The sequence below is a fragment of the Thermobia domestica genome, chromosome 9 (genome assembly GCF_964235325.1).
Source record: "Thermobia domestica chromosome 9, izTheDome1.hap1.1, whole genome shotgun sequence".
Taxonomy (NCBI): domain Eukaryota; kingdom Metazoa; phylum Arthropoda; class Insecta; order Zygentoma; family Lepismatidae; genus Thermobia; species Thermobia domestica.
This window is the reverse complement of record NC_137462.1, coordinates 172719387-172863565: the sequence shown is the minus strand read 5'-3', so window position 1 is coordinate 172863565 and position 144179 is coordinate 172719387. Positions and strand designations below refer to the sequence as shown.

Here is a 144179-nt window from a genome sequence, read left to right as displayed (position 1 = left end):
AGTATAATAAATAACTTTTTCCATGCTTTATTTGCTTCTATTGAACACATCACTGAGTGGCCTTGAAATAGATAAAGTGACTTTAAAAGACAGCTCGTCTGCAGAATAATTACTTGCTGAAGTTTGTAGAGAACGTTGCTAGGTTAAGTTTTAGTTTAAAGACCGAGTGATTGCTAGCACTTTGCACTCAATTCCGTACGTGGAATTAATTTGCGTTGACAAGAATATTCCATAAAAGCCATTGCCCTTCCTATTTCATATCTATAATAGTTCTTTTTTAATTTTTACTGTTTATTATTTGTTTTTATGTTATATGGATTTTGTACTGATGGTTCAGACCAACATTTAATTTTTGCACTTCGTTCGTAGATAAGATTGTAAAACATCTGGATGGATGACTAAATAAATTATAGCAATTTGTAATTATAGTTTTTATGTTAGTAAAGAGATAAGTTATGAATTGAAATTGCTGACAAGAGAAATGGCATCATATAGGCTGATATTAGTTAATGTTCTACCCTATTTTAGTACTCAAATGGCGATTTTCCCAGACTTTTCTGATTGATGTGTATTACGATGTAAAATTATGGTTTTGTTATAATAAAGTCTCGTCACAGGAAATAACTTCCCTAATTATTAAAAAGAAACATCCAGCCTCTATGTCACGCTATCCTGGAATGTTATACCTTGTTTAAGGGAATTGTAATGTTGGTTGTAGAAAGACAAGGGGCACAAAGTGAATTCTTTAAAATAAACGAAAATGTCTCAGTGGAACAAGCCCTCCCCGCTGGTCTAGTTGCTTGCGCACGTGCAAGTGGTCTCGGGTTCCAATTCCGCCCGGTAGGGGGTCACAAAAATATAATTTCGTAATTATTTACTTTAATTAATCATCCATATCCTTGAGCCTAATGGTCATACCTAGGATGTTAAACTAAAAACTTTAATTTCATGTTCCTTATATACGTAGTAAACAGTCATGCTGATAAATGCCACCACGGTCACTATACTTGCTTCCAGGGGCGCACCCACGGGAAGTCCACCGGGTCCGAACTCCCTCCAACATTTAATAACGCAACATATATTTGTAAACTTTCTCAATAAAACTATACTTGTTTAGTAGGGAAATGATTGATGTAGCATGAAAATTTGATCTTACACTTCGTCTGTACTCTCTTATTAAAAAAAAAAAAAAAAAAAAAAAAAACAATCTAATTCTAATTTTCTTTTCTGGAAGTATTTTACAATTGCTTATCGTCTTTTCGGGTGAAGAATAATATCTGTTCAGCACAACATAAACGTAGTGACTTGAAGTAATGGACCTACTTCTACTAAGCATGGATCCTCCCAACAAGAATTTATGAGTGCGCGACTGCTTACTTGTACAATCCGCGGCAAAAAACCTGCAACATGAGCATATAAATTTATTGTGAAATTGCGAAGTCTTTTGCTCCAAAATAAGTGTGCACGGGAGGAGGCCGAGGTTTATCCTGGCGTGATTCGTTCCACTTAGACATTATGTTCATTCCCTGTGCTGTTAGGCGTAGTTTCAAAATAAACTTACATCCTCATGTTGCAGGTTTTTTGCCGCGGATTGTACCAACACAAAAAATTTCGCCACCTGCGGAGGATTGTTGTATACAGTGGAATCCTCGTTAAACTGCTTAAAATATATTGCATAAATTTGGGAGGTGGTTGATGGAATTTAGTTTTCTAGAGGTGTTACGGGATATAAGGAAAGTCTTACAAAAGGCATATGCATCGAGGATTTCTTTAAACTTTTTTTTTTAACAAGGTGATTAACAGTGGTTGGTATGTTAAAAAGCAATATACTTTATGAAAATGGAATCTTTCAGTTTACGTTCCACGATTATGTCTTGTACCATAAAGGAGAAGATAATTACTGAAAGTAATGATTATGAAATAAATTGATCAGATGATAATGTTAGGAGGTAAGAAAAGAATCCCGACAGAACCTATATGCACGATGTTGTCCACAGCAATAGCTTGGGATCGAACCAAGGAACCCTCGCACAGATTTGAGCGCTTTACCTCTGAGCCACTGTACCTGTAACGCACTTCCTGAATTCTTACCGAGTTATAATTTGGAAACGATTGGTTGTACTAATGCTAATGACGGATATACTACAAGAAAATTAATCCTCTTTATTGTCTTCGTTTCCACAGAATAATAGTGCTAAACTCTGTACAAGCGATTCTTACTAAATTTCGCAAGTGTGATAATAATGATGAAGGCACCAGTGTCCCAAGTGCGAACATGTTCCTAGAACTGATCAAGGAAAAAATATTTTTAAAAGACCTTTCTATATTTTGAGTTAGACAATCTTTCAAAGAAGTTTAATCATATTTGTATTACAATTGAGACATGTGGCTATAAATCACATATAAGCATTTAAATGTCCAAAATTGAAACTTGTGTCTAAACTTAAATTAAACGATTGGATTTTTGCATTTAATGAGCTACTAAGCACGCACATTAAGAATTCGTTAATATGGAAGTTTGGTGATAGAAACTACTTAACAACTTTGCCAAATCTTCTTTGCAATAAAACAAAACTTTTTTTTCTTTCTTTTTATCGAGATCGGTCAGGTGGTTAAAGAGTTATTAAGTCACAAAGACAGTCATTTTCATTTTTTATATATATCTCCTCCTCCTCTCCCTCCCTTACGTTGCACTGTCAAAGTGAAATGATGATAACCATTCCGCGTTCGAACCTCATCAACGTTGAAAGTTTGATAGAGATCGGTTAGGTGGTTCAAGAGTTATTAAGTTCTTTTTAAAATATTTCTCACCCTTCCCCTCCCCGCTCTACCGTCAAAGTGAAATGATATAATACTTCCCCGGTCTGAACCTCATCTATGTTGAAAATTTGATTTAGATCGGTTGGGTGGTTCAAGAGTTATCATGTCACAAACGTCTCCCTCTCCCCCAAGTTCTACCATCAAAATGAACAGATATAAGCGTGCCAGGCTCGTGCCTCATCTACATTGAAAATATGATCATTTGGGTGGTTAAGAGTTATGAAGTTTTAATTTATATATATATATATATATATATATATATATATATATTAGGGTGGCAACGAAAATTCACTTTTGCATTTTTAATGGTCTCAAGGTCAAATTTTATTTCTTTTTATCTCAAATGTTTACTGCAAAAATTTTGAAACAATTAAACAATATTTAGTGGTCGCTCAATGCATCCATAAATTCACTTACTACCACTAAAATGTGAAAATTCATATATAAATAATATGAAATTCAAAAATAAGTTTGGAAACATCCTTCAGTAATATTTATGTTGTACGAATGTATATTTTCAGCATTTAAGTTTGCGAAAATATATTCAACACAACAACCAAACAATGTTTTGTCTAGAATGAATTCACTTGGATTGAGGAAATTTCTTTGTGTGCTGCTCTACAACTTGGAGAAGAAATTGGGTCAGATTTTCCTGATTGGTCAGTTTTCCATTGAAGCTTGAATCAACGCAATTGCTCGTTCTGCCAGATCATTTACAACATTCAGAGCTTTTAAACGCTCTTGTGACTGAAGGAAAGTATCGTTCGTTTCCCATGTTTCAGTGTTTTTTAATAAAAATCCATGGATATATCCAGTGCTTCAAACAGTCCGGTGTTCCTGGAAACGAAGTCGCTAAGAACTTTATCCTTCGTGGTCCCCTCGTATCTTAAGCTCACGAGTTCTTCTCTTTCACTTCCATCACTAAATAACGCCTCAACCATGTCTTTCTTCACTGCTGCGGAGACTTCAGGATGAAAGAAACTGAGATCAATAAGTGGTTCGCTCAAATACCACAGATGTCGTGAGAAACTGTGCATTGCTGCTTCTGCAATTTTTGCATTAACATTCTTGTAAGAACGAATGCGTCTTAAGAGATTCAGGTCATTTCTTGGTGCTGATACGTCAAGAGAGGAATACCATGCCTTCAAATACATTGCGACGACAAATTCGTTGAAGTCGCGAAGCTCGTTCAGATCACGAGATGTAAGGTGAAACTGTGACCGGAAAAGATATACATTCAGGTAATAAATCAATTTCGCATCATGATAGGCTCCATGAACGTAGAATGTGATACGTTCTGGAAGACTTTCGCCAAGAAATTTGAGAACAAGTTGTAAAAGTTCTATGTAATCATCCCTGGGTTGATAGTGCGTCAGTTGCTGCTTGAAGAAAGATACCAGTTCATACTTTACTGAGATCAAAATCTCTGCGACAACTTGGTCCTGAGTTCTGGTGTCAAATTTCAGCTTGCCCATTGAGTTCCGTGTCTCAGACAAACATTGAAAGAGTTTTATGTGTGGACCCATTGAATCACCGAAAGCCATGTCCAACACTCTCGCCGAAATTAGTTCTATTATGTGATACCTGAATGGACTCCGATCAGATCCTTCTGTATTTTCTGTTCCAGCTGAGTACATCCTCCATTTTGTGACCCCATGTTATATGCTGTTGTACACACGTGTGTTTAAGTTAGAAGCCTTCAGCAATTTCAAAACAGCTTCCGACTGGGAGACAACACTTCGATTTGGAATAGCAGGCACTCCTAATGGTTTCGTGCAACCTTTATCAGAAATGAGAACCACTATGCGATTAATTGATTCCTTAGAAGTGAGAGCAGGTAACAATTATTCCCAATACACTGCAAGTGGAGGACCAGATGGAAAAGACAAACAAATTTCACTAGCGATTTCCTTGCGGTTCCCTCTGCGTGCGCTTCTAATAGATCCCTTATTACACTGATTTCTTGTGAGCTGTGTCCCAAAGCTTTCGCTGTAGCAGTTAGAACATAAATGGCACTTCTGTCGCTAATTTTTTGTATGATCCAGTGCTGAAGACAGCTCTGGTGTAATGATGTTGGTTGGTCGACACAACCTTCGCTTCTTTGTATCGGACAGCCTTCGGGAAGTAGGATTTGCATAATCTGAGTCGTCGCGATTTCCGGCAGCCTAGTATAAATTGTCACTATTTTCATCATCATTGTTGATTGAGGCATTTGCTGAAAGCCTATCCATTTCCTTTCTTTCCTGGTTTCTTTCTTATCTCTTTTTTTTTCTTTCTTCTCACCTTGTCAATTTAATATACACTCCAGCAGTCAAATAACGTCACAAGTGCCCAATGTAATATACACATATCCTATATATGAGATCTCTAAACATATCATCACCAAACTTTACAATACATCGTGAATACATCCGGAGGTCATATACTGTAAGTGTGAAAACGGTACATCAAAGAGAAAAGGTTGAGCTGATACAGGTTAAGACCGCTGAGTTTCGCATGTAATGCTAAAGTAACGTAAAAGTCGCTATAAGTTTGAGTGCGTTGAGCGACTTTTAAATATGAAATTACTTTCATGAAATTTGGACGCATGCTTAAGTTACCTAAAGGAATAAATTTAGGGGGTGAGACTCTATTAAAATAAATTCGAAATTTCCCCATATAACTGGTCCCCACCCTAATATACATATCCTCCTACGAATCCCCTAAGTTCTATAGTCAAAGCAAATAGATAAAAATACTCCCAGGCCAAAACGCCATCTGTGTTAAGAAGTTGATCGAGATCGGTCGGGTGGTTCAAGAGATTGAGAGTCACTAACATAGTCACTTTCAATTTTATAATACAGATAAAAGACAAATTCTGACCAAAGCATATACATACTATCTAATAAATAATAACGTTACAGTTTACGATTTCTAAGACTACAGCTTACATATCTGAGATAACTATAACAATTGAACGGTCACATCTAGGAATCATTTCTTTTTTCTTAACGTAGTCACACCGATTATCTTATACACTCCTCCATCACATTTAACCAAATACTTAACACTATGGTCGCTGTCCTCCCATGTCGCCTAACGATTTATCAGCCACTGATGTCTCCAAGAAAGAATGTCCGCCATTTTAGGCGGGATGGGAATTCCCATCTTGTCTGATCCTATCTCGCCTAAAATTGCGGTAAGATGCAAGGAGGGAAATCTGCACTAAAGAGGGAATGCCTGTACTAGCATTTTAACCACTAATACCAACAAATTGTGAAATCATACACACATTTCAGAAAAGAAATACTCCATGTATTAATCTTTCGTACATAAAGAAATCAATAACTTAGTTTCAGTATATCTCAATCAAACCTGTTTTCTATTCTGTTAACTTGCCACTGCGAATACTCTACAAGCAAGACATAGCCATGTTTAGAACAATCTCATAAAGAGTATTTACTACTTTCACACATCAGCAGCACAATTCATTAAAAGCATACGGGGTGTTTCAAAACAACACTGATAATATTTGGGAGCTGATTTCTGACACTAAGGTAAGACAAAAAGTATAGACCAACCTGGGCGCACAAATGCTTCGTTTTGGCGCTATGACCAGCCGAAAATATGTCGGAAAAATGCAAAAATAGCCATAACTCGAGAACAAAATGTAGGATCGAAGTGCAGTAAAAGGAAAAGTTCATTTTTTTAAGTCGCAGATTCCATTAATACACAATTCGATGTGGTGCAGGGGCGGCCCAAGGGTGATCCCCAAAGAAACTGAAGGATTCCTTTGATATTTTATCAAAAGTTAATTTAGGAAAATTGGCTAAAATCAAGTACGTTGCGTCAACGAACAAAAGTCATGCTACATTATCCAAGTTACGAGTAGAAGAACGCTAAGAAGAGATACACATATTTGATTGATCTAGTTTGTCTCAGAGCAGAATAAATTTTCCGAAGGGGAACTGCCCTTCAGATAGAATATTCTCTGAGTTCATGACATTGTTTTTGGGAAATACTTAAATATGTAGTTGCATGGGAGAGTACAGCTTTTGTAAGTGTAATTACTAAGAATGAGTTGTATTTTGTAACTAACCCATTACTTATTTAATCTCTCTCTTATCTTTCTTTCTTTTTCTTTTTATTTCATTTTTTTTTTTTTAAATTTTAGAATATATCTTTAGTGTGTTTAGATTCCTGGACTAATTCACTATTGAACTTACTATCATAAGAACTTTTAACTTTATTATATATGTTACCTGACTGTATTTTTCTTCTTACTCTTATAACTTCTCCCAGTAGAAGTTTTGTTCGCGGTGCCCTTACACTTTTCATGCCTAAATGCGTTTGCGAAATCCTAAATTATGTAAAAGTTAAGAGTTGGGTTGATTGAGTTGATTTTGAGTTAAGAATCAGTGACAAACTATCTTAATGGTGACCCATCGACAAACTATAAGAAACCCCCTGAAAAATGAAATGACATATTTTAGTTTAACGATGTACAATTATGCTCTTTAGGCTAAGGGAGACAATTATTAGGGCAAGTGAATGATGATGAAAGATATGGTGGAATGAGAATGTGGAAAGAAATTGGAGTATCCCGAGAAAACTCACAGACACGATACGATGGTGTCCACCACAAAGTTACTTGGCTGAGAATCGAGCCAGTGACCCTACGTGCCAGAGGCAACCTGTTTACCACTGAGTCACCGTGTCCCCAATCCCTGAGAGACACGGGCACCAGTGAAGAATAACTGACTTAGAAAAACACACTTACCGTTTCCGAATAAAGGAAACTCTACGAATTCCACATTCTGACCATTTGTGCTTCTTGTAAATTGGTTTATCACACACAATATTTACTAGGCCGATACATCTGTCAGAATCGTAGTACTTCCTCCGAAGTAGAGGTATGGTGGCTTAGTGATAGAGCGCTTATTCTGGTGTGGGATGGACCTCGTTCGATCCCAGACTATAAAAGTTAGTGGTGGTACTATCGCACCTGTGAGTTTTCTCAGGATTAGCCTGTTTTCACCAACATTCTCATTTCACGAATTATTTCCCAATAATTAGCTTCCATCTTTTATCTCTCTTTATTATTGGATCAGATTTAAGTTTAGCGTCTCTTCGGTAGCATCTCTTCGATTCGGAAGTTATATGAGAAATGGAGCTACGGATTAACGTGAAATCCGAACCGCTTGCGCTCCTGTCAAGAATCGGAGCCGGGTCTTCTTTGCCAAAGTCACGTACGCTACCCACATAACCATGAGTGATTTCTCTGTCTTCATTAGCCTGGTGAGCATAACATTTAAACGTTACGGACTTAATATAATTTCAGTTCTTCCTCAATACCCAACCCTGTAGTGAAACAAAGTAGATAAATCAAATATGTTGATCTTTCCTGTTTCGAATTCTAACAATGTTCTTGTAACTTGGACCACGTTCTAACTTTTGTTAGTTGAAATACCGTATTTAATTGTAGTTAATTTGTCACAGTCAATGTTTGGTAAAATATCCCAGCAATTCTTCAATTTCTTTGGGGTGACTCTTGCACCGCCTCTGGTCCACATCGATTTGTGCATTAATGGAAGCTACGGCTAAAAATACATTCTCTTTGCTCTCTAGTTATTTTTATTATTTATTATTTATTATTATTATTATTATTATTATTATTATTATTATTATTATTATTATTATTATTATTATTATTATTATTTTGCATTTTCCGACAGATTTTCGGCTGGTCATAGCACCGAAAGGAAACATTTATGCACCCAGGTTAGTATATACTTTTTGTCTTATCTTTGTGTCATAAATCAGCATTCAAAAGTTGTCGATGTTGTTTTGAAACACCCTGTATATTTCTATCCTGTTTCTGATTAACTCCTATCGGCCAATCACTTTCCAGTATTACCAAAACAAAACACATTTGAACTAAATTCACTAAATCTTCTTTCCCCTTGCTTTCTTGTTGTATAGTACTTATTATATATTTATATTGTAGTTGACAGAGATTGCCAATAATGATTGACTATCTGGTTAAAATGCAAGTATAGGAATTCCCTCTTTAGTGCAGAAATTCCCTCCTTGCATCTTACCGCCATTTTAGGCGAAATGGGATTAGGCAAGATGGAAATTCGCATCTCGCCTAAAATGACTGACATTCTTATCTTAGGGACATCGGTGGCTGATAAATCCTTAGGTGAGGTGGTATTAGGCGAGATGGAATGGAATCTTATGGTTAGCAAATTTCTGGGATGTAATCGGTCAACACAACTTGTTACCTAAACCAAACTAAAATTATACAATGACGTACTTAGAGGGTAACGTTTCATACATCTTGCAACTCAATGATAAAATAACTAGTGAATTTGTACTTGAAAGAATAAGGAAACATGCATTTTTTTTTTTTTAAGAATACCCACTTGTCCATGCCCATTCCAAAGCACATGCATGCCCAGAATCGAAGGTACAGTTCTGTGAGTACTTTTTTCTTTTGCTACTGATCGATCTTCACCCCTCCTTGAGAGAAAAAAATATAAGCAAAAGTCATTAAATGTTTCGAAAATTTATGAGAGAATAAAGAATAAGACCGTATTTGAATAAAATTTCGGGACACTTCATACTAACTGGCCAGCCAGTGTGATTGTTTATCAGATTCTGTAGTAAAACATTTTGTTCTAAAAGCCTAGATATATTCAAATGCTATGATCATACACACAAATTGAAAATTGGCTCATCGTTTTAATTGATCCAGTGAAGCATGTCATATTGTAAAATCTAGTAATCTGAACTCTAGTAAGAAACTGAGTGAATAGTGCATTACATACAGGACAAATATAGCCTATCTTTTACACGAATGAATGAATTTGAAAATCAATTAACAAATAAAAATAGATACAACCATGTACGCATTACTTTCAATCAACCTTCATAAAAGTAAATCGACACATGTTCAAGCGCACTTGTTGACACATTTCGAAAATTACTGTACGTATCTATATAATTTTAATATATCATTTTGTATTCATGAAAATGCAAAAAAATAAAAAAATAAAAACTTTGAATCATTTAAGATCTATTTTTTGAAAATAGTTAACATTTAGGTTAACCTAGGCTTTCAAAGTTTGAATGGTATCAACATTTTTCACAAAGAATAACAGATGCAGCGTTCGAAATGAATTTTTAACAGAGCACTTGGGTTGAGCTGAGTTTTCTTTTATAATTTTGTTTCAATTCAAATACGTATTCCACTGAGGAAAGCAAGAGTTCATTCAAACATTTTCTATAAACCTATTGTTCCCGTGAGAAGAACGGGAATTTCAATTGCTAGTAGTGTATAAATGTAAAAATGAACAACTAATTGACCTAATTTTGGAACAGTCTCCCGCAGTTTCGTAGTTTCTATTTCTTTTTTAATTGGAGATACCACCGGTGGCAAAGCAACGAAAGACATTCACAAAATTAAAACTAGACCAAACAGGAATTCAAATCCCTGGTTAGATGAGATCAATACTTTCGCATTTACTAGGATAACCAGACGTACTGACTTTCGCAGTACAGTACTGTTTTTCCAAGAGCTCTCCTACGTGTTGCGAGAAAAGTAAGAAAAATAAATTAATTAACCAGTATTTTGTCCCACTCAAAGCAGTAGGGGTTTTACCAACTGTAACAATGACTCTATAAATAAAGTTGTAGGTCATGGTCGGATGAAAATAATCTTTCAGTAGGAGTTGAATTAATTATTCTCACTCAAGCCACCCAAAGGCTATGGGCAGTAGACAAAATTATTTAAAGCTTTGTTGGCTGTTAGTGTTGTTCATTTAAACATATTTAAATAACTAAAGATTTATTTTCATTTTGTCCTCCATACTCATTCGCTATTGTAGTCACACCCACAACTTGCAAACAAATCATCGACGTCTTGATTATGTATGAGGTATCAACGTCCTGCCAATCAGTAAAGGTTTAATGTTTGAAGAAATGATAAATGGACAGATTCAATGTTGGATTCGAGTGTCCAACTAATGAGAAAGAGAGCTAACTTTCGCGAACATTATCTCTCTATGTAAAATAAACTCTGCCATAAATAGTAGAAAAAATATAACGCTTTGGAGCTTCAATTTCATCCGGTAGATGCCAACTCCTGGAGGATGTTTCTGTCATCTAACGGCGTGATGTGTAACTTTTCTAGCATTCTACAATAACAATATAAAAGGGAATATGCAAAGCCACTGTTAAAAGTGATCGTTACCCGTAAAGATTTAAACTGATTGGCTTTATGAATGAGCTCGGGTGAGATAATCGCTCTGGCTGTCTATTGCAAACGACAGAATTAAAAAGTTTGCATTCGTTCAATAATTATCGTGCGGAGTAACGGACGGACGGGTGCACAAACAATAGCGTCATTTGAGATTTGCCAGAGAGGTAAAATGCTCTAGTGACTAAGAATTTCACTTTTTTAATACTATATTAGTATACAATCGATTAAAAAGTATGGACATCTCAAGCTCAGCCGGAAATTGTTTCCTGCACTCCTCAAAAATGACGACCCTGTGCACAAATAATACAATCTTATAACGCCTACTAGCATGATCCTAATAGAAGTCATGGCTGACTGACTGAGCAATGCCTAGGACAAATTGCTTAACCACGAGACATGAAATTTGGATAGTATAAAGGATTTGAGACGAAATATATTAATAAGGAAGGATTTTTTGAAATTCTATGTACAAGGAAGTACATGGAGGGAGGGGGAGGGGTGAGTTGCAAGCATTGTAATAAGATGTCGAAATCTTGGAATTCCTTAAGATTAGAGACATGAAATTCGGTACTTGAGCTTTTCATTCAGAAATACGAGCTGTTCGAATTTCCTGCGAGACTTTGTGCTTAGAGCAATTTTATATTAAAGGTGCTGGAGAAATATTGTCTGTAGTAACAAACGGAGACATTTACTAGTCTAATATATACCGTATCTAGAAGATATAGTGAAGAAAGGCCAGTATTTTGATTTTGTTTGCATACGGTTTTTAAACGATATGGCGCTTGTTGTAGAATATAACAAGAATTTTAGGAATGATCCAAAAAATGGATCAAAAGATTGCGATCTTGGTCAAGAATTTTAGGAATGTTCCAAAAAAAACTGCATTAAAAGATTGCGATCTCGCCCAATAATTAATTTTTGGACCAGGGGCCACAAAATTTTTGAACGACTCCTAAATCGAATTTTCGTATTTTGTGTGGAATAAGCACATCATACTGAGTTAAGTGATAGTTTGGGTTTGGTTACACTGTATGTAGTTCTCCAGATATAAGGCGTACAAGAACATTTTTGATTGAAATATATTGGATCTTTTGATTAAAAAGGAAATTAATAAGTTGTTTTAAAAAAAAAACGTGAGCTAAAACCGGAGAATATGAGATAAAAATAAACGTTAGAAAACTAAAGTCAAAAGCCGTGGTGCTTGGGATGAAGTAGTCTGTAGTATGAAATATAAAAGTAGGAGCGGAAAATGTAGAACAGGCGATTAATTTTCAATTTCTGGGTATTATTCTTAGTGATGACGTGAAGTACAAATGGGAAACAAAAACAAGGGTGGGAGTGACGAAAAAAAGTTTAGGAAGCAGAAAAGTTTATTTTGTAGGTCCTTGAATAAATAGTTACTAAAATTACTCACAAAATGTTAATGTGAAGTATTGTAAAAATGAAATGAAATTTAAAAGTTTTACGTCCCACAATATGCCGGTTAGGCTAAGGAGACGGTGATGATGAGAAAAAAGTGAAATGAAGAAAGTGGGAGGAAACGGGAGAACCCCTAGAAAACCCACGAGCACGGTGTTTGTCCACCACAAAGTCCACACGGCGCGAGCTGGGATCGAACCAGGGACCCCAAGCACCGGAGGTGAACGCTCTATCACTGAGCCTCCGCACCCCCTACTGTGGAGTATTGTGTTCCATGGGGTAGAAACATGGGCATCACGCAAACCCGATATAAAAAGGACTGGAGAACTTTTATACACAAAAGATGAAGGAAAGACGCAAAATACTGATCACTTGTGGTCATTTGCTGGTCTAACATATACGTCTAGAAGAGAAGTGAAGAAAGTTTGAATATTTGGTAGGAGGTAGAAGGTTTGTAGGTAATATGACGTGTGATGAATAGAACTTTCAAAATGTAGGTATGAAGAAGAATAAAGAGAATTAGCTGGTCTAACAAGAAACGAATGAGAGAGTGTTAGAGAAAGTAGAGGAGAAAATAACTATTTTTAGATATAATTAAAAAGAGTAAGAGAAACTAGTCGAAGCATTGTCTGAGAAATAACTTTTGTCATGATGGACGCGCTAGGACTAAAATCTTTCTCGAAGATGAAGTCTTTCAGTTTAACTCCCACGATTATGCCTTTTAGGCTAAGGGAGACCATGACTAGAGCAAGTGAATGATGATGGCAGAATTGAAATTACGTGCTAGTACTGTGGTAGGAAAAAGAGGGAGCGGTGAAAGAGTCTGTAATTGAAGAATGGTATTAACATGAAGAAATTATTCCATGAAGACGAAAATATTGGCTTTAATATTGTGGTACATGGAAACTTCTTAGTTTGCAGAAAGTGACTTGCCAATAATGACAGAATATCTATATTGATAAGGATAGATGTCAGGCAAAAGTAAGAACAGTAATAGATCACGATCACGATTGCCGTTTCTGCAAGAGCAACGGATCACAAGAATGAATTGGCGATAGAATATCATACGCGAATTCATCCATGATTCGAAGTCTTTTCTTTTTCAGTGAAAAACATGTAGAGTATATGGACATACATTTTCGTTAATGATTATTTAATAAAGAACTGAAAATCTAACTTTAATCAGCGCCTACCCTGTAATCCTCAGTAATTTAAACTAAACAGCACCGACCCACACACAGTCCAGTTGTATTAAGAATGAAATAAAAAAACATTTGGCTAAATTCCTAAATGAGTTTGAAGATACATAATCTGCAAATGTGTGCAGCAAGCTTGCCTCGCCTTGATACGCTATTAGAGACATCGAACTGTTTCCCTGTGAAGAAATCCAATCTGTTTACAATATCCTTTTCTTGTCTTCCGAAAGAAACCTTAATGTTCCGCCAGCATTCCATACTCACACAGTTTGCTGATTTTTAAAATAACCTGAGAAGCAATAACTGATATTTTAATATGTCTTTGATGATGTTGCAATCTGCTCATAGAAATAAAAGAAAAAATCTAAATGTTTACATAACCCCTGATTACCTCAGTTCTTCGGCACATTGTCCTACATGTCTTTTGCTGTGTGCATAACTTCTATATGTAGAATTGATAGTTTTCACTCCCACGAGATTTATTTTCTGCTTGCTAAGCAAGGACTCAGTTTCCCGACTCTAGGTGTGAAACAGGAATTGTCTGAGATCCCCTCGAAAGACTCCCAAGTTTGCAATTAGTTTGCATTTAAATTATCATTCAAGATACGATGACTGCTACGTGGTTGCAATAATTGTTCAATTATTCTACTTAGCACTTTTTGTAGAACTCAGTTTTCAAATTGCGTGAGAGGCCATCCTTATTGTTTTTTTCTTCAAAATTTCTTTATTAATAATAAAATAAACAGATATTGATCTTAGGCTACATTCGGCATAGTACTAACTCAATGTCCAGATATAAAGGTTCCGCGGTGACTCAGTGGTAGTGTTTACCTCTGATGCATAGGGTCCTTAGTTTAATCGCAGCTCGCGCCAAGTGAGCGTTGTGGTGGACAAACATCATGTGCGTGGGTTTTCTCGGTTTTCTACCGTTTCCTCCCACTTTTTCCATTCCACCATTTTCGTTCATTTCTCACCATCATCACCGTCTCCTTTAGCCTAGCCGGCATAACCGTGGGACGTAAAACTAAAAGATTTAATTTCATTTCATTTACACTTAATTTCGTCAAATAGGAACCACATGACTCAGAGATTCTGGTGTGGTTTTGTCTAGCTATCTGTGAACTCCCTCGTGACTATATGGTTATGGACATCCAGGTTCAATTTCCGGCAGGAGCTCATGTTAAGCTGTAGGTCCAGATCTCATGTAGTCTCGCTGCTGAAAGGGACGCGAAACTCAAATCTTAATCGAGTCATCTGAGGCGTTAGGTTGACGATCGTGCAGCGAAACCCATGGGGCTCGACTCCCTCTGAAGGGTATGGACGCTTTCAACTGACCTCACTGTTTCCTTTTTCATGTCTTTGACGAGTCTACCGAAAGTGTTAAAAAGGAAAATAAGAGTAAAAGAGGGTTAAAAAAATGATTGAGCGCTCAACTATTGTACGAGAGGCTCCTAACTCAATCCCGTCATGTGATTTTGTCGTGGATAACATCGTGTCCATCTGCTAGTAAACGAAAGTGTCAAATAAGAAAAAATATAATAAAAAAAGATTTAGAAAAGTGGTTGATCAATCACCTTTTGTACGAGAGGTACCTGGTTCGATCCCATCTCGTAATTTGTGGTGGACAATGCGTGTATGGGGTTTTCTTGGGGTTCTTTAATTTCCTCCAACATGCTCATTTCACCAATTGCTTCGTAATCATTCACTTTCATTAGTCATCCATTTCCTTTAGTCCTCAGGGCATAACCATGAAAAGCTAAATTTGAGATTTTATTTTCAATTTTCAGTTATCAAATACCGATAGAATTACTATTATTATTATTATTATTATTATTATTATTATTATTATTATTATTATTATTATTATTATTATTATTATTATTAATAATAATAATAATAATAATAATAATAATAATAATAATAATAATGTCACGGTGGCTCAATGGTAGAGCGCTCACCTCTGGTACTAGGAGTCCATGGTTCGATTCTAGGCCAGGTGAGTTTGTAGTGTTTCTTGGAGTTCTTCCATTTCCTTCCACATTCTCATTCCATGAATTATTCCATCATTATTCGTCTTCTTCAGCTCAAAGGGCGTAATTATGGAACATAAAACTAGAAAATTCATTTAATTTCAAAATAATAATTATATTTCTTAGAGAATGAGGAGGCTCGGAGATCACCGCTGTTTTACAACGTTACATTCCTCCACTTGTTTCGAGAGTCTTTTTTAAAATAATTGTGTGTGTGTGGCCGCTCCAATAGAAGTTTGCAACAAAGAGGAACAACGAGCAGTGATCGGTTTTTGTGCTCGGAAATGTAGCAGGGGCCGCAATCTATCAAAGACTTTCGGTACAATACGGGAACAGTATCTTGCCGCAACAGAATGTCTATCCCTTTCGGCATCCGGGGTTTTTGGGGTATTTTTTAGGCTTTCAGTCAAGCAGCTACTGCATCGTCACTATTTATCGTAGGATCATGGTTCATACCTCATTCTCTTCAGAATGGAGCTGGCTTTCAAATAGTACCACTTGCATGCTTATACCATATACCAGGAGAGGGAAAAGTGATGTCAAAGGGAAAATTTCGGGGGGGAAATTTTTTTCACACTTTGGGCCCCTCTGGAACGGCCCTGTGTGAACGTAGAGATCTCAAAAAAATCTGATAAATAGTACTTGGTAGACTGAATGTGTGTGCCAAATTTCAAGTTTCTATCTTGAATACTAAGAGCGGGAGAAATTTCATCAAGAATCCCCACAATGCCCCAAATTACCGCAAAACACCATGATCTCAGGTAAAAAAAAAAAAAAAAATCCTGAGACATCTCTATTTACCCTAGGACTATAATCCGCCAATAATTCTCTTCAGAATAGAACTGCCTTTCAGGCGGTACCATCCACATGTCTCCATCATGTATCTAAGGCGGGAAAATCCTGAAAAAAGGGATTTTTTTGGTCTAAATATCCCTTTTTTCAACTTTTAGCCCCTCTGGACCCCCCTTATTTAACGCAGAAATCTGAAAAAAATCTGTTGTATACTACTCGGTGGACTGAATGTTTGTGCAAAATTTCAATCTTTTACGTGCAAAAATAAGCCCGTCAAAAAATAATGAACATAGGCTTAATAAAAGAAAATATATATTATATATATTTTAGAATTATGACGTCATCACCTCCTATGTCTCGACGCAGGAAGATGTGAAAACATACGTAAGGTGTTCTACAATGCCTCTGACTTGAAAAAAAAAACGGATGAAAAAGCTCAAATAGGACAGTTATAACGCCATGTACCATGAAACACCCGTATGGTACAAATTGTACCATCGGATCCCCAAAGGGCTATGAGTGGATTGAAAAATTCAAACATGGTTGCACAAATGTTATGCACGAGGAAGGAGCCGGACGAGTGACTATGAAACCTAAGTCTGTTGTGGATGATTTCGTATGCAGAACCAGGTCCGAAACCAGCCACAGATGTTTGGGGAGCATGCATGAATATGTTAGTGGGACCAACTCATTAAAAATTCTCTTACAAATATCTAAATTGTGTTTTTTGTATTGAGGTCTGGAAGGGGGCCACGAAAAGTTTAGGGGCGCAGACAGCTTTAGCCTCCCTCTGGTTGCGGGCCTGCGCGGAACCATGACTAATTTCCAGACAAATGCCACTTCATGAATAGTGACTCGTCTGTCTAACAGAACCAAATCCTCATTGTTCCTCTTTGGTGCAAACTTCTAATGGAGCGGCCGTGATCTATCTGCAACAAAAGGGAGATAAATGGAGGATTGAGATCAAACTTTCATAGCAAGGCCACAATATCATAACAATATAATAAACTAGGACAGAGAACAGAATGGACAATGTAAGAAAAGTTATAGCTACATTGCGGTTAATTTTTGATTTACCGTCGTATAAATGTACGTATATAAAAATGAAGACTATCTCTCTAAAGCTGTAATTTCAACTGGCCGATATGTGAATCAGGAGAGCAGAGAGAAACACTAGAGCAAAGTAGTAAGGGGAAGAGGTAAGAGAAAGGAATAAGCAAAATTTTGCCGTGTATGCGTAGACCAGTGTTGGTCAAATTTCAATTGAATTAACAACTAACAATTAATCTGTAAATTCAATTGTTGCCAGCTTGTGCTTGTTGTAATTGTTGTAATTACAATCAGACGTGTCTTCGTGTTCTGCGCATTTCTCTTCAATTAGTGTTGGTGAAATGAAGTTGTGTGCTCTTTGGTCCGAGGTGAAGTTTGGTTAAAGTTTTGATTGGACTTTTGGTGAAATCCGTTTTCGAATCGCTTCAGTAGTTCAGATGATTGACTGAAAATTCGCTATTTTTAATTGATGGTCGTTAATTTTCAAACAATATTACATTTCCAACAATGTAGTTGGGTGTAATTTAAATTTAAATTTAAAATTAATTTAAAATTTTATAATAACTATGAAAGATTATCATGATTCTTCTAACAATATCAGTAATACTTTACCTGTTATTAGTGATGCCATCAATAAAGACTGCAGGTTCATAAACGTTGATATCTCCCATGTAAGTAACGCATCAGGATCAAAATTCAGCCAAAAGAATCGAACCCAAAATGACACCGCTTTAAACAAGAGTACTGAATTTTCAAACAGGCCTAACGAGACAACCTGTAAGCTTTGTAACAAGTTGTGTGTTAGTTTAAAAGACCTAGCAATTCACAATAGCAGATGCCATTATGAAATCAATAAAACCAAACCATGCTCGTTTTCACGAAGTCACAATCATCCATTGATAATGTCGATTACCCAAGAAAGATGATCTCCAAATGCAATAAGCTCCTAGCAAGATTAAAGTCAGGGTTGCCACACTCGAGACTCGCGATTATGCCAAACACGGGCCTGAATTATGCTAGATTTTTGCAAATTATGCCAGATTTTCAAATTATCTTTCCGTACTAATTTTAAAGACCTGCCCCTGTTATATATACATACATACATATACCTTCCCTAAGTACCCCCGAAATAAAGTTCCTAGAGGATCCGTTTCTCAAAAAAAAAAAAAAAAAAAACTTGCCTTGTTAACAGCCTGGCAGCCTGGGGAAACATTTCTGGAAACTTCAGACAACAAGGACTTTGCGGAAACAACAACAACAACAAATCCCTTTAGTGATCGAATTAAAAGAATGTTATCCTCAGGTTAGTATTCACAGAAAATATTTTTACAAAATTTAAGTTTCATGGGTAAATCAGTAGACTTTAAATTAGAGATGCAAGCGCTCGGAAAAAAACCGGCTTTTTTGGAAAAAAAAAACTCGGTTTTTTCTGCTTTGCTTTTTTGCCTCGGAAATTTTGGGCTTTTTTCAAAATACTGCTTTAAATTGATAAAACAGACTTTGTATCGCTTCTCTATAACACAAAAAATCATTTAATTAGTGGTTGATGCTGATAATAATATAAAACATCGAAAATAAACTATGAATTTCGAAAAAGTATTTCAAACAATTTTTCTTCAACATATTTACATTATGAATTCCACAGGATTAACCAATGTATATAATAAGAATTTTTTAACCTCCTATATACAAAAGCAAGCAGAGTTGGCAAGAACCGTGGTTGTTTTTGAATATGCCAAAAACCCGTTTTTTGGGGGATGTTTAAACCAGGCTTTTTTGGTTTAAACCAGGCTTTTTTTGACTTAGATTTTTTGCTTTATGTATTTATATTACATATTCACAGAAATAGCCTAAGTTTGTTTCGCCTTGATGTTATTATGCGACAGCGGGGTTATGCCGGAAGAACTCCCATAAGCTTAAAGAAGTGCGGTCAGTAAATTTTTTAAGTTGAGAATCTCCCGCCCTAGCCATTGGGAAAATCCCGTCATTACTTGAAATGTAAGACAATAACGGGAAAATCCTGTTATTGCTTTGCATGTAAAATTTAAAGGTCAACGTACCATAATCAGTACGCTAAAACTGAGGTATTAAATTACAAATTTAGTACCGGTACGTAGATATCATTGAAAGTCCAATCCAAGCTAATCTTGGAAGCTATGTAGGCAATCGATAAATTTTGCCAATTTCAATCAATATATTTAAGCAATATTGGTTTCTTTATAAAACAACACGCATTTAGGCATGTAGAAATATACAATTTGGTTTGTTTCGTATATTTAGGCTTAACATCCTTACGAAATACCGAGGTTATCAAGGAGAAGACTTTCGCTTAAACTGACATCCGAACCGCTACTTGGGTTACGCATGAAAGAAGGATTGTGGTTCGACCGAGAATTGAACATGGGACACCTTGATTAAAAGGTGAAAGGGAAATAAAACTATTGCAGGTGGTTTGATATCTGGAAACGTTACCATGAAGTTCACACGATTCGCATTTTTCATTCTTTTTATTTTTGTGGTTTAAACCAGTTATTAAAAAAAAAGTTGGTGTAAATCAGCCAACCCTAAAAGTAAACACTTCTTTTTAAAGAATACACAAATAACTAGCAAAATAGTATGTAGTATTTTTACTTCAAAATATTCCATACCCTCTTTTTGAAACAAAATAAAATTAAAATAAAACATAAGAGAAATACTTAGATTTATATGATACACTTAAAGGCTGCACATCTAGAGTTTTTGGTTCTGTATATTCTTGAAATTCTACAGTTAAGTTTTATAGAACCACCATCACAGTTTACCCAATCCTCAAGTTTTCTGAATTTTTAACAAGAGGGATTCAACATATCATTACGGAACTCCCCCTCCCCCCCCCCAAAAAAAAAAAGACTACGGAATATATTTAAGTTAAACTAAATACAACTGCACAACAAACATGACTGAGTGATTAGCTTTTGCGCTTCTATCGGGAAGTCCGGGATTCAACCAGCATTCGACCATTCTGACAAAGCTTTTCTTCATTCCATCTGTGAATGTAGAAATAGTGCGTGTACTGTGAGTTGGGCGACTTCCTTTTTTATTGTTTTTAAATCGTTATTATTACTAATTACCAGCAGTGACGGTTTTGCGAAGGTTAGGGGGGCGGTCTTTCGGACTGAAGCCCGTTCCCCAAAGTTACGGAATGTCTGCAACAAACGAAATATCTATTATTTATGCCTTTACTCATAAACTTTAAGCTCCCGTCAAATAAAAATTACGAATGTTTAAAAAAACTAAACATTAGTAAGAAACCCTTCCCAAAATACTTTTCTAAATCCGCCACTGATTCTCAGTATGAAATGATTTTTAAAGTTGTATCCGGAAGATTATTGCTAAACATATAAACGAAACGAAATATTAGTTATGCCTGTACTCATAAACTTCAAGCACTTCCCAAATAAAATTAGGACTTTTTAGGAAACGAAACAATCAGAAAAAACCCTCCTAAAGTACTTTTATAAATCCGCTACTGATTATTTGTATAAATTGGTATTCAAGGTTGTGTCCGGAAAATTATTGCTAAATCACTTCACAGCTACAGTATGACAGAAATGTGGAAGTACGGTTTGACGGATATATTGAAAAACGTACGCTTTGACGGATAAATAGAATAACGGGCAAGTTTAACTTTTGCGCTAGAAGCTAGAGTACTAAAAGCTCTTAGAAATGAAACACGGATGACAAACTAGAGAAGAAAAAAGATGTCGATAACTCAAAAGTTAAAATAAAGTTAAATAGCCTCTAAAATTACCCTCAAATACTACATTCTTCATGTTAGCTTTAATTCGTAAAACATGTGCTCCATCCATCTTGATGGTGAATTTCAGAGTGAAATATCACATTCAGGTCATGGAATTTTTATCTAACTATAGAATATACTATAAGAAAGCTATTTAGATAGAAAAATCATGAAGTTGAAAAAAGCCAAAATTTCCAAAATTCTCGTTTTTTTTCCAAAAAAGCCGGCTTTTTATGTGAAAAAAACCATCGATTCAAAAAAGCCGGCTTTTTTGCATCTCTACTTTAAATACATTCACATCGTATCCACTGAGTTGCGAAATAGTGTACCTCCAGACATGGGCGCCCGAAGAAAATTTTCTAGGGGAGCATCTCCATGGTTGCTATATTATGTCTGGTGGTTTGCTATATTACGTATACATTTTCGTGAGCCAGGGGGCATTCTTATTAGACACGGAGATTACTGAACAAAATAAAATAAAAACATCTAATTCGAATTTCTATTATCCCTCAGTCCAACCCGATACTAAAACATAAGAGATGGGCTTTGTTTTTAAACAACGTAACGTGCCTTGCGAAGGCTTCACATTGTGAAGATTATATTAGTGAAAGTTATACAAATGCAATTTTACAACTTAATATACATATTACTAAATGTTGAGCTCCCTGTTGCTATGTGGTTAGAGTATGCGTCTTTTGTGAACGGAGTGTGATTCCCGGTAGGAGCTCATGTGTTTCAAATCCGACGTTAAGCTGTAAGTTTGCGTCTTGTAGAGCTTTGCTCCTGAAAGCGACGCTACACTATAATCTAATTTAATATCGCTAAATATTTAAATAATAATGACTTACCGAGATGACGGGAAATGACAGCCATCAAATCTATTTTATATTTTCACTTAATCTAGTGGATATTAATATAACAAGGCATACGTATAAATACTCAGAAACAAGCACATACACACGTACACGTACACAAATATGAACCCCTCAAATCTGTTTACATCTGGTGGACTTTCTCTGCATCAAACACTGTTATCCTCAAACAAACTTCCTCATCATCTTCCCATGTATCTGCATTATTTGATTCATCTACAGATTTTTCATGTGCACGCATCATTGCTTTTAGCATTTTCGGGGAGGGTTCAGGGTTCTTTTTTCATTTAAAGAATCGGTTCTCTGTATTGGAAAGAGAATCAGCGGAGGAAGAGAGAATTTATATTTTATGAATGGATAACATTTTAAGAAATATATACAAAACATGCCGCTTCCGACACAGCACTGAAGCATTTCTTTTAGCGGTTTATTACAAGTGGTCCCCTGACGCTCATACCCTCTTCCCTCTATTTCTGTTCTCTAGAGGGAAGAATGAAATTATGCTAGATTTGGCCAAGATGCTAAAGTCAAGATGCTAGATGCTAAATGCGTATGAATTATGCTAGATCTAGCACCAAGATGCTAGATATAGCTTCACTGATTAAAGTCTTCTACCCCAATGTTACGCAGGGTACCTCGAGGGGCTAGAACTACAGTGGCAGACTCTCTGTGCGAGGTATTGCAACAGATAGTACATAAAACGACTCAGAAGCTTGGATGGATCTCTTCTTTTTTCCTTACGTAACACTGTGCGTTCCATCAAAAGCTGACAAAGTGAATAATTTAACATCATGGGTTAAACAAAGAGTGCAATGTTGGTCTGATTCTCGCTGCGAAGCCCTTCCTAACCACAGTAAAAAATCCTTCAAAGCTCGACGACCAGCAAATTCAACTTTTAACAAGAGTGTCGAAAACAAATTAGTAGACGGTGATGTCCGCAGCTCAGTACGGCTTCTCATCTCAAAAAATAATATAGCTTCTCCGAATGGAACTGTATTAGAAGCATTAAAAGAGAAACATCCGGCTCACAGGCGCCCTTTTGAACCTCCCGATCTCATTGAGCCCAGTACTGTAGCTCCTAGAGTATCAGCTGACGAGTTTACGAAGGCACTTAAATCCTTTCCCTCCGGATCATCAGGAGGTATGGATAGTCTCCGTCCTTCAATATTAAAGGACCTCCTACTATCCCAAGACTGCAAAGCTAAAGACCACCTGACTAACGTCATCTGTGATTTTCTGCACCTGATTATTTCGGGTGATGTGCCCACGGAAATTAGACCTATTTTCTTTGGAGCATCACTAATAGCTTTGAGGAAGAAAAGTGGCGGCATTCGTCCTATCGCAGTAGGCAGTGTCTGGAGGAGATTGTCAGCCAAAATCATTTGCCATAGAATTAGAGAACCTCTAACACACTTTCTATCCCCACACCAACTTGGAGTTTGCGTCCCACATGGAGCAGAAGCAGCAGTATGTACTACTCTTTTCCACACCACCAGGAGAAAGTGTTTCTGAAGATAGACTTTAGAAACGCATTTAACGAGTTGAATCGATAGACTTTAGAAACGCATTTAACGAGTTGAATCGTGATTCTATGCTCATACAGGTAAAAAACAGTTTTCCGTCAATTTATCGATACGTCCATCAGTGTTACTCACAACCGAGCAACTTATACTTAGGAGACGAAATAATCCTCTCTTAGCGTGGCGTACAACAAGGCGACCCTCTTGGCCCTGGTTTGTTCGCACTAACTTTACACTCCATCGTTAACAGTATCAATACAGAACTGAACATATGGTATTTGGATGACAGGTATGTAGCTGGAGGCAAGGATACAGTATTAGAGACATTAGAAATGATACGTAGACAGGCTAAGGAGATCGGATTGCAAATGAATTTCTCCAAATGTGAGGACAGCTTTCTCGGAGTCTCCAATGAGCAGGCTAATAACCTCTTCAAGCTGTTTGACGAAGCCGCGCCTGGGATTCAAAGAATTTCGACAGATAACGCCAGCTTACTAGGAGCAGCATTATCTAATGAGGCAAGACGAACAATATTAAAAGACAACATTTCTAAATTAGAATTCTTCTTTACACGTCTTTCCTTGATTTCAGCACACTCTGCCTTTTACCTACTACGCGCCTCATTGTCCATGCCAAGGCTGCTATTCTTTCTTCGCTGTGCTCCATCTTGGCGGGATGCTGGTCGTCTGGAATGCTATGACAACACCTTAAAAACCGGTCTAGAACCTATCCTGAATTGCTCACTGAACAATAACTCTTGGTTGCAGACGTCCCTCCCTGTTAACTACGGAGGTCTCGGCATTTGCCGCGCCATGGGCCTGGCTATCTCATCCTTTCTGTCTTCATTCTATGGCGCTAAGCCATTGATCGAGATCATTCTCCAACAAGATCTTAGCCTTGTAACGAATTCAGATGTCAACGGCAGCATTTCTAAGTTGTCATTTATCGTGGGATCAGATCCCTCTGATCTTGATAAGAGAGGATTACAATCTTCTTGGGACGAGCCCATTATAAATCATCACTTTTCTCTACTTCAGTCATCCGATAACCCAGAAATCAACACCAGACTCCTAGCTACATCATCTCCTGAAGCAGGCGCTTGGCTCCATGCTATCCCATCACCTTCTTCCCAATGACAGTTTTCGAATTGCCAGTGCACTGCGTTTGGGAGCAGATGTTTGCGAGCAACACAGAAGCCCTGCCTGTAGAAGTGCTGTAAACAAGAAGGGCCTTCACGGACTCTCCTGTACCAATACTGCGGGCAGACGTTCACGCCACTCCAGTGTGAACGGCATTATCATGAGGGCACTAATTTCAGCAGGCGTTCCTTCTATACGCGAACCGTTGGGATGCAGTCGTGCAGACGGTAAGAGGCCAAATGGTATGACCCTAATAACGTGGAAGAAAGGAAAAGCACTTCTATGGGATTTTACTTGTTCCGATACCTTCGCCCCATCAAAATCTACATTCTTCTTCAGCACAAGCTGGCAACGTGGCCGTGAAACAGAAAAACGCAAAAAGTACAGCAATTTACTTGACAAGTATCATTTTGTCACTATAGCTATCGAATCAGGTGGTTCCTGGGGTCCTGAAGGTCTTAACTTTGTAAAAGAAGTCAGACACCGCATAATCTTTATTTGTTTAATATTCTTTGCTGTATTTGGTAACAAAGTAGCCCTATAGAAATAAAAATCTGTAAATTTAATTGTTAATTGCAATTAATAATTGAAGTAAGTAATGGTTAATTGTTAATTGCAGTTGGTCATTAATAATGGAGAATCAATTGCAATTAATCAATCGATTGAAAGTAATTGCAGTGGAAAGTAATTGCAATTGAATTCAGTCATTCAATTGCAATTGAAATTAATTGGCAATTAATTCAATTGCAATTGATTTCCACAGCTATAACTTTCAATTCATTAAACAATTGCAATTGATTTTCACTGATTAATTTTCAACACTGTAGTTCAGAGAGGACATGGGGCAACGAAAACTTTAGCCACGACCAATTGACTCACCACCCATCGTGACCCACGACTCACCGTGACCCACTCTGACCCACCACCCACCATGAACCACTCTCACCCACTGTGACCCACAGACCCACCAAAACCCATTGTAATCATTCTGACCCATGATTCACTCTCTCTTCTCTACTGACTAAAGAGTTTCAACTGGTAATAAAACAAGCCTATGAAATTATCACTCATTGGAGTTTGAATTTCTACGATCAATCGCTCAAGCACCGCTCTATTACAATAACGGTGGATCTGATCTTTCTAATATATACATAAAATAAAGAGTTTGTTTGTGTTTTTCTGTCTATCTTTGTCCGGCCTGGGGACCAGACGAGTGGACCGAAAGTTGTCAAAACTTGGTCACGGGTAGCTTGGTCTAGGCCCCAGATCAAGACGAAGAGTTTTTTTTTTTTTTTTTTTAATTTCGAACTAGGGGGATCTCAGGGGAACGTTTACCGGGACTGGTCTGGGGACCAGACAAGTTGACCGAGAGTTACCAAATTTTGGTCACGGATACCTTCGTCTAGATCCTACACCAAGGCGAAGCGTTTTTGACAAAATTCGAACCAGGGGGTCTCAGGGGGGCGTTTACCGGGACATGTAAAAGTAGTAGAAAATGACCGATATTAGTGTCGATTTTATAGTTTTCGCGGTCGCTGAGGTCAATGGTGAAACTCCGATCGCATTAACTTCCAAATTCACCCTATTCGGCTGCGGGCCGGGGGTCAACAGGGGGAGGAGGAATACCGAAACGTTAAAGTAATCCAAAATGACCGATATTAGTGTCAAATATATAGTTTTCGCTGTCGCTGAGATCAATGGTGACACTACCATTAGCGATGACTTTCAAATTCATCCGCCGTTGTATGCGGGCCCTGGGTCACCAGAGGGAAAGGGGGTGGAATTCCGAGAAAAGTAAAAATAATCGAAAATGACCGATATTAATGTCAAATCCATAGTTTTCGAGGTCACTGAGCTCAATGGTGAAACCCAAGACCGCGTTTACTTTCACATTTAGCTCCCATCAGCTAAGGAACGGGGGCAATTTAAAGGGGATCACGAGCCATGTAAAAATAATCCACAATGACCGATATTAGTGTCAAATCCGTAGTTTTCCCGGTCGTTGAGGTTAATGGTGATACTTTCATTAGCGATGATTTTCAAATTTAGCCACCATAGTATACGGGCCGGAAGTTACCGGGGTTAGAGAATTGCGAGACATGTAACAATAATGGAAAATAACCGATATTAGTGTCAAATCATAGTTTTCGCTGTCGCTGTGATGAATGGTGATACTTCCACAGGCGTTGACTTCCAAATCCAGCCCCCATCGGCTGCGGGCCATAGGCGTTTTTTTTTTTCAAAATTGGAACCAGAGGAAAATAGGGGCTTTTACCGACATATGTAAAAAGTAGTAGAAAAATGGCAGATGTTAGTGTCGCATTCATAGTTTTCGCGGTATCGGCTGGGGGCCAGAAGAGATTTTTTTTCACAATTCGAACCAAGGGGCTCTCAGGGGGCGTTTACCGGGACATGTAAAAGAAGTAGAAACTCAAGTAGCATTTTGGGTTGTCAAATGGTTGGGCCAACCGACCATAGTTGGTTGGCCAACAGTGATTTTGGCGGTACTGTACATCGTTATGCCAACAATTATTTGCAACGTTGGGCCAACAGAAGATTGTGTACAATTGGCCAATCAACCAATGGACGACAGTGTGCCAACCATGGAGGAGTTGGACCAACGAATTTCCAACAAAATGCCAACGAGAAAATCACAGTTGGACAACGATCGTTATCGTACAATCTACCAACTATGGTGTGGTTGGGCCAGTGGAATGCCAACAAAACACCAATGTGAAAAAAACAGTTGACCAACGATCGTTATCCTACGGAACGTCAACATTGTGACAACAAAATAGAACATCGTCTTTCGATGCGTTGCCGAAACAACGATGCACCTACGTTGAACCACTGTTTTGTTTTCGCTTGTTGGCATCGATGGTTGATGGATTGTCGAATTTGCCGTCGGAATTTTGATAGTGGCTTTGCCAATGATGCCTACAAATAGACAACGTTGGCACACTGTTTGACAACGAAAATGTTACTTGGGAAATGACCAATATTTGTGTCGAATCCATATTTATCGGGGTTGCTCAGATATGTAGTGACACTCCCGAGGCAGCGTCAAATGCCGTGAGCACCGGCGTCATTAACTTGTTCCGCCACCAACGAATTTCGAGATGATTCCTTTTGCATCGTTTTGTGCTATTTTGTACGCCTACTTCCACGTTTTGTACGTCATGGGAAGTGGGTTAAAATGGGTCTCCAAGGTGGGACAAAAAAGACCCATTGTTCCGCCACCAACGAATTTTGAGGTCGCTTTTTTCGCATCGTTTAGTGCTAGTTTCTAGCCGTTTTGAGTGCGTATTTTCATGTTTTATGCGTCACTGGAAGTGGGTCAAATAGAGCCTCGAAGGTGGGACGAAAATGACCCACTGTTCCGCCACTATCGAATTTCGAGGTCGTTCCTTTCGCATCGACTAGTGCCTGTTTTGTGCCGTTTCGTGCCCCTATTTCCATGTTTTGTGCGTTGCCGTAAGTGTGTCAAAATGGACCTCCAAAGTGTGACGAAAATGACCCACTGTTTCGCCACTATCGAATTTCTAGGTTGTCTCTTTCACATCGTTTAGTGCCTTTTTAAAAAAAAAAAAAAAGTTTTCTGCGCCTATTTCCTCGTCTTGTGCGTCACCGAACGTGAGTTAACCGGGCTATCAAAGAGGGAGTTAAATGACTCACTGTTCCGCCACTATCGAATTTCGAGGTCGTTTCTTTTGCATCGTTTAGTGCCTCTTTTGTACGTTTTGTGCGTCACCAGCAGTGGGTCAAAATTGGCCTACGAATGTAACGAAACAAGTTAATGCTGTTCCGCCACCAACGAATTTCGACGTCGTTTCCTTCAAATCGCCTAGTGCCTGTTTTGTGCGGTTTTGTACGCTTTTTTCCACGTTTTCTGCGTCACCGGAAGTGGGTCAAAATGGGCCTTCAAGGTGGAACGAAAATGACCCACTGTTGCGCCACTATCGAATTTCGAGGTCGTTTCTTTCGCAACGTTTAGTGCCATTTTTGTGTCGTTTCATGCGCCTATTTCCACGTTTTGTACGTCACCGGAAATGGGTCAATGTTATCCTCCAAATATGGCAGAACAAGTTAATGCCGTTCCGTCAGGAACGATTTCGAGGTCGTTTCCTTCACATCGTCTTGTACGTGTTTTCTACCGTTTTGTAAGCCTATTTCCACGTTTTGTGAATCACTGGTAGTGGGTCAAAATGGGCATTCAATGTGAGAAGGAAAATGACCCACTGTCCCACCAGTATCGAATTTGGAGGTCGCTTCTTTCGCATTGTTTAGTGCATGTTTTGTACAGTTTCTGCACATATTTTCACGTTTTGTGCGCCATCGAAAGTGGGTCAAAGAGGACCGAAAAGACATATTCATCCCACTTTCAAGGCCCAATTTGACCCACTTCCACTGATACACAAAGCGACACAAATCACGCACAAAATATGTGAAGGAAACGACCTCGACATTCGATGGTGACGGACAGTGAGCCATTTAACTCCCACTTTAAAGGGCCGTTTAACTCACCTCGGCTGATGCACAAGACGAGAAATATGTGCAGAAAAAAAAGGCAATAAACGACGAAAGAAACGACCTAGAAATTCGATAGTGTCGGAACAGTGGGTCATTTTCGTCACACCTTAGAGGTCCATCTTGAAACACTTCTGGTGAAGCACAAAACTTGGAAATAGGGGCACGAAACGGCACAAAACAGGCACTAGTCAATGCGAAAGGAAGGATCTCGAAATTCGGTAGTGGCGGACAGTGAGCCATTTAACTCCCACTTTGAAGGCCCGGTTAACTCACTTCCGGTGACGCACAAGACGAGGAAGTAGGCGCAGAAAACTTTTAAAAATAGACACTAAATGATGCGAAAGAAACGACCTAGAAATTCGATAGTGGCGGAAGTGGGTCATTTTCGCCACACTTTAGAGACCCATTTTGACACACTTCTGGTGACGCACAAAACGTCGAAATAGGCTTAAAAAAGGGTACGCGATGTGAAATTAACGACCTCGAAATTCGATAGTGGCGGAACTCGTGGTCATTTTCGTCTCATCTTGGAAGCCCATTTTGACACACTTCCGGTGACGCACAAAACGTGAAAATACGCACTCAAAACGACAAGAAACTGACACTAAAAGATGCTAAAGAAACGACCTCGAAATTTGTTGGTGGCGGAACAGTGGGTCATTTTTGTCCCACCTTCGGGACTCATTTTAACCCTCTTCCCATGACGCACAAAACGGCACAAGACGATGTGAAGGAAACGACCTTGAAATTCATTGATGGCGGAACAGCAATAACTTGCTCCGCCATATTTGTAGGCCCATTTTGACCCACTTCCGGTGACGCACAAAATGTGGGAATAGGCGCACAAAGCGACACAAAACACGCACAAAAGATGCAAAATAAAGTACCTCGAAATTCGTTTGTGGCAGAACAAGTTAATGATGCCGTGAGCACCAATATAAGTATATACTGTAGTTCTTACCATCAAGGCTGAGAACTGCACGGTTCAATTTTTTAGCCAAAGTAGAAGCCCAACCAGGATAGTAATGTCAACCTGCTCGGCTCGGTTCAACTGAGCGAACAGCTTGAGCTGGCTTGGTTGAGATGACCTATCGACTGGGCTCAATTAAGCCGATGGCTCGATTGGAGCCAATGGCTCGAACCAGCTCCGTTGAAACGAGTCCATAGGCTGGGTTCGAGTCAGCTCAACTAAGCCGATAGCTCGAACCTTCTCGGTTGGGGTAAGCAATCAGCTCGGTTCGGTTCGGCTCATGTGAGCCATCGGCTCGAACTGGCTCGGTTGGGTTAGCTGTTGGCTCGGCTCACTTTTCGGTTCGGCTCGATAAGTGAATGAGCTGTGAGCGAGCCGCTTGAGTCGTTGACAACCCTAAACCCGGGTAAAGCAGTTTCGAACATGTTTGGCTGGAGCCCGAATACTTGCTCCTCCTGAACTCAAACCTAGAACCTCATGACCGATGTCCTTGCCTTCTGAAGATTTCTTGACGACCGAGATCGACAGTCAACTAATTTTTAGTATTCAGATACAAACCGCCTATATTCCATGTTTATACACGGTGTTATAATAATAATTATAGTAGTTGTAGTAGTATCATTGATAATTATATTGTCTATGTAGGATACTTGAAGAAAGTAGTACTTGGAACTACACAAAGGATTTAGCTCGAATTGGCTTGTTTTGGCTGGAATCGACTCGAAACTCAATCCGAATTCGAGTCGAGTTGGGGTAAATTTTTCGATCCGAGTTCTCGAGTCGAGCTCAAAGATGTGTGCTTCGAGTCGAGTCGAGTTTTAGAGAAAACTCGCTCGTGCTCATCCCTATTGTATGCATGACAGGCATATAGAGTTCTTTCGAGGGGGATAGAACCATAAACATAATATATTTAAAAAATACTTAGTTTCATGGCTTTCTTCCCAGGAGGGAAGTACCTTATTTGAAATATGTAAAACAGTAACAAGTGAACAATACAATATACACACATCTTCTTATCTTCAGTTTTAATTGCTGATTTCAATTGCAATTAACAATTACAATTAACAATTATAAGTTTCAATTGTCAATTGCAATTAACAATTAAATGTTTCAATTGCACCCTTTGCGATTGACAATTAACAATTAAATGTTTCAATTGCCTGGTGACCAATTAACAATTGACAATTAATGAAAATTTAATTGCAAATTTTATTTCAATTGCAATTGAAATTAATTGTCAATTACAAATTGAAATCAATTGCAATTAATTTTCAGAGCAATTACTTTCAATTGATTTCAATTGATTTTGCCCAACACTGGCGTAGACCACGAGAAATATGCCTGCAAAACCGTTTGCCTATGTTCTTATTTGCTTGTCAGCAGCGCTACTTCCCCAAACCAGGTTCCCTACCAACTTTCTCCGCTAAGCATGATTTACTGAGAAAGGGATTAGCAAACTGTGACATCATAGAGCATTCAGTCTGAAATGACTACGCTAAACAAACTGGAACACCTTGGAAGGGATGAAGGTGTTGTTTTTCGTGAGTGGAATGGGGAAAGTTCGTTTGTCATATAAACCGTGTTAGATGTATTCGTATTCAATTTTAATTTGTGTAATACAATGTGAGCTTTGCAGCTTTACAGACCACCAGTATAAAATTCGTTTAGTAAACAAACCATACTGCTTTGTCAGTTGTAGTAGTTTCTAAAGGAAGGCTTCAATTAACTACAGTAAGCTCTTATCAATAACAAGTTATTTGATTTTAAGGTAGAAGCTCTTGAGAGCCCAAAAATATTAAACAATTTGCAAGAAAGACAATTTTCACATTTTTTAAATATATGTAAAAATGTTCTGTCGTTAGAGTTCACACAGTTTTTGACTAGTCAGTGGTCCATTGACGGAGTACACAGTTGGAACCAGAAGGTTTCCACAGCAGTAGTGCCCCCGCAACGAATCAGACAATGTCTGGACCATAAAGATCGTTCGGGGCGTTATAACCATCGCCAGTACAACCTGAGCCTCTATACCCGCACACCAACCACAATAGAGCATGAATACTAAACTTTCGATTGTTGAAAGTATGCTCACGCGTTCCTTTCGCATAATTAAGACTGACCAATTTTTGAGAATTTCTTCTGTGGTGTTTAGAGAGACTGCATTGACTAGGGTAATGGAGGGGAGGTGCAGTTGTAAGATTCATTTCTATCTCACACACGGTAATGGTCATGTGTAGTGTACATATGTTAGATGTGAAGGTGAGCGGAGAAATTCAGCATGTGTTCGGACACGCCATACAGAATACAAATATGCCATTCTGGCATAGGAAGCAATAAGTGTATTACGCTTGACTCTGGCTTTCATTTGAGGAAGGGATAGTGTATGTGTCACTAATGTATCATACGTTCGTGATGTGCCAATCCTGTCTCCTGTCTGGACACATTGCGGCACCCTATCCTCTAGCAGGATAACACATATCCTCATAAAGGCAGAGCAACCCAGCTGCTCTATTTGGTATACATTTTGTACTGTATTCTGCTAGGTCTCTTGACATAAGCCCTACGTGCATATTTTTAATATGCTGGGATGGCTTTCGATTGTCAGCCAGGCTTCAGCAACTACCATTGCTCAGTTGCGTCAAGATCTAGAACGAATGTGGAAATGATACTACATATGCACATTCAGCATCTGCACTGTCTACTACCTCCCCGACAGCTGATTATGTTCAATCAGCTGTCTATGAGTTTTATATATTTTAGAACACCCTTAATAACATTTTCTGAATGTTCTACAAGCGCTATGTTCAGATTAATATTAGCTACCATCACATTTCTCTTTTGTATCAACTTTGGACCAGGTCAGTGCATTCAGAGACATATACGATATATACATTCATATATTATAAGTTACTATAGGCCTTACGCAGAAACATTCTGACGCGTGACTAGTACCATACTAAAGAGTTCGACTAAAATATGTTTCCTGCAGTAGTCAGGCCTTTAGTACGACGCTAATCATACGTCAAAACGGATGTGCATAAGGCTCTATATCTTTATTTCACAATCGAAATATCTGAAAATTGTATTATTTTGTTAATGTTTTCTTATAAACTATCGAAAGAAATGTCACAATTAGGGAAAAAATGAACACAAAGCCTGCCAATGAAACTGCACTTAAGTGTCCCCTTCCCTGTTTAAATAATCTTGGATCTGTTACTTTCAACTACAGGGTGAGCACAGAAACAGTTCCAGGTTTCAAATTAGTGTAAATTTCATATGCGAAGGAATATTTTGCTGAAATTTTGAATAGTGATACATAAACTCAAAAAGTTTTTGTAGCAATAATTGAAATCACAAACACTCGATGTGCGCGCCACCTGTAACGCGGGAAATATCGAGGCGGTAATCTAGCTCCAACCATACGTTGTGAAGCATATCCGGTGTGATGGAGTTGACAGCATCATCACTGATGCGTTCTTGGAGATCGTTCAGAGTTGCTGGTAGTGGAGGTGCATACACTTTGTCCTTCACAAATCCCCACAGAAAGAAGTCACAAACAGTGAGGCCAGGTTATCTTGGAGGCCACTTGCAAAGAACTTGATCATTGACTTCAGAGCGCCCTATCCATCGGTTTTGGAGGTTCTCGTTTAGAAACCTGCGTACAGCACGATGCCAGTGTGGCGGCGCTCCATCTTGTTGTAGAACGAAGTCGTTTATCTCTGCATTACTAAGTTGCGGAATCAATCAGTTACGTAGCAATGCTAAGTAACTTTCACCTGTAATTATTTGTTCCTGAAAGAAGAACGGACCGTGCACCCGACGCTCTGATACTGCACAAAAAACATTGATTTTCGGTGAGTCACGTTCCACATTTACAATTGCATGAGGATTCTGGGTTCCCCATATCCTTACATTGTGTCTATTCACCTTTCCACTTAAGTGAAATGTCGCCTCATCGCTGAAACATCTTCGTCAGAAAGTTTTCTTCGTCTTCCATGAAATTTTGCATAGTCTCACAGAACTCACGGCGCTTTACCTTGTCTTGTGGGTATAACTTCTGAACCAACTGCAGTCGGTACGGGTAACAAGGCAAACGCTTGCGTAAGATCTTACTTACTGTTGTTTGTGGCATCTGCAACTCTCTGCTAGCTTTACGTGTAAACTTCTGTGGGATGATTACGAAGGCTGCTCTTACGCGCTGCACAGTTTCCTCGGAAACTGGACGTCGCCTTGAATGTCCTTTTCTTTGATCACAAATGCACCAGGTCTCAATAAACGTTCTATGCCACTTCACAATGGATTTGTGTGTGGGTGGATCAGCATTAAATTGTCGTTTGAAATCACGCTGCACTCTCACAAAACTGCTTGTTTTTGCAAATTGTAAAACGCGCCAGCTTCGTTGCTGTGGGGTGAACGCCATTTTTGATGTTACTGCCCTGGTCAGAACTAGGATTCTGAAAAGATAGATGGGAAAATATTTTGGGTTTACTGAGCTCTGTACAAAATTTCATGTAAATATTCAATTAAATGTTAATTAGATATATGGCACTTTAAAACCAGGTACTGTTTCTGTGCTCACCCTCTATATTAAAACATAATATTACAAGCAATAAAGTGATATGCACCACCAGTAGGGATGTACTCAGGGGATGGGTCCTGGGGGTCCAGCACTCCGAAATTCCCACTTCTCCCATCGTGTTTAACATGGATAACCAATATTTTCGCAGTACACCTTTTTACCCTCATGTATTGAAATTCCTCCGGGGGAAATCTTACGGAATCATCACTGTGCGTCACTGTTAGGAGTACGTGTGTGACTGTCACTGGCGTAAATCCCGGGGGGATGAGGGGGACATGTCCCCTCCAATCCTGGAACTGGGGGGACTGTCCTCCCATTAATCCGATTTGAAATGTGTTTTTCTGTGGAGAATATGATGATTTGTGTCCGATTGCCACAAAGGAAAGTGAGATAAAATTCATGTCTCCCCAGAATAAGCCTCAAATCTGCCCGTCTTCCAGTATTGAAGACAACTCTGCTCCCTGATCCTCCATACACAGGATTGTTTTTCAACTTCACAAATATTTCGAGCATCGCTTATATATATATATCTGGGGACGGTCTTACCCGTCTTAAGAATTAAAACTGTCAACTGCATCGGCTTGGTAAACTTAATTTTAAATGACACAAAAGTTCATTTTTCTCAATGTTGCCGAAATCTACGCATGAGAGTTTATCTTCAAGCATACGTTCAGCTTGATGTGACCTATCGTTTGATACTTGTCTTATCTTTAAACAACATTATAGTTAAACAAAAATAACAGCCTAATAGTTAGTCATAACTTTGTGTTATATCTCATAAATCACTTTGTATACAATCATTTTGCTAGTGCCAGAATAGAAGACTTGATTAAAAAAAATGAAATCTTTTAGTTTTACGTTCCACGATTATACCAGCTAGGCTAAAGGAGACGGTGATGATGAAATAATGAATGAATTGGTGGAATGAAGAAAGTGGGAGGAAACGGGAGAACCTCGAGAAAACCCACGTATACGGTGTTTGTTCACCACAAAGTTCACTTGGCGCAAGCTTGTAGGCTTGATAGAGAGTATACATAGGTATCAGTTATATCTTAATAACCATTGGCGCAAATCCCGGGAGGATGAGGGGGACATGCCCCCTCCAATCTTTGAACTGGGGGGATTGTCCCCCTCCAATGATCCGATTTGAAATTTGTTTTTTTGGGGGAAAAATGTGATGATTTGTGTCCAATTGTCACAAAGGAAAGTGAGATGAAATTGATGTCCCCCCAGAATAAGCCTCAAATCTGCCCGCCTCCCAGAATTCAAGACAACTCTGTTCCCTGATCCTCCATACCCAGAATTGTTTTTCAACTTCACAAATATTTCGAGCATCGCTTAACAAAAAAAAAATAAATAAATAAAAAATAAATAAATAAATAAATAAATAAAATAAAAAAAGTAAAATAAAATAAAATAAATCTTACTTGTCCCACCCAATGTTGACGACAGATTTTCGCCGCTGTTAATAACAGGTGGCGTGATTACCGTACAGCACTAATTTTTAGATTTGGTAAGATAAAATGGCGTTTCTTGAAATTTTCAAAGGTGTAGCGTTATTTGCGCCCACGAACAAAATTCCTGTTCAAGTGGGACAGTTCCAACCATTGATTGTTATCTGCAAAAATACCTAAGACGGATGCGTCATTTGAAACCATATGAAATTGTTAAGTTCAACACGATTGCATTCGATTTATTACGAATCCATTTCATTTGGATGCAGTTTCTTCTGCGGCGATAATAATTAAAATGTAACTTTATAAAAAGTCATATATTTTGAATTTGGAGATATGCTTTTTTCTCGACTCACCATAATATACAATGCCCAGTGGTTTACAGCTCAAGCATGAGCTATCATTATAATATAAAATTTCCAGTAAAAACTATTCTATTGTGCACTACCTAGTATGCTTTGAGTGTAAGAACAAAAATTCGGATTTTGTCTTTTAAATGGTAGTGTATACGTGTTAATGTCAACATCGGCGCAAATTTGTCTTCAACATTGGGAAGAACGGGTAAAACCGTTCCCATAATATATATATATTTGGTCTAGGAATTAATTCGTGCGGTTTTTAATAAAAATTGAAGCTTTATTTCAAAAACAAAGTAAATGAATACGTTAACAAAAATATTGTCCATCGCTAGCCACTATTTTCTCCCATCTTTCAGGCAATTTACGGATTCCGTGTCGAAAGAATTCCTCATCTTTTGACGCAATCTAATCAAAGATCCATTTTTCGATATTTTCTGAAGAAGTGAACCGCTGTCCAATCAAATCGTTATTCATGCAATCGATCAAGTAGTAGTCAGACGGAGCAGTGTCTGGTGAATATCGCGGGTGGAGTAACACTTTCCATCCGACATTTTCCAAATAGGTTTTGACCGGTTTTGCGACATGTGGTCGAGCGTTATCATCTTGATAAATAAGTTTATTATGCCTGTTATTCCATTCTGGTCGTTTTCAGGCCAGAGCTTGCTTCAAACGCATTAATTGTTGTCGAAAGCGGTGTCCATTAATAGTTTCACCAAGTTTCAGAAGTTCATAGTACACCACACGTTTCAAATCCCACCATATATACAGCATAACCTTTGCACAATGCATATCTCGTTTCGGTTGTGAAGGACCTGGTTCACGTTGCTTCACCCAGGCCTTTTTTCGTTTAGGATTCTCGTAATGAATCCACTTCTCATCACCAGTTACAATTCGATGCAAAAATCCCTTCCTTTTCTGTCTTTGAAGCAGCAATTCGCAAACGGTTTTTCTTCTTTCAACGTCTTTCTTTTCCCCGGAAACTGTTGTTTGCTCAACTCCGAATGCTTCTGCAAGTTCGTCCTGCGTTTGACACGAATCCTGATCAAGCAATGCTCTCAATTTTTCATCTTCAAATTCTTTTGGCTGTCCAAATTGCTTTTGGTCTTCCAAGCTGAAATCACCACCTTTAAACCGTGCAAACCACTTCTGACACGTTCGCTCAGCTAGAGCATGGTCACCAAACACTTCCACTAACATATGATGACTTGCGGTAGCACTTTTCTTCATGTTAAAGCAATGAAGAATAACTCCCCGTAAAAACACTTTATCAGGCACAAAATGCGCCATTTTCAGTTGAAGAAAAAATGTTGTTGTTTCCGCTTCAAGCAACTGACATATACTAAACAAGATGCTCAATGACAGTAGTTTTCAACGCATGTTTGGATCAATGAAACTATGGGACAATAAGCTAGTTACGCCATCTTTTGTAAAACCGCACGAATTAATTCCTAGACCAAATATATATATATATATATATATATATATATATATATATATATATATATATATATATATATATATATATATATATATCAGTGGCGGCTCGTGCTTTGAATTTTAGGTGGTGCACAATACAGGGTGGCCCAAAAGTAGGTATATACCCCTGCATTGATCAAGTATAATATTCTAGTTTATGGGTTTATTTGCTCCGGCTCTTCTGAGCTTAAGATATAAGTAAAATACATTAAGAATAAATAATAAAGAAACTAAGTCTATCTGATGGATAACAATAAGAAATGATATTAAATGCAATGAGCTGATCAGTACGGTACTGTATACCTACTTTTGGACCACTCATGACCTCGTATTTTTCATTATTATTAATATTATTATAAATAATAGTAATAGAGCACAGGCTATAGGTTAGTGGCGATTCATGACCCAAAGATTTAGTAATGAGAAAAGTACTAAGTATTTCTCAATTAATAAATAGAAAATTTAGTGTAAAGAAAATAAAAATATTTACCCTACTTGTAGAGAAAATCCATTCTTCTTTCTTTGCTTCTGGCAAACTTTTCAATAACTTTGTTATTAAAGTCCTTGATTCCCATAATAGTCTCTTTCAATTGATAGCATTGCAAGAGCAGATAACCGTTCCTGAGACATCGAATTTCTCAGAAATGTTTTCACACGTTTCAATGTGCTAAAGCAACGTTCTGCTTCTGATGTTGTCATTGGAATTGTAACGATAATTTTTAGAAGTTTTTCACATTCACTAAACGTTGATGACAAATTATTTTCGCAAATGAAATCTAATAAACAGAGAGCACCAGACATTGCTCTGAACTCTTTCATACCGTAAATTACACCAAGTTCCGTTCGAAGTTTTTTTCAGATCTAAGCAAGGATACGCGTCACATGTCGCTTGCAACTGTTCGTCAGGGAAATGTGTGTTGTACTTCAAAAAGTTGTTGGGGGTAACCAGAGAGGCTGCAGTAAGGTGTCCACTGAAGCTAAATCTGTTTTTGGCCTGGCAAACAATAACATCACACACCTCTTTCGCTTCTCTTTTCCACGCGGAAATGTATTTTCTCCTTTTCTCAGGTGGTTCACATTCAACGTCACCAATATTCTCTCGGACTTCCAATATCTTTCGCTCAAAAGACTGGAGAATCTCCCTGACGTAAACAGCATCAATGTCTCGTTTCTGCAATTGATTGTATAAGATGTCGACGTGAGGCATTATAGAATGAAAAAATGACAGCCAAAAGTTGAAACTTTCCCTTTGTAAAGTTTCAATATGACGGGATGCTTGGTCGATGGTACTATTATTCAAGTCTGTATTTTGGATTGTTTCGAAGCACCTAATCAGCTCTTCTCTATATTCATAAACAGTGTTCACACTCCGCAAATTAAAATTCCATCTCGTTGGAACAGATCGTGGCAACCGCTTTCTTACTATGTCGTCCAATATAGATGTCCGCTGTGGAGAATTTGAAAAGAAAGTACAAATACCCTGTAGATTTGCAAAGAAAATCTTGACGTTTCTATTAGTCGACGCTGCATTTAACATAACCAAATTGAGTTGATGAGCATGACAGTGAACGTAAGCAGCACTTGGATAATCTTTTTTCACAATAGCCTGTACACCACCAGAAGAACCACTCATTACTGCAGCACCGTCGTATGTTCGTGATATCAACTTCTCTTTATTATTTACCACGTGGAGACCAACTTCTTCAATAATACAAGAAGCCAAGGTTCGAGCGTCGTGTTTAGAGGGAGTGACGAAGTTCCAAAATCGTTCCACTGGTTTGTCATTGACAATGTACCTGTAGACAATCACCATTTGAAATACGTTAGCTACGTCACTTGGGGTTTCATCTGCTATGACAGATAAAAATTCCGCCTCTCTTATTTCCTGAGCGATTTCTTCATGGCATACTTCAAGCATGCAGTGGAGAAGCTCATTTTGTATAATTTTTGAGGCACCCTTAAAAACTGTTGCGCTTTCTAAATGACTTTTGAGAGCGCTGTCAAGTTCAGCACTAAAATTAATTAATCCACGAAATACGCCTGGATTTGAAGAAGAGTCTGTTTCATCATGCCCTCTTAAAGCCAGTTCGAAGGCGCCACAAAACCGAATGCAATTGATAATTATATTGAGCACGTACCTGTTTTGCGTCACTTTTTGATTGTGGTTCTGAATGGACAGCCTATAACCAGCATCCAGTTGAGCAGCAATATTCACATTTCCCAACACAGTTAGATTAAGAACGTGTTTTATATGGGCTGACGAATTTTCATGTTTTTTTATTTTGTCGTGCAGATGCTGGATATCCACAACACCTTTTTTACTCCACGCATCTTCCCCTGCCCCGAACAACAAACACGGAAAACAAAACAAAGCATTTTTAATTTCACATCCACATAACCACTTATGCTGTTCGTACAAATTTGGATTAAACTTCCTTGTAAATGTTCGTTTCGCACTTCTTATTACTTGTGTTATATTGAGAGTCGGAATCGGCCTTCCGATGTTTTTCACAAGTAGCTTTGCTTCTAAACTTCTTTTTGAAAACGGCTCATTTAACAGAGACGTTACAGAATTCATTGTTACTTCACGTATATAAGGGGCAGACATAATTATGCAATCACAGCAATCATGTTCCAATGAACAACAAAGACCGGTACACGCACGCACACACACATATACAAACACACAACACTACGAACAGATTCGACAATTCGATCTCACTATCAGCTTCGTGAACATACTCCCGTCCGACTCTGAATAAAAGATTTTTTCCAGTGTGATTTATTTTGCGTTAAAAGAAACCATCGAAATACTCCCCCTCAAAGACCTTTTAGTAAGAGGGGTGTTAGCCCTTATTTAAGCAGCCAAAGGCGTGGGTGCTAGTAGGCGGAAGGGGGAAGTAAAAAAGGACAAGGGTTTCGTTCCGTATGTTCTACATTGTTTCTGCGAGGACATTGGTTAGTTGAGGGCTTGCAGTCTGCTTTAAAATCTCATCCCCTCCTCCAATTAACGCTCTTTTTTTGCTCTCCAAAAAGGAAAATATTCTGTCTATGCTGCCAAATTTCTACTCATTCAGATACAAGTGTATTAAATATTGACACCCTCAATCCATCTTCACTCTTCACGGGGTCGCCTTTACTGTCTTCATAGCTGCCTTTATCTTACTTGGTTGACAGAACCAATAGTTATGAGCACTTGGCAATCTCGCATTTAGGCAAGGCACAAGTTTTTTCTTTCTTTTTCCCTCTCTGCGACTTGGAGGAGCGGACTATTCCCCTTCAGGCGAGAACCGTGTCAACCAATATTGCAGGGGGAGGGATGGTGGAGAATTTCCCGTTCCAAAGCGTTTCGTTTTGGAAAACTTGTGTTTGTTGGTAGAATTGTTTGTAAACGATCTGCAAATATAGTAGATCCTTATGAGGCACTATAAGAATCCTTGCACCTCGCAACCCCCGCAGTAGCCAAGCTGGGGAGCTTGTCAAACTCGCAAGCAGAAAACTATTAGCCAACCCCATTTGAAACGCACTTCTTTAAGGAAAGGTTATACAATAAAACGAAAAGTGATTCAGCACAAATAAAAATTGAAAATATTGGAAGGAGGTTTGTACAAACATGCAAACATTAAGAGAAACCGCCGCTGATATATATATATACACAAGGGCGGATCCAAGGGGGGGGCTACGGGGCTATAGCCCCCCTTGACGCTCAGGTTTACACTGGATAAAATGGACTTCAATTCTGCTTTACACTGGATAAAACGGCAAATTATGGTTTTAGCCCCTCCCTTGATCATATCCTGGATCCGCCACTGTATATATATATATATATATATATATATATATATATATATATATATATATATATATATATATATATATATATATATATATATATATATATATATATATATATATATTTAAGCGATGTTCTAACTTTATGAAGATCAGGGGAGCAGAGTTGTCTTCAACATTGATAGGAGGGTAGATTTGAGACATTCTGGGCGAAGGGAAGGAAATGAGACTCATATTACGGTAGATGAATCTATGAATCTGCTTTCTGAGGTAAACCTGTTGTATATTGTATATTAAGCGATGTAGATGAAGTAATAGTACTGTGAAATAGTGTTCTTCCCCCCAAAAAACGCATTTCAAATCGGATTATTGGGGGAACAGTTTCCCTAGCGCCCGGTATTTGCGCCAGTTGATGCCAACTCACTTTCAGTAAGCTTTATACGAGTTCTTAGAGCATCACTGTGCAAAAATAATATACGCGCGGAAAATAATATGTAATGCAGTACTTTTTTTTAATTACTGTTCATTCATTTTAGTAGTGCTATAACAGTTGTTATGGTTTAGGATAAGTGATCTTACATTTGTAAACACAAAATACATCTTTACTATTATACATTGCGAAGAAATACTCCGCCGGCGGAAACTGGAGTTGGACACAGGCTATTATCTATAAGGTGAAAACAAACTAAATTTGGATAAATTATAGAACAGGGGAGTCATTCCGTACTAGTCTTCACGAAATTCTGCGTACAGCAACACAGGACAAAAGATACAAAAATTCATTTATGTGTTATGCCGATTATCTCAAATTTTGTGTTGCGTTAATGCAAACCGTATCTGAACGTGACCGCAGGACGGAATATGTTTGAAAATTACATTACTTTCTTTTTCTGTCCTCTGAGACGTCCACTTTCGCTTCACGCTTTCTATGTTCACTGGTTAGAATGAATGAGAAACAAATGAGCTACGATAATTGTATGGATGCTCGGGCTTATGAAGAATATTTTTGTTTTGAATGATTGTAAACATGTAAAGACCTGTTTCTGATAAAAACTGACAAAATGGATGGAATTGGTGTAGAGGTCAGCAAGAAGATTAGGGTAGGTTATTTATGCGAGTCCTCCGCTTTAGAGTTTTTTAACATTGCACAGTAAAGATTTGAAGCCTATTAGAAGTTGGCTAGCTATTTCTGGTCGGGTGTTTTTGTCTGAATCGTAATACATGTACAGTAAAACCTGTTAATGTGTGTCCTATCTAACGTGACGAAATATCTGTGAATTATGTAAATATAACTCTTATTGTGATACAGATTAAGAATATGGGGCCTATGTTTAGCAGAAGGGGTCCAGTTCTTTTCTCTAAAAAATGTTACAATTTTGGTAATTTCTGTTCACATTCGGTTAGTTTAGGGTAGGGTTTGTTAGTTTAAGTTAGGTTAGTTTAGTTTATGTTATATTAGTGTAGGAGTTCCGCATAATTTTCCCAAAAAATGATAGAATTTCGCTTATTCTACTAATATTACGTTAGTTTAGGTTAGTTCAGGTTAGCTTACGTTAGTTTATGTTAGGTTAGGTTAGATTTGGGGTTAAATTCCAAAGTTGGGCGTCCGTTTCCAGCAAAATTTTTAAAATTTACAGGAAAGATATGGATAATGTGATCGTTTGTGTGCTTGATAATATGCAAAAGGGCTTAAGTTTAGAGTTGCCCCTCCAGTCTGAAGGTGCCCTTGGACTTTGCAACATACAAAAAACAGTCCTTAAAGTATTAAAAATTGTTACATTTCACTTAACTTTAGTACTCCATGGGCTTCACAAAAATTTAAAAGGTTTTCTTCATTATTTTTGAGCATCCGTTACACATGTTCGCCATATTCGCCATATTTTACAACTACCATGCTGCTGAAACCTTCCGTATCCGGCAAATAGTACTAACTTCCACATATCTTTTCTCGTATTAAACATAACTCTCAAGCTGATCTTACATTCCTAAACATCAAATAAAAACTTCAAATTATCATTTCTTACCTCATTTCTCCTATAAATTATCCTGATTTTTATAAAAACCGGAGGGGTAATTCTAAACTTAACCCTGCAAAAGTCTCGAAAAATCTGTTTATTTGTTATATATAAGAGGTTATAAACATGGGACTATACGGCGAGCGGAGGGAACTACTTGGCGCAAGGTAACCAAACAGTTGCATTGTGGGAAAGAAACGAGCATTTATGTTATCAACATGGCGAATGTACAAGGGCAATGAACTAACAGTTTTAACATTTGTGAAACAATACGTTGATAACGAGCACAATCTTTTAAAAGTTTGTGAAGCGCACGGATTAATGAACCTAATAACAAATTGCAGAAAGTGTGGAAATGAGATAACAGAGATAACAGCGAAAAAACGTGGCGAAAGCGGACGCCCAACTTCGGAATAAATGCCTAGATGTGGTTACGTTATGTTATGTCTAAATACTTGCATCACTCATTTCTCCTGTAAATTTTGTGTTTTTTACGTGCTTCTGGACCCCTTGTACTAAACATACCCCGAAGTTTTATATATAGTGAAACTGCACGCTCATTTCTTAGGAATAGCATTCTCTTACCTTTCCATCTCAAAGAGGTAAAGTAGAGGAGTGCCACCAGAAATAGTTGTTAAAATCTTTCACTAATATAACATTTCGTAGACTCTTATTTTCATGGCGTCTGCCCACCAACTGTATACATTTAAAATATGCCTGCAAACTTTCATGCTATGAGCTTATTTAAATATAAATAGTCATATTTTTGGAGGTGCAGGTGTAGTTTTGGCGCACCACGTTTGGAAGATTTACAGATTAAATTCAATATCTTGCATGAAAAGACGGAATTTATTCCGAAATTGGTCGTCCGCCTAGTTTTTGTTTAAAAGCGTAATAATTGGTTACTTTGTATACCAAAGTTTAATATTTAATTCAAACAATATTGCCGAGTTAAGGCGGGTTAGGGCCCCGCAGGGCATGTTGTTTTCTGTTTTTATTACAACTAAATGGGAAGGGGGACCTGTGTTGCAGAACCTTGTCGCCATGTTGGTTATGTTACCCTTACATTGACAAATATAACTTTCTCCACGTTTCTTTACGGTTATTTGCTTACCGCATTTTCTATAATTTATTTTTAGATTTATTAAGTCATGACTTTTACTTACTTTTAATAGATTTTCCTGATTATCACCAGCCATGTTAACAAACAAATGCCCATTACATTCCCATAATCCTACCATGAAGTAACCTTGCGCCAAATAGTTCCATGTTTAGAACAGTTTATATAAGAAAATGAAGTCAACTTTCGCTCTCCTTATACATTATCAAGCACATTATTTATTTCTTCCCGGTAAATTTTCGAAAATTTGCAAGAAACGGACGTCCAACTTTGGAACTTAATCCGAAAAGACATATTTATGAGGAACATATTTCTGAGGCGACAGAATTAGGGTCTAAATACAAAGAGATATAACTGTAATTTAGGTTTACAAGTGTAGGGTTACTAGTGTGAAATCACTACAAGTGCTTTACGACGGAAAGTGAGAGCCTATGAAAGTTTCACTGTTAGATGCTATTTTGCATCGGTGGGAGACCCGGGTTCGATTTCCGGTGGGAGCTCATGTGGTTCGGATCCCACGTTAATCAGTACGTCTACGTCTCGTATAGCCTCGATACTGCAAGGGACGTTAAACTAAAATCAACTCAAGCTATTTTGCATCGGCGGCATATTTGTGCACAGTGTACATTACCTGTGCTTTATGTTTACAAGTGGAGCGTTACTAGTATGAAACCATAATAAGTGCTATTGAAACTCGTCTCATTGCCAAATCCCACTTCTTTCCACTCCTCTCGCTTACGCGCATATCCACCATTGCTACGCGCCTCCTCCATTCGGTCGCGTTCTCGCGCTACCGTGCGAGCCCACCAGCTTCGCCCTGCCCTGACTCGGTAGATAGCATTAGTACTTTTAGTGGCCACCTAGCAAGGTTGGTTTGTGTTTTTTGCACCGTAGTTTTTATGCTCCACATCCGAAAGCCGTATTTGGAAGCAAATCGTAAAAGAATTGTGATTTTTCAAGAGACTTCTGGTGGCCCCTTTGGTTTTTATATATGCCAAGAGAGAGATTTTCATGTTGCCCAGTGGAAACCTTGTAGAGAACAATAAACAGGAAATTAGAGATAAAATTATAATTTTTCAACAATTCTTTCTAGTGGTGCGCCAAAGGTAATTCTATATGGATTGGGGGGGGGGGGGAGCGAATTTTTCAACTTAAAATTTCTTACTTTCGTGGTGTATTTTCTGTATTTTTTGGTTCAGGTTAGTTTAGATTAACTTTGTATCGGTTCCCCAGTTCCAAACTCTCTCTCATAAATAATATTCATGTAAATGTCTATATCATTAAAACGATCACTAGTTAGAAATCGTGCTTCAGTCTGTGCTAGTTGCTCGTTAGAAGTAAGATTTTTTAGTTATTCCGGTTCAAAACAGGACGAAACAGCGGGCCGGCGCGATGGTGTGTGTAGGGAGAAGGCGGTTCGAGGATCTCTGATTCGATCCCAGACCATGTGAGTTTGTAGTTAACTTAATCGTGTTTGTGTTTTTCTGGGGGGTGATGCTCGTATTTTCTCCCACATTTTCATTCCGCAAATTATTTCATAATCACTGTCCTGTTTAGCATAAAAGGCAAAACTTTAATTCCATTTCTCAGGGAGCAGGTGCAAAGTGACGGTTTGCATCAACGTAAACAAAGAGAAGTGAAAAAGAACGCGCGCAACCTGGGCTTGGAATACAACTGGATGCAATAATCCACCCTTTTTGTTGCTGTTACTATGTTCACAGTGATTTACATGTTCTACACATTGATTTTTCCTTCTAAAGTAACAGATTGGGAAGGTTCTAGAATGTTGGTCTGCAAATATAGGTGAAGGTAGAATAGTAGCCATTTTTTATTAGTTTTTTTTTTTTTTTAAATCAAAAGTCAATAGTAAATTCACATAGTAATGCTGAACGTACAATAACGAGAGAAGGCGGTTTAGTAGTCAAGTTGATTACTTTCTTTATTACAACTGAATGAATGTCGACCAGTGTTCTAGAACCCATCATAGCAGATTTCATCTTAAATTTTAATTTTAAAATGTCCGCTTATTCTTAATCTACACCAGTAATATTTCAAAAGTAGACTACTCATAAATTAGACATACTTTGAAGAAATTGTTAACATAAATAGGTTTTACTGACTATTGCCGTTTAAAATCTACTAGTTGAACTTGCGCTCTCTACACAGTGCATCATTCACATATGAGTATGAATCTCCTTGTCATTCCTCACAACATCTGTATCTGTCCTTTTACAGACACAAGTGAAAGACATCTTGATAAAAATTGGGAATTTGTACCATAAAGGGGAGGGTTTTTTTTTCGATTATTTTTTCAATATCTCGCACCGTTTGCAAGATTTGAGCCTACTTCCAATTGGAGTTCCTAATTCATGTATGACCAGTGTTTTCTTTCTTCTTGCATTCAGTATGTAATAAACAAACACATTACACACACAATTAATTATAATGTCAGTGATATATGATGTTCATTGGACAAAACACTCCAAACAATAAAGATTCATCTTAAGACTGGAGAAGTGGTTATCATTCATTTATCCATGAAACAAACGCCTGAGAGATATACAACCCCATTATACAACTATGTTGTGTTGGAATGTATAACTCGTAGGAGATGATGGTTTACTTTTTTAAAATTTCAACATTTCCATCGTATCCCTAAAAGAGTGTGATAATGAAATAACGGCCATGATTTTTTTTTTAATATTCAATTAGAAATGGACAGTCTACACAAAATTTGGAATCGACCAAGAAAACGACACGTTTCTAGTACTTGTGTTTTCGAGATCTCATTGTCGAAAGGATTGGAGACAAACATAAACCTAGCATTTTATATATAGATCCTATACTGCGTCCGTGGGTTTTCTTCCGTTTACTTCACTTTAGTACTTTAACCATTTCATTCATTCTTACCATCTTCGTCTCCTTCAGCCTACACAGCATAACCTTGGAACGTAAAACTGAAAGGTTTCATTTCATTTCATTTCAGAAAAGGTATCCAGTCGAAATGAAGGTAAGAGTATATCGTGCAGATGAAAATTTCGTTCACTTTAATATCTACGAAATCTAGCGTTTTCTTTAGGAAAAAATGATGAGCGGATTGATAATCTATTGGTGCAAACAAAATTGTATAAATGTACAATTTGTGGTGCAAAAATCATTATCTACTTCGGAAATAGTGGTTGTTCTATTGGCTCATATATGTTTGCATTTTTCTTATGTTCATTCTTGCTGAGATGTTCAGTATGGATGGACGACGATAATGACTAAAAAAAGTAATCTGTTGTAATAAGGTTTATTGCACTGCACTGACCTTTACTTGTTCCTTTGGTGATGGTCCAAACTCATTGAGTTCTCATTAATATTTCAGACGTAACTCACGATATAATAATAGATTATATACATTAATGGAATTTTTTCGTTATTCGGTAAATCGTTGGACTACTTCGACTCTTACAAACTGGTTATTTCTGCTAAGTGTTACGTGCTTAAACATGGAAAGAACATGTTCATAATTTATAGCTTAGAAAACATCCCGACGAAGGGGATTGTTGGATTATGCCAAAAATATCGTTGAGAAGTCAATGAGTTTGGATCATCATCAAAGGAAAACATAAAGCAGAATGGGAAAAAAAAAATATTTAAAAAAATGTTAATTTTTATTATTTAAATCGATTTTTAAATTTGAATCACATCTACTTCCTTGTGTAATCCGTATCGCAAACTGAAGAAAAAACCACTAGGAATTGGAAATAACTTTAATTACAGGGAGGGGTGGGGGGTAACTAGGCTGAGGCAACCGAGGCCCTGAACTCAGGGGACCCGCCGACTCTTACCTAAATATACGGAAAATGTAAATACAAAATGGAGTCCACCAGAAAAAATATTTGTGAAGAAATTTAAAAATATATTAAACCGTGGTAGTGGTATTTGTAGGAATAGGGATTGATATTTTATTCCTATATGTTATTATTTTCCCCCTACATCCCTGCTTGAAACGTGATGTCTGTTTTTCGATGAAGACTGTTACGGGACAACAATGGAATAGTTGTGTTGCCAGCCAATAATTGACCAGCAAAGCATTACTTGGCTTGGGGGCCGCATAACTCCTTTCTGGGGGTCATGGGGCGGAGGTAATTATAAATTGGAGGGGGGGTCCGCGGAACCTTGTTACGCCCCTGATTAATTATGCCATTTAAATGCAAACGTCTAAATTGTCGAAAATGGAGAAACTTGCTAGAATAACACTAAAACTACAGGAGCTGAACACAAAGCAAGTGAGGACAGCTGGTTATGTTCTTCCGGTGAGTGACGAGTTTTCGGGAAAGTTGCGAATCTGTGTCAAGAAGAGACGAAATCGGGACCTTCCCTATGTTCGTTCAAATCGGAATTTCCCCTCTGCATAAAACTCGCGCTTTCATGCCCTGTGCTATACAGTTGCGTCTAATTTTGTTTGCACCTCGCCTCACACGTGCATCAGTTTTTCGTTGATCCTACGAAGAGTTTTGTGTAGAATTGCTAATGTCAGGCCTTAAAAGAGATCCTGTATGGATCTCATTCATTCGTATTTCAAGTACAGAGAAACGACGCAACAATAGCAAATGCAGTACACATATAGAAGAATATTAAAGAAGAATTGTACGACCTACTTCAAAATAAGGAGAGAAAGAAGTATGAAAGCAGATAAAAACAAGCTCTCAGCCCCCTTCTTGGCTTACATACGGCTTCAGAAGCACGATCTCACTGCAGAGGAGAGTAATTCCGCTATGCACTTTGCTGAAGTCATACAGTGGCGCTTTGCTCTTGCTTACATTAATTAATTTTCAAGCTAAAGCAAACCATTTTCAAGTGTCATGTTTTTGAATGAAGTATTACAAAATGTGTCTGCAGTTGAATGGTGGAATTCACAAAAGAATTTTATCAATAATAACGTGCTACAGGCAATTCTTCAGCTTCTTACAGCCTCTACTTCATCGGCAGGAATAGAGTGATTTTTTTTTCCACTTTTGGAATGATCCATTCAAAAGTGCGAAATCGTTTAGGGAGAGAAAAGGCGTCAAAGTTGGTCTTTTCGTTTAAACAAATGAACAAAGCAGAATCATTGCTCTGCGCTCTGTGTTAGATTGTGTTCTAACACAATCAAAAGTAGAATATGAAGTAACTTGTTTTATGTCTGTTTGTGGTGTGCTACAATATTGCAAAAAGCAAGATTGTGTTTAGTGCTGAAAATCTATATTTATGCAAAATGAAAAATTCTCAAAATTAACAATAGAGGCTTATGATAAATCGATCATAGCATCTAGTAAACAGAACAACACAAATGTTAGAAAATAGCAAATGTGAGGAGGCATTTTGTAGTAAAAGGTACTAGTTTCATTTATAGGCATAATCTTATCAAATGTTTTACATCATATAGTACTAGCAGAATATTCTTAAAATTAGGCAGTTAATTATCTACAACATGTATAACAAGATAATAGTAGCAGTGAATTCAAAAGTAAGTGGCTAAACACCGAAGCTTAAAAGAACTTTGTTGAGTTGATTTTGAGTTTAATGTTTCTTTTAGCAGCGAGACTGTATGAGACGGGACTTACTGATTAATGTAGAATCCGAAGTATATTAACTCTCGTCGGGAATCAAACCCGGGTCCCCAACGCCAAAGGCGCGTACGCTAACCGCTTAGCTACGAAAGAACTCTAAAAGAAATTTGTGTACTCAGTACCTAACATGTACTGGTTGAAAAAAATAGAAATTTTATAATGCATTTTTTGTACAGACGTTTTGAATTAATTACAAAACATATTGCAGTTGCAATTAAGGATTTAGGCTAGTCAATATTTTTGAAGCCTAAGACATAAGTTGACGTTCTGAACTCCAACTGGTTACGATTCAACTACTGTAAAATATACATTCCAGCTGTTTACATATTTTATCCTTGTTTCTTATGATATCATAACTTAGTAGCATCCATCATCGAAATAACAGAACAGAAACGGGATTTCACTTATTTTACTCTAAATTAATTCATTGCAGAATTTGATTTAAATCAACGATTTTTATTTAGAAAATCGGGTGATTTAAATCATTCCACCCTCTCATTAAGATCAGTAGAGTGTTAAATTTTGAAAATGTGTTCAATTATTTGTTACTTATTTTACGTTTGTGAAATAAGCATCACCGTGTAGTGCAGATAGTGTTTCAGGCCAAAAAAGAGAGACTACAAATGTGATCCCAATACTGTTAGAACTCCTTTGACAACGTTTCACCTGTACTAGGTATGCTGCGAGCAGCGGGGAGCGTGAGAAGGCTTAAACAAACGAGGTGCAATCAGTAAAGCATAGACATTAAAATATTGTTAGAGCCAAGGTGACGTAGTCGCTACTAAGGCATCCTCCTACCAATAGTGTTCTTAGTACCGGAGATCATTTCATCATTTTCCTCAGTTATAGTATGGCCATGCGTGGCATAGTCTGGAGTGCCGTTCAATCTTGTAGATGTGTTAATCTGTTGTGCCTGTTATCAAAGTCCATATTTGAACAATATGAGACAAAGGATCCGACTTTCCTTTAAAAATTATATTAAAAGATGTTTTTGTAATTAAATTTAAGACTTTATCCTGTGTATAGGAAAAACAATGGTTACTACAATTGAATTCTTATAAAATATAAGGATAATTTGAGTCATTGCCTCGAATAACCCATAAATCTGCATTTGTCGTACTAAATAGCATACTTGTGAAATTGTACGCGCTTTACAATTGAATCATATTGTTCTTTGATACTGGTTAACAAAATAGAGAGAAAGAGAGAGAGAGAAAGTGATCGCATTACGGAAATAGGTATCATGCATATGCACACAAGACGAAATATAAATGGGTTAACCAACATTTTCGTGATCATCATGTTGAACTTGTAAATATAGATGCAACACATTTACGTTGATTCCGTAAACTAGTAAAAAGATAATAAATAAATAAATAAAAAGTTTTTACAAAATCCTAATAATAAACGACAAACGTCTCAGTACGTGAATCACGCTAATTTGTAATAATAATTATCACGCCAATAGATGTCACTGCGTGCGCTATCGGATGTTAAACTGTAAAATCCAATTTGCTGATGTAAAATTATTGTGAAGATTTAATTGGAAAGTAAAAATTGTATTATTTCTATTTATTCATTAAAACAAATTGTTAAATGTAACTAATTAGAGCTTTTAATTAAGCAGTAATCACCCTTTTTAGACTAAGGTCAAACGCAGCACTAACGCCAAAAGTGTTTTACCATTAAACTTAAAACATTGAGAACTATTGACGCCATGAAGAAAGACAGGTACTTTTACCTATCTCACATTTCAATGTAAATTATATAACTGTAATCGCCTAGAACTTCGTATTGCATCGATATTCGGACATGGTCCATATAGCACTAGGTAAATACCAACTTCTAATAACTAGGAGATAATAAGATACCGCATCAGTTTTCTTCATACAAATTGCTTATACAAGGTGGATCATTTATCTTGATACGCCCATCTGACTTTTAAACTAATTGACAAAAGACGCTGAAATTTGTACCATGCAAATATCGACAGGGGGACATTGTTTGGCATGCTCTGCGATACCACAAGGTTAACAGTGTTACCAAATCAACTTAAAGTTGTATATTTTCAAATGGCAATACATCAGATTAATACATATTTCAAGTTTACATGTAAAACGAAAACATGCAATACCACACTTGTCATGCCATGTTGCAAACTAAGGACGGTACAATTTGACAAACATCCAAATATATTGGTGGCCTCTGCAGTAGTAATAACGCAAGTAGGACGGACGGAGCAATGCATACTCCAAGTTTCTTAGTGTCTAATACTATGACCATGAAATATAATGGATTTCGAATGAATAGTAACACAGATACAAGGGATTGAAAATTTGACTTTTTTCAAGTCTTTATTTAAAAAAAACTGCTTAGATGTGTAACTCATCCAATTACATAGATGGTTTTCAATAGGTGTGAATATCACAATGACGTTTACAGCAATTTGATACCTGAAACCATTCTGGAGATATGTTGAAAACTGTTTAAGTTTGCAACACTGCTTAAAATTATATAATTCCCAGAACTTATTGTAATTACATTTACCAAAAAGTATTGTTATTATGTTATAGAAGCAAAGTAAATAAAAAATGTTTTAAAAGTTTCCCACAAATATGCTATTTTAAGGTGGATCACTAGGTGTTCTTGGTGCTATGTTAAACGCTGCTTGTATAGTGTGGCGTTGCCAGATAGCATCGAGTGTTTACTTATGCCAAATAATAAAGGAAATTATCATGGAATTCTGCTTGGATGGATACTTACTGGAGAAATTAATTTTCGACCCTTATCGGAATTCATAGCTTAGTTTCGCTTGTCAAACAGCAATGCTAGAATCCAGGAATTTTCTTATTTTGATTATCACAGTAAACGTACAAATTTGGCAACAACGCATTATGGCGTTCTGCGCAAGTTTCTTCTCAAAATCTATTTCCTTAAATGTTAATTAATATTTAAAGAATATGTGGAACATAAAACGAGAAACGGTCAAACAATTTATCAATTTCATAATAAGATTGTTGCTTTAACATACTTTACATATACAAATAAACATTTCATAAAAATGAGCACTTCTAGTAAGATCTAACAAGTGCTGCCATCTTGTGTGCTCATTGTGAAACGAATCTAGTATTTTGTTTTCTTTGTTACCTTTTTCGATATCAGAAAACACAACCAAATGGATCAGTGTCCGGTGTTATAGCTGAAACACAACTCTATCTTATAGTATCTTATAGTACAATATTTATAATATGTATTACCTGACCACGATAGCAGTACGGTTTTGGAGGGATGGCGCTGCTGTTGTGTTTACATTAGTTCCAGGGCAATCGCGATGGAACCGGGGTGCGGAGAGTTTCACCCTGCAGTGTATCCAACGGTTTTAAAAAGTTGCAGTTTAGATGTTATACATAGCCTAATCTGTTTACGCTTAATAAAGAAAGCTATAAGTTATGTAGTTGTAGTGAACTAGTCCTGCAGTAATGCAGATCTATTTTGAATAGTGATATATGAATGGAAATTACCAATTTAAGATCAACATAGTACAATTGACAATTCAGTGAGCTTCTACTGTGTATTAAGCAGATTTTTAAAATTTGATTACGTATTATTTGATTTCATTATAAAACAGGAGCAACCTGCAAAACACAAGAATGACGATGTCAATGACAAGAAGATTAATGTAAAGTTGATAGCATAGGGACTTGCACAATACCTTGTAATTCTAGTTTAAGTCAAGTTAAGGTTAAGGCTCACGATGCTTATGTTTGTTTTAAGTGTAAGTTTATCGGTTGATCAATGAATTATTTTCTCGAGTTTCGGCCAGGAAAGAATTCCGATGTTTCCACTAGAGAACTGTGAAAGTCCTCTCCGTTGCTTTATTGGCTAGTGCATGTGCTTTTACTGTACGTGGTTCTGGGTTTGATTCCCAGTGAGAGACCAAAATTTAATTTTACAATCCTTCACTTTCATTAATCACCTGTGTCCTCTAACATAAACAACATAATCATGAGCGTTAAAATAAAGATTTTCTTTTTTTAAATAAAGAAAAGTGAATACTTTGAGGGAAAAGGAGGTGAAGAAATTTTTCCTACATTTTTTAAAGATTTATGGGATTGGATAGCTTGCCTTTCGGGATTGATTTGTAAAATTTGATTCAGTACATCCTTCTTTTAGGATCATTATAGAAATCCAGCCCTTGGTAGAGTTCGAATAAAAGTACTGATAAAACATCAGCGTATGGGTATTGCTTCAGTAAATAATAAATTCACAACTTTTATTTATTAGGAAAGAAATTTCTCCGGGACTCCCCTGAATTTCTCTCAGGTTCTAGATATCATGTGACAAAGAATTAAATCTACTAACTGCTTTCACACACAATATAAATTTGAAACTTGGGACCCTAGTGGTATCTTTGTGCATGTAGTATATAATAATGCTTCAGAGAACTGAGTTTAGCCTGTAAGTACAAGTTGCCTATAGTTAAAACATATCAGATGTACGGTCTTGTTTAATAAAACCTGCCCCTCCCCATCTTCTATCTGAAAAGCCCTATATTGTTATTTATATATGCAATTCAAAGACAAAGGCAATCGTCTTTATTCAGTTGTATTTTTATTTTAAGTGTAAGTATGAAAATGTGCTACACATGGTTGCAAGAGGTTGGGTGGCTTTTTTTTTTTTTTTTTTTTTTTGTTTTGTTTTGTTAATACTGAACTTAGGTACCTAATATTGGGACCCATCTTATTCATGAATTGATGTAAGAAGCGGCCGCATTAATTCCAGCCGATTATTTCATCACTGGTATCATGAGCAATGAGATAATAACAGTGTAAGAAACTCCGTTCTTCTCAAATTTGATATTTTGAAATAACTTATGAGAGTGGTTTCGTTATTCAAATACATATTCACTCGAATCAGTTTCAAAAGTAGCACTAATCTTATAATAACGCAATGGCTGTAAGAGTTACCTTGAAAATGTATTTTTTTTTTTTACGTAATTCAGAGATTTTTTTCTGGATTTCACTGGAGTTATAAGAAACCTTCAATTATCAGGCGCCCCACTTTAATCGCTCACCCTCCGCCCCCAATGCAACATTGGGTATATTTGCAGCTTAGTGCAGCTTAAAGGAAGCATGATCGTGCATATTTGATTTCTAACTCTCTTGCTCATAGCGTTGCCCTCGAAATGAGATGAGAATTCAGGTTTCCTCGTCTCGTGTCGTAAATGTTTGTAAAAGTCTCGTCATGAATCAAAATTTTGTCGTCTCGTTTTGTAAATTTATGTACAAAATATGTTCCTAATTCCCGTCTTAGTTTCATGTAGAATTTATCAGAATTTTTCCAGGTTACGACGAGTCTACGAAAGATTGATATAACAACATTTAAATTATATTTATTATTGAAGTAAAATGTGTAATGACTTGCGTATACTTACATATTGATAAATGCTCTTTATTGAGTTCATACAATCACCTTATCAAGTTTATATGCGTGAAGTGGTTTATTACGAACAGAACAAAAAGAACTGTGATAGACTAATTACAACTAATCCGGTTAGAAACACTGCTGCTTGCATTTTAGATCCAAAACTGGCCGCCCGCACTCATTCGCTGGTCAGGTAATAACGTTTCATTGCGCAGTAGTTAAGGGAATGAGCTAAAATATGTATTGACTTCCGGGTGGTGATCAACCTTAATTTCACACATCCCACAAACGTGAAGATATCAAATTTTGTCATTTTTATCATATCTCCTTAATGGTTTGAGATATCAAATTGCTGTAAACGGCATTATGATCTTTATATTTATTAGAAACCCTGCATACAATTTGATGTAATACTTATCTAAAAACTTTTTCGAAATAAAGTCCTTTGAAAAAAGTCAAATTGTCAGTTCGTTGTAATTTTGTTTCTACTTGTTTGAAAATAACCATAATATTCGATGTTCAGGTACTTTGGATGTGAATTACCCCATCCATCTCACTTGAGTTATTACTGTTGTAAAACCCTCCAAATTTTGGTTGTTTTTCGATGTTTGTGACACTGTTGCGTCCTAAGTTTGCAAGACTGCGTGACATGTATGACATTGTAACATTGTATACTTTCATTTTACATGTAGGTTTAAAATATGAAATAAACTGACGTAGTGCTATTTCCAGAAATACAACTTTAGATTGGGTTGACAATTGCAGAGTATGCCAAACAATGTTCCCTTGCCAAAATTTGCATGGTACAAAATTTCAGCTGTTTTTGTCCACTAGTTTCAAAGTTACAAAGGCGTATCAAGATAAATAGTTCACTCTGTATATATACAATACATATGTATATATCAAAAAGAATAATACTAAGCAAGAAACTAACATCGATAGATATTTCTATTAACACACACATATCCGCAAACATTATCAAGGTTCCTACAACCTGGAAAGTCAATACTTTTTTTTTTTGGGGGGGGGGGGTGGACAGGGAAATGGGTTCTGGATCATAGAAAAGTCAGGAAAATTGAGCAACTATTTTGGGGGAAAAAAGTGGAAAAAGATCTAGAAAAATACTTGTTGCTTGATTATTGCAGGATTTTCTTTCACTCATAGAAATGCATCTGATAAGAAGTTTTCTTCAGAAAAATATACATTTCCATATTTGGATTCTCTGTTGATACCAGCGATCGCATGTAATGAAATTGCTCTTTCTTGTAAAGATTGCGCTTACTGGATTTCCTTCGTTCTTTTAAGCTGATACCAGCGATCGCATGTAATGAAATTGCTCTTTCTTGTAAAGATTGCGCTTACTGGATTTCCTTCGTTCTTTTAAGCTCTGTAGTTGGGATTGTGAGCCCTTCTGTGTCTGTTCTATTCTTTCTGTATATATATTGCTTTCTTTTAGATAGTATATAAAGAAGTATACACGTGTATATTTTTTTAATTTTTTTTTTTTTTTTTTTAAGTTTCTGCTGATGGTAAGAAATACGATTCATATCAGCGAAATATTTGCTGTTTTTCTTTATGTACAAGTATGCCACAAATTTTGTAGTGTGAGATGGATAGAAAATGTGGCTAGTCTTCACAGAGCACTTCAAATTTGGGACCACATGTGGAAGTTCATAAGTGAAGCAAAGCTACCAAAATTGAATACAGTTACATCATTGAGAAAGGCTGCTAGTGATCTAATCCATTTGTAAAGAGTAAGCTGACTTTTTGTAAGCTGCTTTCCGAAGAGCCTTCTTTCCAAAAATTCCAAACACGAAAGCTAATGTCTCCTTTATTCATCAGGTTCTGAGAGATCTTATGATCTGCTGTGTGAAATCAGATGTAATGAAAAGTGAGAGCATATCATTTCATTGTGTTGATACCAGCTCCCGGAAAACCTGATAACAAGCAAGAATATTGATATAGGATTTGCAGCAAATCGTCTCTTCCAGCCGTTGACAGTGAAGGAGAAGGTGAAACTTGAATTTCCACGTGAGTGTCGTAGTGTGTTATGCTCAGTGATAAGAGAACTGTAAGAAAGAAGTCCTCTAAAACACAGGGCCATAGGAGCTTGTCATCATTGAGTCGTGACATATCCAGAGATACCCTGTGACTGGACAAGAGATTTTTCCCTACTCCTCCGAGAGATCCACAATGCCAACATACTTTATGTAGTAGCTGAAAATGCCAAGAAGCAGTACTTATTCTGTAATCTGGAGATAAAGCAGCTTGAGGAAATCTTTCAGTGTTACGGTAAAGAAGGACTGGATATTTCCTTCAGGAACTTTCTCTTGGACAAGGAGGATTTCAAAAAGTTGTGGCATGTTGTAAAAATGTGCTTAATTTTTTTTCTTTTTCTTTTTCTTTTTCTTTTTCTTTTCTTTTTTTTTTTTTTTTCACGGCAGCGCAACTGTCGAAGATGTTTTTCGATAATTAAGTCTATGTTAGTAGAGAACATGCTGGAAAAAATAGTTGTGGCACAGCGTCAAGTGTACGACAGTATCTTAGAAGCAAATGAAGTTCACAATATTGAGATCTCAAAGAAGATGCTGGGTTATATTTCAAATGCACGGAAATGTTATCAGGAATATCCGGACCAAAGAAAGGTCGAAAGGAATGAACAGGAACAGAAGAAATCTGGGTAAAGGAACTTTGGATGCAAGGGTCAAGGAATTAGAAGAAAAAAGTAAATTTGTACTTAAGAGAATGGGGAAAAATAGTGTGAAGAGATTAAAAAGGTGAAGAAGGAAAAAAAGCTTTACTGTATTGAAAGCAATGTTGCTAATTAAAACTTCGTCAACATACCGAACACAATTGTGTTAAACATTTATTCTTTCTTGCAATGTTATGGTATTGTGATATTTGTTGCCGTCCTTATTATAATCAAAATTTAATTAATAACTAACTAACTAACTCTAAGGCCTATGGAACCCGGAGGTTCAATGCCGCGTTCACAAAAGCTCTCCACTGACTTCTATCCTTAGCTAACTGCATCCAGTTTCTACTTTGTATTCCAATCTCTGCGAGATCCATTTTAATATTGTCCTCCCATCTGCGCCTAGGTCTTCCTAATGGTCGTTTTCCGATTGGTCTTCCAGTCAAGACTTTGAAAGCGTTTCTACTTTCTTCCATTCTAGCTACATGACCCGCCCACCTAAGCCTCCTAGACTTGACGACCCTAACAATGTTGGGTAAACCATATAAATTATATAGTTCCTTGTTATGAAGTTTCCGCCATTCCCCATTCCCGTTCCTCTTGGGTCCGAATATTCGTCTCAGGATCTTGTTCTCAAATACTTTCAGTCTATGTTCTTCCCTCAGAGTAAGTGACCATGTTTCGCAGCCATACAAAACAACAGGCATGATTATCGTTTTGTATATTTTAAGCTTCAAATTCCTCGACAGAATTCGCGACGACAAGAGATTTTGAACCGAATAGTAACACTAATTCCCTGCTTTTATTCGACATTTAATTTCTTCGTGAATATGATTTTCCTCTGTTAATATTGATCCTAGATATTTGAAACTATCCACTTTATCAAAAGTATTATTTAATATTTTAACGCATCCATAATTTGTTGTATTCCGGTCCCGACGCACTTCCATATATTTAGTTTTCTCTGCATTTACTTCTAAACCCAGCAAGCGTTTAATAAGATCTCTGCATTTCTTTCTATTGTTCATTTATCATCACCTATTAAATTTACATCATCAGCATATGCCATTACCTGGTGAATACCGTTCAACTGTAGGCCCTGGTTGCTATCTTTGATTTTCCTTATAGCGTATTCCAGAACGAAGTTAAATAATAATGGCGACAATGTATCTCCTTGTTTCAGGCCATTTTCGACGTGAAAGCTCATGGACAAAAATTTTCCTACCCGGACTTTACTTTGGGATTCATTTAAACATATCTTAATTAATCTAATTAGCTTTCTCGGTATTCCAAGTCTGTAAGAACGTTGTATAATGTTTCTCTCCTAACCGAGTCGTACGCCTTTCTAAAATCAATAAATAGTTGATGTACCGGGGTATTGTATTCCCACTTTTTTTCGAGTATGTGGCGAATGGTAAATATTTGGTCGATAGTTGATCGATTCCGTGTAAATCCGCATTGAATTTAATTAATAGGGAATATATAATGAATATGTATAACAGTTACGTTGAATATGTATAACAATAGTAATCAGTAATCATACCAAAGGAAAATTACTCTGAGAAACGGTCGGCTGTAGGGAGAGGAGGAGCCCAATTTCACAGAAATTTCTCTGGAGAGTTATGGAGTCAGAGGATTTTTTTTTTTTTTTTTTTTTTTTTGCTCAAAACCTGTAAAAATCCTGAGTATATTGTCACGGCAATCTAATCTATTTTCCATTCCTTTTTTTTCACTACTATTTATTTTAATAGAAAGAATATTTTGGTTCATCATCAAGATCTATATCATGGGGGATTGTACGAAACCCATAGATTCACATGGGAATACATAAAGGACACTATTAGGATTTAAGCAAGTTAGATTATTAAATCTGCGATATATAACTAATTACCTTGAGATGAGGTGAAGAAGAAACTAGTGTAGCTGGAGGCTTGGGCGAAACAACTAATATATTTAAAATTGAGGAATATTAAAATAATGATAATATTAAAAGATAACTTGTGAAAAAGGAAGGGAAATACTTAACACTGGAAAAGTAGGTGGAAACTGGGCAGTAGAAACATAATTATACTGTCATTAATACTGTTAATAATAATATATTGTACTGTTATTAATATATACACATTTGATCTTAACTGTGCACTGAAATGATTTTATTTTTTGTTTTAATTTTACTTACAGTCAGCCATAAAGGCGAAATTAATGGAATTGGGGGCATATGTTGGTAAGTTGTTTCTTCTTCTTTTGTATATCTTTGAAAATAAATCGAATTTATCCTGTGTGGATGAAAACATGTAAAAAGTTGTACACAATTAACACTGTTACAGAATGTGAAAGACTTAAAAGTTGTCTTTATTTTATACTTCAGTACATTGATTTCCTAACTTCCGTGAAGCCCGTACTGATGGTTCAAGAAGTGCAGTGAAATAATGGTTTACCTGCTAATTAGAATAACATATCCTTATTAAGTTGTAAACATTGTTACGTCAGATATGTATTCGCTGGTTAGTTTTCTTTTGTTACTAGTATTACCATACCTTGTTCGTAACCTAATAATGTTTATTAAAGTACAATAGAACTTTCGTGAAATTGATGTTGTTTTTTTTTTAATTTTTTTTTTTATTTATCCATATGCCACATTATGAAAACTGTTTGTTTATAAACAAGATCTGGCAATAGTCATAACAAAGGAAAATCCAAACAATTTCATATTTGAAATTAACAATGTTTATAATTCAGCACTACTCTGATTTGTGCAGGTGAGAAGTTTTCGTTTGTTTTACTGTAAATTCTTTAGCTTACACCAAGGATCCATCCTTCAATATTGCTCCGTAGGAGAAAACAGTTTTCAACGTTACCGAAATTAATAAAACTGAATTATAAATATAAGGCTTTCATGATCGTAAATGTCTCTTTCTCTCTCTCTTAAAAAGCGTGTCACAATTGGTGCATAATCTAGTTAGAAGATTAAAAATATGTGTTATTAAATAGGTACTATTTAAAAAAAATGGATGTTCTTGTATTGCTAAAGACAAATGCTTTAATAATAAGGAAAATTTAAAAAAAAAAAAAAAAAACTGAACATAAATGACTTGAAAGTGACGTGCCTAAGTGATTTAAACGTTAAATAATTTCAGTATTGTCTTTGGTCTATAGGTTTAAGCTGTGTAACTTGTACGATATTGCCATATCTAAACTGAACCAAACTTACTGAATTCGAACACGCTAATCACTTAGCCATGAGAGAGCTTATGTAATCAGTGATGAAAATTTTCCGGAAAATTTTCCGATTCATAAAAACATACTCCACTTATTTCTACATCGTTGTATAGCCGTGATGTGAGGTGGAAAATTTTCTTCTATACTTTTCCGGAAAATTTTCCGTTCTTAACTAATATCAGTGATCAAGTAACAATTCCTCAGTATTCATAAATTGATTAAATTCATGTATAGAAATGTTAAAAAGTGAAAGATTGTTTAAAGAATCTGAAAATTTTCTTCAATCGAAGAATTGTGTTTTGTACAGTGATGAAACTTTTCCGGAAAATTTTGAAACGGAAAATTTTCCGATTCATAAAAACATACTCCACTTATTTCTACATCGTTGTATAGCCGTGATGTGAGGTGGAAAATTTTCTTCTATACTTTTCCGGAAAATTTTCCGTTCTTAACTAATATCAGTGATCAAGTAACAATTCCTCAGTATTCATAAATTGATTAAATTCATGTATAGAAATGTTAAAAAGTGAAAGATTGTTTAAAGAATCTGAAAATTTTCTTCAATCGAAGAATTGTGTTTTGTACAGTGATGAAACTTTTCCGGAAAATTTTGAAACGGAAAATTTTCCGATACATAAAAACATACTCCACATATTCCTACATCGTTGTTCAGCCGCGATGTGAGGTGGAAAATTTTCTTCTATATTTTTCAGGAAAATTTTCCGTTCTTAAATATCAGTGATCAAGTAACAGTTCCTCAGTATTCATAAAATTGATTAAATTTGTGTATAGAAGTGTATAGAAAAAATTGAAAGATCATTTAAAGAATCTGAAAATTTTCATGGCTCAGACAATTTTCAGTACTATGTAGGAACAAGTGAAACAATGTTTCATAAATCGAAATATTTTGTGTCTTATATGGAAAAATTGAAGAACTTTTTTATGAGTCGGAAAATTTTCATCATTTTGAAGCAAAAAAAAAAAAAAAAAAACAAACAACTTTTTGTGAATCGGAAAGTTTTATTGCTCTGTAGAAACAAATGTAAGGAATTTTTATGAATCGGAAAATTTTCATCACGTTGTAGAAACAAGTGAAAACACTTTTCATAATCCGGACAGTTTTGGATATTATGTATAGTGATGTTAGGTGGAAAATTTTCCACTATATTTAACTGCGCATTAAGATATACAATTCCTGTAGAGGAAAATTAGGCAGCAACAAATTATAATTTTCCAATTAGATTTCGGGAACCAGAAAATTTTCTAATATTTCAAGTTGTGAAGTAAAAATTTACATAGTCTCTCTCTCTCTCTCTATTATATCTACTTATTTATAAATGTTGCAGAATATAAATCTATAAAAGTAGTAAAGCTATGAGAAAACCGTCTTATGCGTATTAAACTGACAAAATCTAATATTGTAAGATCAAAGGTGGATTCTGAGGGAAGAACGCATTGAAGTTTTTGAAACATTCTTGAAATGAAGAATCGTTAGATTTTCATTTCATGAAACTTTGTAAGACAATACTTATTACCAATAAATTCTACGGCTAAACAACGATGTAGGAATAAGTGGAGTATGTTTTTATGAATCGGAAAATATTCATGACTTTTAATAATTGAAATTTTAAATAATGGAATTGGATATTTGTACTCTACGAACTCATGTTCTCTGCACTTTGCATACACACACACAGCGAGAGCGAGCGAGCGAGAGAGAGAGAGAGAGAGAGAGAGAGGAGTTGAATTGAGTTGCTTTTGAGTTTAACGTTCCTTTCAGCAGCGAGACTATATAAGACGGGACCAACTCATTAACGTGAAATCCGAACTACATGAGCTCCTGCTGGAAATCGAAGCCAGGTCTTCCATGCCAAAGGCGCGTATGCTAACTGCTTAGCAACGAAGGAGCTCGCAGATGAAGAGAGAGAGAGAAACACTGTGTAAAAGTTTACTTCCCAGCTTGAAATATTAGAAAATTTTCCGGTTCCCGAAAGCTAATTGGAAAATTATAATTTGTTGCTAACTAACTTTCCTCTACAGAAATTCAATTTTGTAGCTGAATGTGCAGTTAAATATAATGGAAAATTTTCCATTTAACATCACTATACATAATATCCAAAATTGTCCAGCTTATGAAAAGTTTTTTCCACTTCACACTTCATCACTTTTCCACATAGTGATGAAAATTTTTCGATCTATGAAAATTCCTTTCACTTGTTTCTACAGAGCAATAAACCTTTCCGATTCACAAAAAGTTGTTTCACTTTTTGCTTCTAAATGATGAAAATTTTCCGACTCATAAAAAGTTCTTTAATTTTTCCATATAAGACAGAAAATATTTCGATTCATGAAAAATTGTTTAACTTGTTTCACATGCTACTGAAAATTGTCTGAGCCATGAAAATTTTCAGATTCTTTAAACGATCTTTCACTTTTTTACATTTCTGTACATGAATTCAAACAATTTTATGATTGCTGAGGAATTGTTACTTGATTACTGACATTTTTTTAGAACGGAAAATTTTCCGGAAAAATATAGCGGAAAATTTTCCTCCTCACATCACTATATGTAATACATTGTTACATAATAAAATATTTAAAGATTATTACCAGTTCTTTTTTTTATAAGAAGTTATAAAAGAATTTTGTGGAATTGTATTTGATTGCATATGTGCTTTTGTTATTTGATTAATGTGTTTCCTTTTGTATGATTTCCCCCGTTTAGATGAAGAATTGCCCGATTATATCATGGTTATGGTTGCTAACAAGAAAACCAAGGCTCAGATGGATGACGATCTACAACTATTTCTTGGATCAAACACAGAAAAATTTACTTCGTGGTTGCATCAAGTATTGCAGAAATTGCAGGAAGTAACTGTTGGTAGTGTAGGTACGTACACGAGGAATCTTTTTAGATAAAAATATTTTAAAAATAAATCTTCATGCCATATTTCCTTTTCTTGATGTCGTGCAACTCATGGTTCATTTCAGCTGATAGATCAAAACATTTTTTTAACGAAATTTTGGTGTTCCTCATTCCAACATCAACCCCGACACGGGAAATACAGGGTGTCCGAGAAGTCCTTCCCTAATTACAGAAATTGATAACTCAGGCTAGAAATAAGATAGAAATATGAAACTGGTGTTGAATTGTTTACAAACTATAAAAGTTTTGGTCACATCAGTACACTTCCACATGAGCACCCTTGGTAGCACGTAGCACATCTAGGCGATATTCAATTTCCATCCACACATTAGCCAACATCACTGGAGGGATCGATGCAACGACTGTGGTTATTCGTTGCTGCAGGGTTTCAAGATCTGGTACACGTGTTCGGTAGACCTCATCCTTGACATAACCCCATAAAAAGAAGTCTAATGGGGTTATGTCAGGAGAGCGTGGAGGCCAAGCTGTTGGTCCATCACGACCAATCCATCGCCCGGGAAATGTCCTATCGAGATAGGCACGGACGTCCAAACCCCAATGAGGTGGTGCACCGTCTTGCTGAAAAACGACATCGGGACGATACTGAAGCAGCTGAGGAACAGCATATAGCTGCAACATATCCAGGTACACTGCAGATGTGATGGTATCCTCAGCGAAGAAGAATGGCCCGATAATTCGATCGTGCAATAACGCGCACCAAACATTCACCTTTGGACTGCCTCTGGTGAACTCCCTGACCTCCATGGGGGGTTCTGAACCCCAAATGTGTACATTATGGCGATTCACTACTCCACTGACAAAGAATGTCGCTTCGTCGGAAAAGGCAATTCGTCTGAGATAACCATTATCGTCCTCAATACGTGATAGCATTTCGACCGCAAAGTCATATCGACGTGTACCGTCGTCGGGCAACAAGGCCTGAACGAGTTGCACTTTCTAAGCACGAAACAATAAACGTTTGTGTAAAATGTCATGGATAGAGCTATTTGGCATCTGTAATTCACGTGAGGCCCTGCGCACCGATTTCTTAGGACTTCTCAGAAAAGACTGCCACACAGCCTCTACCGTGTCTGCTGAGGTTCTTGGTCGACCAGACCTCGGAAGGTCAGCAACCGACCCTGTGTTCTTGAACTTCTCATACCAGGCTTTAATGCTCTTGACATCAGGTGGAGTCCTCCCAAATGTTGTCTGGAACTGTCTCTGCACCGTGGTTGGTGATCGTGTCTCATGGTACCACAGGACACATTGTGCCTTCTCCTGGTTGGTTGGCATGGCTTCTTGGGCTTCTTACTTACGTACTACAAACCTAAAACAAAAAAATTAGACTTGGCAAAACAGAACAAACCTAACACAGACAAAAACTTTTATAGTTTGTAAACAATTCAACACCAGTTTCATATTTCTATCTTATTTCTAGCCTAAGTTATCAATTTCTGTAATCAGAGAAGGACTTCTCGGACACCCTGTATAAAATGTATGTAAATATATCTAAAGAAGTAATTAGAACTCTCATAATAGCTCTACATATTTTAAAATACTTTATTTCATTTATCTGCATTAGTGAGATAAGTAACACGCTTTATATATATATATTTAAATTAACAGTTGTTATTTTCTTTGTAATGAGGTTTTGAAAGATATTGAGAGTGGATGCAAATGATGACAGGCTTGAGATTTGAATGGGTACTTACTGTATTCATACATATTAATATGTAATCCAAAAGCAAATACTGCCTGTATGGGAGAAGTATGAGGGTACTAATATGAGAACGGCGGAAGTTGAAATGATAAAGATGTGTGTTTCTTTGACCCTCTTTTAAACAGAGGTTCTTGAAAAGACAAAAATTAGAATTTCAACAGAATTGGTTTTAGTGTGATTCACAACCGCTTCCAACACCGAAATGAAAGAATTATGGAAATTAACTTTATAACGAATAAGTTCTTAATTTTAGAAATTCAGTTAAAAAATACGGCGAAAACAAGTGAATGCTTTCGTACATAAATAATAGCCAATACTTCTTCTAAAGACAAAAGTTTAAAATTGTATTGTTTGGTAGTGGGGTTTGATAATGGCTAAAAGAAACAGCAATTTCTTCTTTCCATCAGGTGGAAGCGAATTGGATTGAAAATTTAGATTGTACACGTACTGTATCTTAAAAGATGTTTCCCTCCCTGTTAGTGATTTGTTTTTCCGTAGGCAATTGCAAAGAGGTGGGGAGAAGGGGAGTTTGTTTTGATTGCTTAGTATTTCAAATGAATAGTAAGTAGACTTCATTCGAATTTTGGAAAGCTTGATGATCTTTTTTCGTTGCATTAATCACCCTCGAAAATGCATCAGTTGTTATCAATCATAAATCCACCAATAGCACAAGTAAACATGAAGTTACTTATTGAACTGATAGGATGCATTGTAATTGTCTCAATTGGAGGATTAAATCAAACATCCCTTCGTAAAATTATAGCATTCTCATCAATTAATTATCTAGTGTGCATTTGCGTAGAAGGTCATAAGCAAGAACTCTGAAGTTAGAGTTGGTTCTCTTCCTACCATGACTTTAAAACAGGAAAGATGATGATTTAACAACGTAGGTACTTAAGCACCAATTTCGAGGAACAGTGGTTAAATCTTACATAATTAATTTATTAAAAATGATTTATAGAATGTTATAGAAGAAAGAAAAAAAGAGAGTTTTTTTAAAGTAAAATTAAACAGTTAATTTTGAACAACAACAGGGAGTAATTTCTGTTGTTTACGGGCGTAGATTTAAGATAAATTTGTCATTCACCCCTAAATTTTGTAACAAAAGAAGCAACAGAAGGCCATACATTTTGGGATTACACTTAAATCCATTGAACTTCCAAGTGGGCTCATTTAGAATAAATTCAAGGTAGGGTTTGGTGTTAACGAATGATAAGCATGGTTCTTGTACGGACAGGAATGATACCGGTAATGGAGTCCACGAATCAACGGAAAAGTTAATATAGGCGTTTAAGTGAGTTCGACATTGGCTTATTTTATTATTAAAAATGAAATTGAATAGCGTAATTTGTATTTCTCTGTGCAATATTTCGTATACAGAAGTCCGGTAAACTTCTGGCTGTTCCCATAATGTTTATTGAATATTCTCTTATGTTATCCTGATTTATATCTTCTGAACTTGATGTATGAAAAAGTTTAATGGATCATCACCACTGAGTTAAAGTACGAGGTACGTCCAGAAAGTTAAGTTTCCGAAGGCGTAAACACAAAGAAGATAAAATGATCTTGAAACATTTAATGTCACAGATAAAGCACGGGTGACACTATTGTTCAACATATTTATCACCGGAGTTCAAACACTTGTCATACAATGGGATCAACATTCCGATGTCGTGAAAGTCAGCTACTTAAGAGTAGAACCACTGTGTGACAGTGTGGGCTACAATTGTTTATCACTATCAAAATGCTTACCGCACAGAAATTTCTTGAGATGTTGGAAGACACGAAAATCATTCGAAGCAAGATCTAGATTATACGGCGGGTGACGAACGATCTTCTGGAGTCGTTCCACTAGGTTATGTTTGATCACTCTTCGTATAGCTCGGATATTGCTCGTGTGATTTTACTATCTTTTCACATCTCAGGAAATTCCTGTGCGATAAGCATTTTAATAGCGATCAACAATTGCAGACAGTTATCATACCTGGTTCTATTCCTATAGGGTTGACTTACGAATTGGAATGTAGAAGTTGAACGCACAGTGTTGACAAGTGTGAATTCCGGTGGTGAATATGCTGAAAAATAGTCACACCCATGCTGTATCTGTAGCAATAAATGTTTTAAGATTACTATTCGTCTTTATATTTTCCGCCCTAATGGAAACTTACTTTTTGGACGCGCCACGTAGCTAAATAACCGAAGGTTTTGAGATGAAAACGGTTTTATACCCTAATTATTTACACTGAGCGAGTTCCATATACTTTCGTCTGTAACATTCCCATATCTCAATTTATAGTTACCAAAAGTTTTTTTGACAATATCTCGATGCCAAATTATATTTATGTGTATTTCTTTTTCGTGAAATGGCGTCTGTATTTCTAATTATGAAGTGACACTGTATATATATATATATATATATATATATATATATATATATATATATATATATATATATATATATATATATATATATATATATTTGGTGTTTGTTTCTTTCTGATGAAATACGATCACCGAAATATCCGCAAGAAAGAACTTTCAGTAGCAAACTTTAGACACAATTTCTTTTTCTTTTACCAATTAAGATATGGCAACATTGTAGGCGTGCGTGAAGAAAACATGGATGTTGCTCAGTATAAATAATTATAGTGTGGTTAAAATCACCATTAAGGAAAAAATGTTCTACTTTATTAAATATAAAACTCTATCTATATACGAAACACCGTGCTCGTGGGTTTTCTCGGGATTCTCCCGTTTCCTCCCACTTTCTTCATTCCACCATTTCACTCATCTCTCATAATCACCGTCTCCTTTAGCCTAACCGGCATAACCGTGGGACGTAAAACTTAAAGATTTCATTTCATTTTCTATCTATATACAGGTTAGAAAAAAGATAAATTTTATTTTATATTTAACATAACTTGTGTAAGCTTACTGACCCCTGAAAGCTAAAGCTATATATATAAATGCACATACACACACTTAGTATCTTATATCGAGTAGAGTCGAGAGAATTATTGTTACGTTATCAAATGCTTCAAGTGAGATAAGTCAACAACATCGTGATGGTATGTGTATATAAGTGATATTTCTGATAGTGATAAGTTTAGTGTAAGTAATAGTGATAAGTTGAGTGTAAGCATGTGAATTGAGTTGAATTTCCTGTTGAACTACATTCAATTAATATTAATTCGCTGGTCTCTAAATTTAGGTTTCAGTATTGCATAATAACTTTGATATTGATATTTCGTATTCGTCTTCTTGATCATCATCATCTTCTTCTTCTTCTTCTTCTTCTTCTTCTTCTTCTTATTATTATTATTATTATTATTATTATTATTATTATTATTATTATTATTATTATTATTATTATTATTATTATTATTATTATTATTATTATTATAGATTTGAAAAAATCCAAAAGCGAGAAGAAGAGGAAATCATCAACTGGTGAAGCTGACAGTGAACCAGTGAAGAAAGAAAAGAAAAGGAAGTCGTCGGATGCAAGCATAAAATCAAGTGACAGTAGTGCCAAGAAAACTAAAAAAGACTTATCAGACGATGACAATGTCAAAAAACTTGGAAAGAATGTGGAGATTTCCAAGAAAGCTAGAAAAAATAGTGAAGAAGACAGCAGTTCAACGGTTGCAAAAGTATCAAGGGTAGAAACAAAATCCAAAGAACCAGAAGCAGGGACAAAATCTAAAGAATCGGGTTGTAGTGTTGAATCAAATAGTCGAAGCGCTTCAACGGAAGATATTCCGTTGCCGAGCGAGGAGTCAGTGTCCGTAATAAAGGAAAAGAAACCTGTGCAAAATAGTAACTGTAATAAGAGCGAAAGTCAATCATCGTCTGACAATAAGTTAAACAGTGAGGAACCAGTGAAGTCTCAGGAAGTGACAGTGGTGAGAAGGTTACCGAGTGTAGAACAATTAAGCTTCCCACAACCTCCGATTGAAAGTGACGAAGAAGATCAGGATTTCATTAACATCAAAGCCGATGCAGAGGCAGGTGAGCAAATTCAAAATTGTGTCACATCTATGTAATGTAACGAAGGGATACATTTTTCCTATATACCTATTATTATTATAAGTCATAAACATTTCAGTCTACGAGTAACGCTAAAATACAGATTTCTAACCATTTTAGAGTTACGAGAGTAAACATTTGGGCGAAAATAAGTAGTTATTTTTAATTCTTATTATAAACGCCAGACTCGTGTGCGTGAATTTTGTAGGGGTTCTTGTGTTTCTTCTCACTTTGCAATTCAACCATTATTATTCATTTCATCATCACCGTCTTCTATAACTTCGATGCATTACCGTGGGTCGTCAAACTCAAAGACAGAAAGAAAAGCGCAAGACACCTGGCAATCATGCTAATTCCCAATACTTCACAGTCAGGCTAACCTATAGTTGTCGCTAACTTCACTGCTTCCTACCGACACCAAGAGATGTCGCTAGCCTGTGGATAATTTGCAGACGAGCCGAAGGCTTGGAGGAACAATAAGGAAGTAATTAACGCATTTTTAATACTATTTAAAAAGTGGTAGTGTAGATCTACCTTATTCCTTGCAACCTTTTAATTACGTAATATATATGTAGGAATCTCTTAAGGACGCAATAAACAAGATAGATCCATACTAGCACGTTTTAAATAATTACCTGTTTCCAGTATCCAGTATACTGTAGTTGCTGGGTTTTTGGTTGTCGGGGCAGCTATCTTCTTTTTGGCCCTATAGCTAGGATTGGATCAGGGGTTTGGTTGTAAATTTTAGGGGAGCTAAATGTTAATTGTTAAAATGGAAAATAATTATAATATGAACAGTGTATAAATCCAAAATTATTTCGTTGTTACGACCACCTTACAATTTAGCCCTAACTCATCTACATAATAACTTGAGTATATAAACCAGCCAGTCGTTGGCGTTTACAGTTAGGACATTGCTGCGTTTTGTAAGCTTACTGCCAACCTACCAAAAGCATACCATAAACATTTGCCCCTCAGAAAAAACAATTAACATTTAAATAACTACGTATGCATCTTCACTCATATAGCTATTTGACACTTTCAATGATTCACTTGAGGATCAGTGGCGAATCCGCGGGGGGGGGGGACGATCGAGGCGATCGTCCCCGCAGAAGAGGAATCTTTCTTATCTAATATAAATAAAATAAAGAGTTTGTTTGTCTGTGTCCGGCCTGGGGACCAGACGAGTGGACCGAGAGTTACCAAATTTTGGTCAGGGGTGCCTTGGTCGAAGCCCCAGATCAAGATGAAGCGCTTTTTTCAAATTTCTGACTAGGGGTGTCTCAGGAAGGGGGGGGGCGTTTATCGGGACTGACCTGGGGATCAGAGAAGTTGACCGAGAGTTACGAAATTTTGGTCGCGGATACCTTGGTCCAGGTCCCAGACTAGAGTGAAACGTTTGTGTCAAAATTCAAACCAGAGGGGCGTTTGCCGGGACATGTAGGAGTAGTAGAAAATGACCGATATTAGTGTCGAATTCATAGTTTTCGCGGTCGCTGAGATCAATGGTGAAACTCCCATCGCATTAACTTCCAAATTCACCGTATTCGGGTGCGTGCTGGGGGTCACCGAGAGGTGGGGTGTATACCGAGACATGTAAGAGTAATCCAAAATGACCGATATTCGTGTCAAACCCATAGTTTTCGCAGTCGCTGAGATCAATGGTGACACTTCCGTTAGCGACGACTTATAAATCCAGCTACCATTGTATGCGGGCCGGGGTCAGTGGGGGGGGGGGGGGATACCGAGGCATGTGAAAGTAGCCCAGAATGACTGATATTAGTATCAAATCCATAGTTTTCGCGGTCTGGGAAAGTAGCAGCCTTTAAAATGAAATGATTAAATTGTCTGAGCTGGGCACACCAAAAATAATGCACAGATAAGTTTATTACAAATAGCCCCCGAACAGCCGATAGGTATAGTTCTGATGAGGTGCGTTTACCTTAAGAACCCTGGCAACACTTATCGTTTATACTTGCGTATAACGGGGACACACTGTAAGTTATGCACTGGCTAAGTCATAGTTTGCACAAGCACTTGGGTTAACACTGCACTCACTAATTTAAAATGTTTATTCAGTCCAGAATTATATGATACATGAATAAATGTATATAGATAGGTATGCATACTTGCTTGTTATAGTCATAATAATAATAGTTCAAATGCAAATTCACTCAACTAATAATTGCAAAATGGATATTTAACACATACACCAGAATATTGCAACATAATATGAATAAAATGAGAAAACACTTCAAATAATGAATAAACTTCAACTTATAAAACACTTATCACTTTCGTTGCAATTAATTGAAAAATAAAAGATAAATATTAAAATGAATATATATAAAATGAAATGAAATCTTTAAGTTTTACGTCCCACGGTTATATCGGTTAGGCTAAAGGAGACGGTGATGATGAGAGATGAGTGAAATGAAGAAAGTGGGAGGAAAACGGGAGAACACCGAGAAAACCGACGATCACGGGGTTTGTCCACCACAAAGTCCATACGGCGCGAGCGGGGATCGAACCAGGGACCCCAAGCACCGGAGGTGAACGCTCTACCACTGAGCCACCGCGCCCGCTACCAATCCAATGAAATATCCTCTTCGTTCATTCTCTTCCCATTGAATGAACACTCGATGACTTAATCTTCTGCACCTATCCTCTTCCCATTGGATAGGGCTAGGTGCAATGGTGGAAGTTCTTGACGTTCTCTGCATTCCTCTCTGTCCTATCCTAGTTTAGGACTTTTTTTTTTTTTTTTTTTTTTTTTTTTTTGTATTCGAATGTAGGGCGCCAACGCTTGTATTTTATCTTTACTTTACTGTACTTAATTGCACAGAGACTGATTAGACATATGAATTACGTCTCTCTCTCTCTCTTTCTTGTTTTTTTGTTTTTTAATCTGCTGCCGCTGCTCCTGCATTCGTGTTAATTGGAATGTGAATAAAACATGTGTTCTTATTGTTTGGACCTACGTGTGTTCTTCCGTGTGTTATATTCTTCGTGTATGTATATCAAATGTATATCCTTTACGTGTTATATGTGATTATTACGATAAAGATAAATTAGCGTAACCATGGTTAAAAGGAAGTTGACTTGGGATGGGTTAACAAAAGAAATGTAAGTATTTCTTCGTTTGCTACACTCTTTTTATGCGTATCACACACGATAGACATGACCCAATTTTCGTCACCTATATGCAACTCCACCAAATAAACACATGGTACACAATATATTGATACTTGATACTTAAATGTACGTATATATGATATGATGCTGAATAAATATATAACACAATATGCCTACGAGTATAATTTTAATGATGACAATTATATGGATATTATTAGGAAGAGGGAAATAAACCAATATAAAGTCGAATGATGGAGTCTTATACTGCAGCATTGTCAGATGTCTACAGATGCCAACCTGTATCCGTCTTAGGGATGGTCTGACGACTATGAACAAGAGCCAACCCACAAAACCAAATAAACCTACCCACTATAAATATGACCACGAAGACACAAGAGATTATAACGGTATGGACTGGCATGAATTTTTAAATCAACCCTCGTATTTTTCCAATGTCAATTCTTAGAAATATAACGCAATCAGCTAACATTTGGAGGAGAATAATGCTCAGGAATTTGTCACCCAAAAGGTGCCTCACTTTTCCAGACAGCCCTGCTTCCTCCCGTCAGCCCATATTAGGAAGAGGAATTTAGCTACTCTCGTGCTGTCCACCCACGCACCAAGCCCTCATGACGATGACAGATTTTTACGTGACAATGTGAGATCTATCAATAATCGTCAATCGTACAACTTATTGGAACAATCAGTGTTTTTAATGTGATTTCAATTAACCTATGAACCATTTATTATATATAATTAGCAATATTATGAAGCAAAAACTTAATGTTTTCTACGAACTATATTTTAGTTTGTCAGTGTATTCTTGCGCCGCTAACTGGCAACTATGCGACGCAGGAAGAGGACCGGGAGAGAGGACATTCTCTTTCAAGATGTGAAGGTGCAAGTGTTTCTACTTTGAGAACAGACAAGATTGTTCTCCAAATACTCTCAAAGGAGAGAGTATCATTCTTTCAAGATGTGAAAGTCAGAGTGTTTCATAATGTTATAGTAGTACTACGTATTAAACTCACACTCTCCAATATTAATTTGCATAAAATCAAAGTAAAAAGGAAGAAATGCAATGAAAATTTGTACTCTGCAGGTCCTGATAGTCTACTGTTCAAATAATAGGTTTTACCCCTCCTAATGAAAGTAAATATGTTTTGTGAACTTTATACAGCGATGTAAGTGAAGTGTCTGTAGTGAACTGCATAGCCACTAACCGATTCATCATATTCGTTCGGTCGTAAACTTCGCGTATTATTTCGGTATCGTATCGGTTCGTATACCATAATTATTGGGCCATCTTTTTTTTTCTTTAAGTGAAATCTTGTGTTCTCACATGTGTGTAAATGTTTTATTTTCATTGAAGTTAAAATTTAAATATAAGTGATTTGCAAAATATCTCTTTTTTTTATATGCAATGAAAAGTAATATTTAATAACCTTAAAGTGTGCGATCTATATTATCTCTTTCTCAGTGAATGGAGGATATTATTTTCTAAAAGTGTACATGGCCTAGAGCAGGATTAAAAGGTAAGGTATCTGTAAAGCAGTGGAGGGCAAACATTACTTTCGTCTCTCACTACCCATCTGGCGTAAATTTCACATGGCTGCCCCACCTTGTATTCTTTTACAGGTATTGACCAGTATATCGTGAGCTGACGTACCAGCGACGGTGGGTATATGGCTTATGCCTCTGACATGTATAACGCCCGAATCCCAGGACCGTGGGAGTGAGACTATTTGTTTACTTGCCAGTTCCTTATCGGATCTATTAGTCTTTTACAAATGAATGATGTTTTAAGGAAGACTTATAAAAAGATCCAAGGTTCGAATCCCAATATTATTATATCTGGCTTTCGTCACGGAACCCAGCACCCTTATATCTGTCGCTCCAAACAGAAACACACTACAATTAATAGTAAAATGTGTTTCGACCTCCCAAACTCCCATTATAAGATGTGGTTAACAAAAAGAAGTTATTCTAAAGAAACCCCCTAGAGTTTTATAAAAAACAAATAATAATAATAATAATAATAAATAAAAAAATAATTGCACATGAAATTCATGGCAAAACGTAGTCGTAGGTTTTCAAGGTAAAACTTCAATGTTGTTCCTCTTACAACAAAAGGAATACTCTAGTAAAATGTGTGAATGCTCTAATAACTTCTAATATATCTACAAATTCAATCTTACTTCTTCAAAACACTACTGGTAGTATTTCTCTAATAGATTAAACAATTTTCGCTCATCTAAGTAATCGTGTCGCACATACCACAAAACACTTTCATCAATAAAGCTAGAATGCATTTTCACTTCTTGTTCTGCGATGTTTACACTGCACAACTGATCTTCCTTACGTTCTTCTTCTTCAAATATGTTTGCACCAACTTTCTTCCAAGAAAATTACACAAGACAATATGCTCTCCCTTTTGTAAATGCACATTCGTTACACGTTTAGTTACTTCTCGAAAAATGTTATATCGCAACAAACACAATTCGGATCCACTATCTAATAAACAAATTTTGGGTTGTTCGTTTAACAAAATTTTCACTCTCATAGTATTACGGCCTAATTCACACGTAATTACTTCCTCTTTATTAGTGTTGTCTACGTCATCGTCCGCTTGTATATTTTCTTCGTTGCACATGTGTGGAAAAATAATCCTGTTTACACTACTGAAATCCCTCCCCTTTGCAACCAAGTTGGAGGGCGCTACTAGTTTAAAAGCATAGCGCTGTGTGGATAAAATCCACCCTCTTGGTACGTAAACCGGCGTTGCTGAACGTTAGCGTTGTTCACATTGGGACCTTTGTTAAACGTTGGAAACCAATTACCGTTCTGATTCGAAGTGCTCGGAGGATTTTGTACATTAGCTTGGTTTTCTTGTGTTCTCACACTCTGCGTTTCACTTCTATTTTCACTTGCACTTACGTTCTGTTGCAGATTACTTTGTGAACGATTACCCCTATTCGCATTATGATTTCTATTAAAATTACCACGTCGTCTACGTTTATAGAATTTCTTTTTCTTTTTCCAACCCTGTTTGAAATTCGGACGCGAATTCTGATCACTGCCCACTTCACTGTTTTGTTCTTCTTTCACATTATTTACGCTAACATTGGCACCGCTTTGTTGTTGTGGTTTATTGCGCTGATTATCGTACATATTCGTTATACCTGACAATCCTTCAATAGACTGAACAAGAAACTGGTTAATATTATCGGGCATGGAACCCATCATAGCTAATTAGTACCGCTTGGGCAGGAGAGTGATGATGTGTGAGAACGTAATGGTTAGGTTTTTATATTCTTCCAAAGCCTGAATTTGGCTAAAACGGTCTCTCACAAAATCAACGACACTATTGAAACGCTTTGGATCGAACGGAATAGAACGTAAATTTCGCAGGCGTGTAGCTTTCACCAACGAACTTTCAAATGCATTCTGAAACTCTACCACTAACTCTTGGAATGTTTGACACATCTTACCGTGCAAATCATACCACTTTAATGCACTATCCTTAAGAATGAGCGGCATAATTGTTAGATATTCATCTTGCGGCACTCCAGCGAATGACATTTCTCTACCGAAATTTTCTAAAAATGTACTTGCACTTTCTTTTATCATGTCACCTGAAAATGTCGAGAGTTGTTTAATGCCAGCTAACCGTAACGAACAACGCTTTGCACTAACTTCATTGTTTCGTACACGCTTAGTATATGAGCTTTCCTTTTCAGTTTTGATTCTTGACACAGTCTTCCGTATTGTATCACTTTCCTCTTCAGTATCGGACGCCGTTTGAGACTCACTGCTCGATTTCCTTTCACGCTTCATACTTCGAACTGAGCCGGTATTTCTTTGCGACTTATCACTTTCTGCATCTTGGTGCTCATTTACTAATTCTATGCGAGACACTCGCTCTGTTAGTCTATCGACCTCTTGTTTGATCTGTTCACCTAATTCACTAGCACGCAAACAAGTTTCGAAGCACTCATGACTTAACTTTTTTGTACACACTTGAATACACTCTTGTACGGGGATATGTACGAATCGAGACATACCTAACTGTTATATTGTGAAATGTTGGGAACAACGGTAAGAGTGTTACAAGAAATTCAAAGGAATTCCGTGTGGTGAAATAGTAACAGCCGGAACGATGGTCATACGAAGATCATAAGCAGAAAACAGAATATGTATATGAATTTGTGAATTTAGATAAAAGTAGTTGACAATACGTTAAAATTATTGAAAAATAGTTGTAGACTGATCACTAACGATGTTGGAAAATTATTGTGTTTCAGATTTTTAAATTGTATTGTAGCTTGAATTATGCTCTCGTCTGGAGCAATAGCTGTATAGATTTTTTTAACTATTTTTTTTTTTAATTTCTACGTTTTTCACTAAGAGTATGAGTTTGTGTTTTAGACGAGTAAATTTAGGCCAAAAAAGGAGATAACCTAAAAGTAATTGTAATAAAAGGTATTTTTATTGTTTCTGGTCTATCTATCTTAACAACAAGGCGCCATCATGGATATTTTCATAAACGATTTTGATAAACTTTTCTTGTGGCCCCGCGTAACGTAGTAGCTAACTCTTTCGCCTTTGGTGGGAGCGGTTCCGGGTTCGATTCCCGGTGGGGGCACTCGGTCGGAAAAGTGCAAAACGCTTTTTCAGGCCAGCCACGCCGGGGTAATACCTAATTTACAGGTCCCAGGCCGCTTCCTTCCTTCCTCAGTCCTGATAAACTTTTCTCGAAATATCTTCGCAATGAATCAAGCTAGAGATTTGGTTCTTGTCCTAAATCAAAGCTAATAAACAGTACAATTACCAAAATGTACAATTGGTATGATTGTATGCAGAATTCTTACATTAAGAGTGTCGGGACTTGTCCAGTACCAATAATTGTTACTGATAGTCCAGCTTGTTGTCGTTATTTTCATTTTTTTAATATATGTCTTTTCTTTGTAGATGATCTTGTAAATGAATTGTCGGAAGAGATCCCATCAGAACCTGTTAAGAGAGTATCTGTAGCTCCTATTCTGAAACATCTGGGAACGTCTCCCAAGAAGAACACTGTAGTGTCTATACGACGAGTGGAAGCAGATCAGTCTTCAAGTAGTGAGAGGAAAGAGCCTGTTCCTGTTAAATTTAATATTACGAATATAGGAGGCTCAAATAAGGTAGAAGGTCGACGAATAATTACTGTAAATGAAGCTAACCGTTCAGAATCAGTAAACTCTAAGTCTGAACAGGTAAATATCGTTCATAATTAATTTATTTTTATGATTTTATTTCTACTGTCTTATTTTCATATAAATATACATATTTATATTAATATAAGTCATAGTCTTGTTTACTCAATAAACGCAATAATATCTCTCATTACTGTTAATAGAAAATGCTTTTGGAAAGAGACACTAGTTTTGAGTGGATGTTTTTCGCACTGTGACTTTGGAATAAGTTTCTTTATTGAGTTAGTAACTGTTGGTTTTTAATATGAAACTTTTGGTATGTTTATAGTAATAAATTGAATATTTAGAAATTATAATTGTATTCTTGAAATCATATTTGTATTTGGCTCATTATTCTTGAGTAAGTACTTTTTAAAAAGATATATTCGAACTGTATTCCAATAGTACACGTGTACAAGTGAGTTAACAATTTCTTAAATTCAGAATGACTTCACCCCTTATCCGAAAGTTTAGTCTCTAGTAATAGGTTCCGTTGAGAAGTTTCAAAGAAGGTAACTCCATGTTTTATTAAAATTGGGCAATTTCTGAGGAAGATATAGCTAAACGTGTTTATTTTTTTAAGGTTGAGTTCTTTCTTCCCTCCCATCCCTGGCTTTGATTTCAGCCCTAAGCAATAGACTTCATTGGGAAGCCTCAAAGAAAGTACACGCCATATTGGGTAAAATTTGTACGGGTTTAGGAAAATTTGTTACTTTTTTATTTTTATTTATTTATTTATTTATTTTTTCTAGATTGGGAAAATTCAGCCCCTTGCGGCTTACTGATTTTAACCGCAAGAAATAGTGGTCATTTTTAACTGTCAAAAAATACACATACTATTTTTCATGAAAATCGAGTATTTTTTCAATTAATTTATAATGAAACACTTCTTGTAAATTGAGGTAAATTCACTTCTTATTCTTTACCAATGTCATCCCGGAGTCAATTCATCTCTTATTCTTCACCATTTTCGGGGATAATAGCTGAAAGAAAAGTACTCCATATTGGATCAAAACGCAATAATTTTTACTGCCTATCATGTAAGATGATTTTATCACATACGAAAACTTCCAAGTTGAGGCGAATTTATCCTATTTTATCACTTTATTCCAGTCAATTTCAACTTCAAGCAATGTGGTTAATTAAGCTTAAGGAAAGTATACACCCTATTCCATCAAAATCAATTACTTTTTTAAAAATGTTTCCATGCAAATTTGGTATTATTGTAGTGCATACAATGTATGAGCACAGACTTCCAGCTTGGAGTTGATCTGCGTTCCAAGCAAGCCTAGTTTGACCTCAAAGAATCCACACGTCAAGTTTTCTTAAAGTGGAATACATTTTACGGGAACTATCGTTGATCAGAAACTCAGATTTTTTCCCCTAAGGTGTTACGAGAGACAAATTTTGATTGAATTTGTTAGCTTGAAATAGTTTTAGAGGTAACTGTTATTTGTTTGGACTATTCTTGTAAGTCACTTTTGATATACAGTAGAGGTGCTTATTTGTATTTATTTATTTATTTATTCGATTTGTGTTGCTATTCTAATTCACAAACAACTCTAGGTTGAGTCGAATGGTAAGAACTCGCTTATATTCGTTCAGATATTTGTGAAGTGTGGGGTTACAGTTTTCTTTATTAATGGAAATTGTGGTATGTAATTTTTTGTTTGATATACTTATATCTGCTTAGGAGATTACACAAAATGTTAAATCGAAGGAAATATTAAAGTTTGTTCTTCTAAAAAGAATGTATAATAATAACAACCAAAAATTGTTGTTTTTCAAAGAGAAATATTCCTAAAACTTGTTGGATTCTTCAAAGAATTGTCTCTTCTAGAAATATAGTTATTTTGCAATCTTGTTCTTTGCAGAACATTGAATTATGAAACCTATTCGTAGAATTTTAACGGAAAATACTATATCATGTTTTCGAACTTATTGTGCTCTAAGTAAAGACATTTTCTACTTTCTTCCTCTTTTACTTTTGCACTTACATTTTCGTGGGAGATCATCTTTCGTTCGTTGTTGCTGCAAAGAACTTGGAAATTGATATTAATAAATGTTAGCCAGAAAGAGAGATGTTACGTGATTTAGATGCCTAATACTGAAATATACTGGAATTGCATTTGTTTATCTGTTTGTAGGAGCAGAAGCCGGCCATCAAACGCGTTCTTTTATCTCGAGTGGGAGCAATTGTAGTGAAGAAAATCCGAAATGAAGCAGAGGAAGATGAAGAGTACGATCCCACAAATCCAGCTGTAGGTTCCGTTGCAAGTGTTATACGAGTGAAAGCAAGACCGAAACTTCCTGCTTCAGCTCAAGCGAACAAAAATCTTATTTTGAAGGCGATGGCAGAAGCACAGAAATCTGTTGCAAGTGCACCTATCAGGATAGATCCGGAAGAGGTACGCATTTTGCGTTAGCTGTTGAAATTAAGGGTAATGTTGCTTTTGAGATCAAATAGTATGTTCGTCATCAATTTTCCTCCTCAAAAGGCAATGTATTTTTTGAGTTTTTGTTACTCGTTTTCGGAAAGCAACAATGGTGAGCGTGTTTATATTCTTTTCTGGTAAGTAATGCGAAACCCGAAAAAAAAAAAAAAAAAAAAAAAGTATACAAAAGTATACACCGTGTACACACCTTATTTAAAGTAAACTCGATAATAATTATACAGTACATCATTGGTTTAATACCTAGTATAATAAAGCACACTACAAGTCCCCTGCAGCTGTATAGCCACTGAAGGTACTCAAGCAATTACTGTTAGTAACCAGTCAGGTCGAAGACGCAGAACTTGTAGCTGTACTAAGTCTTCTGGATTTTCCGTTGTACACATCAGAAATGTGTCTTAAACTTATCACAGAACCATGTAATTGTCAAGCGTGTAGAAGATGCTGTTTCAAAGTCAATCTTCTACTGACCAATCAGCGACATTTTCAAGCTTGAAATACCATTTTAAAATAAAGTTTTGTTCATCAAGTACGAAGCATGCACTGGCCATTTTCTTTCACTACCATACGTCACAACGTCATATGTTACATCCATGAAAGTACCACATCTATTGATGAAACACTATGCTACTTATTGTAATGATAATTCAACTTCAAAAACAGTATGCACAAGTCTATGTTAAATTGTATATACATTTTATCGTTTACAATTAAAAGCAATGTAAACGTTACGAAGTAATTGTATAATTGGGTGAGAAAAAACCTATAATTTAATGTGACAAAACGAAAACAAGGTACACTGTAACTGTTTTAATACTGTGCAAGTAGATCCGAAAGTTCTGCTACCTCTACATGTTTTCTTTCGTATCCTGTAATTCTGTGTGTACTGATGTTCATTTCTGTATGCCAAGGCTGATTGGTCATAGATATAATGTTGCGTATGCCTATTCATATATTTAAAAGTCCAGTATATCAATGTGCGTACCATCATTGTCACGGCTTAAAATGATGCGACTTTTCTGTTTGAGATTTTACGAAATGTAGGCTTTATGATTGTTCTGAATGACATTTTTACCGATTCTTTCAACTTTTTAGTTGGCTTGTACTTTTGTTGCAATATCTGCCGGTTAATAATGCTCCATAGGGCATTTCACAAGAGAAAAATCAGGACTTATTGCAGAATACCTTATCAGGGCAGTCCTATTCATCTATCAAGCAACAGTTGATTTAAAAATTGTCGGGAACTGATGGCATAGTGGACGGAAGCATCAGTCTATTTCAGCCAAGAATCGGGCAGAAGATTCAGTCTTTGGAACAAACCAGTGTCGTAGTATGGTGAGATAAGGATGTTGAATTTTTTTTTCCACTACTTACTTAGAATAATAGTGTATATAGAACACAACACTCTTCGTTGTAATGGGGACTTGACTTGACTTGACTTAACTTTTTTTTTTTTTTTTTTTTTTTTAAGTCAAGTCAAGTCAAGTCCCCATTACAACGAAGAGTGTTGTGTTCTATATACACTATTACACTATTGTTGCGATTGGTGCGGTAAGTTGCTCATCCGTTTAAGAATAATACTTTTCCGTGCGACACAAACAGTTCAAATAACCTTGAACAATCTGCATGTCTGTTTCGTATGCACTCATTCACGAACGTTAGTCTAAATGATTTTGCTTTCATGCATATTGGCATTGTCGTTTATTAGATACCAAGTTCGACCCATCGTTTTTGTAATGATTTTTGAGCAGATTTGGGTTCAAATCCCACTACATGCACATGTATCTTTCGCGTCGATGGTCGTCGTACAATCTTATCCAAAATTAATCCAGTTGTGAAGAGCTTTTCCCAACTCAGTATGGTAATTTTTTGTGAAACTTCTTTGTTCAATCGTGCCTCAAAATCCCATTGCACATCTTTCATGTTCTTTCCACCGTGTGGTCATTTGTAGGCATGTGCAACAAGACATTTTTCTACATTATGGAAGCTTGTGTCAGCCATTTTTTCTTATTTACAACATAAATAAATATTTGAAACAAAAAAAGTAGGGATTAAGTCGGACCTATCTGGATATTTTGTCTGCTTAGATAGAATAAAATAGTCGGTTGAACAGAATTTAATGTTGTTTCGTTACGTGTCAAGACTATAGCATGGGATTTAAAGTTCTAAAAGATGTACCCGTAAAACGTTTTATTGTGGTTGACATTTTATGTTTTGTTTCGTTTCGTCTGTTTTTCTGAATACACTAACTGATTATCCACATTGAATTTTTACAGTCTCTAAGTGGGTTATATACAAGAAAATATCGGGAGAAGTATGGCTTCAGAGGCGCAGAGAAAATAGCCATTACGTTGCCCAATGTAAGAGCAGAGGCGAAAACTAAAAATGCTCAAAAAGGTAAGTATTGTCAATAATTTTCTTTTTAGTTTCTTTCTTTTTCTTTTTGGAAGTGCGGAAGAGTAAACTAATTAATAAATACATGTAATAAACCTTGTAAAAGAATAGAAAAGATAGAAGGAGGAAGAATTTCTTTTTTATTATATGAGAAAATGGAAGAATCAACCAATTTTCCCTGCACCACGTTCTCTGTTGCTGCGAACTGAGAATTTTAAGAGTTTAAAAAATTATGTCCAATTTAGTTCGGGTCTCCAAGCCATAGTGTGTGTGTGTTCCAACCGCACTAACCAATAGCTACACACCTTTCACTCTTGTGGGCAGGGTAGAAAAAAATCATTTTTTTTTCAAAAAAATCATTTTTGTTGATTTTTTTGATTTAAATCAAATCTTTTTCTTCGTATAATACAAGTCGCGAACTGAAGAAAAAACATTACAAATTAATATTAAATGTTAATTATGTCATTTAAGTGAAAGTATTGGGTTTTAATTTTGAATTAATTCCCAATCGTTAACCTATTTCAACCCCAAACAATGTTTCTTAAGCATTAAGGAAAAAGTACAGCAATGTATATCAACATGACACTTTTCTTTTCACGAAAGTTACTGATATTTGGCAGGGGCATATTTTTAAACAACTGGAACTAGCTAGTGGCACGAAATACATACAAAGTAAATAAATTTCGCCTAAAATTAACTAACTCACTCTATGACCTATGGAACCCGAAGGTTCAATGCCATTCTTCACAAAAGCCCTCCACTAACTTCTATCCTTAAACAACTGGATCCAGTTTTTACTTTGTATTCCTATTTCTGCGAGATGCAACTTAATATTGTCCTCACATCTGCGCCTATGCTTTCCTAATGGTCGTTTTCCGATTGGACTTCCAGTTAAAACTTTGAAAGCGTTCCTACTTTCTTCCATTCTCGCTACATGTCCTGCCCACCTAAGCCTCCAAGATTTGATGACCCTAACAATGTTTGGTGAATGGTATAAACTATGCAGTTCCTCATCATGAACATTTCGCCATTCCTCATTTCCGTTCCTTTTGGTTCCGAATATTCGTTTCAGGATTTTATTCTCAATTACTTTCAGTCTGCGTTCTTCCCTCAGCGTAAGCGACCATGTTTCACAACCATACAGCACAACAGGCAAAATTATCGTTTAATATATTTTAAAGCTTCAAAATTCCTCGACACAATTCGTGACGATAAGAGATTTTGAACTGAATAATAACACGAATTCCCTGCAGGAATTTCAAAATAAAAAAATCAAGATGATCAGTTCCAGAAGAAGAAACACTTGTGATTGTTAAAAATATGCTTTATGTGACGTGAAAAACAGTTCAAATGTGAGTTGTCCGTGCATTTAAGACATCTATACATAGCAGGCACGTTTTTATACTTTTCTGTTGGCTATTTTATTTCCTCTGACAATTTTTCCTGCACAGGCGCGGCAAATTTTCTGCGATCACATCGCAGATCGCGGCATGATCTGCAATGGGGTCAAGTATCCACTTTATCAAAAGTATTATTCGATATTTTAACGCAACCAAAATTTGTCGTATTACGATCCCGAGGAACTTCTATATATTTAGTACATAAATTTCGCCCAAAATTTTAAAATCTAATTTTTTTTTTTTGTTTTGTTTTGGAGAGGGGATCGGACCCCTCTAAATACGCCCCTATTATCTGGAAACAAACAAATAGACGTGGACACAAAAGAGTTTTCATCTTAAATGTCCATGGTGATTTCCCCGTTGGAATAGAAATTTTAAAACCCTGTGTTACAAAGAGAAGAAAGCAGGGTTCACCCATAACCCGTTCAAACGGGATTTTCCCTGATCGTTCCCTACATGATACTCGTTTTCATACTGTGCTTACATACATTTGAGTTTCATTGTATTATGATTATTATCTTCCATAATCGAAATAACAGAAGAGAAACGGGATTTTACTTACTTTCACTTTAAATTAATTCATTTCGGAATTTGATTTAAATCAAGGATTTTTATTTAAAAAAAATCAAGTGATTTAAATCTTGATTAGAATCGTGATTTAAATCAGACTGATTTAAATCAATCCACCCTGCTTGTGGGCTTATACATAATTTTGCAATCAATATTCCGGGGACGTGAACAATGAACCTATGAAATTATTTAAGATGTAAAGATAGGTACATTTCCTGTTCGAGAAGACCAATATACCTCGGGTAAGATTTCACACTTCTATGACCTTCCCACATGATGGAATTGATGTGGGTGGCGTCACGTTGCGGCCGTTTTTACCCAAAGGTCTTGGCAGGCGTCCATTTTTGTAAAGACAGGGTGAGTCCCAGAGCCGCATTTGAACGAGGGTAGGAAGAGATTAAATTTCACCCGCACCGGAGATGGAAATTGAACTATCCGCTTGGTGTGTAGATGCAATGCTGACCAAGCTATTGTGACTGTTTTTAAAAGTATACATCTTTTATTTTAATATCCATGAACTCTTCCACTGTGAGATATGCTTTTGAGCTTAACGCTCGCAGGGCTAAGCGTCTGTCTCTTTTTTAGCTTTTAGTCTCTTTTTTTCGAGTTGGTCTCTTAAAGTCTCTCTTTTTCTGCAGTCAGGTTCATACAAACAGATCACCAGTCTTTTACGTTGTTTAACAATCAAAGCGAAATTGTACTTCGTTAAATCTTCTGCAGAACTTTTTACAAGCTTCACGGAGAAATTTCAACAAGATGAACCTCTAATTCATATCCTGTACTCTCAGCTGCAATAATTGTTTTGGAAGCTGGGAAGACGTGTTTGTAAATCTATTTCTGAAGATAACTATGATGTAAATGAGTTATTTGATCCTAAAATCGTGTTGTCCATGAAAGATATTGTTCTTTCACAGGATGTTAAAAATGAGCTTTCATGTCTTCCAGAAAAAGATGTTTTGATGTTTATGGAAGGAGTTAAAGAGCATTGTGTTGCTGGGAGCAAATACTTAATTGAAAAGGCAATGAAAGGCTGTGGTTTGATTAAAGCTCTGAGATGTTTAAATCCTTCTCTTGTAAAAACCGAAAAGTTGTCGAGATATAGTTGCAGTTGCCAGAGAACTACCTATTGATACAAAAGATGATGTATTTATTGATGAACGGAAGATGTTGCAGATGAAGACAGGAAGAATTCATAGTTACTGGGATAAGATTTTGAGGAAGACTAATGAAGCAGGACAACAAAAGTATCGGGAAGTTGCAAAAGTTATCAAGACTGCGTTGTAACTTTCACACGTAAATTCAGACATTGAAAGGCGTTTTTCTTTATCCAGGTGGGCTTTAACTTTGAACGAGGCTTCTAGCGAATGGACATTAAATGCAATTTTGGTGATTAAAGATAATTGAAAGCGTTTGGGAACAAACCTTAACTGTTTTCCATGACATCTAAACTTACTGCTATGGGACAAAGAGCATATACACATTATACAATGTATCTAGAAGAGCAAAAGAGATTGTAAGAGGAGGACGAAAAGAAGAAAGAACTACGTTTAGCTAAAGAGACAGAAGAAAAGTTAAAACAAGCTGAAAAGTCTAGGAGGAAAATTGCAGATATGGAAAATAAGATTACTCAAACAAGGAGTGATTGTCAAGTAACTTGTGAAGCATCTTACCGTTTCTTCAAAGAAGCTAACGAACGATTGAAGAAGGCAATACAGAGGGGGAATTTTGAGGAAGTTACTCTTGTACAGGGTATGTTGGAGGGCGTTCGAACTATGCGCTAAAGTGAACAACAGAAGCTTCAAGAAATGGAAACTCTTCAACTAACTGTAGAAAAAATAGTTTAATCACTGCTTTCTTTGTCAAGAAACCTAAGAATGCTTGATGTATTTGTAATATCAACCATTACAATTTCTGTAACATCTAGTTAAAAGTTTTAATGTAATTTTAACTTTTACATAATACATCTCATCGAAGACCAGAAGCAAATGATTGAGAGTAAAGTTATATTGGTCATTGTTTTGTATAGTAGTTAAGTTGAGTATACTTGTCAACTACGCTCTTTTCATTTTTTTTTCTCTGGTCTCAACCAGCCTTCTTTGGCATTATATCCCTTTTATAAAGAGATATACAAAGATATTTTTTGATGCAAAACCATGTATTAAGTATAAGGATGTCTTGATCATTTCGTGACTTGGTCTCTTTTAGTCTCTTTTTAGTCTCTTTTTCGATCATTATAGTCTCTATTCTCTCTTTTTTAGGAGTGATTTACCACTCCTAGCCCTGCGCTCGTGATAAGATTTCACATTAGTTAAGGATAATCTTACCCAGTCAAGAACAATCTGATTTGAATTTCTGTAGTGTTTATTGCAAGGAAAGAAGGAGCTACCCTAACCTTAGTTTCAGTGTAATTATGCGAGGACAAAGCACAATGAAAAAGAATACTTTTTTCGGTGGAAATAAGAAGAATGAGAGAGAAAAAAACGTGATTCAACTTCCTCTGTGTATTTGAGCCTATCTATCTTGTGTAGGAGGAAAGTTCATTTGCTGCTTCTCGGCCTTGGTTTATTATCTATCTGTGTAACTTCTTTTAAGTCATGGTTAATTTATCAATTTTCTTAGTGCATTTAGTGGTCTATTCTATGTGTAATACTGACAGATCGCCATGTCATCAGTCAGGTCTAGTTAAGTCTCTTACTAAAGGACATTTCTCGTAGGGCTTACGTAATGCGTTTTTGGAAGGAATTCCGTGTAAATGAAGTACGTCTGCTACTGTACTTGAACACTGATACGATCTGGGATATTTTCTTAATACAGAGTGTTTCTAAATGTTTATCGGTGTTTTAAGTGTTTCTTCTCTTTCACATACAATAAATAAATGAACCATACTTTAGAAAGAAGAGTAGTTCAAAGTTTTCTTTCTTACTTTGCAAGTCGTATTTCGTAATATCGCCATATCACTGCGCTAGCTGTAAAGATGGCAACGACTTTTAAGCGTAAAGCATTCTGCGTCGTGGAATTCTCAAGACGTAATTCAGCAATTGAGGTGAAATGTATTTTTTGGCGGGAATATGGATGTGATCTCCCATTGTATTACTAACATCCAAAGATAGTACACGCAATTTAAAATTACGGGTTGCATGTGCAAGGGAAAGTGCTCCGAAAGACAGTGTGTACATACCTTGTTAGTTAATGCATACGCTACTGATTTTGCTAACCTAAAAAGAAGCCTTATGATTGTTATTTTTAAATAAGCTATCTTTTAGATATTTTCTGATACTTGTGTATAGCATGTTTTGATACATGGGCTTTAAGAAATCAAGAAAGGGACGAAGAATATACTCTTTTGTTTAGTAATACTATTTACAGATAAGGATATGAAATTTTGAAAAGCAAGGTGAATGTTCAGGGTTTCTTCAACATGACTAGGTTGTGTAAAAAAAAAAAATTAACGTTATAAACTATTTTTTTGAATTCCTCAGAAGAGTAAATTAAGATACAGGACTTTTGTTAGCAGAGTGTAAATAGGCATATATATATATATATATATATATATATATATATATATATATATATAGAGAGAGAGAGAGAGAGAGAGAAAGAAAGAAAGAAAGAAAGAAAGAAAGAAAGAAAAAGAAAGTTTACGTACGTAATACCATCTTGGGTGAGAATGTAGATTTTTCGAATATAAGGTTCTTATCTAAATTATTCAGAGAAGTTTACTTGATATTTTCTCACAGCATTATGAGGTTACTATTTTTCAATTACATTTCATTTTTTCAGATTCAGAGCCTGATGTAATTCAACCTGTGAAGAGGAAAGAAGAAATTATAATAACAGAAACTTGTAGAAGCGAATCAGAGAAAGATATTCCAGGTATTTAATTATTTAGTAGCATCATATCCTTATATACCTAACAAACCTGTGTCCGTGTTGTCATATGTCCGTGTCCGTGTGTGTTTCTGTCTGTCATCAGATTTTCGCATAGAAAGGAAATCACCATGTTTTGTACACAGACAGATCTTTACCAGATCTAATCGCATACGAAGCCATTTTTTCGATTTTCTATTGGGGGGTCGACTTGTGGGGTTCCATTTTGTACTCAAAAATCTAGATGTGTAGTCTTCCATTTGTTAAGTGTTCGTAACCTAAAATACATTGTACATTTCTTTATTTCAGAGGACATGGACATTAGTGCAGACTCCCTTAACCTTGATAACGATGTACATATGACTGAAGTGGAAAACAACTTCGAAAGTACTGAAGAAATTCCAAAGAAACAGATAAAGCCAGCTGTGGTGTGCAAACCAGTTTCGGGAGTAACGACTGTGAAAACAAGAATTATTCAAGATAGGTATGGATATCTGTATTTATCTATATTATATTGTACAAAAATGAAATCGACATTGTCTTTCTCATCATCACGGAAAAACTACGTAAACTGTTTGAAGTGGATTTCTGATTATAGTTATTATCTACTTCGAAATGGGTGTTTATCATATTTCTTTCATTAAAATACTTATCCTGACGGGGAGGGAAGGGTGTTAAGAATGTATGCCAAAAATTACGAGCCCTAAGTTAGGAAGATGATAGTGATCATCATTATAGGTATTCTGCTATTTTTCGCAGGTCGATTGCCGCAACTGAGAATCTTCCATGGCACACAGTCTTTAGCTAATCTCTCTGTCGTAGCTTCATAATAAACTTCGAATAAAATATCCGATTAGTATCCAGACATTTCAGTGCGCACGTCTGAGTAGGTTTATATGTAGTATGTGTAATCAATTAATACATGTATAATCAATAATGGTATAATTTCTACGTCAACTATATAATATAATAAATTAAATAGGAAATGGACCTAATTATTGTATCTATTTATAATAGAGATGCGTGAAGGAACATTTTCTACATTAAAACGAGTAGAAAATTTACTAAATCGAAATTATGAATGTTATTGTCGATACATATTCAGACATACTTCTCAATGAATAGGCATAACGTTTAACGTAAATTATGCTCACATGCGGGTTCCGTGGCTATTCCCCGTCGTGATGATTCCCTGTTGGTGAATTTCGTGACTTTTCTCTCTCTCTCTCTCTCTCTCTCTCTCGAAAAAAAAAAAAGCTGGTTTTACTTGAAGGCATAAAATTAATCATTACTACATTGAAGTCTGTTATATTTAATAGGGACCTAGAGTTACAGTTTGAAGTTAAACTACTCAGTGAATAAATGGATCACAGTTCAGCGTTCTCTTTAGCAGCGACGCTATATATGAGGCGTGGGACCTACAGCTTAACGTAGAATCCAAATCGCATGCGCTCCTGTGCGTCGAAGACGCGTACACTAACCATATAGCCACAAAGGAGGTCTTGAAACTACTCCAGTAACATATAAATAAGGAAATAGTGAATATATTACTTACATTCTCCTTCTGGAGGAGACAACTATAGTACTCTTGTGGTAGTATTTTGGTATGGTTTTCTCCTTTAATACTAACAATATAGTACTTACTCAACAGTTACTACCATATATGGAAAAGGGCACAGCTAAAATATATTAGCAAATGTTTGTTTTTAATTGGCCTAAACTGGAGAATGTTAACAAATGCTTATTTCTGATTGGTCTAACAGCTTTTACAAACGATTTTTTATTTGGTTCCCTTGAGACCAACTAATTTCAATAATTCTCAATGGTTACTTAAACCTGAAATCTATTCTTCTTCTATCTTTGTTAGCAACATCATCACTATCGTAGATATTCTGCCATTATTGGCAGGTCATTTGCCCCAACTGAGAAGCTTCCACACTTCACGATCTTCCGCTAACCTCTTCGTCTTCACGTACGATTTTTCTGTTTTGGTATCGTCTATTAATTGTAGTCTTCTCCCCTTCCCTCTCTTTCCTGACACCATACCCTTTAGCACATCTCTCATGATACAGTTCCTTCTTAGCCAATTTCCCAACCATTTTCTCTTTATCCTCTTAATTAAAACTGTTCTCTTCTCCTCTACCATTTCTAACACCCCCTCATTCGTTTCCCGCTCGATCCAGCTAGTTCTCTCCATTCTTGTCCACACTCACATTTCGAAAGCTTCCAGTTGTTTTTCTTCATTTATGCGTAATGTCCATACTTCTGACCCATACAGTACAATATTTCACACGAAGCATATTATGAGTCTGGTGCTCAACTCTTTATTCAAGGTGGGAGACCCGGGTTCGATTCCCGGCGGGAGCTCATGTGGTTTGGATTCCACGTTAGACGGCAAGTTCACGTCTCATATAGCTTCGCTGCTGAAAAGGACGCTAAACTAAACAATTCATTCATCTTTATTCAAGGTCCAACAAAATAGTATTTTCTTCTTCCTAAAGGCTTCTTTCGCCATTCCTATCCTTGTTTTTATTTCACGCTCATATTTCATATCATCACTAATAATACTACCTAATCGGTAAATAAACACTTTATTAAAAATTAGTGCTCACGTGCTCCAGTGTTTTTGAAAATTCTGCTTCAGAAGATGATTGGGGGGCAATTTCTATAATATTTTAATTTCCTATTTTGTATCTATGAAATGCCCAAAGTGAGGAAAGAGTTGAAATATTTAAAAGTACTTTTTGACATAAGATCCTTATAACTTTAATGGAAACTTCTGAAAAAGAATGTTCAACTTACCAGATTAATATAGCATTGGCTCACCTTACGCTCTCAGAACAACTTTGATGTAGTGTGGAGTGGAATCAGAAGTCGTGAATGGTAGCAAATGGCATATTACACCATTCTGCGTGCGTATGTCACTCAGTTTTGTGAGAGGGGATGAAGGCGGAAACTGCACTGGATTCGTGTCCCCCCAAACAGATCACAGATGTTTAATTAAGTTCAGGTTCAGAAATTGAGTAAGTCAGGAAAAATGTTGATCCCGTTGTTCCTGAAACCACGTCGCAACAGCTTCAGCAATGTGAGGGGGCGCATTATCATCCTAGAATATGGCGTCATTGCTTGGAAGCAACATCTGGACCATAGGATGCACATAATTCCCTAAAACTGCAACGTAGTCACATGCAGTGACGCGACTGATAAGCGTCAGCACAGGGCCTACTGAGACCCAGGATATTGCTCTCCACAGGAGCAGAGAGCAATACAAATCATACGCTTATTTGGGTGTCCGCCACACTTATAAAGACGGGCTATATAGTTTGGAATGAAGTGAATGATGAGTCATCCGATCGTATCACACGTTTTCAGTCATCAGTGATCCATGTTGCATATTCGTGGCACCATTGGTGACGCGCTAAAGTATTATGGTTCCTTATCAGCAGTTTTATATGTAACTCTCAGCGTATTATGATCGTCGAGACAGGTGTTGCAATAGTTCCTCCGTCATTTGCACCGCAGTCGCATGACGATTCTGAGTGATAATCCTCGTTAATGCTCGCGAGATGTCATCGAGGGTTTTCTTCCAATCACTATTTCTCTTCGCCGATGTGGTTTTGCCATGAATTTTGATGGGCATCATTACCTTGATATTCCCTCGCGACACGCTTAACACATTTGCCACTTTCGTCACGCCCACAAGAATCAAGTCTGCTCAGTGTACTGTAAACTACCATTCTATTGCTCCTCACGTAGTACGGAGTTTGCGCTAACGTACCACCACTAACAGCAGGTGCAGCGGTCGTCTCCTGACAGCTGCCAAACCAAACATATGGTGTGTTTCCAACTCCAAGTATTTTCATTAAATTGATAAGTATCGGTAGTTAGATCAACACGAGTTTTCTCATTTCACTTTGATTGAAATACACATCATAAGAGAAGGCAGAGTAAGGGTATTCACATATATCATTTAAACATTTTCTTTGAACTTACTTTTCCTATGCGAAGAACGTTCATTTCAGATAGTTAGCTATAAGCTTAATGTGATTGTATACATGTATGTAATGTAAATAACATACATCAGTAATAAGTTCAAGTCCTCTAGACGAAAACCTACACACACCTTTCTCGTAAAGAACGATCATGGCTGAAAATTTTACAAGTTACTTGAGCAATCCAAATGAAATCGACCAATGATGGTTGCTGACAAAATTTAGTTTTATTATTATTATTATTATTATTATTATTATTATTATTATTATTATTATTATTATTATTATTATTATTATTATTATTATTATTATTATTATTATTACCTAAGTTTGTACCACATTCAGGGAGTTGAAAACGGGTATTCATTTATTGTTTAGCCGCGTAGGTTTTGTTGTAGCGGTCATTTTGTATAGACGCCTGAGCGTATTTTGAACTTTTCAGAATATTTCGCTAAACGCTGTAACTTTTTAGGTTTTAAAGATAATGAGTTCAAACCAAAACCATATGAAAGTTAATGGAATGGACAACATTCGTGTTCTGTGTACACTGAGACGTACTTCAGAACGTCGAAAGAAAAAGCTCTGAACATTGAGGTTGGAAACCTAGAAATGGCCATTTTGGAATGTACATTTTAAAACAAAATAAATGATTTTGTGTCTACTTAGAGACTAGATAGCAGACAACGTCTCAAACAGGTTTCAGATCTGAGAACCATATACTTGGTTTTCTGGGAATTTTTAAACATTGCAAATTTTCGAAAATCGTGTATTTTCACCATCAAATATCTCAAGAAGGACAGAAGTGAAAAATCTCAAATTTGCACAAAGTAGATGATAGTTGTTCAGTAGCAAGTGGATAAAACTGTATCACTGAGACTTGAGTAGTTTCAAGTTTTTTTCTTTCTTGGGACTTAATATCATGAAGCGCCATGAGACGTGGATATAAACTTTGTAACAAAAGTCAAAATAACACAACAACAATGTTTAATAGGTAAAGTATGCATAATTTATAAATCATATCTTGTACAAAAAACGAAACGCCTCTGTTATTTCTTTTCTGCCTATAGCACTGCTGTTAAGACATCAGTGACGTAAACAGTTAACTAATTTGTGTACAGAGTTTGGAATTGATGTTGAAAGTACGACCTGGAGGAGTTATGAACTCTGTGGGTGTGAGTTTCCGGCGAACCTTAGTGATTGGCACCCACACTTTGTCATTCGTAGATAGTTTAAAAAAGGTTCTTGGGCCATGGGGATGGAAAAAGTGAATAAAAAGATCGTTATTTTCCTGACATCTTTAATTTTCCCAATCCACCATTTCTCGTCGTAAATGCAGGCTACGATATCATTAGGTGCAAATGACAACATGCGATGTTCTTCATAACATCTGATTTGTGTTTGCGTCAGAGGTATAAATCTATGATATGATCTGGCAATGATAATTCTTTACAAGTAGCAAATCTCGAATTTCTTGCTGTTTGACTACACTTGTTGTAGTGAAACATAGATAAATTTTATGTCTGAGGTACTATCAACACAAAACCTGTACATCTGTTCAGCTGTTAAAATTGGCGAATTTCACGTTGTTGCAACAACGTATAACTCAGAAACCACTCAAGTCTCAATGATGCAATTTTACTCACTTGTTACTGAACAACCATCGTCTATTTTGTGCAAATTTGAGATTTTTCACTTTTGTCCTTCCTGAGATATTTGATGGTGAAAATACATGATTTTCGAAAATTTGCAATGTTTAAAAATTGCCAAAAAATCAATGGTTTTCAGATCTGAAATTTGTTTGGGATTTCGTTTACTGTCTAGTCTCTACGTAGACAAACAATTGAAGGTGAGTCTCATTTATTTCGTTTCAAAATGTACATTCCAAAATGACCATTTCTAGGTTTCCAACCGCAAAGTTGAGAGCTTTTTCTTTCGATGTTCTGAAGTATGTCTCAATGTGCACAGAACTCAGAATGTTGTCCATTCCATTAACTTTCATATTGTTTTAGTTTGAATTCATTATCTTTAAAACCTATAAAAAGTTACAGCGTTTAACGGAATCCTCTGAAAAGTGCAAAATACGCACACGTGTCTACACAAAATAGCCGCTACAAACAAACCTACGCGGCTAAAAAATAAATAAATAACCGTTTTCAACTCCCTGAAATGTGGTACAATCTTAGGTAAAAAAAAAATAAATAAATAAATAAAAAAAAATAAATAAAATAAAAAAATACGTAAATTTTGTCAGTAACTTTTGACCTGGAAATTGGTCGATTTCATTTGGATTGCCCCTACTTTATATGTTGGTGCACAGTGACTGTATATTTTCAAGTCTTACCAGTATATCAATTACAAAAGGACCACATATCAAGAATTGACAATATAACAAATATTATTTATGTTAATTAGCGCAGCATTTTTGGTCAGGAAGAAGTACGAGACAATTTCGAAATATATGGTCGAAGATGTAGTCATTATTTTGCAAAGCACAGATACTAGGTAAGCTTTAAGTGGATTCATTTACGTTCGTTGCGGTGTTTAACTAATTAAATGAGTATGTAATTTGATCAGCATACTCTTGGTTTATAGGTGCGTGGTAAATCAAGCTAGTAATATGCCAACTTGTTTCATTTTATTAGACGGTAGATATCAGTGATCTGTAAGATAAGCAGAATTGAAGGCTGCAGTTTTGAACTTTTGCAGTGAATGTTGACTTCGTTGTAGCAGGATAAAAGTAATTTCTTTGTACGTCTTACATCTATAGAGTGTTTTCTAAACAACACCGGTAGGGGAGAGGTTTGAGAGGGTTTCCTGACCAAGATATATACAGAGTGAATCAAAAGTCTGGACACGGTGGAATAAATCGAGAACTTAACTTCGAATCGAAAAACCAAAAAACACGTGTTTAGTAATATTAAAAAAACTATCTGATGAAACCAAACTCGACCCTCTAGACCCACCCCCTGGGGGCTGGGGTGGGGTCAACTTTGAAATTTCTAATGGAAACCCCAATTTTTGATTGCAGATTTGGATTCTACGACCCAAACTATGTAAGGTTTCATCAACACTTTTCCGTCGATGCATTATATGGCGCCATAATCGGCGAAAGTAAATTAACTGTTTGGGGTGAAAAAGAAAGACATTTTGCTGTTAGACCGAGAATCGTTACTAACAGATCCGTCACCGTTAACGACCTGCCACTTATAAACGAATCGCTCAGGTGAACGTCGCTTTAACATGTGAATGAACGAACGAGCAATGCCATCCCAATGTTGCAATCCCATGTCACGTGCCACTAAACGTGTCATAATTCACACATCCATACGTTGCATGTGAGAAGAGAAAACAATAATGAAACGAATAACACACACACAGGTATCACTTCTTGTACAAATGCTCCACTATAATGCCCAAATTACAGGTTACGCCTATAACCTTCGTCGTGTCTATCCCGAACGAAAGTTCGATCAACGTACTTAAGAGGACTCCATGCCACGAAAATGAAATGAAATTTTTGAGTTTTAGGTCCCACGATTTTGCCGGTTAGGCTAAAAGAGACGGTGATTATGAGAGAGATGAATGAAATGGTAGAATTAAGAAAGTGGGAGGAAACGGGAGATCCCCGAGAAAACCCACGCACACGGTGTTTGTCCACCACAAAGTTCATTTGGCGGGAGCAGGTTTTGAACCCAGGACCCCAAGCACCAGAGGTGAACGCTCTACCACTGAGCCACCGTGGCCCCATCCATGCCACGAAATTAAGGTGGTACCTTACATATGTATTGAAATGTGCACTCTGTTCACACAATGCTCTTTAGTGGTAACTCCTTTAGTTTTGAAATTATATTGGAACGACAGAATCTAATCTTGTCTAGGGTCCGATGTGATCAATTTATTGATGACACATTAATAATGTCGTATTTACGATTTTGTTTCGGGAGGGGCTTTGCTAACTTTCGGGGGGACTTTGCCTGGAAATGTGAAAATTCTGCAAGATATTTCATTTACTTTACTATACTAAGTAAGATATCGGGGGGGGGGGGGTCTTAAGCCCGGGAGCCACCCCCTAAATACGCCACTGCACGTTATAGACATTTAAAAATTAAAGGATGAAAGGATTAAAAATAAAAATAAAACATACTACTACAGACTACTACTACTATCACTACTACTACTACTACTACTACTACTACTACTACAACAACAACTACTACTACTAATGCTACAATTACTACTTATACAACTAATGCTACAATTCCTATTACTACTACTGCTACTACTACTACTACTACTACAACTACTAGCAGATAATAATATAAAATACTATAATAATAATAATAATAATAATAATAATAATAATAATAATAATAATAATAATAATAATAATAATAATAATAATAATAATAATAATAATAATAATAAGGAGAAGAAGAACTAAAGAAAGAATTCAATAATAATTTCACCCATCTAAAACTATGCGAGACTGCGAGCAGTCTCGTGAGTCGCAGTCCGACTATTCGCACAAATCAGGCGAAATGATGGCGAAAATCATGATGTCTTTCAGCGACAACGATGTTTCGACTAAATCTTATACAGGTTTGTGCGCTGAATCCGACTCTGCAATAAGAAATAAAAGCTTCCATTTCAAATCTTTCAGCTAACCCCACCTAGCGGTAGGGTGCGGTATCGTGTTTGGTACCATTGAATAACTTTGTTCATCCGACGCGTCTTTCTTAAAATACTGCACCTTGTACAGACGGTCGGAGCTAATATCAAGCTCATAAACGAAGAGGGGAGCATCTAATTTCGCCGATTACAGCATGACATCACACTTCGACGAAAAAGTTTTGATTATACCTTACATTATTTGGGATGCAGTCTCCGAATCTTCAATAAAACATTGGAGTTCCCATTTGAAAAATCAATGCCCCCCCACTCCTTTTCAGAAGGTGGGGACGGAGTGTTGCGTTTGATATCATCGGATAGGTTCTTGAAACATATTAAATACTTTTTTTGCGCTTTTATGATCAGAAGTGTATTTCTCCAGTTACTCTATAGTGGCCAAACTTTTGGTTCACCCGTTATTTCAAACATAAATTAGCTTGACAGTTACAGGCTATTTTTGATAATTTCACATCATTCGAACATTTGCACGTCATAGGGCCAATTCTACACTATCCTGATATCTTTTAATCGTCAGATAAGATAACATTGGTCGCAGTGGTCATGTGTTATTTTGTGTAAGATGAGATCTACTACCGCGACAAGGTTGAATCATTCCGATAATTTATCTTTATCAGAGAATGGTACAATCGACCCTAATGAATGTCATATTTTAGCGATTAGAAAACAGTTATATCAATACATTTTCATCTTAGACACAGAAGTCAAAAAACACCATAGTGCAATAAGCAGATACTTCAATAGCTATACTTTTCTTCAATTTTCCTTTTCCTTTTAATTGTTTTATTTTTTGTCCTCTACTCGCCGCTTTTGAATTTTCTGGTTTGCAACACTGATACTGCCCGAAGCCCGAATGAAGAAGGTGTGCTTTTCTCTGTGTCTTCTGTCTGTGTGTAGTGTGCTTCTATCCAGTGACGAGAAGGAACAGAGAAGTGAACCAGTGACACTGAACGAGAACAGAGGTCGGAAATACTACTACGCTCATGAACGAAATGGGAGTATTTAGGGGCCATTTATTTTCCCCGATTACTGCGCCATGTTATGCATCGACGGAAAAGTGTTGATGAAACTTTACATAGTTTGGGCCGTAGAATCCAAATCTGCAATCAAAAATTGGGGTTTCCATTAGAAATTTCAAAATAGACCCCACTCCAACCCCCAGGGGCTGGGTCTAGAGGGTCAAGTTTGGTTTCATCAGATAGATTTTTTAATATTACTAAACACGTGTTTCTTGATTTTTCGATCCGAAGTTAAATTCTCGATTTATTCCACCGTGTCCAGACTTTTGATTCACTTTGTATATATATATATATATATATATATAGATAGATAGATAGATAGGTAGATAGATAGATAAATTCATAAGGGCTTATGAGGGAAAAGTGCTTAGTTTCACAGCTAGGGCTGCCCAAAAGCGAAGAAAAGCTACATTGCAACGCGCGTTATTTCGAACAAGAGAAAAAATGGAATGACTGGCTGATCATATGCCATTTCAGCAATGCGCGATGTGTGCGCAAGGGATTCCCTGTAGGGAATAATTCCTAGACATACACCCAACAGAATTCTCAGATTTGCTCTGACTTAAGGTTAAGTTCAAAGCAGGAAAAAAGTAAGCCTTGACAACAGTGAGCACGAAAAAAGGTCAACGGTAAGTCGGAAGTGTTAGGAAACGCTCCATGGCTCCTCGTGTTCGGAATAACGTATGGTGCAATGTATTATTTCACGTGTGTACATGTAAGAAAACTTGAAATATACCATGGAACAATACATCGCACCACCCGTTATTCCGAACATGAGGAGCTGTGGAACTAGCATTCCCTGATTTTTCCGACTTCCTGTTGACATTTCATATTCACTGCTATCAGGGTTTTTCTTTTGCCTACTTTGAACTCACCTTTAAGTCAGAGTATATCTGAGAATGCTTTTGGGAGCATGTCTGGAAATTACGCCCTGTAGGGAATCCCTTGCGCACACATTACACATTGCTAAAATGTGCATTTTTGGATGGCATATATGTGACTTCGTTTACGCTGATCTGGACAGCCATTCCACATTTTCTCGTAGTCGACATAACATGTGTTGCAATGTAGTTTTTCGACGCTTTTTGGCAGCCCTAGCTGTGAAACTAAGCACTTTCTCTATAGGTCAGTGTGAACGCTTTTTCTTATCTTGATGTCAGGAATCACCTTCCAAATGGTGTCGTGTGTTGTTTTGAAACACCCTGTATAAATGAATTCTTAGTCTACTTTTTATTTTTAGCAGGCATAAGAAATGAGCGAGGAATGAAAACACTTCTTTTCCTTTCTCCAAAAAGTCAAGTACAGAAATCTGCAAGGATGCTCATACTGTCCGATTTTGGAACTCATAGCATACTTAAGTGATTATCTTTCAAAAATCAGACTACCACCAATACTTACTAGCACACTTTTCTGCAGAAATTACGAAATATAGTGAAAGAATAACGTGTAATATGATTAGGAAAGACATCCATTTCCTAGCCGACAGTGCACCTATCATTTCTTCTAAGTATCCGTTGTGAAAGTCAACAAGTGTGACTATGAAATTGTGTTCCAGTGCCCCTCTCCCTCTCAATTCGTCTAGCGATGCATTTTTGACTTTCTTTTTCCAGAGATGAAAGGGGACACGTAGGCTTAGTGGTAGAGCGCTCACCTCTAGTGCAAGAAGTCTTTATTTCAATGCCAAGCTATCTGAAATTATGGTAGACAGCATTATGTTCGTGGATTTGTTCGCGGTTGTCCATATCCTCAGTCCATCAATTTCATAATCGTTCATTGTCATTAACCATTCATTTCCTTTAGCCTAAAGGACCTGACCGTGGGACCAAAAACAAGAAATTTCATTTCATTTCTATCCTGAGATGAAGAAGCCACTGGGGAAGGGGAGGGGGGAGGGGATTTAACAAGTATGGTGTCATTTCGAAGGAAAAATCGCTGTTGAGGCAAATTTCAAGACGTCTGTAATGATATAGATTAAGAAATGCTGGCTCAGGTGCATGAACATGAAGAGCGAGACCTTTGCAGTTACCTTTGTATCACATTCTCTTCATAGTGATAATTAAAATTTAACGATACCTCTTCATATATCACACTTATCTGTTCAGTTCGGTACACGTACTTTCGTTGCACCTAATCTTTTCGAATCATATTTTGTTCTCGTTAGGGTTTAGATGTGGCATGAAAATAGAGATTAGAGAAGTAATCAAAATTAGTAAGAAATTGTTTAGATAAAGTATAAGAAAATCATATATACTCACTTCTTGAACAATCTTTTCTTCGCTCTAAAATTAGTATGTAAAAATGTAAAAATCAGTTGCAACTTTTAAATGTTACTGGATATTTGACCTTCCTATGTAATAACTTTTATTAAAATTTATTTTTGCAATTGCTATTGAAATTGTATAAAATAGTGAACTACAGATTTATTTGCGAGCTTTATCCTGACGAAGACCCTCACCGTGTGAAAAACTTGTATTCAAAAGTACTTTAGTAACGTTGGATAGGAAACTGCGATATGAATATGTGTTCCATTTGTTTAATAATAAGCAACAAATGTTGGAAGACGGGATGTATATTTACAATATAAAGTTTTAATCATATGTTGAAATTATGGAATTTTTTCGACGGAAAAAAGGCATTTCAAATACATTAAAATATATATATATATATATATTAATTTAGAATTTAGAGAGTTTGGTCGTATGGAATGTTTGAGATCGAAAAGACTATGATAGGATGGCACCCTGGAACATATAATGATCGGCAACTCATCAAAAAGTCTTGCTACACTTAAGATGACTGAAGCGAACATAACGAAACTTCTACCACTCAACTCGGTCGGTATTTATGTGTCTGGCCCGTCTGTCTGTTGCACGATAAAGCTTGTAAAACTTATCTGATTTTAATGAAACAGCTGACGTGACAAGTCAGGAAAATGAAAATGAGTCCGTAAAAGCCAGATAAATTCTTCAAAATGTATCCAAAGGTATAGAAATATAGTATATTCTACAGAAGAATAAATTAATTTTTTATTTATTTTATTTATTTATTGTTTATTTTTGGCAGTCTTTATAATGAAAATTTAGTATGCAACGGTAAGTTATTTTTTTTTAATAAAGCTCATTCCATTTTAGAATTGAGCTTCAAAACGCGTTTAGAAGATACTTGTCCATCTTCAAGACCTGATTATTTTATTCTTCTACATAATGTTGGGAAATGAACCTTATTTAAAAGTGTAGCAGATTATTACATGGAAACGCTGCAGTGGATAGTGATTTTTCTAAAAATAAAAACTTACTTGTAGAAAAAGTGCATGAACGTAGTCTAGTTGCTCAGAGGACGTGGAAAATATAATCAAATTTCACAGTTTCTACAATTCAAGTGATGTTAAGAAATATTAAAGCTACCCGCGAAGAATATTTGGAAGAATTAAGGCAGATTCAAAAAGATAAAAAAATATCTTTAAAAGTAAAGAGGCTTGAGGAGCGCCGAAAGGCACTGAAACTTAAGCTTTGAAAGAACAACAAATTAAATAAAAAAAATCGGATGCTGCAGAAAAAAAAGAAAAAAAGAATGTTTGTTGGTTGTAAATAATCAAAGAGATAGGCTAAAATGTGACATGTTTATTTATTTATTTTATACCCTACCCGTAAATAATAGCGTTCGCGGTGTCGCGGATCAGGGAAAAGTTTCATACTTAGTCACGGAAATTCGGGGAAGTCAATATCAGTTTCAATGCGAACTATTTTACTTCCCCACCCCGCTTAGAAGATATAATCCTCGATATCCTTTGTAAAAAATATTAGATTTTCATGCAATATGGCTCAGATTTGTTTGATACATGACAATCATTCCCACTACTTGGATTTAAAATCAATCGAGATCGGGGGTGAAATTATATCCTCCCCCTCCCTCGAGTTTAAAACAATATTTTCAGTAAAAATTTATTTTAAAAAAAAACAGATTTTTTTATATATAGAACATAGTTTATGTTTTATTGGAGATTAGAAACTTAGTCCTGTAGTTTGAGGTTGAAATTATTGAGAAGATAGAGGGAATCGCTCGGTTCAACAGTTTACAGCATTATTAATAACTGTTCATTTCTTCTTGTGCAGACCAGTACCAGTAAGGTCTAAGAGCCCTCAATTTGTGGTTACATTGGATGGTGTGGATCCATCGATGTATGAGGAAGTAGAAGGGGGCCAGCTGGATTTAAGTACAGAAGACATGTATGTTGATGAGGAACTAGAGACTATTGAAGAGGACGTGCATGAAGACTACAAGCACATATCGTTAGAAGAAAAGAGAACTGTCATATCACCAATTATTTTTAAGAATAAGGCGGTAGAAGAAAAAGTTAAAGGTTAGTACAAACAGTAAGCAAGCATAAAATTTTATAGAATAAAAATTAAACATTAACTTTGGAAAAAAAAATCTTCTTTTGAGCCGTTCTCATGGGAATTAGAGCACTATGAAACATATTTTTGTGTGTCAAGGTTATCTTTGAGTACCTTCAAAGCCTTTAGAATACCAATATGCTTTACGTCACTTTGGCAGCTGTGATTCATTCAAATTCACTTATCCCTATAAATAAAAATGTGATCTTGTTTTGTTTGTGATGACATTACGGGAAAGCGGCTGAACAACTTGAAATGAAGTTTTGAATAAAATTAGTACCTACCTCAAACTCTGTTTTTGTTATATCATTTTGATTAAAATGCGTAACTTAAAAGGAGGGGAAAGGGGCTTAAAATGTATGTCAAATATGTGAAGTATATCATGAGCCCTTCATATTAGGAAGATGAAACGTGAATAAATTCCTTATTAAACATAAGTAGATATGTTCCCTAGCCTTTTAGAAATTTCACTTTTACGGGAGAGGGCCACAATTTCGATATTTTCCTCAATATATAAAAATAAGCCTTTCAAATATTTTCTATAAACCTATTTTTCCTCACAAATAACGAACATTTCAGGTGGTTTCCTTATACCCATTCTTACCAGTTTTCTAATAATACTTTCAATTCTAAAATTCAAACCTTCAACTCTATTATCATAATATCTGAACCTTTTGTAGGGACATGGTGAGTACATAGTAGAGTACATCTCAAGGTGCTGTTGCCTGTCTACTTAAGTTTCTTTGCATATTTTTACCAAGTAGCATTGTCATATGTACACCACGTGAAGGAGTTTGGTTTGTATGGCGTGATATTTTCTCAATATTGAAATTGAAGTGGTAGTAGGTTTCTAGGCTACCACTTTCGGTTTTACTAAAGAGATTAGTGTGTAGATACAATACATTGTTGCGACGTTTAATAAATTGCAGAAAACACCTTCTCGCTATATATTACAATTTTTCGCTGTATAACAATCAATACCAATACCGGAAGTAGCTGATTTCTTCCACTTTCGGTTTCAATAAAGTGTTAACAGAGAACATAGTACCTAGTCTTAGAACGCTAATTTTTGATTCCAGAACAACAACTTTTCTCTTTTATGGATTTTGCTTTATGTAGATCAATATTAAAAACGGAAGTTGTATTGGATTTCTGTCACTTCCAGTTTTAGTGGGAGACTTAAGGGTGGATATGTAATGTATTCTTGGGGTACACTTAATCGTTGGCAGGAAACAGTTTTTTCACGTAGTCTTTTCATTTTTACTTAGTCATCAACGTTAAAAACTGATACTACTCAATTTATACTACCTCCGGTGGATGAATCAACTCCATCATCAAGGTCAGCTCCTAACTTTTGACCCTGTACATCGTGGTCAAAATTGACGGTGATCCAGCGAGTATTTCGTGATTCTTTTTTCTTTTTGTTATCTCCCGAGACGGGGTAAATATATAAAGAATTTTTGTAAACCAGATTCCTTAATAATTAAGTGTAATACGAAAAGATATAAACGGTTGCTCTACCAATTACCTATGTACCTAATTGAATGCATTAATATTTTCTTGATTTTACTCTTGTTAGTTAATATTAATTTGTGTGGATACTTGTGAAAATATATTTCATCACATTATATATATATATGTAGTGTATATGTCGGTCTACTGGAGAGCTTGTTAAAAGATATGTTATCCGCGGCATAATCTTACCTGAATGAATAACAAACCATTCAGCTTTCTTTAGCATCTCAAGTCTACGGGAAACAACATGGGTGTAAAACTGAAATAGACAACAACGTTTTACTCATCTTTTATAACGTTTTCTCAGTATATAACTGCAGTTACTTTTTCTTTCTAAACCGTTCCTTTTGATCTGACAAGAAGACGGGGCCTTGATAAAAGTATATTTATTTATTTCGTGCTTCTCTATATTCTTCTGTTTGTCAGCGCTTGCCTAGAGATGTAGCTATAGTACTTTCGAGCGACACGGTCATCTTCAGCTTACTTACGTTTAAAAAAAAAGGTTATAAAGATAAAAAGATGTGGATGTGAAAAGGTAAAAAGGATACACATTTGAAGAAAATTCTTCATGTCAAAAACCAAACAATGGCACATGAACCATCGTGCCACACTATGAAGCTAATCATTGTGTACTGTGTAGGAAACTATACACTATTGAGAGTCCTAGAAACACGCACATGTTCAGCTATCCCTTTTGGTTTGACCTATATGTAATTTTTTACACTGATAATTGATACTGTAAATGGTAGTTCATTTGCCATAGTTTAGTTTTATTATTTGACGTGAAGTGTATATCTACTTCCAATTTTTCATCCTTTCTGCCTTCCAACATGTTTTTACCTTTATATATATATATATATATTTTTTTGTAACGTAAGCTCAGAATGAGAACCATGTTACTCAAAAGTTCTACCATTACTTAGATTTTTGGGGCCTTTGCGATGAGTATGAAACTTCTTAATTAACCTTTAGTACCTATATTGAGTATTATCACCGCTCGCAATTTGTACCCGTATACTGTACAGTAATACTTTATTACTTTTACATGGAAGATAAGGTGGAGGGCATAACGACTGGAGATTTTGATTTACATATTTACATATTTTGATTGAGATATATGTTTTAGCAAGATGTAATGGTGCTATGTTGTTCCCGCATTAATTCTCTTTGATTGACATAGACGAATGATCAGTGAACAACGTGTATTTGCAGTAAAATTATTTCGCAAAAAATAGCAGCTACTGCTTAGCAGCTGCAAGACGAGAATTCTGACGTCACTTTCAACTTCGGTGTCATGATAAGATTCCATGTGCTCACGCAGTAAAGACGTGGCTTGAGAATTTTCGAACGACAGGTTCATTATGAAGCGAGAAGCTACAGGACGAAGAAAAACCGTCTGAACACCAGAGACAGTCGAACCTGTCAAGACCTCTTTCTTGTAGAGTCCAGATTCAGAGCATTCCGCATGGTGACATACTGTTTTATTGGGTTTGTCACGCCGCGCTTTGGGAAGAGTATTCTTTCAAGATTTAAATTTCCATAAAATATAGGAAGTTCAATAACTGAAAGCTTGATGTACAGTTCTTAGTTAAATAAATATTTCCTGAAAAAGTTTACGGATGTCAGACGAAGCGCAGTTCCATCTGAATGGGTGTGTAAATAAACAAAATGCACATTGTTCATGCGACTATTCATGTATGTTTACTAAATTCCTTTGTTGTGGGAACAAAATAACATCGTTACAATCTTGCCAACATATACAGTACCTGAAATACACAAACCAAAATCTCCTGTTACCTCATGCCATCCTATATAATTTTGTAAAATGAAATACAATTGTTAGCGCCAGAAATCACAATATTTAAGAAAGAGAAAGCTTTTTGCCGGATATATTAAATCAGTTTCATCTTTTCAAGAACCTGAAGTGGAAATAAAGCAAAAACACAGTGAACGCTGCAAGTACTGGCCAGCTTGCCGACAAGGAGAAAAATGTGACTATCATCATCCGACTGTTCCCTGCAAGTAAGTAGTAGAGACAATTATATATTTCGTGTGTATTCTCGTAGTTCAGTGTCTGCATAGTCTAAGCTTGTGCTGAATAGTGTTGTAAAAAAAACGGTTTTTTTTCTGTGAAGTTTTTTTTCAATAAAAAACATCGTTCTTTTTCATGTTTTTTTTCAAATTTCTGTTTTTTTTCTGGCAGCTATTATTTATTGATTTATGTTGAAGATTATTGAAATAATCAATAGAACTTGAGTCGAAGCCCTCGTAACTTACAAGTCGTTTGTTTCCTTGTACCTATACGAGCAAAATCGTGTGATTATTCCTTTCGGGCCCAGGTCATTTTTGGCGTTTTCCTACCTTGTCAGTTAGTGACTTATTGCTCAAAAACCATTTACCCTATTGATATGGTTAAGACCTTGTTTTTTAGAAAAGGAATGTGGCTTCTTTTTGGTGTACGTTACATTGCAGTGTTGCGAGCGGGTGGGAAATTACTGAGGGAAATGTAGGGGTGAAAATTTACCAAAAAAATCCCTAACCGAATTTCAAGACTTTTTGTATCTAGTACCACTGTTGCCATATGGGTCCAAGTCATCTAAAAAATTTCTTTGGTGCGTTGACAAGGTACAGTGAAAACCTGAAGTCGCTGGCTTCCATTCAAAGAGAGAAAGAAAAAATTCTCTGTTTCCATACACATGAAATTTTGACACTTTTTACGCCTCAGAAGCAAAAATCAACAGATATGCCGGGGCTACAGCTTCTCTAATTATCCTATTGAAACTTTTTATGGTGCGTTCTGTAGGCTAAAGAGAGGGCTTTCAGGTAGCGGTACATTTGTTCCAACGTAGCGAACAAGAGGGAAATAATAGAGGGGAAAGGGAAATTTGCCGAATTTTTCACTTAAAATCGGGAATTAATTGTTTTGTCTAGAAATACTGCCATAAAACAGACATAAACTATATGAAAGTAAACTGTGGTACCATAAGAATATATCCTACAAGTATCATGACGATATCTAACAAAGTAAGCATGAATTTTTAAAAAAAATCTCATTCTAACTCAGAAATGCACAATTTTCTTACTATTTATAGAACATGGTTTATTATAAGCCTCAACTGTACTTCCCCTAATTATTCTATCGAAACTTTTTATGGTGCGCTGTATAGGCTAAGGACGAGGCTTTCAGACAGTGGTACGTTTGTTCGAATGTAGCCAACAAGAGGGAAATAATAAAGACAAAAAGAGAATTTTCCCAAAATTTCCCCTAAAATCGGAAATTAAAATTTTCTGTAGCTGGCAACAGTGCTAGCACACACACACACACACACACACAAACTATCTTAAAAGAAGCTTTGGTATCCCTATAATATATCCTACAAGCATTGTGACGATATCTAATAAAGTAAGCAGGTCATTAAAAAATATTTCAGTCTACCTAAAAAAAATCACAGTTATCTTTCCACTTAGAGAACAAGGTGTACTGTAAACCTCAACTGTACTTCTCCTAACTATCCTATTGAAACTCCCTATAGTGCGTTGTGAAGGGCAAAGACAAGACTTTCAGATACTGGTACTTTTGTTCCTATGTAGCCAACAAGAGGGATATAATAGATAAAACACGTAATTTTCCCCTAACATCTTGAATTTAAATTTTCTGTAGCTGGCAAAACTGCTACCAGACAGACAAAAACACTGGTATAAACATAAAAATAAACACTGGTACATCACTAATATATCCTACAAGTATCATGGCGATATTTAAGAAACAATGCTTCTAATTACCAAAAATATATTTCGATAAACAGAAAAGTAGGGGAAAATCAAGAGTTAAAACCTAAATCCGAATTTTCGTGCGTCCCCTAATTACCCCACTGTAACGATATGTACCCGAGTTTGCTCAGTAAGGACAAATGTTCGACTGGTGTAAGTTGACTTGCATTCGGACGTATAGGTACGGTTTATAACAAAAATTTCGATTTTTTGCCCAAATTCAAGGAGATTTTAATTTCCGTAGTTGGCAACACTGCACGCAAGCCCGTCCAATTTATGTCAACAATTAGGTATTCATTCTACGTGTCTACCTGACAAGTCTTAAGGAGGTCTCTCTACAACGAATGAAGCTACAGGGGAAAAGTAATAAAGAAAATTCGAAAATTTTCGAATTTTTGACTCGGGTGAAATTTGAGAAGGAAATTCGACACAAGAGGAAAAAGAAACTAAAAAGATAAACTATGGACCAACCATATTTGGCATATATATATATATATATATATACCGATATCTTAATTAGTGGCCATACAGGTGCGGATTAAAAAGGTGACACACCCGTATGTGCCACTTTGGCCACCTGGGTCAGAAAGGGTTACGAGTGTACATTTTGACTACTAACTTGTGTTGTAATAATTAGGCCTACAGTCTTGACTAATAATAATATCGTTGTTGTAAACAATCACAATTTCTCCTTTTTACATCTTAGTTCCAATACTGATGCTGAGAAATGCAGGGTGTTTCAAAATGAATATCGGGAAATTAAGTCTTCGTAGTACTTATTACATTTTACGCACAATTATAAACAATACATCAAATAAAAGAACACCTCAAACAGTTTTTGCTTCAAGTGTTCGATGTGAGCTTCATTCGTCACATGGCACACATTGAGTCAATAGGTGAGAAAGGCCCATAAACTTTCCGCCATATGGCACAAAACATTCAATTCACACAGACGTTTGCACTGTAAATATAGATTCAGGCTTTGCAAAATTAAAACACACAAAGCTTTCTGGTCTTTAGTCTCCACCTTTGCTACTTGCTCTTTCTAACAGCAGACAGAGGAAATAATGCATGACATGCGTGTGTACAAAACTGTTTGAGTTGCTCTTTCATTTGATAATACTTATAATTGTAAGTTAATTGTAATAGATACTACAACGTTTCAAACCCTAATTTTAATTTTGAAACACCCTGCATTACTTCAAATTATGTTATCCTATATTCATGTCTTGTATGTATACTCATGTCCAAAATTATTGTCGCATGTCTATAAATATGTTGTTATAGGAATATAATTTGACAACGAATCCGCCTGGTATTTCTTATAATGTTAGTATGTGTATAATCGGCGAAGACATGTATGTGGCAAATTTCATGTCAAAACAGCAGTAAATAAGAACAATAAAACGAAAATAAAACTTTCTTGTCCATTTAGCAACATTTTGTTTTACTCTTTCTAATTTTCGTATTTATAATTCTTTTCCTTTGAAATTTACCACAAATATACATTTTCCGATTATACACACAGCATCAGTATTAAAAGTACCCTGCAAAATCATTATCAAATTATATTCTTACCAGAAGGTAGTTATAGATATGCGACAATCATTTTGGACATGAGTGTACATATCATCAGGGCCGGCCCTAGGCAATTTGTCGCCCTTTGCCGCCTCCCTCTTTCTCCAGAAAGAACAAATCTTAAAAGTCACAATTTTAAGTATGCTGCTCCAGCATGAACAATGAAGGGGAGGGAAACTACACTCGCACTCAGAAAGGCTTAAATACTTACTAGAAATACAATATTGTTGTGTCTGTTTTTTTTTTCTTTAAATATTAATCTATTATGTTAGTGAAAGATAAAGCAAATACATCTGAAAGATGATAATCCTTTTTATAGAATTCAATATCGAGTTTCAACCTCAACATGTCAGTTTGCAATTATAGTGCAACTAGCTCTTTTACCTTTATTTCTTGATTTTCCTTCTACATCTGTTATTTTTTAAAGTGTTTCCATCTTCAATGATAACGATCTTATTTGCGACAAAGACAAGAGAAGCTTTCATATCAGAACTCTGATAATTATAGTGCTCGCGCCGAGTCGTGAAGCTTGACCTAGGTAATTTCCGTCTACCGATTTCACCACCCAATAGAACGCGAGGGTGTGTTCCAGTCGTTAGCCCCCACCCATCACATTTTGTCAGTGGCTTCTCTCGCGCTACACGGAAAACATCTCCCGAGAGTACAGTGTTGTCGGATTGGCGTCAAATTCCGTTTTGTTAATTCTTTTTTGTTGCGTTATATTTTCGTTGTTACTATTTGTGCTATTGTTACCATTTTAGAATAGTTGTTACAGTAGTTATTGTTGTACAGTGTTATTATTGGCAATTTTAAATGCCTTTTTTATATATACTCGTTTACTATGTCTTCAAAGTTTGGCAACATTGTTGGTGAACTTCAGCTGTTTGACATTTCCCCAAGCGTGCGTTCGGGAAGCGGCTCATCGAATTGTACCGAAGTTTTCCGATGCATCGAAGCTCAAACAAAATATTGCTGTGATTGGTTTAGAGCCCAAGCTTCATGACTGGGCGCGAGTACTATAACCAAAGTGGACAGGCGTTCGAGAATTGAGTTCTTGTATTTGACAACAATCAAGCAATTTATTCTGGGATTTATTTCACTATTTGCTTTAGCACTGACCATGTGACTTAAACTAATGCGACCTAAACATAATTTATGAATGTAGTATTCAAATAGAAGGTCAGCTTAGTAAATTTAGCTACCATGATCATAAAGTCTGTTTCCAACAAGAAACATTTATTTTAAATAAAATACTTATGACAGATAATGCAGCCCCGTGCAAATGCACGTGTTTCACATGTTAGAGCCAGCCATGCATATCATATATCTAGTCGACAAATTATTTATATATGATATTCAGAAAAATACTAGTAGGCAAATTAGTATTAGTTTTTACCTTTAGACAAGTTATTTGCATTTTATACTGTTCGTGATATTATTTTCGTACTTATTAAAGGCCTACTTTCACGAAAAAACAAATGTTCATTTATACTTTTATTTCTTCGTTGATATTGGTGAAACAGTACAGAAACCCGGATTATTAGTAGGTACGCTACTCATATAAATTGTAAAATATTTGTACCGTATCAGTATCTAGTGTTTAATTTATGTTGCATTTTATGGTAATTATACCTACATAAAAATACTGCAGACTTAAATGACGTAAGATACATTACAAATGACTATTTGAAAAAAAACGAAATTTAGAAAAAAAACGAGAGGCAATGTTTTTTTTCTAAAAAAAACGTACATTTCTGAAAAAATACGAACGGTTTTTTTTCTATTTACAACACTAGTGCTGAAATGGGTTGATCAAGATTTAAGGAGAGATGCGCTCAGTTTTGTGGGCCAACTCACTTTTGAAAATTAACATGAGTTGACTTACGCTGAAAATAATCGAATTTTGTGCGTAATGTTATGTTCACTCGTAGGAATACTCAATCACCTCAATCACGTTATTCTGGTTATTTGAAAGATTTTATTTGGAATTGAATGAATAATTACCAGAGCAGTTCAATATTAATTTCATGGGAGTATTATAATTTCAATAAAAAAACAAGATAAAATCAGTTCATATTATAGTGTACGTAGAAAATCCTCTCTTTCCTTTCTGAAATAAACGTGAAATCATGACAAGAACAGAAGTTACCGAGATATTGTTTTTCAAATTGTGTTTCTGTTCATTTATTTTGTTCTTGCTATTGCTAGTTTTATATCTGTGGTTCTTGAACTCGGAACTATACAGATAGAAAATACGCGCGAAAATATATACCTAAAGTGTTAAAATGAGTATGATATTGTTGAGTATATATTCACATTCTTGATATCAAACAAACAAACAAACAAACAAACAAACACAAAAAAATTGTTAGTTTTACTTCTGATTTTATGTAAATGAGCTTAAGATGAACTGAGTTAAGTTGAGCTGCTTTTCAAATTTATGAGTTTAAGCATAAATTTAATTCCTATCTTTCACTAACCAAAACTTGTTCAACCATTTGTAGTTTTTGTTGTATTGTTGTATTGTAAGATGCTGTCATTGTAAAATACAGGTATTTAAAATGAGACCCAACTTCTTGAGTTATCTTAATAATATCAATAAATTAGTCAGTTAAAAACAGAAAAATGTACATTATGCAACGCACTTAAGAACATTTAGTAGGAATTCAGGATCTGGCCTGAAGGTGATATAAAAAATGAAAGTTGTAGTCCCAGTATGCGCCCTTGGAATATCGCGAATATGTATACAGGGTGTTCAGAAGCTATATAGTTATTTTAAAGCAGTTCTCGCTACATCAGTGGGTCACACAAGCAACTGTTCAAGTAGGTAGCCAGTCGTACAGATGCTGGTTGTCTGTCTATGGTATGGTATCCTACGCTCTCTGTAGATTTTGGCTTTTGTGGGCGATGATCTTTACGGAAACCCAGCTGGCAGTCAGGAGCTTTCCCCACACGTGTTCGATAGGGTGTGGACTTAGATTCGGAGACTTAGCATTTCAGGATATAAGGCATATACCGAGTAGAGCTGTTTGGATTGCCCTGGCGATATGGGGACATGCGGCTGAAAAGTGTTTAGACAGGATCGGAGACAGGGTAGACGGCGCCACAGAGGTACAATGTATTAGTCATATTCTCTTGAATGAAAACGAGGCAAGCAGAATGTATAGCTTTTAACCTCTGCAAACCAGAATGCCCAGTGTGGGTCCTGTATGGCGAGTGCGAATACACTGGATTTTCGGGGTTACCTACACGTTTACAGACACGCAGATGGCCGTTACTGTGTTCGAGACAGAAACGACTCTTTCTACTGAACACCAACGCCCTCCTGCAGTTTTTCCGTACACTACCAAAGACGGTTCGACGATGAGCGGTGCTAGTGGCAATCGTGCGAGGGGAACGCTGGAATATGTTCCTGCTTCTTAACAATTGATTATTTAGTGTTCGTTCGCTCACATAGAAGGGCACGGTGTCTCTGGTTTTATAGACGGTCGCCGTTCTGTCATTTAAGGCGGCCTAATCGAATCTTCTGTTCAGGAATTCCCAGGATTGTCGCGGGAGCACGGGGAGGGGGTTCTGCATTTGGAGCTCTCAGCTTCCCATTGTATGCACCACAGATAGACCACTGACACTATAGCTCATGCTGGCATCATTACTGAGATAAAACCAGCTAGCTTCTCGCAACCGTGCTGTACAGGGTGTATCGGAAGTCCCGGGCCAGAGACCAACATAAAGATACCTAAAAGGGAAAGAGAGGAAAGTTGATGGAAATAGGCGGATTTCAATCTAAAATGGTGGAATTTTTCCAATCACAGCAGGCGTTTGGGCTCAACATTGGTAAGGCGCCCAATTTTAAGTGAAAAAGTATCGGTACCGTTGCCAGTTCAACGTACTGTTCCCGTGGGCCCTCACTTTTTCCCTCACACAACAATGTGGACGTTCCCCTTCAAACTGTAAACGTTGCTTTTACATTTATCATAGGGCGCCTTACCAATGTGGAACTCAAACTGCTGGTATAATTGGGAAATTTCCACTTTTTTAGATCGAAAACTACCTATTTCCAATAACTTTCCATTTTACGTACCTTCACTCAGCATAATGGAGTTGGCCTGTGGCCGCTGGACTTCTGAGACACCCTGTACATCCATATTGAAGTCACTTAACTGCACAATTGGCCTTCGCTGGCGTCATTGCAGACACATGCTGTCATGCACTCAGAACGGGTTCGCATGCACAACTAGCGGCCGTGTGCACCAACGGAGTTGAACGACGTTCAGCATTAAGTTTCAGTCAAGTGGTGGATGAACTAGATTTAACTTTGAACAGCCAATTTTCGGGATTAATGTCATTGGTCATGGTTAGTCTACAGTACTGAATCAAAATGTGCTAAATTTATATTTTCAATAATGGAACAGAATTCGATAAACTACGTTCAAGTTCGAATGTTCGGTTATGAACTCATTTACATGAACACTCATTTTAACTTCGTTGGTGTACATACCTGCTGATCTATCTTTTTGTTTAATGATCTTTAAATTACTAAGAGCATGCTGTCTACAGACACTACAATCAACTTTCTCTTTACTGTGACCAGTATGTTGGGATCTTCACACTGAGATGAGAATACCTTTTGCAGATTCACCTTGTGTGCTGCTAATTTCTTCCGAAAGGTTTCAAGAGGCACCACCAAATATAATGATGTCTAATGTTTCTGTTATGTTCGTTATTTAGGTTTTGTTATGTGAAAGGATTTATTGACAGGCACATGTTTCAGTTTCTATTTGTTTGCGTGTAAGGTACATACTAGTGAGCACGTAAATAGTAAATTAGTAAAATATTTTCATGTACTTTTCAGAGCCTTCCCGAATTGTAAATACGGAGACAAATGCCTGTATATTCACCCTAATTGTAAATTCGATGCGGCTTGTACCCGAAAGGATTGCCACTTTACTCATGCGAGTCCAAGAAATCTTGCTTTAGCAACACCTGCTGTAATAGGTGAGTAGAGAGCAATAAAATATACTATCTTATGGTCATATGTGTGAAAGTATGAGCTAAAAATCGAACTGTTACGTATAAGTGATAAAAAAAATAAAATAAACTAATGGATCGTACTAATTATCAAAGTTTACAATATTATTAGCGTTTAACGAAGGAAACTTGTCTAAACATGAGTGGCCCCGCGTAGCGTAGGTGCTAACGCTCTCGCCTTTAGTCCGAGCGGTCCCGGGTTCGATTTCCCGTGGGGGAACACTCGCTCGAAAAAGTGTGAAAGCTTTTTCAGACCAGCCATCCTGAGTGAGATTTTCCTCGGTTTTTCTCATTCATAAATGCAAATGCCGGGATGGTACCTAACATATAGATTCCAGGCCGCTTCCTTCCTTCCCTTTCCTCGGATAGTGTCATCCCTCATACGTGATAGGCTAACATAGCTATAGATGCCTAAAGCCCAGAAATCTAATTGTTAATCTAAACTTGTTAAAACATGAGACATGTAGTAGACAATAGATCTCATTGGACTGAACAAAATGATATGAGTGAGTGTAAATCCTCATGCGTAGCTTTCGAGAAAAGAACAATTTATCTGTAAACTTAAAAATTGATACTTTACGATAACCATTCCATATTAAGATGAAACTGATACTAAAGTGTATACCAATCAAGATTTTCATTATGACACTAGCAAGATGACAGCATAGAGATATAGCCTAAAATTATTATCTTTTAAACTTGAATTTTTGTTTAACTATGAACTCTACATAGATAAGACATATTAATTGATAGATCACGTAGGGGTGAACAAAATGACATCCTTGGAGGTAAATTCTGATGCGAAGTTTTTCTATAAAGTCGAGAAAAACTTAATTTTTTTATAGCTTTTAAAAAATATGTCGTTCGTTTCCAGTTTGATACAATTTGTAGTTTGTTCTGCTAAAATAGATTTTTTTTATCTATGTACTGTATATAAATAAAAGGACTTCAAAAACAAGGAATAAAAGGCGAAAAATAATAAAAGTGCTAAAAAGCAGACAATAGTATTAATAAAGTGCTTAAAAGTAGAAAATAGTTTATTACTATTGCCTATAAACATTTTTTTTTTTGAAGTCATGCCAAGCAAAACAAATTAATGCATAATGTAAATATATTTTGATGGTAATTTTATGAGCCATTAATATGTTTGGCTTGCCACAACTTCAGAAAATTTTTGAATAGTAATAATAAATTATTTTCCGTCTTTAGGTGCTTTTTTATTATTATTGTCTGCATTTTAGCACTTTTATGATTATTTTTCCTTTTAGTCTTTTTATGTCGGTTCATATTTTTTAAAAAGGATTTATTTTCTGCTTTTTAGTACATTTTTAATCAGTTATTTTTACTCTTAAGTTTATTTTTTTTTTTAATTTTTCCATTTTTCCCTTAGCCATTAGTTTAGTTGGTTAAATACGAACACTAAAGGTAGGACACTTAATTCTCTGAAAACTGGGCCATCCTACGAAACATGTGTAAAGAAATGCGTAATAATTAATTATCAAATTGTAAAAAAAAAAAAAAAAAAAAAAAAAATTACTTTTCTTTTCTTAAATTATAGGTAACAGCCTTATTCGAGAATAGCTCACTACATTAGTAAACATCGTAACAAAATATCACAAAGTCTAAAATGTAGTTAGCCGTTTGCGCAAGAGATGGTGTTAGTGTCGCAAGTCGCAAAGTATATCAGTAGAGACACGATTTTGTGGTAAATAGGAATTCGTAATTTCGTTATAAAAAAAAATATGCGTAAAGCGGGATAAAATCTTGAATAAAAATTCAATGTAAGAACACTATTTTCCTTGGTAATTACAATTAGTTATATTTTATTTCACCTTAATTTTCACTCATTAATCATGACATGAGCCCATGTATGACTAAATTAAACAATATTTGAGTTTTTAAGAAATAACACTAAGCATCCTCATTGAATAAAAGTATCATTTAAAGGAAAACAAAAACATACACAGACAACATTAACAGGAAAAAATAACTTTAGTGTTGACAGTTTACTTATGCAAATAACACGTAAGCATTGTTTCAGTGTTTTCTGGTGTTAAGTTTGTTCTTTTGTCGGTAAGTATGTCATTGTAAGAAGAGAGAGCCCTCTCCACATCAAGATTCTAAATTGATATGTATAGCGGGGGACACTTCTAAATGGTACAGCCATATGGAGATTTACGGCTAAGGTGTACCATTTAGAAGTGTTCCCCGCTGTACATTAGTTGGAGAAACTTTCCAGCAATTTCTGAATGCCCATCTAACATACCCCGCAACACTCTTTCCACACTATCCACTTCACTAGTAGATACTGTTTGGAGCTCATTTTGTAACTGCATGTAAAATTTCAAAAATTCACGGTGATCTATTTCCTCAAAAATGGGAATTTTCATCACATTACTAGAAAACTTATCAAGTTTTGCAACTTTGAGCTGGGGAAGATGAAATAATGATGTCAATGTCTTAAAGATCTCACCAGCTGGATCCTTTTTAAAGCATGTCAGCCAGTTTGTTGCTGCATGCCACCCCAACTTACTGAACTTCTTTTCGACACTCTTCTGTCTCTCTTCACTCCTCACTTTTTTAAGTTTCTTCCTTAAATATAAGTTGTGCCACAAGTTTATATTCGGACATTAGTTCATTTACTTTTGGAATAACTTTATGGGCCAAAGGGTTGTTGGAATTTTCGAAGCACGTTATCAAGTCAGAAGTGGAAGCACAATGCTCTTTGACAAATGTAGCCTCACAATGCACAGACTTGACACTACCTTCCGACAAATTGTGAAAATAATGAACGCTCTCCGCATCACTTTCCACACTTTTGAAATACTCAACCAAATCAAGTATATATTCTGCAATATACACTACAGCAAGAAACCAAGTATTCCATGGGGTCACAGGGGGCGCGGTGGCTCAGTGGTAGAGCGTTCACCTCCGGTGCTTGGGGTCCCTGGTTCGATCCCAGCTCGCGCCGTGTGGACTTTGTGGTGGACAAACACCGTGCTCGTGGGTTTTCTCGGAGTTCTCCCGTTTCCTCCCACTTTCTTCATTCCACCATTTCATTCATTTCTCATAATCACCGTCTCCTTTAGCCTGACCGGCATAATCGTGGGACGTAAAACTCAAAGATTTCATTTCATTTTTCCATCGGGTCACAATTGGTAAAGGGAAAAGTTTTGCTTCTTTCTCACCATTCTTGTATTTCTCCTTTAGGAAACTGACATATCTATGTTTTCTCTTTCTTGTATTGAGAAAAGCCCGCTTTGTATGTGCTACGAACTTGTTCAGACGGTATAATTTCTTTGGCCATATTCCTGACATTTATGTGCCCAACACTCAGTATGAATCAGATTGTCAGAAATCAATCCTCTCAATGTTTGTACACATTTTGTCATATATCGCACACCATCCGTAGCAACACCAATTATATTTTCATACTTTATTGCATGTTTATTAATCACTTGGACAATAGCTTGACAGCACTCTTGTGAATTTGCATTTTGCAGCATGCAAACACCACCAACATGTAACCTTGGTGTATCACAACGATCCTTAGGAAGTGTTCTGAACAACACAATAAAAACTGCTCAACACAATAAAAACTGCTCGACCCATTCTATCTGTAATTTCGTCGGCGTGGACAATCACATGCTGATCTTTCATACTCTGAACTGTATTTCTATCCTGCTTCTCTTTCAATAATGGTACATACTTCTTTCTAAGCCAGTCTGCTGTAGGAAAGTTTCCACTTCCTAAAAAGAAAATAAAACCAGTATAACATTTTTTTTTTTTTTTTTTGCATAATTAAACATTCTTCAATTTCTGTAATGCTTTACCTGATAAAGTGCAATGTAAACATTTTAATATAAACATTATTTTATGATAACCTAGTAGCTGAGAAGTACTTCTTGCATGGCAGCTATGAGTTCCATTTTATTACAATACATTTAAAGTTGTAGGGTCGCGGATCCTACCTTGAGTACCACTATTCTAGGATATGCATCTAAAAATATTATCTAGTTAGGAAATTTATTTAGGGTAATCGACACCGTGATTCTGAGCTCTCACCTTCAATCGAATACGATATATGGATACTAAATTCTCACAATATACTCGTAATTATCTGCGTTGATGACTAGTAGGACGAGCTAAATACTGAAAACCATTCTTAGTAATCTCTGTTACCTTAAAAACACAGGTATTCAGCAGTTCACAGATTTCATTTATTGATTGATTGATGAACCAAAGAGTGAAAAAGGAAAGAAGAAAACTTAAATTCCTGAAAGGTAACACTCCAAATGAAATTCCTGAAGATTAACGCTCTAGATTTAAGCCAGTAAATCAAGAAATAAAAAACAATTAATTAGAGAATAAACAATTGATTAGCAGTGTAACCTTGTAGCAATTTATATTTTTATTTTTAAAAGTGGACGGTTAATCTCGCAAGATGTATAACACACATGCTGCAAATCGGAAGTTCGCCATATTTTAAACTTAATATTGGTACTTCATAATTTAAGCTCTTAACTAATAAGTACACTATTATGGACGTAAGTAAACTCTGTGATTTGGGGAATCATAATTTATAGAGAATGCACACTATCAATTATTCAGATATTGGTGGTAATTATTATTCCTTTCTTTTTCAGTTCATGCGAAACCTGCATCCCCTGCAGTGTGTCGATTCTTTCCAAAGTGTACAAACATGAACTGTACATATTATCATCCACGGGTAAGATTTACTTTTATAGATTTGACAAGAATCATATTCAAAGATCGTTAAATTGAAAAATAAAGAATGAGGGTTTAACATATACAGGCATATTATATACAGGATGGACCATTTATCGTCCATTTATCTTGAAACGCCCTTGTAACTTTTAAACTAATAGATAAAATTCAATGAAATTTTGTAACACGCAAATATCAACACGAGGACTTTGTTAGACATACTCTACAATACCGTTAAATTAACAGTGCTGCCAACGCCAACCAAACATAAAGTTATATATTTTTAAGTTGCACTACATGAGCTTATTACATATTTCAGATCTACGTGTTAAACGAAAACTTACCATACCGTAGATATCTTTGAAGGAAGTACGTGGTTCAACAGGCACACCTTACGGTACTAAATTAATAAACATTTTTCAAAGGAATCTCGGATATGGAAAGATCAAATAAGTATATATTGTTATCCAGGGAGTCAGTTCAAGGGCGAATTATCTTAAGAGTCACAAGCAATGACATCAATGAAGTATGTGCCTAGGACGTCGCATTTTGCCTCTTAACGTACTTTAGAAATGAGATTGGTTATGTACAGCATCAATGCCAAAATGTGAACTGTGGAGTAAAGCTGTTCTTAAAAACTTTTATAAATACCTGAATTGCCTCATATTGCTCAAAGTTTTATTTATTTATTTTTTGTGTGTGAATATGTGTGTATATGAAACCGTAAGTAATCTAGCCAAAATGGGAGATAAAATGAATTCATTCCAAGGGAATAATAAAGTGAAATGTTTTCCATTATTCGTTCAGTAAGATTGTACAAAAGAGTAAAGCACTTGTTTAAAAATTAAGAAACAACAATATCGTGATTATAAACGGATAAAACGTCTTTTATAAACAACTACAACTCCAGGGGCCTTATAAAAACACTTATATTCTACTGGAAGAAAATTTTTTGTCGAAATATCCCAATTAATCATGTAATTATTGATTGCATTGACCCCTTCCAAACTATTTGTTAAGATTTGGGGACAAATTGAAATTAGAAGGCGCCAAATCGGGTGAGTAGGATTAGTAGGCTAAATTTACCTCAATATTTGATAATAGCAGCCATGGAGCTGACAGCTAGTTTATGAGGATGTTGTTCTGGTTGAACAGAATTTCTTTTAGTAATTTTCTACCTTTCGCACAACTTTGTTACATATTACCAGACTAGTAACTGTAATCATAAGGAAAGAGGACTTACGAGTGACGGAGATGAGCGGTGTATTTTTCCGTTTCAAATATTTGACCAAAGCTGTATAATTGCTAAAGGCAAGAAAAAGGGAAAATTTCGAACTGAAAGGAGAATATTCACTGGAAGTGTAACTATTTAAAAGCAGGATATTACAAGTATATTACTCAGCAGGATGAAAGATCAGTTTGTGTGCTGTGATAAAGTAATTTAGTATTCGGAAGTTCGTGCGTGGTATAGCGATATTGGAAGTAGAGGTGCAAAAAAGCCGGCTTTTTGAATCGATGTTTTTTTTTCACATAAAAAGCCGGCTTTTTTTGGGGGGGGGGGGACGAGAATTTTGGAAATTTTGGCATTTTTCATTTTCATGTTTTTCTGTTTAAATAGCTTTCTTATAGTATACTCTAAAGTTAAATAAGATTCCATGACCTAAATGCCATACTTAGCTCTGGAATTCACCATCATGATGGATGGAGCACATGGTTTATGAATTAAAGTAAACATAAAGTACGTAGTATTTGAGGGCAATTTTAGAAGCTATTTAACTTTATTTTAACTTCTGAATTATCGATATCTTTTTCTTCTCTGGATCATTTCTTTTTAGTTATCCGTGTTTCACTTCTTAGAGCTTAGTACTTTAGCTTCTAGCACATAATTAATCTTATGTTTTTCAATATATCAGAGCGTACGTTTTTCAATATATCTGTCAGAGCGTACTTCCACATTTCCGTTATATCATAGCTGTGCAATGATTTAACAATAATCTTCCGGACACAACCTTGAATACCATTTGATAGAAATAATCAGTATCGGATTTAGAAAAATATTTGGAAGGGGTTTTTCTGAATATTGTTTGTTTTTTCTAAAAAATCCTAAAAGAGGAGCTTAAGTTTATGAGTACAGGCATAACAAATATTTCGTTTCGTTTGTATATTCAGCTATAATCTTCCAGATACAACCTTGAAGACCATTTTATACTTTTAATCAGTGGCGGATTTAGAAAAGTATTTTGGGAGGGGCTTTTCTTATTAATGCTTAGTTTTTCTAAAAATTCCTAATTATTATTATTATTATTATTATTATTATTATTATTATTATTATTATTATTATTATTATTATTATTATTATTATTATTATTATTATTATTATTATTATTATTATTATTATATATGAGAACAGCTTGAAGTTTATGAGTAAAGGCAAAACTAATATTTAGTTTGTTTTAGAAATTCCGTAATTTCCGGGTAGAGGCTTCAATCCGAAAGACATCCCCACCCTAACCTTCTTCGCAGATCCATCACTGCTGGTAACTAGTAATAACAAAGATTTAAAAACGATTAGAAAGGAAATCGGCCAGGACTCACAGTGCACGCACTATCTCTACATTCACAGATGGAATTAAGGAAAACTTTTGTCAAAATGGTCGAATGCGGGGTTGAATCCCGGACTTCACGATAGAAGCGCGAAAGCTAACCACTCTCTCATGTTTGTTGTGCAGTTGTGCTTAACTTAAACGTATTCTCTCTCTCTTTCTCTATGGCCACAAAAGCTCTCCATTGACTTCTGTCCTTATGCAATTCAATCCAGTTTCTACTTTGTATTCCTATTTCTGCTAGATCCATCTTAATATTGTCCTCTCATCTGGGCCTAGGTTTTCCTAATGGACGTTTCCCGATTGGATTTCCAGTTAAAACTTTGAAACCGTTCCTGCTTTCTTCCATTCTGGCAACATGACCTGTCCACCTGTCTCTCCTAGACTTGTTGACTCAAACGATGTTTGGTAAACCGTATAAAATATGTAGTTCCTCCTTCTGAAGTTTCTGTCATTCCCCATTCCGGTTCCTCTTGGGTCAAAATATTCGACTCAGAATTTTATTCTCATATAATTTCAGTTTGCGTCTTCCCTCAGCGTAAGCGACCATGTTTCACAACCATAAAGCATAACTGGCATGATTATCATTTTATATATTTTAAGCTTTAAATTCCTTGACAGAATTCGCGACGACAAAATATTTTGAACTAAATAATAACAAGAATTTCCTAATTTCAGTCGACATTAATTTCTTTGTGGGTATGATTTTGATCTGGTAATACTGATCCAAGTTATTTGAAAGTATCCACTGTGTCGAAGGTATTAATTGATATTTTAACGCATTCATAATTTGCCGTATTATGATTCTTGTGAACTTCCTTGTATTTAGATTTCTCTGTATTTACTCATGTTCCTGCAAGCGTTTAGTAAGACCTCTGCATTTCTTTCAATTGTTCTCCTATCAGATTTACATCATCAGCATACACCATAACCTGGTGAATACCATTCAACCCTAGGTCCTGGTTCCTATCTTTGATTTTTCTTATAGTGTACTCCGGAACAAAGCTGAATAATAACGGCGATAACGCATATCCTTGTTTCAGGCCAATCTCGACGTGGAAGCTCGCATTTTTCTACTCGGACTTTACTCTGGGATTCATTTAAACACTTAATAAATCTAGCTTTTTCGGTATTCCAAATTCTGTAAGAATATTGTACAATGTTTCCCTCCTAATCGAGTTGTAAGCCTTTCTAAAATCAATAAACAGTTTTTGTACTGGGTACTATATTCCCATTTCTTTTCGAGTATTTGTCGAATGGTAAATATCTGGTCGATTTCAACTAAATTCACACTAATAATCTCCAATAATTTCATCTGCGTATGGGGTCTTATTAATAGAATGTTAAGAGAAATGCCTCGATAATTATTACAATCAATTTTGTCGTCTTGTGAATTGGAACGGTGATTGATTCTTCCACTCTTTTTAAATGTATTCCATATTTTTTCTTTTTTGTAAAAAAAAAAAAAACGTTGCGATATGTTGAATTTTCTTGTTAAAAATTCAGAAACCTTCAGGACTGGGTAAACCGTGATGGTAGTTATATATTCTACAGCGTAGGAAACCATACGCTCATATGAACCGTCTATTATGTACTGTATATGACCCATGGACAGAAAATTCGATACTTTCCCGATTCTGAACAAGCTTAAGGAACAGTCAGTGCATTACAGAATTTGGAGCTTTACCGATTTGGCAGATCCGAAGCACCTAATAGGTAGTAACAGATTATTACGTATGTGATCAATCTGAAAAATTTGTACGAAATATTCATACAATGTATATGAAAGTTAAAACTTAACTGAAAAATTTCAAGAATGTACAGAACCACCCGAAACGAAGCTCTTGATATGCAGATTTCTCTCATGTTTTTCTTTATTTTGCTTCAAAAAGAATGTGTGAGATATTTTGAAGTAAAAATACTACATACAATTTTGCTAGTTATTTGTGTATCATTTTTTAAGTATTTATTGTATATAAGAGGTTAAAATATTATTACATATATTGCAAAATCCTTTGGAATTCACAATCTAAATATATTAAGAATTTTAAAAAATCTTTTTGAAATTCATGGTTTATTTTTGAGGTTTCATATTATCTGCATCAACCACTAATTAATTTTTTTTTTGTTTGTTTGGAGCGAAACAAAGTTTGCTTTATTAGTTTAAAGCAAAATTTTCAAAAAAGCCCAAAATTTCCCAACCAAAAAAGCGAAGCAGAAAAAATTGAATTTTTTTTCCCAAAAAAAGCCGTTTTTTTCCCTAGCCCTTGCATCTCTAATTGGAAGTCATTGGCATAGGTAGGGCTATTGTACTACCACCACTTCTTCTGACATCATTTGTTTCCACTAGGTTCTAAAGATTGAACTTAACATAAGGGTTATATTTTGCACTGACCTGTAAATATTATTGCGAAAGAGAGAATTATAATTTTTGTTTGAATTTGTAAAACAGAAATATAAAATAATAAATGAACTAAAGATGAGAAAGGTAAGGAAATGTACCTCATCGTGAGAGTAAAGTTGCAGTATATACTGACCTATGGTTTCGTTCCATAAGTAGTCATATTACTTGGAACCGAAAATATAATTTGTGGAACCTTGCACTTCATTGACTTTGAAGTGACGAAATTACTTAACTCATCCTTTAGAACAGATAAAGGTAACTAGTTGCTTGAGAACTCCAAACTGACTTTTTATTTTCATTTATAGTAATCTAATAAGCAAAATTTGCCTATTCATAACATTCCGCCGTAAGTTTCAGACTTTAGTCTTTACTATGGGTTAAGATTCTTATGGGCACTTTTCGTAGGAAAAGGAAGGGAAAAGATTCTAAAGTAAGGTAAAAAAAAAAAAGTCATAGAGAGAACTACAGACTACATACCTATATTAAAAGCCAAAACCATGAAGCTGGCTGGTGTGCTTAAAAAATTAAGCATCTATAAATTGTTAAATGTAAGCTGATAAAATGTCTTTGTATTTGGAGATAAAATGTCTTTGTAGATGTCAAAGCTTTTTTCCATGTGTTGCAAATTCGACCAAATTGAGATTATTATGAAGACTAACCTCAGGCAAAACTACGTAACTGTTGCCTCACTGAAGTAGATAACCTACTGTTCATTTTCTAAGCATTGTTGTTCCAACATCTTAATGAGCCATAGACCAATAACCGTAGATGCAGAACAGTTCTGTCTGTAAATCATGACTATTCTGTGAAAAAAAAAGCACGAAATGTTCTTGGCAAAATTCTTGCACAAGAAACAACACGCTCAGTCCACGATGACCGGGAAAGTTGAAATTAAGTTTTAAAACGTAGCAGTTATAGGAGAGAAAAGGGAGCAAAAGGTGATCGATTATATATGAAGGGGACAAAAAGCCGAAAGAGGGGAAAAAGATGCTGAAAAATTATTTCTGTTCTCAACTGAAAGCAACATTTGATACACCGAGTGTTTTCGAAGAGCGCGTTTTGCTTTAAAAGAAAGTAGTACTCAGCTGAAAATCCTAACCATAGTCATTACATTACAGTAAAACACTAGGATCAAATTATAAATGGAGTTCCATAAATTTCTCTATTGTTTGTAAAATTAAGTATGTATTTTTATCATTTACTTATTGTTGCTCTTAGAAATGTTAAATACATTTTATTTTCAGCCTTGCCGTTATGGTCGGTATTGCACCAAGTTCGATTGTACTTTCCTCCACGCTGAAGTCCCGACAAAGGATAAGTTAAAGTGGATTTCACCAACGTCCAAAACATTAGTTTAAAAACATTATAATCTTGCCATGTGGTCTGAAGCTGCTGCCAAACGTGTTGTTTGAAAAAAAAGACTGCCAGTGTGTTGTGTTTTGTAATAGACTATACACGCATATATGTAAACATATATGTCTGTTTTTCTTAGTCTTTGATATGTGTGCGTGAGAAAAAGTTAAAGAATGAAAGTGGTTATGTATTAATAAATAGTATTCGCCCATGTTTTCCGACTGTCTTCGATTCGAATCAGAATCAGAAATGGGAGCTAATTGTTGCCACTCTTTAGTATTTTACAATAGCAATTGTAGTACGTGGCAGCATAAGAAAAGTTAATGCAACATATTCTACAATATATTTTGTAGAAATAAACTGAAATATGTAACGAATAATATTGTATGATACGCAGTATGTAACTAAATATTTGGAACTAGAAGATATGTTAGATAATTACGAATGAATTATTTACAGTTAGCTTTGAATATATGAGTTTTGTTTTCTGTCTTTCAATACGTGAGTGTTGTTGAATATGTCAGTATTTGAAAATAAATAATATACATATTGTTCTGTGTCTTTTTTCATATGCTTTCTTATGTGTTAATCCGTGAGTAAGCACTTGATTCAGGAATTGCAGCAGAAATTATCTATTAGCTTGCGTAGTTTGTGAAAAGCTAGTTGACATTTTATAACTACGTTTACAGATGTGTAAATTTCTGTTGTTTTACGATAAGTATCATCTTTCAGCCAAATAAGTCAGGATTACATGACCAGAAATGATTTATTGTCTGCATAAGATTGCTTTTGCTTGTTGGAAAATAACGCTGTCTCCATCGAAGCGCTTCCTGGTTTCGTTAGTGAGGTATCGAGCACATCAACACAGCATAAAGTGCATAAAATATAGATTTGACACACGGACTGCGTCAATCGGTATTCTTTAAGAAGATATCAGTAGCAGGATTTAAATGGAAACAATAAGAAATAACAAGTGGAAATGTGCATAAGTGCAAGAAACAGCTAAATGAAATACTTCTACTGCATGAAGTAGTAGGTATTAATTGTAAGAAAAATGGAGCGAAGAACGTATTTTGATATATTTTCATAAATGTCACGGATGTTTTCATATATCTTGTGAAAAATTGCTATTACGTACATTAATTAATAATTTTCAGAAATGTGTCACAAGGGTCAAAATGTGTTCTAAGGGCACAAGTGAATATTCATCTATATTATCCTGTATTGCTTTCGTCCTATGAGTTTCCTATTATTTTGAGTTGCTTATACAGGGTGTTTCTAAACAGCTACAACCTTTGAGAGGTGATCCCTGACACCAGATAAGACAAAAAGTATAGGCTAACATAGGTGTAGAAATGCTTGCTTTCGGCGTTATGACCAGCCGAAAATTTGTCGGAAAAATACAAAAACACAAATAATTCGAGGACAAAAAGGGGTAGCCATTATTTTAATTCTGTACCAGGGAAAAAACAAAAATCACGAAGTGCCACTAAAAATCGTTTTTCTGTATCTAGGTGTTTGGAAATTTGCAGACACAGTCCTGGACGTCTTTCCGAGCTGGGGGTTGGAGCTGATTTAATGTAGTGGTTTCACTACGCAGTTGCACCAAGGAGGAACAAAGTGATGTTATTCGATTTTTATGGTATCGACCGAAGTGAAGCTGTGAAACCGGTTGATATTCATTGGAGAATGAAGATGAAGTCTGTTACAGCAGCAAGTCTACAGGCGGTACAAGAAATTCACAGAAGGTACGAATTTGTTAAGTGATGCTCCCCGTTCGGATCAGGTTCATGGAATTTTGACAGAGGAGTCCGTAGCTGCAGCAGATTGGCTTATTCAGGAAAACCTGCGTGTCATCTTGGCTAAAATGGCTTCCGTGTTGGATATGAGCTTCGATTCAAATATACCGCATAGTGCACGCCGAACTCCGCTACAGAAAAGAGTTCACCAGTTGAGTTTCTCGACAGCTGACGCAGGAGCTGAAAGATAGTCGGGTTGACACATGTCAAGAGCTGCTGAGACGTAACGAAGAGGGTGAGGATTTTCTAGGTCACATTGTCACCGGGATTGAAAGTTGGTTGCACTATTTTCAACCGGAAACGAAACGTGCAAGGAAAAAACAACGAAATTCTTCCTCGCGAAAACCAAACAAGTTTCACAGCTAACCCTCTGCAGGGAAAATCATATCAACTTTATTCTGGGATAAAAATGGTCCTATTCTGAAACACTACATTCCCCACACACTATAGCGACTAGTGGCACTACACCAACCTTCGCAAGAACCCTTTCAATCCAGCAATACTAAGAAAGTGAAGGGGATTGCTGAATGCAGGTGTTTTGCTTCAACATGATAACGCTCGTGCTCATTCTGCTTGAGCAACCGTGAAAACTGCCGACGACCTATCTTACGCTACTTGTGTGAAAACTTACGCTACAAGTGTCTCCCACATCCGCTATATTCGACAGATTTGACATCATCAGATTTTCACATCTTCGGTTCATTAAAGGAGAAAAGAATCGTATGCGGTATCGAAACACTTCCTATCCGGTAGTGTAAGTTCATTGAACTGGGAGGGGATTATGTAGAAAAATATTGTACAAACATTCTCCCTGCAGTAAAATAGTTGAAAAAAATATTTGCGGTTTTCATCTGATTCTCCCTTGTAGATTTCAATAATGCACAGTTAGATGCGGTGCACGTACAGCGAAACGTGACTTCCCAGCAAACTAATGAACTCCTGGAATATTTTATCAAAGTTTCAATGAAGAAAATAAACAACAATCAAGCACATTTAAACTAGTAAAGAACATAGTGCATTATTCAAGTAAGAACTTGAAAGAAAGAGAGAGACATTAACATACAATGTCTCAGTAGAGAATAAATTTTCGAATTAAGAACTGACATCAAGTAAAGTCTTTAACGTCTCATGGTTATACTCTTCAGACTAATGTAGCCGAATAATTAATGCCCAGGGAAAACTCACGGAGTTCAACTCTCAATGAACAAGAACTCCGCACTTGAGATGAGCGCGCTATCGCTGTGTCACCGTGCCACAACTTCGAAGGAAGAACTGTAGTTTTGATAGACGCATTGATCCAGTAAATACTGTGATGAACTAACTACAAAAAATGCAATGCTCAAAGTGTTGCTTTTGTAGACTTCTTCGTCCGGAAACGATAAATACGTTCATTAAGTCAGTTCTCAATTGGCGGATGGTGACCTCAAGTGGCCGCGGACTTATTGTCGGTTGGTCACTGTGAAAGTGGTTCCTAATACACCACCTGATTATTATTATTATTATTATTATTATTTGCAAGGAACATGGAAATTGTAGGATGCCAGCTAAAAGGCGATCGTGGTGAAAACTACTTTTCTATTGGGGGACCGGAAAGTAATTTTTTTTGACAGTAAATTCATACAGATAAATTGTGAACAAGTTTCTACTTTTAATCAATGATGTAATCACCCTCATTATCAACAACCTTTTGCCATCTAGTGTGCAAACTTTCAATGCCAAATCGATAAAACTAAATTGGTTTTTGATCAAAATATCTGGAGAGAGCTGCACATCGTCCACAGTTTCAAAGTTTTTGTCACTGAGAAAACATTGTAGCGATCGGAATAAATGAAAATCCGATGCCGCAAGATCATGTGAGTATTGTGGGTGAGACAATACCTCCCACTCTCAAGTCAGAAACTTTTTCCAGGGTTCGTCTTGCGCAGTGCGGTCTTGCATTATCGTGTTGCACAATAACGCCTTTTCTGTTTGACAATCGCTGGCCACTTTTCAATGAAAGGTTGCTGTATGCGATCCAATTGTTCACAGTAATGGTCTGCATTCACAGTTTATCCAGGTTGTAGCATTTCAAAATGAATGACCTCGCGAATACTCTACTAAACACACAAAAGCACTTTTTTGAGGTGTAAACCAGGCGTAGCTGTTCTGCGTCACGATTCATTCGCAGAAAGCCACTGCCATTTGCGTTTTGGATTATCATACAAAACCCATTTTTCCTCTCCACCAAACGGTTCTGTATTATGCCACTGAAGTAATAAGCTGTTGGACCGGTTAGCTTTGTTTTCTTCGGACAGAATATGCGGGACCCAAACATCTGCTCTGCTTACCTTCCCAATCTGCTGCAAATGTTCTTGGATGGTCGACTAAGGTTGGTTAAGAGCGTGTGAAAGTTACACGATTGTCTGACACGGATTTGCTTCCACTTTCACCCTTAACATGTCATTGTCGAAAGTTGGTCGTCCTGATCGAGACGAGTCGGAAATATCAAAATTACCGGATTTGAACCTCGCAAACCACCATTGGATAAAACGTACTTTGGTTATAAATCATAAACGACTGAAGGTTTTTTTTTAAAAGAAAGGAAACAAAAGTAAGATAAGGAAATGTCATAGAGTATATTGAATAGTGCGTGCTGTTAGTCTCACAAGGCCCCTATCTTGAACACTGAGGGTCTTTCGGAAATTTTAAATGGTGCCCACACGAAAAATAATCTTACAAAAGACTTTTTTTCGTGTTCTTTTTCAACGATAGATCAAATGACGTATCTTCCCATTTAAAATTTCAAGTGATCCCCAGTACTCCATGATAAGTCTGTGGGACAAACGGCACACTCTAGCCAATGCGGTATTTTCCTATATCACTTTTGTTTCATTATTATATCTTCAGTCATTTGTGAAATTTATAAGCATTGGACATTGTATATATATATATATATATATATATATATATATATATATATATACAATGTCCAATGCTTATAAATTTCCAATGCTTATATATATACAATGTCCAATGCATCCTGGACAAAATTACGAAGTGCGTACTTGATTTGCCAATAAGGCGTTACATCACCGCAAGCGTGGATTACAGGTTTGATGTTCTGTGGTATAATGTCAATGTGGGAGAGGATGACATACAAGTTCAATTAGCCCACTCCAGGAACAATTGGTCCCGCAGAGCGCCCAGCGTGGGGGCATGTTGTTTCCTCTTCACGGTTTGTTCCAAATTTTCTTGATAACGTTAAGATCAGGCGAATATTCAGGCCGGTGGGATGTCCACCTTATGTTAAGCAAACTATTCTCGCATAATCCTGGCTCAGTGATCTGTGCAGTTGTCGTCTTGATACTGAGACTCTCGGGTGTGACCATCTCGCAGAAACTGGACAAATAGCAATACCTCATTATCCAGAATAGACACGTAATTCAAAGCCTTTAGCCTTCATGCTGTTGGGCACCTCTATTAAGGGACCCACACCAATACTCGAAAAAGACTACATCCCGTTCGATAAAGCCCTCTCCATACAGCTTTCTAGGTTTCTCCGGACCGCCGCATCACGCTGGAGCGGTCGTCATTGGAGTAGAGACAGAACCGGGATTCATCTGACTAGAGAATGCGTCGCCGCTATTCTGTGGTCCAGTAGCATTGTTCTCTCGTCCAGACAGGCGATTTTTCTACTGCATGGCAGTCAACGTGGGTTGTACCTTGGCAACGAGACTGAATATGTCTGTGCCATACATGGTTCGCTCCGAGATTTGATGACTGGGCCCTGCAGCAGTTCCTGCCATTTAGAATTGGTTTGATTACATTTAGAGGACACTAATCTCCCCAGACATCTATGGTCACGCTCGAACATGATGGGTTTCCTACAACTCTTGCTCCTGAGAGGCCGAGACGTTCTCCACACTGTATGGACAGTACTACAGAGGTTGTTCAGCCTACGTTTGGCCGATTTCGTTCCTTCCCCTTCCCAGGCAGAATGGACTCACCCGACCTGGCTCGTGGCGTCCTGCAGTGTTGTGCACTGGCTTCCTGGGAACGGAGTTGCTTTTCCGCGCGGACGACAATAACGCACAAAACGGGACCATTGATGTGAGTGTTGTGTTAAATTTGTTTCCAAGTGAGTGGGTTTTCGCTCTGTGACCAAAAAGACGCCCAAACTAAGCCGGTTTTGGGAAGGCTATGTTTTGGCTCTTCATGACGCCCACTTTAGTGTTTCTGTCATTAGAAAACAGTGCAAGAAGAATGATTGTAACATCAGTTTAAGTGGAATAAAGATGTTATTAAAAAGTCCAAGGGCAACGAAGCTCCACCATTTGGATCATTAACGAAGTTGCCTAGGAAGCGGGAATGCACCAAGGTCACCTCCACCATGCAGAGGAAACTTCGCAAAATGCCAATGCAAGAAAATCAGCCAACACAAAGGTGTATGGCTAATCGTCTTGACGTGTCTTTGGGTATGTGAACCGGACGTTACACCATCAACTCAAGCTGGAAAAAGTTATGAAAGCTCGCGGCCATCTTCTCACAGATGCCCACCAAAAGGAACGAAAGTGTAACGCCCGGAAGCTGTACGAACGGCATCTGGCAAAACAAAGTTGGATGTACGTCGTAACGCTCGATGAAGCATGGAATTATCTTTCCGGCTGCGGCAAACCGAGAGCCATCATGTACCAAGACAAAGGAGCCAAGAATAGAAAGTGGGTCCGTGTCTGTAAAGAATCCTTCCCAAAAGGGTTCATGGTCTTTACTGGCTACTGTTACAGAGGTAAACTGAAGATTCGTAGGGTGGCGAAAAACTAAATTCTCAGTATTTTCAGGAGCAGATCATGCGGCCGATCTACGAGCATGAGATTCCAACAATGTACGGAAATGACGCCAATCTGGTGCGCATTCACATGGACAAGCCCTGATCACATACCTCACGATCGTCGCTCGCATTCTATAGGGAGATGGAAGAGGTAAGTGGTATACAGGTGATACCTTTCGATGAGGTACCTGTTAAATCTCCAGCTGCAAGTCCTATGGACAATTGTGGATTTGGATTGCTGAAGCGGGCTTTGGGAAAACGCCGTGTGACAACTGTAGAAGGACTTTGGAAAGATGTGCAAAGAGAATGGGATAAGGTTCCCCTCCCAGTTCTTCAGAGAAGCCTATTACAGTGGAAATTACGCTGTCGGACTATTGTTAGGAACCAAGGAAAACACATCGAGCACTTACGGACCTAGCGCCATGGATTCTTCTAATTTTTTAGGTAAGTCGAAATTGGCCAAATGTAGACTGAACAACCTCTGTAACTGTGGATTCGAACACGCCAACGAACTTCGGCACTTCCCGCAGGCTATGCCCATGTTCACACTCGAAGACAGTGACTCCCTTTTGCCACTCGGTCACATCTCTTCGGCCCATGGTTCAACTTGTAAGGGAAACACACCGCATCAGCATGCACGTCTTACCAGCCGCAAATTGGCACGAATAACATATAATACTCACATTCGTTGTACCTAGAAGCATATTGATATGCCAAGTTACTTTCCACAAGGCCTCTAGAATGCCCAATCTTCGTCTTATATATATATACGAGGAGGAAATAGCGGTTGCACGCGCAACACACCCAGATAGAAGTGATTATCGTACACCTGCGATCCAGCAGATGGGGCCATTGCCATCGTTTTGCCTGCGCAAAGCCTGTCTGAGGCTGGGAGCTACGGAGAGAAGCCGTGTTTTGATGTGGTCAAAGGAGGAATTGCGAGCGGTTGTCCACTATGAATGGGCACGTGGCGTATTGGGAGGGACAGAAACCCATAATCGACTCGTGAAAGTCCAAAGAACTGATGTGTTGTTGGATGACAATGCGAGACCACACTCAGCGACGGCAACGCAAAAGCATATTGAAACTCTTGGGTGGGAGCGCCTTGTCCATCCACCATACACTTCTGATCTTGCACACAGTGACTTCCATCTGTTGCCGGCTTTGAAGGAGACTCTCGGCGGCAAGCACTTTGGAAGCAATGCTGAAGTCCCAGAAGCTGTTCGACCCTTCTTCCGTATGGCAGAGCCCTGAATTTTTCCTGGAAGGATTTTTAAAGCTTATAGACCAGTATGACAAATATCTCAATGTACGTGGTATTTACAGTATGTGGAAAAATAAAGGTACGTCAGATCTTTAATGTCGCATGCTATTTTTGGTCTTGCATCCCCACCTGTGTCAGTCGCTAGGGGAAATATATTTGCAGACTCCCTCTCGTATGTATATGAAGAGTCTATTTTCAAAAGGAAACATTTTCATCTACAGTTTTTTTTTATTTTTTTAAAATTAATTTCTACCATAAACCTCCCCGTTGCCTAAACTCAGGTGTAATCCGACAGAGTTATCCCATAGATTCGAAAACCCTTAAAGGCTAATTTAGCAAAAAGTGGAGACGGAAATGTTCCGTTTTTGAAAAGAAGCTCCTCATATACCGGCAAAGGGTAAAAGATAATTTCAAATTTACATGTTAAAGGAAAACGTAGATTCCACATACATATATACAGTATATTTCAGTGTTAAAAACTAAGAACCACACAGTATTACATTAGTAAACATCAAAATTTTGAAAATCTCCACCAATAGTAATAACGCAAGTGAAACAAACGTGTCAATGCATGTCGGAGGCAGTGACAGTGTTTGTAAGTTTCCGTAAGAAAATTTCCCTTAAACTACTTAAAAGTTTCCCTTTTCGTATTAAAATTTCCCTAGTTCGTTGAGTGTCTAATTCCTATAACAGAAGTTATGTGACAATATTAATTTAGCTACATTAAAAGAAGTACCAACCACATTTGCTTTATTCATTTTTTTTGCTTACATTTCTTTATCCTTGACTTTGTTCTACAAAAAGAAAAAATACAAATATACCAACCAACAATGAGTGCAACTTATGCTACTTTGAACACACACACACACACACACCACACACACACACATACACACACACACAAACTGTAGCTATTGCATTGGTTTATTGCTGAAAAACAAAGAAAAAATTAAGCATTTATATTGGTCAGTCAGAGCGAGAATTTCCCTGCGTTTTCAACGTTTTGTCGAAAAATTCCCCTTTTCCCTTTTTGTTAAATTTTCCTAGATTAGGGAAATTTCCCTTAAACTACGAAAATTGGGCAGTGATGTCAACCTGTGGGGATAATCCAATTTTATGGAATTTTCCCTATTAATTTCTCGAATAGTAATAAAGGGAATTTCTGTAGAAATTAATAGCATATATGGAATTTGTTATACATTTACTTTACCGACGCCAACAAAATTCTCTATGTGCGAAAAGTAGACTAATCAGTTTTAAATAAAGGTGAAATCAGTCCAGTTTTGTTACTGTAAAATGAAACAAAAAAAGTGCCAAATAGGTTCCAAACTAACTAACTTCCAAAACGTTCTACACGAAATTCCTGGAGAAATTAGGTTGTCTTATGTGGTTTCATTATGTTGCGTCCAAGATTACGACCCAAAAGCGTAATGGAAATGCTAACAACAAAATGCACTGGTTTTCGTCAACATTTTCAATTGGCTTTTTAAATTATTTGTCCACAAACTATTTGACTTACGTGAAAGGTCTGAATCCACTTTAGTTTCAGTTTTCATATTTTATAGATTTTTGTAAATGTTGTAGGCCTAAATCGTGGGATATTAAAGAGCAGAATGGGAATTTCTACATCTCGAGATGGAATTTTATAACGGTTCCGGTTGGCAGACCTGATCGGAAGTACTTATGTTAGTGTAGAATACTATGACCATGATATGATGTATTTCTAACGAGTAGGAGCAAAGTTTTAACGGTAACCAAAAAAGTTTTGTCGCTTTTTATGGAGGTCTGTGTTCAATTGGCACAAGTTGAATGCGAATGGAGATAAGGTGAAGGTCAGTTGTTGATGTAGGTATATCCAACATACCAGCTGGTTGTGGCAGTTCAGTTACACCGTGAACTTGCGTAAGGACAGAGTGAACATGGGACCTCCACAGAGCATCATAAGGGCGTATACATTGTACGAGTTCAAACTGGGGTCAAACACCGCTGTAGCGGGGCGGAAGATATGCCAGGCTTTCGGTGAGGGTGTTGTGACTACGCGGACAGTGCAGCGGTGGTTTAACGAGTTAAGGACGGTGACGAAATACTCGAAGACGTTCTACGTGCCGGATGACCAATATATGAACAAAATGAAGATCGTCAGACAGCAATTGAGGCGAACAATGGGCAGACATGTGAGGAACTGGGACTACAATTCAGTCTGAGTGGAGAAACCATTCGGCAGCACCTCATCAACTTGGAAAGCACTACAAGTTGGATCGATGAGTCCAACATGATTTGACTCCGGTCAGAAGGAAACGCGAGAAGACACCTGTGTTTCTTTGCTGTCTCGTCTGAGGAGACATTTCTGGATAGGGTGTTGACATGTGATCAGAAGTGGGTTCTGTACGAAACTCCACGGGGCCGTCATCATTGGTTAGCATCCCATGAACCGGTTCCAAAACAGCTGAAACCAGGATTGCACCAGAAGAAGGTCCTTCTGTGTGTTTGGTAGACTGCTCGCGGCATCGTACATCGGGAACTGATACCAGCTGGTCAGACCATCAATGCAACTATGTGCTGTCAGCAGTTGAACCACGTTCAAGAAAAACTCAAAACTTTGGAACCAGCACTTCTGAATTGCAAAGGGGCCCTCCTGTTACAGGACAACGCTTAACCTTCACGTGGCTAGGATGACACAGGACACCATTCTAGGCCTTGGATGGGAAACACTATTGCATCCACCATATTCCCCGGACATTACACCGTCCGATTATCACCTGTTCCATTCTTGGACAATCACCTTAAAGGACGCCAGTTCAAATCCCTAGTAGTGGTGCAATATGCACTTGATACCTTCGATTCACGTCCCACCAAGTTCTACCGCAATGGAATCCATGGCCTTCCAGAACGTTGGCAGTAGGTCGTCGATACTGCTGGGGACTATTTTTGATCTAACAAGGAACCCTAGGTATCTATCAGAGCCCCATTTTCATGAAACTTTGTATATAGAGAGAGCACCTCGGGAAACTCGCACAGCCAAAATTGTAGCTGCAGAGTCCAAGACGTTGGGACACTAGGGCTTGAGAAAGATCAAAAGTGGAACGTCAGTACATTAAGGACATGGTGAGAAAATGCACGTTTTTATTTAAAACTAATCATTGTAGTGACATGAATGAGCATATATGGATACGAGATGGTCGATATGATCAGTTAAAAGTTATGAAAAGAATATCCGCCATCTTGAAAGAGGCCACGTTGAAACTGGTGCGATTGGTGTAACTAAGAAGGTGGTCATGCGATGCATTAATTTGAAAGTAAACAGCCACAAAAACCTGTTGGTGAAGTCTGTTGTGACATTACATTATTTCTGTGCTTCTGGAGAGTGGTTTAGGTACAAGATAAACAAAGTGTATCTCATGACACTCGAGCAGATGCAGGGTATGGAGCGCTATAGGTGCACTGATATGACGTTCTGATTTCTGTTCGAATTAAGTCAAGTCTAATAAAAAGTTACAAGTTAATGTCAACCATGACATTATTATGAAGATTGAACCCGTCATATCAGCACATCCACACCAATTACATGGTGACTGTGAAACAAATGATGTAGTGCTAAAATTATATTTTGCTTGGTTTTCTAGTTCCAGTGATCCCACTCATAGCGCTCCATAATCTGCATCTGCTTGAGTGTCATAAGATACACTTTGCTGATCTTGTATCTAAAGCACAGGAATAATGTAATACTACAACAGACTTCACCAACAGACCAGAAGAACAGGAATGATGTAATCCAACAACAGACTTCATCAACACGTTTTTGTTTCTATTTACGTTAAAATTAATGCATCGCATGACCCTCTTCTTATTTACATCAATCACACCAGTTTCAACATGGCCTCTTTCAAGATGGTGGATATTCTTTTTATAATTTTTAACTGATCATATCGATCATTTCGTATCCATGTATGTTCATTTCGTGTCGCTACAATTATTAGTTTTAAAGAAAAACGTGCATTTTCTCACCATGTCCTTAATGTACTGACGATTCACTTTTGACCTTTCTCGGGCCCTAGTGTTCCAGCGTCTTGGACTCTGCAGCTACAATTTTGGCTTTGCGAGTTTCCCGAGATACTCCCTCTATATACAAAGTTTCGTGAAAATCGGGCTCTGATAGATACCTAGGGTTCCTTGTAAGTACATCTTAGGTGGCATATCGATGTTCACCCGAAGGTGGTGGGTGAAAAGTGGACAGAACTTTCTAAGTTATAGAAGGGATTGAAAATTTTATTTTCTTCAAGAGGTTTCATTTTGAAAAACAGTCCTGAGATAAGCGTCACGCCTAACCTCGTAGATGTTTTCGATAAAGTTTATAATGTCGTTCACAACAATTTGACATCTCAAAGGGCGGGCGGAACAACAACATCAAGTAATAATAATAATAATAATAATAATAATAATAATAATAATAATAATAATAATAATAATAATAATAATAATAATAATAATAATAATAATAATAATAATTGGACAAACCGAGTAATCTACTTTACAGCTGGTACTAACTATTTCCATTTATCTAGTTACTTTACCAAAAACAATGTATTTATGTTATTGAATATGGTGGGATTTTTAAGATTTAACGATGCATTTTTTTAATTTAAAAAGTACTAATCCCTTGTTCTCCTCGATTTTTATTTCTTTCAAAGGCTTGTTATTTTGACAAACTTTTCATTTTTTCTTCAGCTAATAATGTTGGAATCTGTGTTGTAGTGAAAGAAGAGTTTGTTAATTTGAGATTTGCTTTGTTTTCCAGATTAGCCTTTTTAATAATAATAGCGGATTAATGTTTCTTTCATAATCAATTGATAGATTTACGTTCCACTTTTCCTTAATCTGCCTTGATTAAAAGTTTCATTAAAAATTTTTGGAAGCAGAAACGCTTTTGTGTATACTATTTATCCGAAATAACGAAGTTACCATTATATAGGGATAGGCTATTTGAACTTCGCTGACTGATAGTTGTTAAGTAGGTTGTTTTGCTTTGTTTTATCTACTGGAATTACGTATGGGCTTATTAGCCTGCTAATACTGCATTTGGCAATCGAAGATGTATACACTCTTTAAGAACTTATCTTTTTCAACTAGTGCATATGACAAAAAGCACATTACATACATCTTTGTTTTCAAGCATAATTTGTTTCACTGTCGTCTTGCTCAAGGAAGCACTATCTACAACACTTTTATTGGGATATTCTATTTGTTTGTTAGAGTCAAAACTTCCCACAAATTTCTTGCACATTCATACCAGCTAGAGCAGAGATATTTTGAACAGATACGTAATCCCGATGAAAACCTAATATTTTCACACAACTTTTTATCTAGCCGGTCGTTTTAGTGTAAATATATTAATATTATTACCAGTGTTTGTAGGGTTCCTTAAGAAAGTTCCTTCAACTGACAAAATTTCCCCTTTCTTATCAAATGTTACCTAGTTTGTCGAATGTCCAATTCCTATAACAAATTATGTAATAAGATTAAAGGAAGTGCCAAACACATTTAATTTTTGCTTCTGTCTTTTACTTTTTCCTTTACTTTTTTGTACAAAAACCACACAAGTACACCCAGTCAACAATAACACTTAGGGATGCGCTCGAGTCGAGACATGTCTCGAATCTCGACTCGACTCGACTCGAATTCGAGTCGAGATTCGAGTCGAGACACACTTTGTAAAATTCGAGATGAGTCGAGACAAACGTATTTCTCGACTCGAATTTTCGAGTCGAGACACGAGTCGAGTCGAGACGGCTCTTAAAAATCTCGACTCGACTCGAATGTCTCGAAAATGTTTCTATAATTTTTAATATTATTTTGAAGAAAGTATTCACTCAGAAACAGCCTTGAAACAAATTCCAGCTTTTATTCCTTCAGAAAGGTACAGAACGCATAAAATTAATAGTTAATCTTTAAAGATCAAGATTTAATTTTCAGCTCAATTCAGTTAATTAGAACTAATAGTTAATGTCGTTGTATTTGGTTGTACTGCAAATATAATGATAATAATAATAATAATTGATTATCTAGTTTGTATAAAACTATTATCCGTAGTCTAAATCTAGTTTGTATAAAACTATTGCGATAAAGTGAACTTCATAAATTCTCTGAATGAGCAGTTGGTAGTCTATAGTAATTTAGCATAGTTATAATTATTGTGTTCTCGTTCCCATGAACGCAATAGGGTTACGTAACTTCTGGATTATTCGCCTGCCCAACTATTCTGAGGCTTTAATATGTTGCAGCATATCACGAGCTACGGATAATATATAATGTAACATTTGTTGTACATCACATATTATGATACGAGACTATTTTACATAGTATATCTTATCTAATATAAATAAAATAAAGAGTTTGTTTGTGTGTTTGTCTGTCTGTCTGTGTGCGACCTGGGGACCAGACGAGTGGACCGAGAGTTCCCAAAATTTGGTTACTGGTACCTTAGTCCAGGCCCCAGATCAAGACGAAGTGTTTTTTTTTTAAATTTCGAACCAGGGGGTCTCGGGGGGGGACGTTTACTGGGACCGACCTGAGGACCAGACAAGTTGACCGAGAGTTACCAAATTTTGGTCACGGATACCTTGGTCCAGATCCCAGTCTAAGGCGAAGCGTTTTTGTCAAAATTGGAACCAGGGGGTCTCAGGGTAGCGTTTAGCGAGACATGTAGTAAAAGTAATCCGAATTGATCGACATTAGTGTCAAATCCATAGTTTTCACGATCGCTGAGATCAATGGTGACACTTCCATCAGCGATGACTTGCAAATTCAGCCACTACTGTATGCGGGCCGGGTGTCAGCGGGTGAGGAATACCGAGACATGTATAAATAGCCCATATTGATTGATACTAGTGTCAAATCCATAGTTTTCGCGGTCACTGAAATGAATGGTGATACTTCCACAGGTGTTGACTTCCAAATACAGCCCCCATGCGAAGAATGGGTATATTAAGCTAGTATTACAATAAATGGACTGCTTGGATGCCAAGAACTAGTACAGATAAGTACCATTCACTTCTATGAATAGGTATTTTTTAAAAGGATTTTTGTAAACACTAAGTTATAAAACAATGAACTACATACAGTAGTTATGGTTTTGGTTCCCAACATAAAAGAAATATGGATTGTTCATGAGATATTGAACTTCAACTTTCACTCCTGGAAAATTTCAATTTTGGAGTTAGGCCACTTGGCATCAAAGCAGTTCACTGTAAGATAAATACATTCCGCACATTAGTAACATAGTTGTTCAGGGGCCTTCGATTTCCATCCTCTCAAATGAAAGCTGAACGATTGCTTGATACATGCTGACTATACAGGAGAAATAGTGTATTAAGTTTTCGAGCTTTGGTGCGTATCCGTATTTACACTCTGATATAACTTTAAGTTCACACTCAAATCGAGCTAATTGTTTAATGCATTTCGAAAGCTTTTGTTTTTATGCAGCTCATTAAGGAAAATCTATTTCATAATCGTAACATTTATGTACTAAGAAATTATGAACGTAAAGTGGACTCGACCTAGCCCCGTGGCCGCTGTGACTCAGTGGCACAGCTCTCACCCTTGGTGTGTGAGGACTCTGATTCTGTGTGTGTGTGTGTGTGTGAACTCCGCGGGTAGTGTACGCGTCTTTGCCGTGGAAGACTCGGGTTCAATTCCCGGGGCGAGCTCATGTAGTTCGGATTCCACGTTAATCAGTAGGTCCACATTTCATATATCCTCGCTGCTGAAAGAGACGGTAAAGTCAAAATCAACTCAACAATATGTGTGTGCTTATGTGAATTTCCTCGTGGCTGTATGGTTAACACATACACTTTGATCGCGGGAGACTCTGGTTCGATTTACGGTGGAAGCTCATGAAGTTGTTACCGGTATCCCACTTTAAACTGTAGATCCATGCCTCATATAACCATACATATTAAATATAATATATATGCATTTGATACACTTATTTTCCGACTTGGAAGCCATCGAAAATTTCCGGACACAGAGTCCCGTAGACCGAAAATGAGAAACATGGCTACAGAGTAAAACTGCCATAAAAATTTAAGCTTTTTAGGCTAACTTAATCCTTATATATAATGCAACTAGCTTGGCCAAGTTATAATGGAGGAAATGCTATCATTTGCAACACTCTGAGAATAGAAAATGTTCGCCAGGTATTACTATCCCCCCTCTCCTGCAGAATGAAAACCCTGACTAAAACTCAATATTATATATATATATATATATATATATATATATATATATATATATATATATATATATATATATATATATATATATATATATAACTATTTTGTGTAATGTAACAAACAGTAGTGGATAGTATTCATGTTTTCTTGCAGAGATCCTTACGAGGGTTCGCTTCCATCATCCTCTCCCCAAGAACTAAGATAAATTAAAAAATTGCGATTACTTGTTAATCTTGTAAAATTGCGATTACTTGTTAATCTTGTACAGCGGGGGACACTTCTAAATGGTACAGCCATATGGAGATTTACGGCTAAGGTGTACCATTTAGAAGTGTCCCCCGCTGTACAAAGGACGTAATTAAAGTCCCAGTGTAACCCCTACACATTTAGATTTTTGCCCTGGAAGAAATCCAGTTATTATTGTTTCTTGATTTCTCAGTCTCACCTACATAAACATACGAATAGAATTAAAGGATAGGACATGTTTAGAGTGCTTGCACATGACATCTAACTATATTTCTCATCAAATGTGTCACAGATGAAAATGTCCGTTTGTACTGCCTCTATTTTCTGGTACACATGTTTCATTTATGTTATGTTGCTAAAATTCGTTAGGAAACAAGTACAGACTGCGCCTGTGTGCCTGACAAAACGTAAATATACTGGATAATTATTTCTTCACTTTCTTCAAAAAAAAAAAAAAAAAAAGTAACCCATCTCATGTCGGCTAACAAAAGGAGCTAGCGGTCCAAAGATAGCCGTTGTTTACCTAAGGTCGTTACACAGCAGGGGTTTCATTCAGTCAGAGAGAAAAGAAAAAAATAATTTAAAGTTTCTACATTTGTTTTGAACTGCAATATACTTCTTCTTTTTATTTTAAGAACCATTTCCTTGTCATTTGTCTGCATCAGAAAAAAAATGCAAAAAAATCACTAGAATGTGCCTATTTACCCAAAGTACGTACTAGATCACTAGTTCAATAGTAAAATTACTAAATCTAGTACGAAATCATAAATGTGGCATCCCTGGGTTGGAGCGAAAGTAATGGTTGGAGTAAAAACTAGTCCGTATTTCTACTGCGTTCTGTTGTTGAATTCACAGAAATGTTCAAAAATAAATTCAAGAAGTAAAACACGATCCTACAAAAGACTGTTTACTTGCTCACTGGTTTTAGTATTGTGAACTGAAACTCAA

At 36.5% G+C, this 144179-nt stretch overlaps 2 protein-coding genes across 2 annotated transcripts; one reads left to right on the top strand and one right to left on the bottom strand.

Moving 5' to 3' along the window:
- Nucleotides 1-38983: 38983 nt before the first annotated feature.
- LOC145661088 (zinc finger MYM-type protein 1-like) lies at nucleotides 38984-40144 on the bottom strand. The gene has a single exon (XM_081726532.1). It carries the CDS (start codon nucleotides 40142-40144, stop codon nucleotides 38984-38986), a length of 1161 nt encoding a protein of 386 aa, XP_081582658.1.
- Nucleotides 40145-42811: 2667 nt separating this feature from the next.
- Nab2 (Nuclear polyadenosine RNA-binding 2) lies at nucleotides 42812-127438 on the top strand. Its single transcript, XM_081772204.1, has 14 exons — nucleotides 42812-43118; nucleotides 61051-61093; nucleotides 64814-64978; nucleotides 70140-70745; nucleotides 78870-79153; nucleotides 81280-81540; nucleotides 83862-83982; nucleotides 89730-89822; nucleotides 90126-90300; nucleotides 103626-103873; nucleotides 107339-107444; nucleotides 115624-115766; nucleotides 120446-120528; nucleotides 126779-127438. The coding sequence occupies exons 1-14, from the start codon at nucleotides 43080-43082 to the stop codon at nucleotides 126890-126892; spliced, it is 2481 nt and encodes an 826-aa protein (XP_081628330.1). The 5' UTR covers nucleotides 42812-43079; the 3' UTR covers nucleotides 126893-127438.
- The last annotated feature ends 16741 nt before the right edge of the window (nucleotides 127439-144179 follow it).

Coding starts and splice junctions, on each gene's coding strand:
- LOC145661088 (XM_081726532.1), bottom strand. CDS start 40,144: ATGCTTGAAGTATGCCATGAAGAAATCGCTCAGGAAATAAGAGAGGCG.
- Nab2 (XM_081772204.1), top strand. CDS start 43,080: ATGGATGGAATTGGTGTAGAGGTCAGCAAGAAGATTAGG. Junction 61,094..64,813: donor GGAATTGGGGGCATATGTTG/GTAAGTTGTTTC, acceptor TCCCCCGTTTAG/ATGAAGAATTGCCCGATTAT. Junction 103,874..107,338: donor GGTAGAAGAAAAAGTTAAAG/GTTAGTACAAAC, acceptor CATCTTTTCAAG/AACCTGAAGTGGAAATAAAG.